Source organism: Thermobia domestica, chromosome 15 (assembly GCF_964235325.1).
Source record: "Thermobia domestica chromosome 15, izTheDome1.hap1.1, whole genome shotgun sequence".
Taxonomy (NCBI): Eukaryota; Metazoa; Arthropoda; class Insecta; order Zygentoma; family Lepismatidae; genus Thermobia; species Thermobia domestica.
In genome coordinates, this window is record NC_137468.1 from 41,249,261 (window position 1) to 41,393,439 (window position 144,179).

General features: G+C 36.0%; 1 protein-coding gene across 1 annotated transcript; it reads right to left on the reverse strand.

Moving 5' to 3' along the window:
• Window positions 1-27,568: 27,568 nt before the first annotated feature.
• On the reverse strand, window positions 27,569-98,929 carry LOC145670991 (membrane-bound alkaline phosphatase-like). Its single transcript, XM_081739621.1, has 10 exons — window positions 98,724-98,929; window positions 63,147-63,212; window positions 52,925-53,145; window positions 50,970-51,143; window positions 45,095-45,286; window positions 42,242-42,446; window positions 40,538-40,672; window positions 38,084-38,275; window positions 37,538-37,660; window positions 27,569-28,103 (listed from the first exon to the last, which is right to left on the reverse strand). The coding sequence occupies exons 1-10, from the start codon at window positions 98,860-98,862 to the stop codon at window positions 27,898-27,900; spliced, it is 1,653 nt and encodes a 550-aa protein (XP_081595747.1). The 5' UTR covers window positions 98,863-98,929; the 3' UTR covers window positions 27,569-27,897.
• Window positions 98,930-144,179: the final 45,250 nt, after the last annotated feature.

A 144,179-nucleotide genomic window follows, 5' to 3' on the forward strand; every position in this document is an offset into this window, starting at 1 on the left:
TAGTAATGAAGGGGAAATAAAATAAAATAAAATAAAATAAAATAAAAATAAAAAAATAACGAATTCAGTAATGGAATGCCTCCAGTAGCAGTGGTCGAAATGTCTGATTCTGGGTATATGACAACTACTGTTTTCGCAAAGTTCTTGGAACATCTTGCAAAGTACAAACCTCAAGGCGAAATTCTTTTGACTCTTGATGGACGCGGTCACATGCTAAGGATTTTAATGTGCTGGAAAGATCCTGCGAATTGGATATCAACCTTCTGTGCTTATCTCCTCATGGAACACATAAGCTGCAACCTCTAGATGTCTCTTTTTTCAAACCTCTAAAGCAATTTTACAATGAATAATGCCGTATGTGGTTGCGTACAAATGCAGGATTAAACTTATCTATAACAAAATGTGTTTTCGGAACTCTTCTTAGGAAAGCATTGGTAAGGGCTGCTTCACTTGCTAATGCCGTTAATGGGTTTGAAGCGTGTGGAATATTTCCCATAGATCCCCACAAAATGTTATTACTGGTTTCATGAGAAATGTGTCATAGATGGTTGTAATCCACAGTTCGTCTGCCACAACTGTCAGTAAGCTAGCAAGCCTGTCTATAGACTCACGTTAGAAACTGCTATTGTTTCATTTGTTATTGCTATTTTCATTTTATCCTAAAATTATGCAACAATGATTGCTGTTACACTTGATATGCCTTGGTTTGTATTCATTACACTTGTATAATCACTTTATGCAATACATATATTTTGTTTCTTTTGCACCTTCAACTAATGTCGTTATTATTGTTGGTGCCGGAGTTCCCCATAGTGCGTGACGGAATTCCCCAACAAGTTTGGGGAAACACGGCAGGATGTTGAGTTGTATTTATGTCTCTCTTACATCTATGGAAACTACATTAACGGTATAGAACTACTATTAAGATATAAAGGAATGTTGTACGTATCATATATCTTAACAACAACATGATCGCGTCATAAATAAATTTTGCAGGAATCAATATATGCTTAACGTGCCGGGACTGCCCCAAATTACCTTATATTTTAGGCACACACTAATTTCCCCCCACCCCGAACTGCTTCAATTTCCTCACTGACAAACAGTTTACCATTTTATATCATAAAGGTCAGACCCACCGTTATTGTAACAGAGTTGTGCTTGAGCGATTGACTAGAAATTCAAACTCCGATTAGTGATAATTTCGCACTCTTGTTTTATTACAAGTGTAAACTCTTTAGTCAGTTCAGAAGAGGCCGTGGATCGTGTTCAGAGTTGGTGACGATGGATTTTGGTGAGTCAGAGTAGGTCAAAGTGGATGAGAGTAGTTCATGGTGGGTGATGGGTCAGAGTGGGTCACTGTGGGTGGTGGGTCACGGTGGGTGGTGGGTCAGAGTGGGTCACCGTGGGTGGTGGGTCATGGTGGGTCACAGTGGGTCATGGTGGGTGGTGGGTCACGGTGGGTGGTGGGTCATGGTGGGTCACGGTGGTTGGTGGGTCATGGTGGGTCGTGGGTCATGGTGGGTCGTGGGTCAGAGTGGGTCATGGTGGGTGGTGGGTCAGTGGGTCGTGGGTCAAGTTTTCATTGACCCACGCCAACTCTGGTAAATACCTATTTTGAGAACCTTCCAAAATTCTACTTTTTGGACGGCTTAAAAAAGTTGGAGAAACGCTGGGGAAAATATGTCAAGCTAAAAGATTATGTTGAAAAAGAAAAAAATCTACCCAAAATTATTTGTTTTTAATCTTTTTCTGAGGATTTATTGAACGATTCTCGTATATAATCCAAGCGTTGACGTAGTGCGATACAAGTGGTCTTTATTATCTATCTAACAGTCAAAATACACACATACAAAATGCTAGTTTTATGGATGGAATAATTAAACACTCCCTCGATGCAAATGTTACTTCAGCGCAAATATAGCATAAATTATTCAGAATATTGAAACACTTCACAGACATTATTTCTAACCGCCTTTAACACAAAAATGTCAGCTGAAATCATCACAAAGCAATTGTTATGGAAGCACACCATAATGCCATTAACCACAATATCAGAATTATACATTTTTCGTACAATTTATAAGAACTGGCACTGGCGCAAATCCCGAAGGGGTGAGGGGGCATGTCCCCTCCAATCTTGGAACTGAGGGGACTGTCCCTGCAATAATCCGATTTGGAATGTGTTTTTTGGGGAAAAATTGTGATTTGTGTCCGATTGCCACAAAGGAAAGTGAGATGAAACTGATGTCCCTCCAGAATAAGCCTCAAAATCACTTTAAAAACAAACAAACAAAAAAGGTTATGGGAACAATCTTACCCGCCCCTCCCTCCATGTTGAAGGTAAATTTGCGCTACTGCGAACTGAAAGTCTTACAATATCACTCATATGCAGTAGAGAGTAGCCAATGGCGTGAAGATACAGTATTTAGGGAAAACAATGATACGCTCTTTCAGTGTTGCCAACTGATCATATGTGTAGAACTGAAAAATTTAGTGCAAAAACCGTAATTTCAAATCAAGACTGTAACTCAAAAAACTAACGCTTTAACTAATCTTCAAGTTTTAATGTTATTTTTGGATTCATTGGCCCAAAAATTATAATGAAGTTTAGCTAGTCTTATTTCCGTAATACTTTAGTGTGTCGAACAGTGTTATTCTGCTCAAATAAATTATGTCTGTTGTATGTATTCTTCTAATAGCCACACACACACACACTGCTTTTAAGAAATATATACAGAGTGTTACAAAAAATGTATTAAAATATTTTGAGAACATATTCCTCACATCAAAATAAGAAAAAGTTAATATGGAGACCTATGCTCAAAAGTGGATAGTTTCGGAGAGTGCCCAAAAAGTGAAAGAAATGACTTTTAAAGTTCATAGCTCCACTACTACGGGGTCTATCGTAGTCGGGTCAAGACATCACTGAAGAACTGGTATGTGAACTATCCAAATATCCATGTTTAAGAATGCTCCAGTACTTGCACACCAATTTTTAGAGAGGTAGGCGGAGAGTTATCAGGTACTCCCAAACAGCCTCCCTAAAAATGATTGTGCAAGTATCGGAGGTTCTGAAGAATAGATATTTAAATTTTTGTAACACCCCGTGTGCCTGAAAATGTAACAGCACTTATTTCATACAGAATAACTTGAAGCATGATTCATCATTGCTCGGGAGTTAACGTTGATTGACTTCAGTGGCGTCATTTGGGGCACCAGGAGGGGCAATTTTATAGCCTATATTTTAACCAATAGGATAATAATATACAAGCGTTTCCCAACCTTTTTCAACTTGCGGCACACTACGGGTGTTACTTGGAATCTCGCGGCACACTTATAGATATTACTTGGATTCTCGCGGCACACTTATAGACATTATTTGTAAATATAAAACACATTGGTATTTTTTCTGTGATTATTGATCTCCTTCTCAGAAATGTTTTCCCCCGTGGTAAATCATTATGCTTATTTTTCATTCTATTTTAAAAATAGAAAACAATTGCAGTGAAATATTGGACTCAGGTTTTTAAAAATACGCTTTTTAAAAACTATATCCAACCTTTTACTAAGAAGGAAGATCACTAAATAACGAACGAACGAACAAACCTCTTATACTTTTAAAACACAAATGTAGGTAATTTGTCGAAAGGATTGAATTATATTTTAAATTTTCAAGTTACGAAATCTGCAACAATAAACAAGCAATAATGGTCATAACAATTATAACGAATACATTTTTCAACATTAGAAATGTACAGAACAGTAACCCTGTATGAAACTTAAAATTGTAGATTCATAGTAGAGGTTCATAGTCATGTGAAATACAAATATACATTTTCCCCTACGTTTGGCAATTTGATTGCTATAAAATTATTAATTTTGCTTCGATTCCTCGCGGCACACCAGCGGCCCATTCACGGCACACCAATGTGCCGCGGCACACCGGTTGGGAAACGCTGTAATATACCAATGAAAAAGTTAAAATCTACTTACGTCTGGGGATCTTGCCTCTCATTCCCCCCCTCTTCCCCCCGAAGGCAAAATCTAAAATGACATCAGTGACGTCATGGGTTGTCGACTGGTTAGTTCCGTTGTCGTATGTTAGAAGCACCACGGTTTGCCTTGTTTCCAGTTTTTCGCAGAGTTTTTGGTCTGTATATTCTAGTTTGTGGTTCTGAGTTTGTGATGGCGGGGCAGGAGGGAGACAGCTTGTGTTAGCAAGTTTGTGAATCCCCGCAACTCATGTTCGTCGCATCGGTGCAGCCAGTTGAATCCAATGTTGCCAGATAGAGATAGATTTTGCCGCAGCATCGAATATATGGCTATTTTTAAGAGTGGCGGGAATTTTTAATCAAACACTGGACATTTTTATATTAATTTAGAGTATAAGATTTCTCCTGAATTTTGGAGGCAATTTTTCGAAGTAAAAAGTGCGTCTTATAGTCTGTAAAATACTGTATATATTCGTGGTATATTGTCTTGAGACGGTGAATCGTTTGAAAAAACCGCTTCTCGCTGTGTGTTCCCGTTTTTGTTCTATAGCAATAAACATTGAAACTGGAAACGTCTAATTTGAACCACTTCTAAAGTCTTAGAACAAAGTAGACGTAAACAAAGTGAAATGTATTGCTCCGCAGCTCACACGTGCTTCAGCAGTGAGAGACGTAAACAGCAAGATCGTCTGCTAGCTTACTGTCGTCGCATAATTTCCAAAGTGTAAGGCTATGGTTGGTTGGTAAATAATTAACGCACTGACACTAACTACTGCTATGCTGGAAATATGTATTTTCTCAAATCGTTATATAAACGAGATTGCCTCTGTTCCTGTTGTCCTCTTTTGTGTTTTATAACACGAGACGAAGATGGATTGTCACTCGTCATCACCATGAAACTCTGCATTCTACAATTTCAAATGAACGGGGTCGGCCCGCGAACACATACGCATGCGCAGTAAATACTATATGTCCAAGTACGAGTATGGGTGAAATAAAGTTACATCTGTTGTTAAATATTATATATCTTGCGTTTCTTATCACAAAATGCAGGATAAATTCAGATATCTTTATTCAAAATTATTGTTTTACTAGGGATTATATTGCGGTAGGATACTAGTGCAATGAGAACAACAACCAATCACTGGTCATCGACCGACTGCTAGTCAGGTGCGATTGTTTACATCTACTTTTTTCTAAAGCTGGAAAGAGAATAATTTGAACAGAGAATTAACGGATAAGATGGAACCTATTTTTGAGACGCTGAATCGATTGCAAAAAATTTGCTTTTCGGTATCTCTTATTGTTTTTGCTGTGATACCGGTAAGTGTCGACAGATGAACGAAAGGGACAAAACCCATTTTTAAGACTTCCGACACTAAAGCATAGCACAGTGTCTAAATGGACACATTTTTTAACCGTGAGTAATATAAATAATAAATTAAGGGCTACAATAGATATTTACGTAACGTAGAGTTAGAATAATTCAATCTTACAGATGGTACAGTTGAACAATTGATTGTATTTGTGAGAGAAGCAAAGGAAATATGTCGTTTTAATAGCGCATTCTTGTAAGTAGTTCTTTCTTAATATTTAACTCTAAAATTTAATTTGAAAAGCTTAAAGGTTTATTGCAGCAGAAACAACAGACTCCAGTTTCTCACTTCCAGTGGCAAGTCAACTTTCAGAATTATTGTTATCTGTCTTGTGTTGAGGGAACACTATTACCCTTCGAACCTGCTATATCACACATCATATAGCTACATCTCATCTTACAATCGCCGATCTCTTGGACCAGTCTCCTGCTCTCCCCCGTTCTGGATATCCTCCTCTGGACCACCTCCTCGCCATTTACGAAAGAGCTACAAATTCACCTGACTACAACCCGGAGCGCAATATATACCAAACCCATCCACATCTCTATCGATAAAGATCCGAGCACATAGGCCACGACTTTTAGCCTAAGCTTACCACTCCTTTCTCAGGCGCATTAAATTTGACATTTTTACCTTAAGTTCTCCAACATCTTATTGAAACCTGACGATCATCTCTACAGTACTTAACAATTATTAATCTACACCACTGGCCAAAGAGAAGGCGTAACCTTCTACGGCCCTCCCATCGACAGATGGGAATGAAAGTCAGTTAAAAAAAAAAGGGAACACTAGTGTTGAAATGTCTTTCAAGTGGGAATGGTTGTGAAAAGTTGGATAAAGTATTTGCGAAATAAGTTATGCTTTTATTACTTATATAGCTGAGAGAAAGAGACGCGTTGTTTCTTTGTTAAAGATAAACGGGAGTTGTATTTTATGAAGCAGGAGACCCATGCCATTATGCCTAATAAATTCAAATGGAAGTTGGGAAGGAGCATTATCATTGGAAGGACAGGGTAAATATACCTTTGTACAGTGTGTAGCAGAAGTAGTGACTCACCTTTTCAGTAATCAGTACATTTTTATAATAAACAAGAATGGCATGAAGCAAAATTATAGGTACAGACGAATGATGTAAAAATCAAGTGCTTTACAGTATCTAATTCCTATTCTCCATTTGGAGATTCACCTGGCGGCCATTAACATCGATGCATTCCTGCAACCGGAGGCACACATTTTTGCACTCATGTCGACACATCTGAAGGAGAATATCGTTGTATTCCTCGGTGATTCGGAACCTTAATTCTGCAACACTGTTATGAGTCTTGCATATGCCTTGTCCTTCAAATGTCCCCAGAGGGAAAATTCAAGAGGGGTGAAGCGCAGGATCACCGTACACACTAAGAAAAATCCGTTCTCCGGACAGCGCTATATTGTACAAATATACGGAATCCTCTTGCTTACTATAGAAATCACTACGGAGCATATGTTATCCGTATGCTACATAGGCACTGCTCTTAGATGTTACATCATACCGTTCCAGGATGTCTAACATCTAACAGTTTACCGTATATCACATACATATACTTATGTTACCTTCGTCAGCTATACATTATATACGTCAATTTGTATGTGAGATACTGACCGCCTACATTGTTTCGTACGGAAAGTACATAAAGATGGAACACTTATCCGGAAAATATTATAAAACATGTGTTTTCAGTTATACGTCTGCTGTACGTTAAGTCCAAAAACTACAGGAATTACGCATCTTTTTAAGTACGCCACCTACAATTTTTTTCTCAATGCAGCTCCTTCATTCGTCGCTTGACTTCCGTAACGTTGTGTGTCTCAGAAAATAGGCGAACGCATTGGACATGTTTCTCAAGCCGCCATCTTGTAGTGTTGCCAACTGAAAAAAAGGAAAAAAGCCATTACACCACAACTCAAACAAAATAAGAAACAAACAAACAAACAAACAAACAACATCAATAATACAACTTAACCTACCGCACCTAACAACAAGTGAGTCACTATTTTAGGACACCCAGTATAAAGAAGTTTTGACAAATGGAAATCCAAAATAAAATTATCACCTGAGAGGAAGCAACTCACAGGGAGAACGCTTCTGTAATTGAACAGCCTGTTACACATGGAATATTCGGATTTTGTTTCTTCTGACAACCGATCACAAAGATTGCAATTGTTTTGTGTGAAAGTAAGAAATTAGATGCTTTAGTGGGTATTTTTCTATAAAATGATAGGGGTAATCATGCCTGTTGCGTCGTAAGGTTTCGAAATATGGTCGCTTACTCTGAAGCAGTGGCGAAACGCTTCACACACTATATATATATATTGATAAGATATTTGTCACATTACTTCAGTTTGCGTTCTGCAAGGCAGGTTACTAACAAATTATAGGCCTATAACTTTTGAATCATTTGTCGAATTTGCTTTTTGCTTTGGTTCTGCGAACTGTTCTCTTGATGGATGCAACACAATTGCACATATAAAATGTTCATGGTAGAGACCTGCACGGGCCGGGCTTGGACGGGCCGACTCTGCTATTTCTTTGGGCCGGGCCGGGCTTGGGCGGGCCGACACTGTTATTTCTTTGGGCCGGGCCGGGCTTGGGCTGGCCGACACTGATTTCTCTTCAGGTCTGACCGGGCTGGGACCGATCAATTGCAATTCTTTAACAATTATTAACTTTCGTTAAACGATAACTGGAATAAAGCCAAACGTTGAAGAAGTGTGTCCGTGAAAATTGTTACAAAGAATGCAATAGCTATTTACAGTTTGTGTTTCTTAGCGGCTCCACTTTCACTATAGAGGATTGCAGGCATTATGCGGTAAATTAAGCTCTGACCTTGACCTTCACTGAACCCAAAATATGACAAGAAGGGGTGGAAATATTTTGCCTGTCGCTAAACAATATTGCCATCTTCACTTTATGCTAAAAATGAATTAAGTTAGATTTTTGTTACAGGGAATGGAGTTTTTGTTCTCTCGATGACAGGCAAGTTCTAGGAGGCAATGGTACCATTCGGGAGGCAAGCGTCAGGTTGTGAAACAGAGTTTAGAAAATGTTTCTGAGGGTTAGATCAAATTTAGTATTAAATTTTGAGAAAGATTGGGGCTCGAGCTAATTTTTAAAAAAAATATTGGGCCTGGGTCGGGCCAAAAACTTTTAAAATTTATCGGGCCCGGGAAGGGCTTGGGCCAAGAATTTTTAAAAAGTCATCGGGCCGGGCCGGGCTCGGGCCGAAAATTTCCAAAACTTTTCGGGCCCGGGCTGGGCCGGGCCTAGGTACGTTCGGGCTGGATTGGGCTCGGGCCGAAAAATTCGGCCCGTGCAGGTCTCTAGTTCATGGTGCAAGAGAGTCTTTTGCCTGCGTCATTTCTTCATAAAACAGAACAACAGTGATCAATTTTCATCTCTAACCTATGATTATTGTGAACAATGTAATGACTAACTGTATCTAATAAACCCGTTAGTGATTGCGAAACAATTTTTTTCTGTTACTTCCGATAGCTTTCAATTCGTATGTCAATATTCGTTACTAATTATGTTGTACTTAACGCGTATATCCTCATTTTCTCATATAAACTTCCAAGTTGAATATCTCGAACCGTTCTCAACCGTACAGGAATTTTATTAGCTTGTTATAATCAGCATGAATTGGGACTTCAAATGGCATGCTTAGTTCCTCTGCAGGCGAGTGCTTTCTCCTGAACTTCCCTTGTGAGGTACAGCCAGCAGTGCTTTTTTGATGGAACTTTCAAGAGCTGCTCGAAACAATTTGCACAGCTGTACACAGTTCATGCTGACATAGGGAGTTCAAGTGAGAATACATAAATCGTACCAATTTTGTACGCACCGCTCCCTGACAAAACTGAAAGTACACTCATGTCCAAAATTATTGTCGCATATCTATAACTGTCTTCTTGTAAGAATATAATTTGATAATTTTGCAGAGTACTTTTAATACTTATATTATGTGTATATTCAGGAAATTTATATTTGTGATAAATTTCATAGGAAAAGAATTATAAATACGAAAATCATAATGAGTAAAATAAAATGTAACTAAATGGACAAGAAAATTTTATTTTCGTTTTATTGTTCTTATTTACTGCTCTTTTGACATGAAATTTACCACATACTTGTCTTTGCCGATTATACACATACTAACATTATAAGAAATACCGGGCGAATTCGTTATCAAATTATATTACTAGAACAACATATTTATAATCATGTGACGATAATTTTGGACATGAATGTACATACAGAGACCTGTTTACCTTTGTTAGGTGTTGGTCTGAACAACACGATCCTAAGGTTCATCTAGATTCTTTCATGCTTCTTGGTGTCCGGTAATGTTACGTCTAGCAACTTTCTCTCAGGCTCGTGGCAGTCAGCACCCTACCCCAGAAATGTATACTTCGGAAAAAAATTCTAAACACCAAGTTTCACTAATTATAAATTTTTATACTTAAAGGAACAGAGTAAACATATATTGCAAAGATTATTGAAAACTCAAGCATTAATGCTATATTTATGAATTATCAGGGATCATCTTACTGGTATAGCGATTAATGTATATCAGCATCCCTATTACAGTACGAAACAAGGTCAAGGTGGCGCGATCGGTTCCCCCCCCCCTCCCCAAGAGGAAATCGTACTTGGGAATATCGAAAGCCCAATAGAATTTTTATATTAGTTATAGCAAAATTTGAAACTGTATTTGAAACCTCGCTTATATTTTCCCCCCTTGGAAACCACGACATGGGCGCCCTTGGTACGAAATATCAGAACTAAAAATAGAAGAAAAAGACAAATATCTTATATATATATTTGGTCTAGGAATTAATTCGTGCGGTTGGTACGCACACATTGAAGCTGTAGTACAAACACAAAATACATAAATACCTTAAGAAAAATATTGTCCATCGCTAGCCACCACTTTCGCCCATCTGTCAGGCAATGTACGGATTCCGTGGCGAAAGAAGTCCTCATCCTTGGAAGCGATCCAGTCAGAGACCCATGTTTCGATATCTTCTGAAGAAGTAAACCGCTGTCCAATCAAATCGTTGTTCATGCAATCAAACAAGTAGTAGTCCGAAGGAGCAACGTCTGGTGAATACGGCGGGTGGGGTAAAACTTCCCATCCGACATTTTCTAAATAGGTTTTGACCGGTTTTGCGACATGTGGGCGAGCGTTATCATGTTGAACAATAAGTATATCATGTCTGTTCTCCCATTCTGGTCGTGTTCTGGCTAGAGCTTGGTTCAAACGCATTAATTGTCGTCGATAACGTTCTCCATTCATAGTTTCACCCGGTTGCACCAGCTCATAGTACACCACACCTTTCATATCCCACCATATGCACAGCATAACCTTTGCGCAGTGAATATCTCGTTTTGGTTGTGATCGACCTGGTTCACCTGGTTTCACCCAGGCCTTTTTTCGTTTAGGGTTCTCGTAATGGATTCACTTCTCATCACCCGTAATAATTCGATGCAGAAACCCCTTTTTTTGGCTATCCAGCTCGCTCTTGGTCTGCCAAGCCGAAATCACCACTTCTAAACCGTGCAAACCACTTCTGACACGTTCGCTCAGCTAGAGCATGGTCACCATACACTTCCACCAAAATACGATGACTTTCAGTCGCACTTTTCTGCATGTTAAAGTAATGCAGCAGGACACCCCGCAAAAACACTTTATCAGGCACAAATTGCGCCATGTTCACTTAACTACAAACTGGTGTTGTTGACGCTTTAATCCACTGCCCTATACTACGAACGATACGCGATGACAGGGGTTTGCAACACATGTGTGGATACACGGAACTGTGGGACGCTCCGTTCGTTGCGCCATCTCTTGTCCACCCGCACGAATTAATTCCTAGACCAAATATATATATATATAGTGTGTGAAGCGTTTCTCCACTGCTTCAGAGTAAGCGGCCATGTTTCCAAACCTTACTTCTATTTTACTCTTTTTTGACTAATGTCGTCTCTCTTCTTTGAAGATCGTTCCCATATTATGTAACGCGACAAGGGGGAGGGAGGGTTTCGGCCTTGCATTACGAAATGTCACATGAGGAGGAGGAGTTTATGCCTTCGTTACTTAAGGCATTTTATGCTGTGTTTTTTTTAATTTTTATTCTCAGTTTTATATGCAATCTTTTAAACAAATAATTTTATTCGGTTCTTTTCTTTTTTAATATAAATACAAATATTTCTATTATTTTGTAAAATTGCTAACATATAATCTATATAAATAAATCATGCAGAAGGGATTCAAAAACACTACTAACAGCATGACTGATAACGAACGGTACGTATAATTACATTACAACAAAACTTCGTTTTGTAGCTATCGCCATATTGCATGTATGGTAAACGAAGCTTGTCTGGAGTTAGTTGTTAGCGATCGTAATCATCGCTTAAATATGCCCTCGCGTTCTCATTCGTATCGCTACTTCTGATAATATGATTCAAAACTTTTTATTTTGTCCACTCCAATCATTGTCCACCCCATTCTTCTATGGAATTTCGCATGTGAAATAGAAGAAGCCCTTTTTCATTAAATACTATTTTCCGTGACTGAATGATCCACGATTTGCAGAGCAAAATAAGACATTATAAACCGAATTCGTCGGATATTAATCTCATAATTAATGTTTTGTTCTTTAGATTTGAATTTTCCTGGTAAAACCAAGTTTATTCCCATTCTGACGCTGATTTAGGACAAGAGGAATTTGAAAAGGGGTGAACTTATGTCTAAAGTCCAAAATGAAAAGAAGATGCTCGAAAGCTTGTTCTGAAACGAAATATTCTTGCTCCTCCGCGTATGCAGCCACGGCGAATCTCTAGTCGACGAGATCTTCCCATTGTCGATACTGGCGAACTTCAAATATAGGAAGCATCCTGGATTCTGAGAGAAGAGGTTGATCTCAGTTCTTTGGATTCTGTTTCACCTTCATCTTCCGGCAATACTTCCTCCTTGCCACGGTGACATAAAAGAATGGGTGCGATCTCGTAAGAAAAACGACAACATGTGATATCAAAAAATTAAGACTGATTAATTAAACAACCTTACGGGGTTAAAATATTATTATGGTAGTACCATACTTTGATTTATTGGCGAAAAATACGCTACAAATATATTCAGAATACAAGCAGTTTGTAATAAAAAGTTCTGCCATTAGATTTAGTTTTTTTATTGTAATAATCTCCCAAATAACAAAAATTGGTGAAAATACAAATCAAAAAGCGTCACGTGACAAAGGGGACAAGGGGTTCGGCTTTGCGTTACGGTGTGTGACAAAGGGTGAAGAGGGGTAAAAATTGGTAAAAAAAAATACCGTTACGTAACGTGTGAACGGCCCCTTGTGAAGGTTCTGTAAGGTCTCATCTGAGGGCGTCAGTTCTACTAGTGTCACCACCACATTCTTCCCATGTTCTGCTTCTTTAACACTGTAAGTTGGTACAAACCCGAAATTCTCCATAAGGAAATGTAAATTTCGATTCCTTGCAAAAGGAAACAAGACAAACTGTTTTCACAGAATCCCAGCACACATAAAACGAACAATATAACCGGACATGTTATTAGGCGGATAGAAGTTCTCAAATGTTATACACTCTGCATGATTGCCAGATGCATACTACAATTTATAACTATAGAGAAACAAAACATTACAGTTTTTAAGAAGTCCACATGGGATCTTTTTTATACCCCAATTCGCATTTTCTGAAACATGTAATTTTCTTTCTCGCGTACTCATGGACGTTCTCGAACATCAATTGACGCATATTGCAAAACAAACTCTTTAAAATAAAAGTTGCAAGTTATCGTTTCAACAGAAGTAAACAGAAATATAATGTAAATAATATTGTTGGGTCAAAAATGCCCCCCCCCCCCCAGCAGACTTCAAGTGTCAAGGACGCTGGTGATAGATAATATACCTGCACACTTTTTCCAGAATATTCCGTAAGGATCCAATGGAGCTTATGTTAATCGGGCTTCAAATTGTCTATTTCTGTAAGGAAAACTGAATGTAAAACTTCTTGAACTAGGCGATAGCCAACCAAAGATCTCATGTTAAAAGTTACTTACCTATGTTAAATCTCAAATACTGTTTTTTTTTTTTTTTTTTTTTTTTTAAGAATTATATGATTCATGGTATAAAATCCATACATTGATAAAGTAATTGTACGAACACAATGATGCGCATTCATCAGCGTTTAAATGTATTCAAACCATTACTCCATGCTGAGGAACGAGAAAATATTGCACTTCTAAGCTACTGGATTGACAAAGTCAATTCCCGGCGCGAGCTCATGTGGTTCGGTTTCCATGTTAATCACTAGTTCCACGTCTCATAGCATCCTCGCTGCTGAGCGGGACTTTCAACTCAAAATGAACTGAAAATGAACTGGAGTGACGGAGAAGAAAAGAGAGAGTCGGTGAGCAAAACTGTCTTGAACTTAAAATCTTTACCTTATTCTTATCTAGTTTCTTTGTTTTCAAGAATCTAACGTACCTATATCACTGGCGTCTCTGGCATGTAAAATTCAGGGGGGAGGGGCATCAAAGAAAATGATTTAAATGGTACTACCTAGCCCAACGTGTTTATTAACTTCGATTCTATTTGTTACCTTTCTGCTTACCTTCACGGGCCCCTTAAGGTATATCAAGAACTCGATTAAAATCGTTTCACAGCCTGAATATTATATTCCAAATAAATATAATTATTATTATTTATATGATATTCTGTCATTAGTAAATAAATTAAATTAGAATAAAATATTGAATATTTTGTACTTCAAAATATTGGGGAGACGCGTCCCCCTCGTCCCTCCACCAGAGACGCCCGTGACCTATATGACTTTTGCCCTAGGACATTTAGGAGCGCAGTGTGGAAATTTTCCCCCTTTCTGAGTTTCAGAAGGACATCTTTTTTAATAAAATGTATATTAATATAATAATTAAAATCGTGAAGTTTATGTCGATAGATCATCTTGCTTCCACCCCCACCCCCCCAAGTGGCAAAATATGAAATTACACTACTTCTTTTGCCTGAAGCATTAAAGGTTCTTAGCTCAAGGAAGTGCTCCTATCTACTTTAGGGATGTTTGCACACCCCTTTTTACATTCCCCCTGCTGACGCCACTGCTCAGATACACGCACTAAGCTGTGTAAGCATTTTCTGATTTGAAACCATCACAAGAAAAAGAGAATTATTTGAACCCAGGTAGCTGACAACACTGAGAGGAAGCTGGTAACTTTCCATTCTGCACCTAACTGTGACGTCATCACATCCATCTCGTGAGTACAAACATGACCTCTTTGGTAATTTCAGCCCCGCAAATCGCCTTCGTTGTCAAGTCTAACAAACTCATTTGGAGGTTCATTTAACAAAGAAGAAAGAATTTTTTGTTTCCTTCTCTGCCAAACACTCTCTCTTTTTTTCTCTTTCTATATATCTTTAAATTCATAGAGTGGAAAAATACTACGTGTCTTTCACGTTAAAATTGATTTTGTTTTTCAAGTTTCCTACCAGGATGATAAACCAGGTGTATATGGATAAAGAAACAATGTTTATGGATGTTTATATGTTTGTGACGAATTCTTTTGACAATGAGATTTCGGAAACCACAAGTGTTAGAAAGATGCTATTTTCACTTAACGATTGCAAATATTGTGTAGATTGTTCAGTTCTAATTGGATATTTTTTTAAAAAATGGCCGTTATTTCTTTATTACATTTTTTAGGGTACACTGGAAGTATTGTAATTTTAAGGTGGATCACTAGGTGTTCCCAGTGCTATGCTAAACGCTGCTTAAATAGTGTGGCGTTGCCAGATAGTGTTTACTGATGCCAGATAATAAAGGAAGTAATCATAGAATTCTGCTTGGAAATGGTACTTACTAGAGAAATTAGTTTTCGACCCTTATCGAAATTCCGCTTCTCGAACTGCAACGCTAGAATCCAGGAAGTTTCTTATTGTGACTACTACAGTAAACGTACAAATTTGGCAACAACGCATTATGGCGTTCTGCGCAAGTTTCGTCTCAAAATCTATTTCCTTAAATGTAAATTAATATTTAAATAAAATATGAAACATAACACTAAAAACGGTCAAACAATATATCTATTTCGTAATAAGATCGTTACTTTAAAATACTTACACATACAAATAAACATTTCATAAAACGGAGCACTTCTAATAAGATCTATCAGCAAGTACCATCTTGTGTGCTCATTGTAAGACGAATCAAATATTTTCTTTTATTTGTTACATTTTTCGATATCAGGAGAGACAACCAAGTGAATCAGTATCTTGTGCTGTAGCTGAAACATTACTCTATCTTATAGTACAATATTTATAATATGTAACGTCTCATTGCGCAGTAATTAAGGCAATGAGCTAAACTATTAACTGCCTTCCGGGTGGTGATCCACCTTAAAAAGTAAAGCTTCATATTCTACGAGTTATACATTCCAACTCCACACATTTGTATACGGGGTTAGTATATCTCTACGGGGTTTGTTTCCAGGACCGTCATTTGATATTTTGCTTGGGGGGGTAAGACCCCTTGATATAAGTAAAATTTCGCGTTTTTCATGATTTACTACTATTCGATTCATAAAATCTATATACATCTCAAACTCAGGGGGGCAAATGCCTCTCCCTGCCCCCCTAAATGACGCCCCTGTTTGTTTCATGCGATAATGAAAAACTAAGTATAATCATTTCTCCAGTCTAAGATGAATATTGTTTGCAGTGTTTTACCCAATGAACACCATATATCACTTACATTATAATTAATTATGTATGTAATGTATTTGCTTATTACATACCGGTACTGCATGCTAAAGAAAGTAAACACTGATCATACATGAATGAGAAATTCCTACCGGAAGTAGGCTTACTCTTGCAAACGGTGCGAGATATTGAAAAAAGAATCGAAAAACTCTCCCCTTTATAGTACTACTTGCCGATTTTTATCAAGATGTCCTTTACTTGTGTCTGTGAAGGGACATGTACACTCATGTCCAAAATGATTGTCGCATATCTATAACTGTCTTCTTGTAAGAATATAATTTGATAATGATTTTGCAAGGTTCTTTTAATACTGATACTATGTATATAATCGGGAAATGTATATTTGTAGTAAATTTCATAGGAAAAGAATTATAAATACGAAAATTAGAATGAGTAAAACAAAATGTTGCTAAATGGACAAGAAAGTTTTTTTTCGTTTTATTGTTCTTATTTACTGCTCTTTTGACATGAAATTTTCCACATACATGTCTTCGTCGATTATACACATACTAACATTATAAGGAAGACCGGGTGAATTCGTTATCAAATTATATTCCTACAACAACATATTTATAGATATGCGACAATAATTTTGGACATGAGTGTACATATGTTGTGAGGAATGACAAGGAGATTCATGCTCATGTGTGAATGATGCGCTGTGTAGAGAGCGTAGATTCAGCTAGTATCATATTGACATCTAATTATACTTCATTATGCTTGAACAGAAGAGTTGTTAGTTAATTCTAAGTTACTATCAGTGGCGGGTCTAAAGTTCTATAGCAGGGAAGTTACATTGCCAATGGCTGTTAAACTGACTTTGCATCCGCCCCTACGCGTCGAAAATCATCTCTTGGCTTTGGGTCCTTCAGTAATTAAATTCTCATGTTAAACACAAATATTGTAGGAAAAAATTGCCATTACATAATCATGTACCCAACATATGTCTTACATTCAGAGTTATTCAGTACAAAGAATTAAAGCTATTCAAAGATGTGAAAGCGAATTGATGTTGCGTACCTTACTCAACGTATTTCTTCAATTGAAGTTTCTCAACCCGTTCTGTAAATGGAATGAAATTTCTAATTTTACGACCCATGTTACTGCCTTTTATGTAAAAGAAGACAGATAAATTAATGAACTTGGGAGACGTGGTGGCTCAGTGGTAGAGCGTTCACCTCTAGGGCGTGGGGTCCCTGGTTCGATCCCAGATCGCGTCAAGTGGGCTTTGTGGTGGACAAACACCGTATTCGTAGGTTTTCTTTGCGGATCTTTCGTTTCCTCCCACTTTATTCATTCCACCATTGCATTCAATTCTCACTATCACCGACTCCTTTAGCCTATCCGGCATAAACGTGGGACGTAAAACTGAAAGATTTCATTGTATTTTTTTTAAAAAATAAATTGAATTATAAAATAGTTCGTGGTGGAATGAGAATGTGGAGGAAAAGGGAGAACCCGGAGGAAACCCATGAACACGTAATTGTCCAATACAAATTCCAATGGGTGTTAATCAAACCAAGGACCCTACGCACCAAAGATAAGCACTTTACCACTGAGCCACCGTGCATCTGTCTTAATCGATTCCGTAAAAATCATTCGCTAACATACCATTAACATATATAATTAAGAGTCCAATTTGAAACAGATACAAAAGAACTAAATAGATACAGCATAATGATCGATACAAGTATGCTATTGAAACAAACGTTTAATTTCGAGCATTTCTAAAGCAAGTAACTAATTCATTCGATCATTCATTTTCGTTACCAAGATGTAGACTAGGGATGCTCACGAGACAAGATTTGTGGCTGTTTCGTCTCGAAAATGTGCTGTAAAAATGATGTCTCGAGTCGAAAAATGTATATTTCTCTATTGGAAGAGCCGTTTCTCGACTCGAATAGTGTCAGGAAAATCCTGTCTCGACTCATCTCGTGCGCATCCTTAATGTAGACCAGACCGACTGTTTAACGTAGACTCTAAATCACACGTATTTATATCGAGAATCGAACTCTGGTGGTGTCCTATTCCGAAGACGAGTTTGCAAACCATATTTGCACGAGAAAACTTTGCAATATGCATGAAGTTCCGCAAGTCTACCGGGGACTAAATTTACTGTCTCTCCGTGAGTGTCATCCACCTTAAACATTCCCTATATGACTTGGTAATTGACTATTATCTACTTACTGTTGTTTTATAATTTTCAATTATAAGTGTAACACATACAGTATATTTGTTTGTGGTTTCTTATGTCTGCTTTCATAGTTACATTTCACTGGTAAATAGGGTTGCCAACTCTGGAAAATAAAAAAAAACAGCACCCCCCTCAAAATTTCCTATGATATAGGTCCAAGTGTGAAGTATCTCTGTTCGGACCCATCCATGGGAAGGAAATGTACTATAGTGGGCAAAAGTGCATTAGCACCTGCATTCTGCATATCCTTACTACATTCACTAATACGCTTAATAGATACATTGTGCTATAAATGAGAAACTGAAATCGGCATTAATCATTTTATTGTATTTGCCAGTATCTGCACTTTTCAAAATTATCGAAATGAACAAAAATATACAGAATGGTCCAAAAGTAGGTATACCCATCAAATATGACATTTTAATTTATTAAAATAATGAATTTATTTGGTTCGATCTGTTCCGAGTGAAAAGAATTTAAGAATAAATGATAAAGGAACTAAGTCAATACCTGTATGGATAACGATAAGTAAATGATATAAAATGTCATGAGTCGATCAGTACACGACTGTATATCTACTTTTGGGCCACCCTGTATTCATCTTTACGAGACAATTTTGAATTTGGAAATTGAACTTATTCTTTGAACTTATTCTTCAACTACAGGAAATTGCTTTAAGAAGTCCTTTTTTCACTCTCAATAAATGTATAAAATTCCTTAGAAGTAAATTTCAAATTTTCCCTGATATAGTCCCTGGCATCTCTTTAAAATTGATTAAACTGATGAACAAAATATATTAATCGTTGATAGAAGTGAAAGGTGATGGTTGTGGATTTACAGAATGAAAATTTCTTTTTAAATTTATATTTTGAACTAGATGAAATTGCTTCGAACTAGATACAAATTTGAAAAAAAAACGGTTATAAAGGGGATGCTAAGAAGTTTGTACCGGTCACCGGCTTTAATCAAAATAACAGCAATATTTCCAACCAGGCCAGTGAAAAACCGACCAGTTGGCAACCCTGCTGGTAAATCAATTTAAAATGAAGCTCAAGAATGTTTATTCATTTCTTAAATGCTCGCCATAAAAACAAATCAATAAATAAATAAAGTTATGTAAATATACACCAGATGTTATTAAATTTCAAGATTATACACTACAGTAAGTAAATGTTCATATTTTTTTCCTTTTACAATAATTTAAATATGAGCTCGCAAAGAAACAATGGTTCGAAACTCTACTGTGGATTCTTCTTGTCTTTGCCAAAATATGAGTCATTCTCTTTGTGTGAGAAAAGTGGAAGAAATCCTTCCCACTTCGCTCAGGTTGAGCGCGTCAGCACAGCCACAGAGCTTAGGCTCCACACTAATCCCCTCCTCTCCTTCTCCCGCATTCGTCTCGGATTGTTTGACACTCTAGAGAAAGTATAATATTATATGCTCTGTTTGATGGTACATCGTTTCCCCTCTTTCTCTCACACACTGATAGGGATGCGCACGAGACAAGATTTGTGGTTGTCTCGTCTCGAAAATGTGCTGTAAAAGTGATGCCTCGACTCGAAAAATGTATATTTCTCTATTGGAAGAGAGGTGTCTCGACTCGAATTTTGTCAGGAAAATCCTGTCTCGACTCGTCTCGTGCGCATCCTTACACACTGAAGTTCTCGCAGTAACTTTAAATGACGTATTACTTTCTTTTCTTTCTAACTCCTGTTCTACTTTCACGTTCTCTTGTTCTCGACAGTTGTCATAATGGTTATTGGGTTTATTGTACCCCTCGACAGAACATACAGTGACTCAAAAAGAAGTATTCATACACGCAAAGTTTTTGACGCAGGATTATTCGACGGTGTTAAGGTAAAACGTCGTAAGCCTCATTTCCAACTTTTTTCAGGAGAGCAAAAAAACAACCTCTAATTTCCATTTACATCCTTGCAAGATACAAGTATAAAAAGTGGTTTATTTGCCTTAATAATACACACAAGCTTACAATATTATTCTCACCTATAGCCTGACCTATTGTGAGCTGAATAAGATAAAAATCCACATTTTCAATTCTTTGAGGGTTACGACCTTTTTCCTTAACACAGTCGATATTTATATGAAGGTTAAATTAAAATAATGTTGCAATCATTTGAATAATTTACTATGTTTGTTCGTTAAAAAAAAATGTCAAAAGAAGACATCTTTAGTTGGCAAACTCATACAGCACCACGAACTACAAATCTCGACGAGTTGTAACAATCTGTATTAGAAAATCAAGATTTTAATATTTTGTGTGCACACAAATTATTGCCTCGAAACACCTTGCGAGCATGGACCGAACGAGCGTTTTGGCCATTTCTGTTGAAATCTTAGACTACTCGTCCAAAAGTATCTTTCGTAGTGCTTCCTTGCTCGAAGGACGGCGTTTCTGAGCTTTTACACAGATAATCCCACAAGTGCTCGATAAGATTGACATCTGGGCTTTGTGGAGGAGTCAGAAGCCATCGTGAAGCGTTATACAGTAACCACTCCCTAGTTTTTAAAGCGGTGTGCTTGTCCTGTTTTAAAACAAAGACCCTGTCAAGATCCAACTTCTACACACTGCTTGATAAGTTATGGCGCAACACCCTAATATACATATTAGTATCCATGACTCCTTCAATAAAAACTAAGTTTCCCAATCCAGAAGACGCCATGAATCCTCAAACCATCACACTTCCTCCTCCATGTTTTACTGTAGGGATAATATGTTGCGATTGTCATTCACTGTTTGGCTTTCGCTGTACCCATTTTCGCCATCTGATCCGAATACATTAAACTTCGATTCATCGGAAAATACAACAGTATCCCAAAATTCATTAGGATTAGTATGGTATTCGTTGGCAAATTTTAGGTTATTTTGTCGGTTTACTTCTGAGATGTTTTTTTTTTTTTTTTCCTGGCTGTCCTAGAATGAAAATTGGTAGTATGTAGCACATTTCGTATGGTTTGAGAATTCATAGTGCAAGTAGATGTTGACGTGATTTCTTCAGCTAAAGACACAGCACTTCTGAAGGGAGCTTTACCTTCTAAATTGACTACTTTCCGTTGGTCGCGGCATGTAAGCACTTTTGGGTGCCCTGATCTTCATATATTTCTCGTTGATGAAACTAACAGCCAAAATTAACTGAGAGAGTATTTGCAATTTCACGATAACTCCTATCTTCTTTTGGGGCCGCGGTGGCTCAGTGGTAGAGCGTTCACCTCTGGTGCTTGGGGTCCCGGGTTCGATCCCAGCCCCCGCCAAGTGAGCTTTGTGGTGGACAAACACCGTGTGCGTGGGTTTTCTCGGGGCCCTCCCGTTTCCTCCCACTTTCTTCATTCCACCATTTCATTCATTACTCATCATCACCGTCTCCTTTAGCCTAACCGGCATAACCGTGGGACGTAAAACTCAAAGATTTCATTTCATTTTTTTTTCCTATCTTCTTTATAAAGAGAAAACACTTCATCACATTCCGTTAAGGAAAGTTTACTTTTGTTACACCCATGTTGACCACCAGTGTTTCTTCCAGAGATGATTTAGGGGGAGGCAATGTCCCCCGGAGCTCTGAAAGTGCCCCCGGAAGGAGACCAAAATAATGCGTCTATTATATAATAATAAATAGAATATTATCAGTAGTGCCTCCAAAAATACAAAGTTTGCCCCCCCGGAACAGTTATTCTGAAAGAACTACTGTTGACCACTAGCACTCACAATGAGAGCAGACTAATAGACATGCAATGAACCCTTGCTGCAGATACCGGTACAGTACGGTTGTTCGACTTGGATAGTACTTAGTGTTCAAGGCACAGAAGAGGATAACAGTCCCGCTGTATCAATACTTTTTTGAGTATAATAATTACGTGATTCACATTCTGTTCGTCTCGTTATAGTCTTGGCGGATTTTCAACTAATACAGCTGTTAGTGCTATTCCGTCTCTTTGTTTCAATAACACTTTTAATTTTCTACTTTCACATATAGCTCACCTACAACTAAATTTTTTGGTGTATGAATACTTTTTTGTCACTGTAACTTAAAGATCATTTGGGAGAAAATAGTAACTATTTCCTGTTTGAATAGAGAATTAGAGGCGAATATGGAACGTACCTTTGGGATTCTTAACCCCTTTGGGATCCTATGGTACAATTTGTACCATACGCGTTTTTCATGGTACATTGTCGGTATTGGCATTAGGGTCGAAAAATGGGGCATTGTCGGTATATATATATTTTTGGCGGGCTTATTTTTGAACGTAGAAGATTGAAATTTTGCACAAACATTCAGTCCACCGAGTAGTATTTACCAGAAGTTTTTTTTCGATTTCTGCGTAAAAACATGGGGGGTCCAGAGGGGCAAAAGTTGAAAAAGGAAAATTTTGCCCCAAAAAATCCCTTTTTTCAGAAATTTCCCGCCTTAGATACATGATGGAGACATGTGAATGGTACCGCCTGAAAGACAGTTCTATTCTGAAGAGAATGATTGGCGAATTATAGTCCTAGGGTAATTAGGGATGTCTCAGGAATTTTTTTCCCTGAGATCATAGTGTTTTATGGTCATTTGGGGCATTGTGGGAATTTTTGGTACAAATTCTCTCGCCCTTACTATTCAAGATAGAAACTTGAAATTTGGCACACACATTCAGTATATCAAGTACTATTTATCAGATTTTTTTTGATGGCTACGATCACACAGGGGGGTCCAGGGGGGGGCCAAAGTTCGAGAAAAAATTTTCCCTCCGAAATTTTCACTTTGACATTTTTCCCGCTTCTGGTATATGGTATGGGCATGCAAGTGATACCATTTGAAAGCCAGCTTTATTCTGAAGAGAACGAGGTATGGACCATGATCCTAGGATAAATAGTGACGATGCAGTAGCTGCTTGACTGAAAGTCTAAAAAATAGCCCAAAATGCCAGGATTCTAAAAGGGTTAATCCATACCAAGGGCGCCGATCCTGGGGGGCAAAGCTCATGTTGGTGCCCCTATTGTATTTATGAATGTTCAATATTTGGCATAATTTTAATGCAATTTATCTTAAAATCCTCATATACGTATATACCTTCTGCATCTGAATGCCCCCATCCAAATTTACAGAGAAATCGGCGCTCTTGATCCATACCCCCAAAAAATCTCTCTGTGATCAACGTTGAAACCGGGAATGTTAGATGTTTACCACTTCGGATTTGAATAGATGGTTAAGGATAGATATGGAACATTTTCTTGGGATGCTGAATCAATAGTTCCAAAAAAAAAAAAAATCGTTATCTCTTACTGTTATTACTCTATAGCTGCCGATAGAGGGTCGGACAAACTGATACAGTCATTCTAACTTTCGATCTAAAGCATAGTTTGGAAGACTAGAAATTTGAGCAACCTTCAGAAGCATGCAACTTCGCTTAACTAACAGGTTTCATTTTTCTTCTTAACTAGAAACATTAGATGGATATTTTTGGTATGCTGTGGTATCACAAACGGATATTTATATACGAATATTTTCTTATCTATATAATATGATGTTTTCAAACTTAAATTTTATCCACTCTTGTATGGCTATAATACGGATTTTTTCAAAATTGAAATATGACTTGAATATAGAACAAGCAGGTCTAAAAAAAGTGTTTCAAAACTAACAGACTGAATTCAAATAATTAATAGTTAATCATGTAAACACGTTAAACTTACATAAATTGCAAACTATTAAGTAAAGCCTCAAGCTTCACACATTGTAACTTTGTATGTATCCTTCATCTGCTGCCGCAAGAGAAAGCCCAATTGCCAGGAGATGATGGGGACCAATATGAATCTTCTTAAGTCCGTTGCATTTTTTAGATGTGTTTTCGCCCTGGACACCCTCCCTTACATAAACACACTTTTTCTTAAAATTATTGCTATCAATACCGAATAATGTTCTTTGTCATTGGTGAACCAATCCTGTAATCCCGTAATTACGCAGACAATCTTGGTAAATTCGAGAACGTAGAATTCCTTTTGTTGCATGAATGCCATATTGTGAACGAATGAGGTCCTGTACTTATTAAGGTGGATCACCACCCGGAAGTCAGTACATATTTTAGCTCATTGCCTTAACTACTGCGCGATGAAACGTTACATATTATAAATATTGTAGTATAAGATAGAGTAATGTTTCAGCTACAGCACAAGACACTGATTCATTTGGTTGTGTCTCCTGATATCGAAAAAGGTAACAAATGAAAGAAAATATTTGATTCGTTTTACAATGAACACACAAGATGGCACTTGCTGTAAGATCTTACAAGAAGTGCTCAGTTTTACGAAATGTTTATTTGTATGTGTAAAGTATTTTAAAGTAACGATCTTATTACGAAATAGATATATTGTTTGTCCGTTTTTCGTGTTATGTTTTACATTTTATTTAAATATTAATTTACATTTAAGGAAATAGATTTTGAGACGAAACTTGCGCAGAACACCATATTGCGTTGTTGCCAAATTTGTACGTTTACTGTAGTAGTCACAATAAGAAACTTCCTGGATTCTAGCCTTGCAGTTCGAGAAGCGGAACTGCGATAAGGGTCGAAAACTAATTCCTCTAGTAAGTATCCAAGCAGAATTCCAGGATTATTTCCTTTATTATCTGGCATCAGTAAACAGTCGACAATATCTGGCAACGCCACAATATGTAAGCAACGTTTAGCATAGCACTGGGAACACCTAGTGATCCACCTTAAGGCGCTGCTAGTGGACTAGCGACAAACACTTGAGATTCTAGGACACGATGGTGAAGCGTGTTTGCACAGATGTTTAAAATGTTATCACTGATTTTAAATCACATTGTACTCAGGGGTAAAAGTTTCTCTGAAAAGGTGGGGGGACGCATGATTGTAGGCTTCTGTATTTCAGTAATATATATATATGTCATGTTAATTATAGTGTAGGACACGATCAATGACATGCAGATTAGGCAAACAGAATGAAGACCCTGACGCGACGTTGCTGTATGACTAAGCGAGGCTCCACAGCGAGATTGGTTAACATATACATCTCGTTCTTGTGTAACAAAGACTTGGCAACAACGCAGCTCTCTCATTCGCTAACAACGCTTAAAGGGAACTTGGAGATCCGACTTTTAAAACAAACACTAACCCTTAGGGTAATAAATAAAAAGATATAAGACAAATAATATATTTTATTTATTTATTTATTTACTTGTTTTATAGTACTTTTGACAGCATTTATTTTCTATCTTAGAAAACATTTTCAATAACAAAACTCAGTAATGAATTACAACAAATGGAAAAACATTGTACGGTTGTCTTTGCGAAACATGAAGCTCGTGTATTTTTAATTGACTTCAGGTAGATTGTATGTTGCACCATAAGAAAGAAATACTTTTACTGAAAACATATGAGAAAGGTAATACCGTTTTATTTATTTTTATCATTATTTTGGTAGTGGGACCGCTATTTACAGCACTTTTACACTCAGCTTTTTCAGGATATAAATCCGCTCCCCACTTCAACCATGTATTCTTCGCGAATTATATTATTGTTCTTTCTAACCATCCTAAAAGATATGAAAGCACTGTGTCTTCTGATATAGCATCTCTCACGCCTTTTCTTGATAAACTTGAGAATTACATTTAAATTCTTCTAAAATCAAAAAATACTCTTAAGTCGAAAAGTATTCGGCTATTCATCATTCTTCGAACAGCTATTTGTTGAGTCGAGCAATTATTAATTATTCGAAGAGAAATCTTTACCCTATAATACAGAACAGTATTATGGTATCGTACCTGAGGCTTTTTCTTGATTAAGCTGGAATATCGTATTAATTTTAAATTCGTAATGTTCCAAGTATTCAAATTTTCGTTATTCAAATACTATTTTGAAAAATTATCTGTTGATTCGAAAATGAAAATGAAATGAAATCTTTGAGTTTTACGTCCCACGGTTATGTTGGCTAGGCTAAAGGAGATGGTGATGATAAGAAATGAGTGAAATGGTGGATTGAAGAAAGTGTGAGGAAACGGGAGAACCCCGAAGAAACCCACGCACACGGTGTTTCTCCACCACAAAGTTCACTTGGAGCGAGCTGGGATTATTCATTCGAACAATATAGAAGAATTGAAGTATTAGCAAAAGAATGAAGGACTGTTCGAAGAATTAATCGAATTTTAAACATTAGTTCGAATAATTTATAATCGGTCAAATAATAAGTTAAATAACACGAAACTTGTCGAATAAAGCATCGGTCGAATACTAAAACATGTTCAAATAATTAGTCGAATGCTGACTAATAGTTCGAATAACTAGCCAAATAATAAGCAATTGGTCGAATAATTAATCGAATACTGAAAAATTAGTCGAATAATTTATCGAACACTGAACAACTGGTCGAATAATTAGTCGAAAACTGAACAATAGTTTGAATTATTGTTCAAAGAATGAAAAATTGTTCGAAACATTAATCGAATAATGAACAACTGTTCGAATAATTAAGCGACCACTGACCAGTAGTTCGAATTATTAGTAATAAAATAATGAACAGTTGCTCGAATAATTAGTCAAATATTGAATAATTGGTCAAGCGATTGGTGAAGTGAAATAATGAACAATTGTTTGAACGATTGATCGAATACTGAGTAGAAAATTGAACAATAATTTGAATTGTTTGCTAAACAATGAACAATTGTAAGAATATCTGAGTAAATAATGAACAATAGTTAGAATTAGTCCAACATGTACAATTGTTGTATCATTAGTCAAGCAATGAAAAATTACTCAAATATTTAAGTGAATACTGAATAATAGCTACTTAAAAGATCAAACAGTCCCCTAGATCAATAAATTTAACACAATAAAGAATCGCTCCAAAAATTAAATTAATACTGAACAGTACGTATAGTAGTAGTGAGATGAAAACTTGGTCAAATAATTTGTCCAATCACATAAGGATGATCGGATAATTAGTCACATAGTGAACAATTGGTCGAGGATAACGAATAATTTCGAAATAATGAGAAATAAATAATTCCAACAATCATCTGAATAATAATATTGAAATAACGTTTACAGTGCTACCATCTGACATTCTTACAAGGCAATTATCAAAACATACATTAAAGTTTTTTCATACGCACATTCTTTTCAGAAAGGGGAACACGCAAATTCATTAAAAAAAAAAAAATCTCAATTTTATGTTACAGATTGAAAATACATAGTAACAAAACGTAATAAATTAAAATATTCTAAATTCCTATGTAAGACCCAGCTACTAATTTGCCGTTAATTTTAATGTCAAGACTAGATAAACACAATTCCTGATTTAAAAAGGAAATTTCAATGTCTTTTTTTACAGCAGCTGCCCATTCTTTGTCTTTCACGAGATGAAAAACAAAGTGATTCTATTTTTATCTGTCTCCAAGTAGAGAAACCAAGGAAGGAACAACACTGTTTGTTTTTCTTACTGAATTGAAGGAGATATAACCATCATTTTTTGTTTTTGTCAGTGGTTCCCAGCGTAATTGTTACAAGCCTTGAGGCCTGTTCCAACACACGATGCGTATGCCATTATGTGTGGAATGAGGTTCTGTTCGTAGGATCCCGTGAAGAGATGAGCCCAAGGTCCCCGAGCGAATACCGCTACATCGTCTCCTCCGTGAGTTTCGCTGGCTTGAGGGAACGAGCTTGGAAACATATATTTATCACTTGCTGGAAAAGAGAAAAATGAAGAAAACGGTAAACATATAAAGAAGAGGAAACTAACATAAGCTAGAAAATAAGGTGGAAAACTAACTTAATAAAATAAATAATATACGAAATTATAGTGGAAGTAGTTTTAAATTTACATGAACAAATTGTTCTATAACTTGATTTAAATTTCTGTCTTTAACGGTTGAAAAAAAAAGAAATAGGGACTAGGACAGCGTTTTGCAAATTGTTTCTTAGATTGAACATTAGCCAGAGAGAAAAAAATAAAATGAATTGTCTATCACAACTATAGTTGTAGATTCTACAATAATTCTAAAAAATCATGCAAATTCAAATAATCTTGATGTTATTTAATTATTTAAAGAAATTAGTAAGAATTTTCTTCTATTAATATTAATGTAAATTAATGGAATTTTAATTAACACCATTTAAAAAATATAAGTATACTAGTATAAACATTACTCAAAGCATTATATATATATATTAGGATGGTTCTTATTACAACAGATGCACTATATAGTTACAGTAGTATTGTTGATAATATCGTTTTCTCCATATTAGCCTTTCACTGAAACATCAGAATGAAGCATTTATTTCAAGCCTCGCTTTAATATATTCAATGTGAAGGATTGTACACGAGACCAGAGAGTCTAGATTTGAGACTCTTTTTCATATCGTCTCGAAAATTTGGACTCTTTCGTCTCATAAAAGATATATGAAATAAAAGGATTTAGGATTTAGATTTCTGGGCTGTCGGCATCGAAGACCATTTAGCCCGTCACGTTTCGAGGGATGACGTCCCTCGGTGAGCTCACAATCCGGGGAAAGGGAAGGAAGAAAGGATTGCTAAAGGAAGGAAGTGGCCTGGGACCTATAAGTTAGATACCACGCCGGTATTTGCCTGGTATGAATTAGGAAAACCTTATTCAGGATGGCTGCCCTGAAAAAGCTTGTTACACTTTTTCGACCGAGTGCCCCCACCGGGAAACGAACCTGGGACCGCTCGCACCGAAGACGAGAGCGTTAGCGACTACGCTACATATAAAATAAAATTTGTCATAATAGAAGTTATAAACGAAAATCCAAGAATAACATGAGAAGACATTTTTTGGTATTTTAAAAACGAAGGTTTGAATTGATCAACTGAAAAGCAAACATTGCAAAAATAAGCTCTTAAACTTTTTTTTTTTTTTTTACAATATTTATATTCAGATGTTATTACGTCAATAAACAAAAGAGCTTCACATTTAAATTCTTAAAGTTATGTTAATTCAACTGAAAAACTTCTTAGCATGGAAAAATTAAAACTGAATTTGTGTATACGTGAAAAAACATAACTTGTGTGAATGTAACATTCTATCAACTGTTTTTATGTATAACCCCTTAATTCAAAGATTTAGGATCCTGTTTTATATGCCAAACATGCCAAACTTATCGTGAACAAATCGTAATTTAATATTCCTGACAGCTATATCTCGCGTCTCGAAGAACCTCAAACAACTTTTTGTTTCTTTTTGCATTTAGATTTTATGTGCTTTACATCTCTTTCTGTGATTTTTGTAATTCTCCATCTCTGCTTCTCCATTTTACAATCTATCCTTCACAGTATATTTCGAATTTCTCTTATTTATCTGTTTCTCTTTCTACTTGAATTTATTTCCTTTTTTTCTTTTTGCGATAGTTTGTTTTCTATTTTCTGTATTATTTTTCAATAATTCTTTTCAGAGACTTTGAAAATTTCGTTACTGAATTCTCTATGTCTGTGTGTGTGTTTGTGTGTTATTTGTGATTTTTTTTTTTTTTTAATTTTGATCCCTCCATTCGATATAGCATCAAAAAGGATCTGAAAAAAAAGTAATGGAATTTTTCACGTCACTCTTACCGTTACCGAGATATTGGCCAAAAGAGTTCTGATTTCGAGAGATTTAAGGAGCCATATCTCGGAAACCGTAAGTCATGGAGACATCATATTGGTGTTGATGATTCAATTTTGAGCCTTCCATTCGATAGAACATCAAACCTGTTAACTTTGTGTGCACAGTATGCCACATGACAGATGACGACATTATGGAAATAATTGAAATATAAAATTTCCATACATTTTAAATTTTTAAATACTTTAAATAACATTACAAAAGTTTGAATTTACTGTAGTTAGTTGCCTACAATTTGTATTATAATTTTCTAAATATTTTATTACAATTATAATTTATGTTTATATAATTATCTATATTGTATTATCTATTGAATTTAATCAAATAAATTTAATATACAATTTCATATAGATTTCGAAAAAATTAATTCATTTTAAGTTCGTTCTGGCAACGCTCTTCGAACATTTTAACTGATTCTTTCTACTCACTCGTTATTTTGTTTTACCTGTACTCTGTATGTTTTACCTGTACTATGTATGTTTTACCTGTACTATGTATGTTTTACCTGTACTATGTATGTTTTACCTGTACTCTGTGTGTTTTACCTGTACTCTGTATGTTTTACCTGTACTCTGTGTGTTTTACCTATACTCTGTGTGTTTTACCTGTACTATGTATGTTTTACCTGTACTCTGTGTGTTTTACCTGTACTCTGTATGTTTTACCTGTACTCTGTGTGTTTTACCTGTACTCTGTGTGTTTTACCTGTACTCTGTGTGTTTTACCTGTACTATGTATGTTTTACCTGTACTCTGTGTGTTTTACCTGTACTCTGTATGTTTTACCTGTACTCTGTGTGTTTTACCTGTACTCTGTGTGTTTTACCTGTACTCTGTGTGTTTTACCTGTACTCTGTATGCATTACTCGTGTTGCTTTGCATTTCTTTTTGCATGTTATTCTCTTTGTTTTCTACCTCTCTTTCTTGCTGTCGGAGTTCCTTCGTAGCTAAGTGGTTAGCGCATGTACCATTGGCGTCGAGGACCCGAGTTCAATTCCTAGCGGGAGCTCATATGATACGGATCTCACATTAAGCTGTAGGTCCACGTCTCATGTAGCCTTGTTGCTGAAGGGAGCTGTAGACCGAAATCAGATTTAAACCAGTTGAGAATGCTCCAAGACCATTGCCAGAGCAAACTTTAAAAAGAATTAATTTTTCTTATTAACTGCTACAGACCTTTATACCAATTGATCTATATACTTTACTATTGTTGGATAAACCAGTGGTCACCGGTTATTATTTGGTACCAAAATGTTCACAATCCTATTAGGTATTGATCAATGCCAATATCATCTCTTTATGACTTACGTTTCCCAAGATGTGGCTCATTAAATCTCCTGAAATCAGAACCTTTTGGGCCAATATCTCGGGAATGCTAAGAGTAGCGCGAAAAATTCCATTACTTCTTTCAAATAGCTTTGATGCTCTATCGAATGGGGGTCTCAAAATTGAAAAATTCACAAATAACAGACACACACACACACACACACACACACATATATATATATATATATATATATATATATATATATATATATATATATATATATATATATAGCGAGAGAGAGAGAATTCAGTAACGAACTTTTTAAGTTAGTTGAAAATCAAATTTTTTTGATATTTCCGTCTGATGAAGCACTCTCACTTAGTATTAGTAAAACTTATCAATTTCGGTGCACAGGATCGCAAATTTTAATTTCAACCATGTGAGCTCATGATCAACTACTGTACATCGTTAAACGTGACTTTCCCTAAAGTAATTCAAGCTTCCTTACATAGTAAATCCTAGTAAGTGTGTGTGTGTGTGTGTTTTTACTTCTTCTTCAATGTGACAAGCAATACACTTAAGGTTTCATTGGCTGACTCAATGGTAGAGCGTTCACCTCTGGTGCATGAGGTCTTTGGTGCGATCCCAGCTAGCGCGAAGTGAGCATTGTGGTGGGCAAACACTGTTTGAGTGGGATTTCTCCCGTTTCCTCCTATTTTCTTCATTAAACCATTTTCATTCATTTTTCATTATCACCGTGTCTCTTTTAGCCTAACTGTGGGACGTAAAATTTAAAGATTTCATTTCATTTTTTTTGAATGTTTCATTGAATTTTCTTTGAATTACCAATTCCAATTTAAATATCCATTTGCAAAATCTTTCAAATTATTCCCATTAAGACATTTAGGTGTTGAAATTTCTTTTCGTCTCTTCAAAAAAAAAAAGAATGGAAAATAGCACGCAGGAAGGAGTAATTATTTTGTCTATTCTGTAGACTCAAAGACTTGAAAATGAAAAAACAGCTTTTCTTTTTGAGAAGAATGTAATTTGTTCACGGCTTTTTTTTTTCTTCTCTTTAATTTCAATTCTGTTTCATCTCTCTTTTCCCATTACAATGCAAGCAAAAAATTTAATTACAGTATTCTGAAGAAAAAAATATATTTATCATATTTATCTTTTTGTTTCTTCGTTCACAGTAAGCTAGTTTTGTCCTTACCCAGTAAAGTTGGTAGTTGGGTAAAGAAGTCATTAAAAAAAACAAAGGAAAAAATCCATTACGTTTTTTAAAAAATATGGCCTTATCTTTGAGTAACTTATTCTGTCCTATACATTCATACAATCGTTCTTTTTTTCATATTGTCTAGATCAGGCCTGTATCCAAAACACTAATATCGGGAGGACAGAATGACATGAATTCACCTTACTTTAGGTAGATGACTTTGGTGAATGATTTTGGGTGGATGACATGAATTCACCTTACTTTAGGTAGATGACTTTGGTGAATGATTTTGGGTGGATGACATGAATTCACCTTACTTTAGGTAGATGACTTTGGTGAATGATTTTGGGTGGATGACATGAATTCACCTTACTTTAGGTAGATGACTTTGGTGAATGATTTTGGGTGGACGACATGAATTCACCTTACTTTAGATAGATGACTTTGGTGAATGATTTTGGGTGGATGACATGAATTCACCTTACATTCATACAAACATACTTTTAAAAAATGAAACTTTCTGGTTGGCCAGTAGGGGCTGTTAAGCTCCCTCTTGGCCACCCTCTACAACGGCTTGGTCTAATTACTCCATTCTTAGTCTTCTAAATTCAGCTTTTCCTTCAGTTTTGTTTGCAAACATTATTTTATTCTATCTTATATTGGAAGTTAAATTATCTCTTATCCTAGTCTTTAATGTTTACTGGTTGATTTAAAAAGTATTCATATAAGCTAAGAGTTCAACCGACTCTGAAGTAATTTCACAGTCACAGACAAAAAAAAAATAATAATAAATAAAAGGTCTGTGCACCGGACTCCAGGCTGTTGAGTTGAGTTTAACGTCCCGTTCAGCAGCGAGGCTATATGGGACGTGGACCTACTGATTAACGTGGAATCCGAACCACATTAGCTCCCGCCGGGAATCGAACCCGGGCCTCCCACGCCAAAGGCGCGTACACTAACCGCTTAGCCACGGAGGGGCTCACCGGACTCCAGCGTATGGATTCAATGTACTTTGTTACACAGAATCCGAATTTCGAAACCCCAGAACAATCGATCGTGTCAAATTTTTATGGGTGAAAAACTTTAGCGATTTTTTAAATAGGGAATATACACGTAATACAACCATATATATATATATATATATATATATATATATATATATATATATATATATATATATATATATATATATATATATATATATATATATATAAGAAAGTTGTGTTCAGCCTACCCCAGGGCATGAATTCGATGTAATTTGTTACGCCGAATCCAAATTTCGAAACCCCAGGACGATTCATCGTGTCATCGTGTTTTATGGGCGAAAAACTTTGTTCTCCCTATCCAAAATCTCTTAAGTTTTTCTCCCATAAAACACGATGACACAATGAATCGTCCTGGGGTTTCGAAATTTGGATTCGGAGTAACAAAATACATCGAATTCATGCCCTGGGGTAGGCTGAACAAAACTTTTATTTTTTGTGTATGTGATTGTTTTACCAATGAATAATAAAAACAACAATGAGAAAGAAAATTGAAGAAAATTTCCCAGTATCTGTATTTAAAGATACATACCGGTATTTGCCTGGTGAAACTGAGGGCAAAAGCATTTATCTGATGCTTATTGAAACAGGAGCTGTAGAAATTGGTGGATTACTATTTTAGTATTGGATTTCCACATACCCAAAATGGTAAAACATAGAGAAAAATTGATTTCTGATATAGATTCTCAGTTCTAGTTGTAGATTCCATTTCTCCCCTTTTCGCCCTATTGAAACCGAAAATTGATAAATCAATCACGTCTAGTTAAAATATTTTATTCGTGTATTTGAAACTCTACCGTAGTTACACAACGCGAAGCAAAACAACTCCCATTTGTTTAATTTTCTTCTCGATGCCTCTATTCTTTTCTCTTGTAGTTTCCTTCTCCCCTTCCTTCGCCCTTTCTGAGCCATCTCTATTTTTAAACCATTCCAAATCCCTCTCTGTCTCCTTTGTGTACTCTGTACTTTGGCTGAATAGGACAAGACAAATGCAACTGTATCACTATCTATAAAAGTGCATGTACTGTAATCTCTCTAAGCTCCTACATGTAATCTACCCGAACATCTTCCACTGTATAATTAATCACTTAGTAGTAAGACAGCTACAAGAACGAAATTGGGATCCTGAATAACTAAGCTTGTAAGAACACTCTCTTTCTCTTTCTAGACCAATCTTGTAAATTCAGACTTGTTTAAAATTCAACAACACAAATAGTTTCGCAAACATCGCCTACAACAAGAACAGTAGTCAATATTAAGGTCTTTTCTAAGTCCATACTAAGTAAAATTTAAGTAAACCCGTCTCTTTAATGTGAAGAAATTTAAAATGAAATGTTTCAGAAAGCTCCTTCAACTCCAACTATTACAGTGTATAGGCTATAAGGTAGCTCTAACGTAAGATATTTTAATTTTTTAAATAGATATATTTATATTAGCTTTCCGAGACCTTGGTCTAGAGACCTGCACGGGCCGAATTTTTCGGCCCGAGCCCAATCCAGCCCGAACGTACCTAGGCCCGGCTCAGCCCGGGCCCGAAAAGTTTGGGAGGTTTCGGCCCAAGCCCGGCCCGGCCCGATAAGTTTTTTAAATTCTTGGCCCAAGCCCGGCCCGGGCCCGATAAATTTTAAAAGTTTTTGGCCCGACCCCGGCCCGATAAATTTTTTTAAAAAATTAGCTCGAGCCCCAATCTTTCTAAAAATTTACTACTAAATTTGACCTAACCTCAGAAACATTTTCTAAACTCTGGTTTACAACCTGACGCTTGCCTCCCGAATGGTACCATTGCCTCCTAGAACTTTGCCTGTCATCGAGAGAACTAAAACTCCATTCCCTGTAACAAAAATCTAACTTAATTGATTTTTAGCATAAAGTGAAGATGGCAATATTGTTTAGCGACAGGCAAAACATTCCCACTCCTTCTTGTTATATTTTGAGTTCAGTGAAGGTCAAGGTCAGAGCTCAATTTACCTCATAATGCCTGCAATCCTCTATAGTGAAAGTGGAGCCGCTAAGCAACACAAACTGTAAATAGCTATTGCATTCTTTGTAACATTTTTCACGGACACACTTCTTCAACGTTTGGCTTTATTCCAATTATCGTTTAACGAAAGTCAATAATTATTAAAGAATTGCAATTGATCGGCCCCAGCCCAGCCCGACCTGAAGAGAAATCGGTGTCGGCCAGCCCAAGCCCGACCCGGCCCAAAGAAATAATAGTGTCGGCCCGCCCAAGCCCGGCCCGGTCCAAAGAAATAACAGAGTCGGCCCGCCCAAGCCCGGCCTGCGGGCCGGGCCGGGCTTCGGGCCTCGGGCTAGGCCCGGCCCGTGCAGGTCTCTACCTTGGTCCTGTTCATGAAACTAAGCTTTGCTACTTGTACAAACAAATTGAAATTCACCGGCTGCTAATAGAGGTTTAGAGAGACTGTAGTGTCTTGTCAGCATGTCGCAGAATGATGTCGAAAGTTTGCGGCTGGTAGAGCAAACGTCACCGTCGAGAAGCCCAGAAGGCCACATTGACCCCCTTCAACAGCCCGGACCTCGCTCCAAGCGACTTTCACCTGTTCTCGCACTTGAAGGAGTACCTAAGAAGCCATCGCTTCAGACGAGGAGGAGAAACACTTCGTAAGAACGTGGCTGAACACGCAAGAACAGTTTTTTTTTTTCTAGGAGAGAATCTTCAAACTAATCCGACGATGCGACAAGTGCCTCAACCGATATGGAAACTACATCGAAAAATAATCTAATGCATGTACTATCTGTTGGCAGTATTGGTTGTATGAAATAATAATATTGTATATATTATTGTTGTATATATTATATACACGTTTCATTGCAGGCTTTCTGATCATTCCTCGTAGTACATTTATCCCTTCCGGTTTCAATAAAGGAATTAGGTTGGAGTTTAAACATGTAACAAGGATACTGAATTCATTCAGAAAAAATTCGTATTTTTTTCTTAAATACAATATTGCTCTACGAAAATTAATACCGGTACTGAAGATGGAAATAGTCCACTTTACCACTTCCAGTTTTAGTTTTTTTTTTTTTTTTAAAAAAAAAAAAGCACACACAGATGGAACCTATTCTTTGGGAGGCTGTATCTATACCCAGAAAAATGATTTAGCTACTTATTATAGTTCTTGATCTATGGCGATCAATGCTGAAACCGGAATAATAGATTTACCACTTCCAGTTTTCTAGAGGGTATGGTGGCAAGAAAAAGAGGGTTAGGGCGAAGAAGACTACAATTAAGGTATGATATCTAAACAGAGAAATCGTACGTGAAAACGAAGAGGTTATCGGAAGACCATGGAACATGGAACCTTCTCAGTTGCGGCAAGTGACCTGCCAATAATGGCAGAATACCTGTGAAGATGATGACTATTTCCGGCTTGAATAGTCGGTTAAGCAAGGAAACGGAAACTATTCTTTGGGTATCAAATCCGTATCAAAAGCCGCTTAATGCTATCTCTTATGGTTTTGCTCTAATACCTCATGTAGAGAGACAGGAGCATCATTTCAGATTTTGCTTGGGGGGGGGGGCAAAACCCCTTGATACAAGTAAAATTTCGCGTATTTCACTGATTTACTACTATTTTATTGATAAAATCTATAGAAATATCAAACTCAGGGGGGGGCAATTGCCCCTCCCTGCCCCCCCAAATGACGCCCCTGTAGAGAGACAGAAGAACGAGCCAGGTCCAACGAGGATTAGAAGTATAATGAGAAGGGGGGGAAAAGATAGTGGGAATGTGCTGCCATCTGTTGGCGATTGCCACACGTTTACACTTACCTTAAGGACTCAAGTTATTTCTCCGTTTCTTAGTATCTTTCAATTTCGTCATGAAAATTAAATTTGGTGTGCTTTGAGGAAACGAATGGAGCAAAAATTTGGAAAAGCTATACTGTTAATGAATTGAAAACTATAAACTATGAGAAATAAGAAATAAAGTAACACGAAACGATACTTACTTGTGTCATCATTGGTGAGATCGTATCTTTTTCCTTGCGAATCAGGTCTCTTAAATCCTGGTCCATTAGCGTAGTTCAGTGTGGTATAGGGTAATCTGTCAATATCTGATTTTCCAGCAAATCCTGTTTTAGGGGGAAAAAAGTAATACAAAAATAAGTAATTAAAGTCAATATTTGCTTTCTGTTACTTAAAGAAAAAGTATTGAGAAACCTTTGAGTCAGGAGGTAAGAAACAAAATAACGCAAAAAATAAGTATTAAAATCTCACTTGTCTGTTTAATCTGAAGTGTAGAAAATTTTGAAACAGAAAATGAACAAAATTAAAAGGAAATAACTAAAGTCAATGTCTTATCTACTACTTTATCGACAAAGTACTGAGGGAAAAAGTTGGTATCAGAAAGGGACGAAGAAAATGGCAAGAAGTAACTAGTCGATTTTTTCTTGTATTCAATACAATATATTAAAAATAAAACAGTTTAAACCAGGGTTTTATTTATCAATACGATGGCACAAGATAATATATCGTATCTCTCAATTGTTACTTACCTAGAATATCACCACCTCTTGCTGGATAACCACTGACTGATATTGTGTGAGCATGATCCGCAGTAACCACAATGAGAGTATCCTCCTCACTCGTCAGATCTACAGCCGTCTGTATAGCATTGTCGAATTGAATGGTCTCCTCAAGAGCTCGTTTAGCCATATTGTCATGATGTGCATGATCTATTCGTCCACCTACACACAAAACAAAAATACAAAGTGCGTGACTCTTGGTTATTGGTAACACGTGGAAGTTTTTTCATGGACACTTGTACAGTCATGTTTTTTTAAAAAAATAAAAACACCATTCTTTCTTTCAAAAGTACTATAGATTAGATTAAATTCAACAAATCGAATCATCTTTGGTCAATTAATTTTTTTCAGTTCTAACCATTATGTTTTGCAACGTATGGTACGAGAAAATGGCAAGAGTTTGACCATATTATTTTCCTAATAGGGTTGTATGTACCTTAGTTGAATTTTGAATGAACAAGTTTACTATTGTATCCAAAATTTAATATTTAATAGAGGGTTATTGTAGGAATATTCTATTCTCTTCATGGTTTATGAAGCATCTTTTCCCTTTTTTAAAAATAAATACACTAAGCGATCTTCTGGCTTGTCTTTGGTGCATGAGGTCCCGGGTTCAATTCTCTTCACGTTTGGTACACCCCCTGGAAGTCTGCAACTGGCATCTTTATCTGCCAGTGTGTCGAAGTTGCTTGCACTCTTTCCATCTTCTCATAATGGTATTATCTCAGACTACATTTCATCCGAAGGAAGAGAAAAGTCGGGTGGGGTCAAGCAGGCACGTAGCCAAGGGGGGCCGGGGGGTGCGGACCCCCCCTTCGAGACCAGAAATGAAAAAATATATGGAAGGATGAAACAAAATGACATGAGGAAAGAAGGATCAGCGTTAAAAATAAACTACAGAAAGCTTTTGGTCACTCTTTCTCATGAAGAGATTTGTATTACTTGCAATACATGGTGGCGAGGTGAGCGAGATATCCTGGAAGAGTCAGGGAATTTGAAATTTCTAGAAAAGTTGCGGAATTCTCAGAATTTCTGCTAGTAGTCAGGGAAATTTCATCCTTCCGAAAGCATAGTGCCGCTGGAACCATAGCGTGGACATTTTTATCATAATTTTTCGCCATCGCATCCTTGCACTAACATGTTATTTCAAAAACAATTTTCTACTGCTCCTTTAACCTGTCATTTGGGACAGACAATAGTTGATGGAATAAAAAAAAATATGAGGAAAGAAAGTTCTGTTAACATTTCATTCAACAGAGAACAGAACGCAGATATTGTAAAATATTTTATAAGACATTATTGAGTATGTACTTTTTATAATAGTGAATATGTATTTTTTATAATAGTTGAGGCCATAATGAAAGGAAAATTGTTATATTTGAATAAACAAAGAAAGTACGTAAATATTGTATAATCTTTTTCAATGTTTTTTTTTTATTATTTTACTCGAGATTTCTTCATAGTTTGTTATTAAAATACTTACCAACATATCCTCATTTTATTGTCCTAACAAACCAATATATGTTGATAGTAAAGTAGTTTAGAGTGATCGAGCTTCTTGGCATTCAAAATTTCATGTCACCCCCATCCCTGTTACGAAATCCTGGCTAAACGTACCAATATATATTCCAGTAAAATAGTTTAGAATGATCGAGCCCCTGGTGTGATAACCACAGTATTTCATGTCACGCCCCCCTCCCCCTCCCTTCACGAAATTCTGGCTATGTACCTGGCGTCAGGTCTGTACTGTAGGAAGACTGAGACAGCGTTGCCACAAAATACCCATCACCAGTTATCAGATTGTCCATAAAAATCAGGATCAAAGCTCTACATATTCCAACAGTTCGTGACAAATCAACATTTGGGCTTTCTTCTGTTTTCCGGAAAAGAAACTTTAAAACCAATTTGATGCACACTTTTTTCATCTCCAAATCATGTGACATCTGGATTCCTGACATCACATGACAATTCCTCACTCATCCACACTCTGTAAAGGTTCAAAGGCATTGTGCTTAATTGAGTCGTATACCTGACATCCCCCGCTGGGTCCTTCCTAGTGGAAACAATCCTTCACTCTTTTGTCTTGGCTAGAAAAAAATCAGTCCCTATACTTTTAGGACAGACATTGTATAATGCCTATTATTATTAAAAATGTTCACTTTGCCTAACATTCGGTCCCTGATAATAACGATAAATCATAGTTTATTTTAAATTCATAACGATTAGTTGTATTTTGACAATGATACTATAACAGTATTATTATCAACATTTTAATGTAATTTTACTGAAAAGTCAACAGAGTTTGAAATGAAGCTTTACAATAATTTACCAATAGGCAGTCTCGAACGTCGGTAGCACGTGTAGAAAGAAACATTGCAAGCTTCTTTAATATAAAAAGAAAAATTGTATAAAATCTTTGCTTACCTTCTACGAAAAGGGCGTAGCCATTAGGTTGTCTTTGAAGTCGTTGAATAGCCACTGTCACCAATTCAGATAGCGTTGGTTCAGTCTCTGGATTTGCATCCACGAAGTACCTCATGTGATCATATTCAAACAAACCTGAGAAAGCAAAATAAAATTAAATCATTTCAGATTATGTTTATGAATAATATAAAGTGAATAGTACACCATGAGTGTTCACTGATACTAGTTCAGATTTCGTCTCGTGATTTTTATGGAGTAATATACTCTCTCCTTATGTTGAAACAGAGAGCGACTAGGTCTGACTGTCTTCGATTCAGTTTACCGAATTTATTTTCTTCCAGAAATGCAGATCAGATCCAAGATATAAAAATTGTATCAGTTCTATAGCTGCAACCCCTACGATAGAGTTCTAAGACATCCCAGTTTTGTCGGATTATATTCTACACCCCCGGATTTACATCATCTTCTCCCACGAATTGTTTGGAACTCTAAGTATACGGTTTCAGATAATTTACGTAAATTGGGCCGCAATTTTAGCAGTTAGTAGGAATATCCTTACAAATGCTACAAACGAAATTTTACTTAATATAAAAATAATAATATTTATTATTCTTTTGAAGCGGCAATCTGTCTTATCATAAACCTCTCAAAATTTTAATTCAGAAGATAGGCTAGGCTATATTCCACGTTCGTCTTTGAACACTTGAGAATCCTACAGCTATTACTAATTTTAAAAAATTATAATTGCTTATAATTGAAAATACAGTAATGAATTATTATTATTATTATTATTATTATTATTATTATTATTATTATTATTATTATTATTATTATTATTATTATTATTATTATTATTATTATTATTAACACCTTTTAAAATTCAAAGAAATTATTTAGCTAAATACGAAAATAAAATTGTGTATTGAATAGGTTAATCTTTATTCACAGCAAAATATATATGGGCGTTTTAAAAAGGAACGGAAAAAATCTGTAATAAACATTTTGTGATAGCTGATGCGGATTAATTCTCAATTTTCTTAATACTTGTCACTGTAATGGATTTCCAATATTTATGTAATTACAAAATTTGCAATAAAGTTTCACATCTTCTTACAAGATTGTGCTTAGATGTTTACGCGAATAGCTTCTGAAATACTTCGTTATTTTCTATACATGCAATGTCATGATACATATCAGATGAAAATTATAATTATAGTCTTGCATGTTTTCTATAATATTAAAACATACTCACTAGTTTACTCTAATATTCGTCCATACATAAATAGAAATTACGTACTATCGTATTTTGAATTTACATTTCATTACTTGTGACAATGGACTATTTGTCCACCAAATTTCATTCAGATCTAGCTAGTAGTTACCGAGAAATGAAATACCATATATAAGCCGAACCGAATGTATCCCTGATCGAGCTCGGCCAGCTCGAGCTACGGATCGAGCTCAGGTCCGTAGTTACCGAGATATCAACCACCACTTACACACATAAATACACACACTTACACACTCTCATAGATACATACACACATACACCCGGAATGAAATTATTAGCTCCCCTATACTTACGGTGGGAGCTAATAATCCTCACCGCGGTTTGCTCCGGTAACTTCAATTTTTCAGGTCTACCATCAATCCTGGAACTGTCTTGTCAAATTTTGTATGAATTATTACACTAAAAATACTTGCCTAGTAAATATTCCGTGTTGTTCAAATCCACATTCAGCAACTGTTCCCTGTTCCATACGTAGGAATAAGAGACATTAAGGTTGGCTTTATTGTCTTGCCAATCTCGGATTAAGTCCTTTCCATCCGTACGTTTACCTCCTAGATTACGTTCTTCATCCTTAATTGTACTGGCACGGAATTCTCTACGTCCACCCCCCAGAATCACCTGCAAGAACATAAAAGAAAAACATGAAGTGATTTACCTGCAAAATGTTTCAAAGATAAGAGAATTAAATGAAAGCCACACACAGTACTTTTGCAAGAAAGTATACGTTTAAGTGCTAAAGTAAAGGAGACGTTTTCTTTTAATTTTTCATTTATTGTTATATTATTTTTAGGCAGGGGTGCCCACAAGGGGGGGCTATGACGCAAACTGCGTCATTGAAATATTTGGGGGGGTTAAAATCTATATAAATATGTTTGATGAGGGGGGGTAAAATTAATCGAAAAGAAGATTTTTCATGGAAGAACACCTACGGATAGACAATTGGGGGGTGCGTCATAGACATAAGGGGGGGTGGGCACCACTGTTTTAGGGATGTATATGACTGAACTTTGTGATTTCTCCCATTATGAAATAGGCATGTGCCCTACATTAGGGCATATGACTGAGTTATTTCTAACTGCCGTGCATTACTCTAAAACATGCAGAGGCCAACCCAAACCGGAGATCCTCACAAATTCCCGGCTCTGCCTAAATCTGATGATTCAAACTCCGTGCAGAGGTGCCACGCATGCACAACCATCACTTCCTGACCCCGATAAGACGTATTACTCTCCCATTTGGGAAGTATGTCGAAGGCTTTGACTTCCACGTATGGTCGTTCGAATCCACCCATTACTAGATAATTCCGACTATCTCAAGATTAAGTGCTGTGATACCATGAACGCGTTAGGTACTAAGTACACCTCCCGGGCTTTCTTCTTCGGTAGGAGTACAAGGTTACAACCCTTGCCTACTTCTAATTACGGTAGAAGTACACCGTACATTAACGGTAGTACTGAATAATGTAGAATGCCTTATAAATCAGATTGCTTTTGGGAGGCGTTGCTCTCCCCCGGTAGGTGTGAAAATAATTGCCAATCTCAGGTTGTTCAACTTCCGTGCTGAGGTACCACGTACACTTCCAGATCTAATGGTTCGTGTTAATGATCCGTTTGAGAGGTTGTCATCACGCGCACTTAGTCCTCATTTCTGCTGTAGAAGAACCCTCATCACCACCTCCACCTGTGACCATCACTGTACCAGATTACTCTACAAAGAAGAGCAACGCAATCACACAGATATGACTTAATTGCCTACAAATAATGACTTAATACATTTTTCGTCATTTCTGCTTTCACTGAGCAGCTAATGTCTGGGGACACAGTATTTGTGGCCCTTCCTCCTTTGTCAACTCCGGCTTGGGAGCGGATATGGCGGAGTTTGTTGTTCGAATACTATGCTTTAATGACAAGTATTCATTTGTGGTGCGAATAAACTAGGTTAGATCCCCGATATCTTTCCATGTCGAACGATTTTTCCGATCCCCTCTGCTCTTAAAATTATTCAATAGTAACAACTGCTATTTAGTTATTTTTTCACCTGTTTTAATCTCCCATAACTTCTTTTTAAATACGATTTTTTCCATATTTTATCCCAAGGCTATAATTACTTTTCTTTAAATATATATATATATTTTAAATATTTAATAACTGGCCTATTACGGAAATTATTGACTATCATTTAGAAGGATGCTGCTTGTACCTTAACTACCCTAGATTCATGATTCGTACAACTTCGTTATTGGAATGAATCAGCCTTTCAAATGATACCCTTTGCAAAAGCCAAGATGTTTATTTACTCATTCGTTAATCTTGGGTTCTCTCATCGGGCCGCCAGATTTAGATAAGTATATAATATACATTTAAAAAAACACAATATTATTTCCTAGGCTATATGTTTACCAAGTTTCGTTGAAGTATGCTTAGCAGATTTGAAGATATACAACTTTTTGCTAACTTTTTGCTAACCAAGATTAACAATTTTTGTAGCTAATATAATTTGGAGACAGAAGAAAACTGAGAAAATGAGTGAGTGTCAAGAGTGTGTTTTCATGAATAAACAATAACACGTGATCTTATGAGTTACACTGGCAGCGAAGAAAGCACTTACAATGTAATTAAGTGCGCCATTAATCACCTCAACCAATAAAGGATTAAACTTTAATTTTCTTATTTTGTTCTTCTCTTTTTCAGTTTGTCTCTTACTTTCTCATGTTTATTACATTTATTCTTTGTGATCAAATTTCGAAGATTTCTAATAGTCTTTGTGCAGTCTTTTTGTTTGTCTCGTACAGTATAATATTCTGCTCAAAATATATCATATTCCACTCAAAATGTGATATAATATTCCGCTCAAAACATGATATAATATTCAGCTCAGAATATGATATAATATTCCTCTCAAAATATGATCTAATATTCCACTCAAAATGTGATATAATATTCTGCTCAAAACATGATATAACATCCAGCTCAGACTATGATATAATATTCTGCTCAAAATATAATATTCCACTCAAAATGTGATATAATATTCTGCTCAAAACATGATATAATATTCAGCTCAGAATATGATATATTTCTCTCAAATGTGATATAATATTCCGCTCCAAATGTGATATTCCGCTCAAAATATATTTCTCTTTCGTTTTTCTCCTCCTTATGCTTATGTTAAGCAAGATAATCAATTTTTAAGTTCGAAATATGAAATAGATTAACTGCCAAGATATAAAATACATTTTATATATATGTTAAACATATTAATTTTACCTTAATATTTTTGCCAGTATCTCCAGTGACCAGTTGTTCTGCGATGTCGTCACAAAGCTCTGGATCTTGGGAACTTTGTTTAACTTCATTGTCATTTTCCCAGTCCCGGTCAGCTGTGTGGGCATATGTTCCAGCCGGAGATGCATGAGTTATCCTCGTGGTGGTCACAATACCCGTCTCCTTTCCAGCATCCTGAAAAGAAAACAGCAGAAAATTCAATATAAAGTTATTTTTATGTGAGAAATGCAATATAAAGCTATTTCCTGTAAATATAGTCAATATAAAGTTATTTTTATCTAATAAAAATCAATATAAAGTACTTTTTATGTGAGAAATTGAACATAAAATTATTTTTATATGAGAAATTCTATATAAAATTATTTTTATGTAAAAATAAAGTTACTTTATGTGAGAAATTTAATTTAAAGTTATATTTATGTGACAATTCAGTACAAAGATTCTTTTATGAGAAAAGCATTTGTTAAAGTTATTTTTATGTAAGAAATCAATATTAAGTTGTTTTATGTTCATTTTTTTTAATTACTTTTACGTGAGTTAATTTTGTGAAAAATTCAATAAGTTATTTTTTATCTGGATTTCTTTTTTGTATAAATTACTACAAATTGATGTATTGGCGAACAGAACTTAATTCTGCACCATAAAATTTTAACAGGCAAAAACAAAGAAGAAAGTAAATAAAGCCTAAAAAATTAGGTGCTATAAATTTGAATGAACATAAAAATGGTAACATTAAATAAAAACATAATTGAATAAATGGAGTAAATATATTCTTACAGTAGGAATACTTCTTCCAGTTCTCTGCCTTTGGGTATGGTACTCTGTATTGAAGCGACATTGCCTCTTAGAACTGCCACACTTATTCTTTGTATGAGGAAGGTGCTTGCTCTGTCATCGCCAGATAACTGCGTGATCCGTCTACGTACCTATTTATTTTATAAAGTTAATACCTTCTCTGCCCCATGCACCACTAGATTCAATAGCGATAGTTCAAAATTATATTTCTCCGCAAGATTACTGTATTTTCTCCTTTTTTTTCCGTTTCATTTTGGCTGGCTATATTTCCCGCCTGAATCAAAGAAAAGGGGAGATTGGAAGGAGCGAACGTATCTGAACATGTAAAGTCCCAAATTAGCGCTTTACCTCTCTTCCACGGTAACAGAGTCATTCCATGTGGTCTCTTTCCATCTGTTCTGCTACACCCAATGGGTTCTCTTATTGCAGATATGCCGGCTGAGATTAGTGCTCTCATTATAATGTCATTAACATTTGAGTGGCGAGAATGTCTACCTGCGCTCTTGGAACATGAAAGGCCATGTAAACCTTTTTTATTTACCTCGCTCTTACATGCTTGACATTTGTGGTCTTCACATATATTTACCCCTAGACGTAACGCAATGGCTACTCGGAAGCATTCGTTACTTAGGTGAAGGCCGAGCGTGGACGAAGGCAGGGTTTTGAGCCAAGCACCTGCTTCTAAGGAGGAAGCAGAGAGTAATCTGGCTTTGTCTTCTAAGTTGTCTGCCGACTGGAGTAAAAAAGAGAGGTGTGATTTAATGATAGGCATATCCCATGTGATTTGGTTTGATCTGGAGTTGATTTCGGGTAATTCTAAGCCTACTAATATTGACCAAAGCTGTAGAGCAATCCTCAATCTCAGTAATTCCGTGAGAAATTATATCGTGTTGGAGAAGCGATTCGATTAAGCATTTGGAACCATAGAATGATGCCAAGAAGGCGGAAATAGCCATATCTAAGGCTCGTCGGATGCCTAATCCTCTAAAACTGGTCGGAAGAGAAGCCTGTAGCCATGCATTATGAGGAAAAAAAAACAATTAATGATGGATTCCAATCCATTTGATGGAGTTATCGTAACGTTCAAGAAAAAATTCAATTTAAATTTACTTTTTGAAAAATTTAAATATAAAAATTATTTTATATGAAAAATATCAATTTAAATTTATTTTCATGTAAATCGATTCAATATTATTTTTATGTTAAAACATCAATATTAAATTCAATATTGTTTTCTTTGTGAATAAATTCAATGTTGTTTTTACATGGGATAAAAATAATATTAAGTGATTTTTATGTGTAAACTTCAATATTATGTTGTTTTTATGTGAAAAGATTAATGTAATTTTTTATGTTAGTTCAGTTCTCCGTAGCTCAAAATTTTATGCTACAATTCTTAGTAAACTCGACGAAAAGACATGAAGAGCAATTGAGCAATTTGACGTTGGCAAGGACAGTTTTGACAGACAAACGAGAACAAAACTGGATTTGAAGTGTGCATGACTTATTCATGTCCACTGTCAACACTTTACCACAACTATCTCCCTCAACACCCTTCATGTCCTTGGCTCTTACTATAGCATTGAGCGCAGTGGCGTATGCAAGGGGATTTCAATGTTTAAATTTTCCCTTGAGCAAGGCATGGAAAAATAAATATTTAATAAGATATAGGTTATATATACAAAAATCACGCTTGTCCTGAAAAGATATGCGATTGAACACTTGACCTCCTTAATGAAATTCTGTATACGCCACTGATATAATTTGAAAGCATTCACTGACGTCACATGTCAATCAATTCAAAATGCCTTTAGATTGGATTTTTCATTACTTCTGTTAAAGAGTAACTCGCGCTAAATTAAACTAATATTATATGTTGCTTTATATTTATTTTGAAATAGAAAATGGGAAAAGGTGCAAATTTTACTCGTATTGCGAATAGCTTAGTTGACCATTTTTCTTACATTATATTGTAGGGACAACATTTAATTTTTTACAGACGTAATTTCCCTTGAGATACGCCACTAAGCACACAGTATGAAATATAATATGATCGAAGATATAGTATGTCTCTTTTAAACACTATCCTCTAAAAAAAAAAAAAACAGATCAGTCGATAACAAACTAAGAATTTCGAAGGACCGGGGCACGCTTGCTCAATGGTAGAGCGCTTGTCTCTAGTTCGTGGGGCCCCTGGTTCAATCCCCGACCAAGTAAGTTTGTCCTGGAAAACATCGTTTCCGTAGGTTTTCTCGGAGTACTCTCTTTTCCTTCCACATTCTCATTCCAGCGATTCTTCCATCATCATTTTCTTGCGTTATTCATCCGCCTCCTTTAGCCTAAAAGGTATAATCGTGAGACGTTAAACTGAAAGATTTCCGAAGGAACAGCTAAGAACCAATCAGATTTTTCTTATACGCTGTGATGGAGGAATGTGTCTCTATTATACCTAACTGGAAATCAATACTTCGGGAGCCAAGCCGGGTAACATAGAAGAGTGGTCTAATCATTAAGTTTGCGATCATGGGATTTGTTTTTAGCAGATTCAGATTTTCCTTATGGTATAAGTTATTTGCATAGTTAGTCACTCTTCCGCTATTCATTTCATTGGCATCAGTTATTTATGATCTCCTGTGTTGTATAACAAAGTAAGTTGAACAATGTTCTATTGCAGTAATCGTCTACAGGAGTTCTTGTCTTCAAGGTAAAAGATACTAATAAAAATATTTTCATATAGTATATTATTTCTATTACACTGCTTTGTTTATTAAAATAACTAACCTACTACGTAACTTAACCTATTGGAGGCACGATCTATGAAGCAGAAAGATAGAAAGAGCATCAAGTGTCTTAAACCATAAGCGGATATGGTACACACTACATCTTACATCCTAGTGGCATCTAGTGAGCGTTGTACAAACCATTCACCGATAAGTTACTTGTCATTCGATCGATAGAGGGCAGCACAGTGTACATCTGTAATTTTCTTCACAGAATTACAGCTGATTTCCACGAACAAAGAATAGAAAACAAGGAAAATGAATCGCTGGTCTTGGGCACGTATGACAAAGTATACACAGCAGTAGCGGCTCGTAGTCTGTACAAGCACCGGTTGCAATGTTGCAATATCAAAGGTATGTAGGTACGCGCAAGTGTTCCCCTCCCCCAGCATTCTTGAGTCCTATCCAAGAAATATTCAGGAAATATAAAGAGGAAAGTCTTTTAAGCTCTATTTGTATATTATTGATTAAATTATTTCTCGAATATTAATTTAATATATAAGCTATTTCCTTTTTTTCAAACAACCACTATCAATGTACGTTTATACACTATTTATATACAAAACCTCTACACTCATGTTATTGGACACGAGATAAATCGAATATATAGTATGTGCTGTAAGCCATGAATGATGGCGTTAATCCGAAAAGAAGAAAAAAAAGCAAGAAAATTGCATGCACGCAGTTAAACAAAATTATTTAATTATATAAACTATGCATTATTTTAGAATGGAAGGTCTTTCTTCGATCTTTCGGGGTTCAAATTTTTCTATGACTTTATTGAAATCTGAAATGCTGCTCGCCAAGTTTCTCTGAACAGAAAGCATCGCTACCGCAAATATTTTCCGCTTTATTTTCTTTGGGGTCCAGAAACACCTCTCTCCTCCGACAATACGCATTTTGTTAGCATTTCTTTGTATAAATATACGGAACAAAAAGTCCATTTTCAGGAACCACGTATTTTTCTGTGTGTAAAGAAGCATGAAATCTAAGATGTTTTCCTTTGAAAATTAAAAAAAAAAAAAAAGTTTAACATTCCAGCAAATTAGGCTAAAGAAGACAGATGAGTATTGGAAGTGAATGATTTGATATTAATTTATGCTCTCCGCCGGAAATCGAACACGGAATCATGTGCACAAAGGACACAGAGCTAGGAATTAGACCCGTAGTAAGACATTTTCTTCTTGGAGACTCGATTGACCCCCCTTCCCCCCAAGAATAGGATTTTTTTTTTAATAAATCTTATCCCAAGAATTTTCACCTTTGTATTATAAATGTTAAATAAAATCTATTGACTTCGAACGACCGCCCCCCAAACTTTCAGCCTGGATCTGTCCCTGCTACCACCAGACTTATATTTGTTCTTTGCGAGTTTATGTTTTGTGAATAACTCCTTTCTTCCACGCGTCTGTATCTTCCTCACCCTATCAACTGAGTCAAGCGCTGCTAAGCGGAGGAATTCGTAACTATTACAGAAGCTGACCAGTTGCGGAAAAAATGCAACCGTAAGGGACCAATACGGGAAGATAGGAGCTTTGCAAGAATAAATCCACTTCCCCATGTTAAGAGATAGGAGCTCGCTACCATATGCTCAATGTTACTGCTTCCAGTGGCAACGTTCGCTGCCACTGGAAAGGTAAATCTCTCTCTCTTTCTTTCCGTTTTTTAATTCACTTTTTTCAGAAATGCATCAATACTGTTTTGCGCTCAAGAGCAAAGGTTTATTTTTTACTGATACACTACTTTAACACTTAAAAATATTTTTAGTATTTAAAAAAATATCCGGTTGCACAACCATGCAACATATAGTACCAGCCGCCACTGATACACAGTATGTAGCATGTCTCGTCTGCACAGCGACAGAAATTCAAGTTTTGCGGTTTTAAAAAACTGCATGTAGGGCACAGAATAAGACTAAATTGCAATAATTAAGAGGTTTTTCTTCTATTGAATGCGAGACGTCTCCTATTTATTTATTTATTTATGCTTACACCTCCTGTCGTTAACCACAGTTGAGTCGTTATTTCATCCATTTGTATAGACAAATGTCCATTCACTTTCGTACTAATATTTATTCGACTGGAAATATGGGATTTAGTGGGTTAGGAATCAAGTTTGAGTGATAACGAGAGGTTGAGGAGTTTTGAAATAATGTGGAGGTAAAATGAGATTAGGTACAGTGAGGTTCGTTAGATTAACATTAAGTTCAGCTTCAACTTAGAGAAGCCCACAATGTGATGCCTACATTACAAATGTAATAAGAATAAAAAATACGTAAATACCTGTGCCCACGAAATGATTGAGCTGACCCTATTGGTGGTGTTCCTCATGGCCTCGCAGTCCCTCACTCGAACAGCGGCTGTTACGCCAATAGTCTCGCGATTACCTTTTACACCGCATAGGTAAGCAGTCGCAGAACAGGCAGAATCAGCTACTTGTTTATCCACACAATATGTCTGAAACAAAATAAGAACTATAGCCTACCTTTGAAACATTTTACATAAACCTTATCTTCCCATGCGAACAGCGGGTATTTCAGGTACTATAACACAAAGGGAACGTAAAAACTGTTTTTCACATGAATCATTATCTACATATACAGTAAAAACTTGTCAACTTGGTCACCTGCTCATCTTGGACTGGTTCGTCTTGAACTTGCATTTTCCCATAAGACATTCGTTACTTACTATACTAGGGCCGCTACGTCTCTGTCTCTGACAGTTCTGCACGTGGACAAAACAGTGTTGCCAATTTGTCGTGGGTTTAACCGTATACACTAAGAATAAACAGAAAAAGCAAGCGAATACAATCGAAATGAATTGTTTAATAAATGCTGAATTTTCATGGATTTTTCAAACTTTGCGTGTAAGGAAACTATATAAAAGTAGCTTTTTTTTTTTTTTTTTTTTGCCTGGAGTAACCAAAACTGCAGAAGGAGAATTAAATTCTTCGGAACATTTTTAGTTTGTTATGTTCTAAACAGTGGATGTTCCCACACGCAAGACATCAGCAACTCTGTTCACCACACTGGTCACAGGAAGAAGAGGACCACCATTATCGTGCTCGTTCTCGAAATATTCACGAAGTCTGTATATAAATTCTCGGCTTTGTCCTTTATACACTCCTATTTTCTTTGGCTTCGGTTCTGAAGAACCAACCATTGTCACCAATTAATTACAACAATATTCTTAAGAGCACACCCAAACACCCAAAAAGGAAAGAAAACAACTCAAAATTGCAATAATCGAATACAATCTCAACGTACTTTCCACTCAACTATGCACAAAGAGAAAAAAGACGCAGTGCCAAAAACGTATGCTTTCCATGTCAACACGGTGACAGCTCGGTCACTCATTGGGCCTTGTGTGTGTGGGGGGGGGGGTGTCAGTGTAGTATGAACCCTCGCTTTCTTTTTCGCATAGCTGTCAGAGCCAGAGATACAGCGGCTACAGTATACTCTGTAAGTTGGTCAACTGTCTATCTTGCAAGTTGGCCGCATTGAAGCAATGTTTACCCTGTTACTAAATTTACCTACCAATCTTGACCACACAAAATACCATTTTGTTATTTTTCCCATGCGAGAGACAGATGTTCTGTATTTATGACTGCAGACAAAGAAGCGTGGATTCCTAGGATTGTTCTTGGAGGTCAATGGCCAGAATACTGCTCTGATAAAGAGATGGTAAAGGAAGATGTAAATAAGAAAAAGTGCGTACAGGAATTCAGACCAATGGTTGTACGTATTTGTTTACCCCGTCTGTTTTGTAATACTATACCATTTGGTAAAACCATATTGGCTTATTTTATCAATGGGGAGCTTTAGTAATTCCGGAAAATTCTCCAGGTTAAAGCTAACTATCTCAATTGTTAACTATTGGCACCTGACGGCTTGTCGAAAGGTAGCGGAGGTTTTGAGATATGAATTTCCTTAAGATTTTCTCAAAATTCCTTTTGTTCCGACGGAAACACTTGTAGCTCAGTAACAAGAGGTAGATGATACTGTACCTAGTACTGTATATTGTTATGATTACTCTATATATATTATTTAAAACTAGCTGTCATGCCATTGCTTACTAAAATTTTACAATCGAGTAATACATGTACTAGAAATCCTATTCTTCATCAATACATCAATCACACTTATTTTCTGTAAGTTGGTCACCTGTCTAAGTTGGTCACTTTTCAATGGAACCATGGTGGCCAATATAGACAGGTTTCACTGTATACGAATATTTACCTTAGACAAACCAGCGTATGGGAATTTCTCCATATTGAGAACCGTTTCCTCGCCTGGCTTTCCTTCCTTTTGTCCTTTGTATATTCTGGCCGCTGCCAAAGTGGGGATGGACATACCGTCGCCTAAGAACATTATCACATTCTTCGCTACTCCAACGTTCAACTTCTGGTTCAAATGAGTCTGCAGAGATTCTTGGGCATTCGAAATCCAGAAGTCAGCGCCTGAAAATATTAGTATTATTAATATTAGTAAATTGAAAAAGAAAACAAAACGTATTGGAATAAATGCATTAAAAGTTGATAGTGTACGTTTTGCAGATGATTTTTTTTTTTTTTAATTCTTACAGACTCGAAGAAACAAATTAATAAAACCCTCCAAGTACCAGAAGTAATCTTGAATAAATTTAAGCTCAAAATAACTAAGATCATGAAAATATGCTGGAAGGATTCGGGAAAATAGGTCCCATTAGAATCAGAAGATATAGGATAGAAGAAATGAGTGAATTTTGTTATCTTCGCAGCATTATGACGAATGAAATTAGATGTACAAAAGAAGTGAAGAAAATAATTATGAAGGCAAAATTGGCCTTCTAAAATAAGTCATTAGAAACAAGAAAATAGTTTATTTTTAAAAAAACTGAGTTTGGAGTATTTTGACATATGGAACTGAAACATAGACCTTAGGAAGACAAGAACGACAGAAATAGTGCTGCCAAAATGTCTTGAGCCGTAGCAAAAATGTGAACTAAGCTCACACCCGCTACACACCCACGCGTTGAGCCAATAAGGGTCCAGCTGTTGCTAAGCGAGAAAGCCTTAGCGAAAGGGAGTGGAATTCCTTCAGCCAATAGCAGCACTTGGAATGGAAGATTAGATGTCAAGTCAATGCGGTATATCTTTAGAAGTTGCTGAAGTGTGGTTTTCGAAAAGATTGAACAGATCCAACTGGAAGAAGAAGAACAATGTGGATGGATGTGCTGATAGATGTAGATGAAAGCAAAAATGTATTAAACGTGCGAGGGAAGAGAAAAGATAAGATTATCGGCCAGTTGATAAGACACAACCGCTTCATGACAATTATTATGGAAGGAAAAATATGGGTGGTGAAAAGGGAAAAAAATATATTCTGTTCGAAAATCCTTTATTAAGATGAAAGTGATCCTGAGGTATGTATTAATTAAGCTTTTCATTATGACAATAGGAAAACGACAATATAATAATATGCTTAATGAGATGTAACCCAAAATGATTTAGATCTTAACTTTTTTGAATTATAATATCGTTTAAAGAAACGATGATTTGGTACGAACGGTCCCAAGTTCCATTCCCGGTGGGAAAACTAGGTCGATTAAGGTTAGTTTAAAGGGACAAGTTTTGCCGATAGATAGCATTACAGTTTTCGTATCTCTCACATGTATTTTTTACCATTCACAAAAAAATCACGATTTCTCTTACAAATTTCAACCTACAGACTTCAAACTTTTAAAAAAGGGAGCTTCATAATCTATCGAAGGCAATAATCCGTGTCGATTTTTTAATTTAGAATTTTCACCATTGTTGAAATCAGTGTTACCCACCCCCTTTTATATCCATGACGCACTCCCCCCCAATTGTCTATTCGTAGGTGTTCTTCCATGAAAAAATCTTCTTTTCGATTAATTTTTACACCCCCTCAAACATATTTATACAGATTTTTAACCCCCCAAATATTTCAATGACGCAGTTTGCGTCATAGCCCCCCTTTTGCGGGGACCCCTGGGAAATGGCTTGATTGTTGAAATGGATACCCAAAGCTTTAACAATGGAACTGCTTCAACAATGAAGAAATTCTAAATAAAATTTAAAAAAATCGGCACGGATCGTTCACTTTAATAGGTTATGAAGTTCCTTCTCTAAAAATTTAAAGTCTCTAGGTTGAAATTTGTAAGAGAAATTGTAAATTTTCGTGAAAGGTAAAAAATACATGGGAGAGATACGAAGACTGTAGTGCCATCTATTGGCAAAACTTGTCCCTTTACACTAACCTTAAGTGAGACAGCTTTACCAAGTCCAGGCAATCTAAATGAAGATTCCTTGGATTTCCCTTATTCACACCAGGCAAATGCCGGGGTGACACGGTACCTAAAATAATGGTCCTGGGCCCCTTCCTTTCTTTCCTATTCCTTTCTTCTTCTCCGATTCCCCGGGCAGTGTGATCACCGAGGGACGTCATTCCTCAAATGTGACGGGCTAACCTGGCCCCAGATACCAAAAGCCCAAGAAATCTAATTCCTAATACTAACCCCTAAAAGACATACGAGTATATCAATCTATATGTCACATAAAGATGAACAAAATAACGCTTGTAAATTATTATTCATAGTTTTCGAGGGGAAAAAAAACACTTTTATGACGCAACAAATGATGTCGTTCGTTGCCAATAATAATTACTAGCTTTTACACTGCTGAAACAGATTGCTTATTTATATGTATACTGTATATTTATAACAGATTGTTTATTTATTTATATATTGTGTATATAAAACAAATTATTTATTTATTTATATACTGTATATGTAAAGCAGATTATTTATTTATATGCTGTATGTGTAAAACATATTTTTTTAAATTTATTTATTTATATACTCTATACAGAGTCTTCCAAAAGTTCTGCAAAAAACTAAAAACCTGTAACTTTGTAACCATTTATTGTATTTGTACAAAACTTTTAGTGGACTTGTAAGAAAGTCTGAAATCTTGTTTCCAAACATTTTTTCAACGCCAAACCTCCAGCTGAGCACCATTTACGTCAAAACATTGCTGAAGTCTTTTCGGGAATCCAAGAATGGCACTTCGACGTGCTTCATCCGTAATACTCCCAATCACATCACGTATCTTCTTCCGCAGGTCCTGAACATTTTTCGGTTTTTGCTTGTAAACTTCTGTATCATTTTCTAACGAACGATATTGTGTAGCGTTGTCATTGGCACTCGCAGCTCCAAAGATCTGCGTTTCAACGATTTCTTTGGACTTCGCAACACGCTTTCCTGAAAGGACTGAATCACAACAACACTGGTTGTTGGCCTTCCGCTACGAGGCAAGTCCAAGACACTTCCGGTAGCTAGGAACTTATCGTACCATCTCTTAATACTTGAACCTGCAGGTGGTTGTTTCTGATGTTTTTGTCGGAATTTTCTTCTCACCGAAACACTAGATTTTAACTCACAAAACCACGTCACACACACTGCGCTTTCTCTTGAGTAGACGCCATCTTTGTCACATGATTTGCGGTTATGACGTCAACGTTTACATCCGCTCATTGTTGCCAACAAAAATTTTAACATTTCCACTAAACATTACAAACAAAATACAAAATTGTAAGTAGTACTTTCAAAGTTACAGCTTTTTACTTTTTTGCAGGACTTTTGGAAGACTCTGTATGTAAGACAGATTATTTACTTATATAATGTATATATAAAACAGGTTCTTTATTTATTGATTTACTGTATATGTGAAACAGATTACTGTATACGTAAAACGGTTTATTTATTTATTTAGGCTATATCTTGTATTTGTAAAACAGATTGTTTATTTATTTACATACTACATCTGTAAACAAATTATTTATTTATTTATATATTTTATATGTAAAAAAAAGATTATTTATTTATTGTATATGTACAAAAATACCCTATTAACTAGCAGATAGTATTCATTGTTGTTTGGGACAAGGTGGCTCAGTGGTAGATCGTTCACTTCCAGGGCATGGAGTCCCTGGTTCGATATCAGCTCGCGCCAAGTGGGATTTGTGATGGACAAATTCCGTGTTCGTGGGTTTCTCGGGGTTCTCCCATTTTCTCCCAATTTATTCATTCCACCATTGCATTTATTTCTCATCATGAACGTCTCCTTTAGCTTAGCCGGCATAATCGTGGGACGTAAAACTTAAACATTTCGTTTATTTTTTCCCCATTGTTGTTTGTCTTTCCTAACGATCACATTACGTAGCCTACCGCTAACAGAATTATCTGCAAGACAAGAGTTAAAGCTGTCTCGTCTCAAAAATTGTTATCTCATTTCGGAAAGTGTGTCTGTTTCTATTGGAAGAGCTCTGCATTATCTCGTATCTCTTTATCTCTTGTCCCGTCTCGAAAATTGCCTCGTCTCGCGGGCAACTTTACTAACAGTTGTACTTATAGAATTTGCCAGACGTCCGTATTTTGTACGGACAGTTTGTTGTTTTAAGACTTCTCCGTATCACACTCTATAAAATGTGTCAAAATGTGTAATTTTTTTTACTCAGAAAATAGATTAATTAGTAACCATTTCTTCACTGCAGCAATTATTCAGTCACCAAAAAAAAAAAAAAAATGGAGGAAGTATTTGTGCTATTTCATTTTTTCGAGATGAGTGAAAGTTCAAGAAACAGAATTTTGAGGTTCTGTGACAGAACCGCAGAGGCTATTGGGGAGAGTTAACAAAAATGATGCAGAAAAGTGTGCGCGAGAAGAAAAAGTTTTTTTTTTTTTTTAGTAAAACTGGAAGTATGTTATTTCGATCTCCAATCAAGACACCTTGTCTTGAAAAGCCGATTACAAGTCACATAGCCAGAAATTTATTTCGAAAGGGACTCAAAGCTTTCGGTAGGGATCCAAATTCAATATGAGCATAAATTTTATTATCATTTATTTAAAAAGAAACACTTCTAACATTAGACTAAATTTACAGAAAAGTTGGGACTTCGGAAAAGGTCCAGACTCCCGGGTTCCACTCCTTTGTCACATCCCTGCCAATCACAGAAATAAGCTTAAAGCTCCATAGCTTCATTGAATATTTCACAGTTTAATATGTAATTAACCAAATATTATTTAAGTTTACAAAAGAAGAAAGAAAAAGGATTTTAATGGCATGTGTGTTTAAAAAACATATCTAGCTGTTTTAAACTTTAATGCTATTAATTTAATGACAGTAATGTTCCGATTTCAATGTTTATCTTATTATGTAAAGATATGCTGTATTGGGTAGTTTCCCTTTAACTAATAGTTTCAACAATTTTCAGCAAAATCCAAAGTGTTCGTATTTTTGCATCCAGAAATTTGGCAATCCTAGTGATACACATATCATAAACATTGACGCATAAGATATTAACAGTGATACATGCAAACAAATAATCAACAGCCTAATAAAACTCGTAAACAAGAGATAATAAATTACATGAAAAACATACCGGTATTTAAAGTCTTACCTCTAATAAAACTCGTAAACAAGAGATAACAAATTACATGAAAAACATATTTAAAGTCTTATCTTCTAGAAAAAAAAACAATGTTGTCACATTGGGTTTAATGCATATATTTCCTTTTAAAAAAAGACGTACTCGTTGACTTGTGAATTAACTTCACATATTTTTTTTTCTTTATTTACGAAACACAACAGATTGAAGAACCCAATTACAGTACCCATCTATTGATGGGTCCGTGATCTATAGATATGCCAATACTGTAATTCCAATTATAACCCTGTGTTCCAAGGTACTTAACGGGACTGCGTGGTACATGAACTTGTACTATGAATCAATTTACATATCAGTACATGTTATTATTGTTACACTAACTACGTAGAATTGTGAAAACAAACAGATATACTGGGACGAGTACTTATTTACTTTCAGTCTCAGATACGACCGGAAAGTCATTTCACTCTAAAAGATTAACAAGTAAAAGAAAAATTAGAAGAAAGGCGGCCAGGAAAATACCATCTTGAAGGTATATCTGGAAAATATCATTTTTCGTTAATCTGAGAAAATGAGCGGGCCCAATCAGGATGTACGGACATCAGATCTCACGATTGAATGAAGCACTATAAAGCATACTATTTATCCTCACACTCTTTTAACATTTTATTCTTCTTAACCCGTAAGTACTATGGACCGTCTCTCAGACCGCTGCGACTTTTTGTATTATTATATCTTCTACACCCCTACCACTACAAGTGGATCTTTTCGTCTACCTTCCTGTCTAGCAAATAGTCACATATTGTGAAGTTTTTGTTATAGTTGATCCCTTGTGCGTGGAGGGGTCGCGCGGTCTCACAGATGTACTATAGTAGTTACGTGAGTATTTTACGGTTTATCAGTCTTTCGTTATCTGTCAATTATTAGCAGTTTGTTTCTTACCGTGTGGCTCGTCTGGACCCACACATCAAATAATGAGCCAGAGACTAAAAAACCTGAAATAATCATATCTTATAAAATGACTAAAGGCGTAGAAGATACTGTAAATTACAAATGTACAAATTACACGCCAAGTCGTCGAAGAAGACGATGGCCATTTACAATTTTCTTTCTGCTGCGTATGTTGGATGTTGCATATGGTGTCAATGCGTATGTTTTGCATTAAGCCTAGGCTAACTCCGTAGTGATGAGAAGACTTGGTTTCATGAAAATGTTGGCAAAAGGACTTCTTAGGCATCAAATGGAACGAAGTTTGTTCATCGGACATATGCCACAAAAGCTAGGTTTTTCAATCAAGAGAATACTGCAGATTGAAAGTGAGCTTTCTACCATCCCGGATGAGTAAGGAGTTCTATAACAGGAAATCGTGGCCTTCGGTCCACTGGATCCTAAGCGGAAAGCAAGATATTCATGTCAGTGGTGTTGGGTGCACATGAGCTTACAGTGCAACAAAAAAAAGTTCCAAGTGCCTACCCGTAGAAAGTGCATGAAGTCAGAAATGATAGTACAGTGTTTTCTTTACCGGTAAAATGCATTTTCTTTACTTTCGCGATCATATAAGAACGAAAAGTTAGTTATGTTCATTACCTTTCTACTAACCAAAAATATAACAATACTTTATTGCAGGTTTGAAAAAGCCACAATTCCATGTTTTTTTCGTTTTTAATGTATTTTTTATTATCAGTGCATTTATAAAAACAATATATTTTGGATTAGTATTGTTTTGACTACGTAGAAACAAATAAATAAATTGGATATTTCAACAATTAAAATTTTAGAATAACAGTGAAAGCATTGTTGCAAATTTTGACTATGTTCTCTTTCTCATTGTTTTAAAAATATAAAGCTTATTTTATATAGTGAAATTACTATGCTTTATTTTTATATAAACAACTAAAATATGTAGGATAGCATTTTTAAAAATATTTAATAAAACTACTATTCAGAAAATGTGAAACAGCGATGCGGTCTGACAGACCGTTCCATAGTTATGTGATTATTTTCGTCCATAGTACTTAAGGGTTAATTAAAAATGACGGAAATATTTGATAGAACTACTAGTAAGCTTACATGTCAGCTACGTACCATAGGTTAATAACAGAAATTTAGATCAATGAACTAAATGTTGAATTAAAATGGAACATTTCTTTCAAAAACAATGACAATATACCTAGGTACAACTAACTTATACAACATGTATTTGAGAATCATGGTTCTAACGACGTCAATAAAAACTCGACAATTGATCAATGTAACTTCTCGCTGTCCGTGTAACTTGTTTCATCTCGCAATTCTATACTCAGCACTGTCAAAGTTTAAGGGTTTATGAATCAGTATAATGATTCCGCCTTCAGATTTGTTTCTCAAGAACAGTTCAGTGAATTGATTGTACGCGTAATTGATTCTATACCAGACATTCCACACTGTACACAGTGGCGGATCTAGAAAATAAACTATGATAGGTATACCTATATCATGAGTTTACCATAAACTTTCAAAAACATATATATAATAATTTAAATTATTTTTGTCACTTGAAAATTGGGGGCTAGGTCCTCCCGGCCCCAGGCTAGATCCGCGTCTGACTGTATAAGGGTAACTTATGGTCATTTTCAGCTGGATTAATATCAAACATGTAATATTATTTACAATTTTATTCAATAAATTACAATTGTATTTGACACCCTGAAATCCTAGTTATCAGTGCCAGCTCAAATAGCCAGCAGCGAAGTACCACCTCTCTTCTTTCTTGTATTAGTTAAGAATTTCAGCAGCTGCCTTTCTTCTTTTGATTAATAATATTAGAGTAAGAAGAAAGATAAGCACTTGAAGAAAAGACAATATTTCGACAGTTAAAGAAATAGCCATGTTTTACTTCAACCCATATAGAACATGTCACGTAGTTGATCTCTCCGTTACCATTTTAACAATTTCCTCCAAAATCCAATGGAGTTGAAGTAGCACCATACCATATGAGAAAATTTGACACAGCTAGGGTAGCATAAGCTAGAACCATTGTGTTGAATTAATACAACTTTTTTTTTTTTTTTTTTTTACTGTGTAGAGAATGCTTAACATTTCGAAATCAAGCTTATTAATTATTCTGTTAAATCAACGAATTGCGGATATGGTATAAAATATATATGTATAATAATACACGTTTAACTGTTATTATTATTATTATTTCTTAAATATTATTGATATGAATTTAGGTGGTTGAACACGTCCATGATAAAATTCTGTGTACGCCCATCGTGTGCAGTATAATGAGTAGTCTTGAAACTATGTTTATTCAACTGTCAAGATTGATTCGTTGGTTGGTCGGCAAACGTCCCGGTTCGATTCCCGGTGAAACTCGTGTTGCTCGGATTCTACCTTAAGCTGAATGCTCACGCGTCTTTGCAGAGAGGCATGTTAAGGAATTTCGTAGTTCCTAAAGGCAATGAAAATAAGCACTAAACGACGACGAAGTTCCTTTTTGAACGTAGTATGTTCCGTATTAAAGGCTGTATCTGAAATTTTATTGAAAGTCGACAGTGTCAGTTCAAATCTGTAGATTGATCGATGTCTACAGTCATATAGGACGATATTTAAATTTTAAAGTGGAATCTGAGCATCTGTAGTGCCTTCGAAGTGTCCCACAGGGGATCGAACCCGGTAACAAAAGTACAAATACTAGACAGCAGACCAACGAGGAGGGCATTTAGGTTTATCGCATTTTTCGGCATGATAACATCGCTGGATTTTAAGTTTCCTTTGACTATTTCCCACATATTAAATATCCAATAACATTGTTTTCTTCTGCTAAAATTAATGAAAAATTAAAATAAATTATTACTCGTATAAATAAATAAAAGGAACTTCCAAACAGAGTTTGAGTGAAATTTAGTTTGATGACTTGCATTTTACTGATGTAACACACCTGTATTTCAACTTCATTGCTTTTCCGTTAATCTGCTTCAGGGTTCCAGTACGAATTGACTGCTGTTCGGAACATTTTTACAGTGCTTAAACCGCTAGATATGGGGATACAAGTATCGATTTGGTAACACTGACATTAGGGTTCACGACTTACCCTGGCATCGTGTCAGAGTGAATTCATAGTCATAAATGTTTTCTCATGAGCAAGGTTCTGAAGATGTATACTTTAAAATATGCAGTGTCAATATCTTCACTATGATCGTTTTCAACAGCACACGTGTGTTGTCATTTATAAAAAGTAGGGATGTTCAAAACCGGTTTTCACAAAAACCGGATACCGGTTTCTGGAAAAACAGAAATCCGAAAAAAACGACATTTCGGTTCATCCAAAACCGGTTCTGTTTTTTACCGAAACCAGTTTCGGTTTTCTCCAAAAACTGGCTAGGTTTTTCGCCGAAGCCGGTTTCGGTTTTCTCCGAAAACCGGTTCAGTTTTTTCACCGTAACCGGTTTCAGTTTTCTCCAAAACCGGTTCGCTTTTCTCAAAAAACGGTTCGGTTTTCTCCAAAATCCGATTCGGTTTCTCACTAGAGTAGAGTTTTGTTATTCTCCTAAAACCGGATTCGTTTACAACAAAAGCATTTTTGTTTTTAAACATATTGGTTTTAACCATGTCGGTTTCGGTTTGCAATTCCTCTTTATGAGAATTTACTCATGTTTTTGAGCTTCTTTCATATGTGTTCTCGACGCAAGGAAACACTATTCTGGTCAGAAATAGAACCAGGTTTGGAAAAACTGAAGCCGGTTTTGATGAAAAACTGAACCGGTTTAAAAGAAAACCGAAACATAATTTGGTGAAAAACTGAACCGGTTTTGGAGCAAACCGATAACCGATTTCGGAGAAAACTGAACCGGTTTTGGAGAAAACCGAAACCGTTAGGCAAAAACTCGTTTTTTTTTAAAAAAATTCAAAGCCCGGTTTAGGTTTTCCTAAAAACCGGAAAAACCTGTTTTTGTACTCACCGCTAATAAAAAGTAGCTCTGAATAAATAGAACAGTAATGAAAAATAAAAGTGTAATATTATGCATACCTTGTTCTGCGTTGTTTATTTTATACTTGGATTTTCCGTACGTCCTGGGATGCATAAGGTCAGCGTCTGTAAGGAGATAAAGAGACAATATTAAGATATAGAAACACTTGATTTATCTAGCTCTCTTCTCAAAAAAATATACAGCTGGCTGCAGGTGTGTTCTCTCCAAAACCGAAGGTTCTCGTAGTTTTTACCCCCCCCCAAAAAAAAACATTTATTGAAATTTTGTATCTCGGCAGAACCTTGGCCTTTGAACCAATATTATATTCAAATATATATTTCATTTTCTTAGCTTTAATAAGCTAGTGTTACTCTCTTCCATGTATTTATTTAATTAACATAATAAAAATTCTAAATAACAATATCAAAATCTCCATGTTGATATGCAAATAATTTTATAAGAAAAACTATCAAAACAAAATATTAATTTTCATATCAAAATGTAAATTATATACAGCACAGGCACTATACACATTGCAGCGACGTGAATTGCCTAAATGCACAACAAGGTTCTAAATCCCTCAAATTGAATTGAATAACATCCTGAAATTACGAGGCACGTCAACAAAATAAATGTCCTAGGATCCTCACGGGCAGAGATAATTTGTTATTGCTATGTTGGTCACACTGCCGTGTAGCTTAGTTTCTACCCTTTCCAGCGAGCCCAATCACGCGTCAGTACAAATGTCACAGTAACGTCTCCCGTGAAAGATGAAAAAATTTGCTGCCAAGTGCAAGATTCGCAGCGTTATCCATTATCTCGTTGTGAAGGGGAAAATCGTCTGAAGTTTATAACAAGATTAAATCAGATTATGGCGAAGGAATTGTGAATCGTACGAGCATGTTTAAATAGTGTCATGAATTTAAAAACGGACGTAGTGATGTGCACGATGGGCAAAGGAGTGGAAGACCGTCAATTTTGACTGATATGTGCATTCTCCTGACCTGGCGCCTTCAGATTATGCTCTGATCACCTCCCTGAAGATGCACATGGATGAGAAAAAAAAAATTCAACTAACGAGGAAGTAAAGGTGGAGATGAAGAATTGGGCAAAAGAGGTGGAGGCAGACTTCTTTGACCAAGGCATAAAAAAGTTAATCCCTCGTCTCACTAAATACACTCATGTCCAAAATTATTGTCGCATGTCTATAAATATGTTGTGGTAGGAATGCAATTTGATAACGAATTCACCCAGTATTTCTTATAATGTTAGTATGTGTATAATCGGCAAAGACATGTATGTGACAAATTTCATATCGAAAGAGCAGTAAATAAGAACAATAAAACGAAAATAAAACTTTCTTGTCCATTTAGCAACATTTTGTTTTACTCATTTTAATTTTCGTATTTATAATAATTTTCCTATGAAATTTACCACAAATATACATTTCCCGATTATACACATAGTATCAGTATTAAAAGTACACTGGAAAATCATTATCAAATTATATTCTTACAAGAAGACAGTTATAGATATGCGACAATCATTTTGGACATGAGTGTACATCGACAAGGATGATGACTACATGGGAAAATAGTTCACATATGCACTGATATACACATGTAAAAATTTTATTTTAAATACTTTTTTTTTTTTTTTTGAAACCTATAAACATCTAGTACACTTATTGTCTGGGCGTGCCTCGCATTTTGTATTTAATAAGATTTTTAAATTGGGCTTATTCTGTAATATTATGCAAGGGTACAAATAGTCTTGAAACATAGATGTCGCTGATTTTTTTTTAATGGAAATATGAAAAAACGTGGACTTGAATTTTTTTCCAATTCAGATCCGCATACGTACTCTTCAATGTACGGATAGAAAACGGAAATCGGGGTTAAGAGTCTTCATCCCGGCGAAATTAAAATACCGCTAATTTTACAGTAATTATGTGATATCTTCAAATAGATAAAAGATAATCGAAATGTGGAACAAGAGCGCCCTAGACAATATTATTTTACATGAGAAAACGTTATCACGATTCACTTATCTGCTTTCGATTTGGAGCCATTTTGAAAATTGGCATTTATTTTCGCGTTTCTAAACAGCTGAAAACGGAAAGCCACTAGGTGACTTGTGATAACGGTACCTCACGCAAAATAATATTGTCTAGGGCGCTCTTGTTCCATATTTCAATTATCTTTTATCTATTTGAAGATATCACATAGTTACTGTAAAATTAGCGGTATTTTAATTTCGCCGGGATGAAGACTCTTAAGGTAATTGAAATCTTATACGGAGTGCAAGTGGTTCTCGAATTGAAACTAACAAATAAAATAGCAGACAAAGAAACTTACATGAAATAAATGGAAATTAATGATGAGTTTCTTCTGTTTTCTATCATTTGACTGTCTATTTTAAAGCAAAGTAGGTCAGTCAATGGGGAAAATATGTATATTTTACTCCTTTCCCGCCCCTCCTCCTCCTCCGCAAAACAAGAAGATGCTTGCAGGGTCAAAATCTTTCTCAAAATCCTTTGGGATCAAATCACTGTCCACTTCCTCAAGGATTTGTGAGAGCACTTGAGAATGTGTGTCTCGTATTATTACTGCGCCGAAAGGCTCCATTTGCAATACTTACTTACTTTACTTCATATATATATATATATATATATATATATATATATATATATATATATATATATATATATATATATATATATATATATTCCTGGATTTCTTGCCTTCTCTTCCTCAACAGAGCGAAAGAGGAAAGAACCAACGATTTTGCGAAGCCATATCAAGAGCACGTCAAGCTTTATTTCTCGATCATCAACTGACGTCCCTGCCAAATATTGAAGCGACTTTTGCGGATAAAAAAAAAATCCAATTTTCACTCCGCTTATAGAAGTCTTTGAAAAGAGCTTACGACGCACATCCCGCAAACTAAATAGAAAAGAATAAAAATAAGAGAAAGAAAGGGAGTCAAAACAAATCAATAAAGGGTGTCTGGAAACATAATCAGGTTATGTGTCATTAAACAAAATACATTTAATCATCATCATCATCATCGTAGGTATTCCGTCATTACTAACAGGTCACTTGCCGCAACTGAAAAGCTTCCATGCTCCAGAGCTAACCTCCTCGTTTCACGTACGATTTTTCTGTTTTAGTACCGTCCATCAACTGTAGTTTCGCCTCTCCCTCTTTTTCCTGCTACCGTATCTTTTAGCACATTTCTCACAATACCGTTCCTTCTCAGCTTATGTCCTAACAACTTTCTTTTCATCTTTTCAATTACATCTAAAATTGTTCTTTTCTCCTCCGCTATTCCTTACGCTTTCTCATTCGTTTTCCCTTTCGGCCAAGCTAATTCTCTCCATTATTCTCTACACTCACATTTAGAAACTTTCCAGACTTTTTTACATCGCTTTTGCGTAATATCCATGTTTCTGCCCCATAGAATCCTTCCGAAAATGTTTTAATCTGTTTTTTAACTTTGTATTCAAAGATCCATAAAACATACTTTTCATCCTCCCAAATGCCTGTTTCGTCGTTCCTTTCCTTTCTTTTTTTCTTTTTCTTTTTTTTTTTCAAGTTTGCACTTCATGTCCTTACTAGTAATGCTACTCAGGTATCGAACACTAGTCACCTGTTCTTTTTTCTCTCCTTCTACTTCTATGACTGATTCCAACTGCATGGTTGCAATCACCATGGCTTTTGTCTTTCTAACATTTATTTCCATCCCATACTCTTCGCCGCCCTTCCTGAAATTTTCTAACATCTTGGTTTTTTTTCGGATTTAACAAATACCATATCACCTGCAAACCGTATACACCTAATCATTGCATCTCCTATCGAAATATCGTCTATATATGTACGGTTTATTTTCACTATCCCATCTAGATATGCAGGGTGCACCCCCCCTCTTCTAACGTCCTTCATACGCCCTTCTAAATTTTAAACTAATGGACAAAAAAACTGAAATTTTATACCATAAAAATATTGACAAAGGGAAATTGTTTGGCATACTCAGTGATGTCATAAGGTTAACAGTGTTGCCAACCCAACATAAAGTTGTATTTTTTTTTTTTTTTCAAATGGCACTACGTCAGTTTATTAAATATTTCAAACCTACATGTTAAACAAAAGCTTGCAATGTTATATTTACTGCACGATTGCAAACTAAGGATACTATAGTATCACAAACATTCAAATTGTGGAGGTCTCTACAGTAGTATTAATCCTAGCAGACAGACGTGTAATTGCACATGCAAAGTTTAGCGTCTGGTAATATGATCATGATTTCGACTGATTTCGAACGAACACGAACGAAGTTACAATGGATAGAAAATTTGACTTTTTTTTTAAGTATTTGTTTCGAAAAATTGTCTAGATAAGTACCTTATCTAATTGCATAGATAATTTTCAATAGATACGAAGATTACAATTAAGTTTACAGTAATTTTATATCTCAAACCGTTCTGGAGATACGGTAAAAAAATTGTAGTTTACAACACTGCTTAAAATTATGTAATTTAGAGAAGTAATTGTAATTACATCTGCCAAAAGGTATTTATTGTTGTTCTATTATAGAAGCAAAGTAAATCAAATATATATTTTAAGAAGTTTCCACAAATACGCCAATTTAAATAATATATCAAATTTTACCATTTTTTCGTATCTTCCGAATAGTTTGAGATATCTCATTACTGTAAACGGCATTATGATCTTTATGCCTACTGAAAACCAAGTATGCAATTCGGTTATACTTATCTAAGAACTTGCTTCGAAATAAAATTGTTTGAAAAAAGTGAAATTTTCAATTCATTGTAACTTTGTTTCTACTTGCTCGGAATACATTATGTAATAACCGTAGAATTTAATATTAAGATACTTCGCATGTGCATTACTTGTGGATTACCCCGTTCGTCTCACTGTTCTAGAACCCTCCAAAATTTGATTGATTTTCGATGTTTGTGATACTGTAGCGTCATTAGTTTGCAACGCTGCGTGACAAGTATAGTATTGCCTCTTTTTGTTTTAGATGTAGATTTGAAACATGTAACAATCGATGCAGTAACATTTGAAATAAAAAAAAAAAACTTTATGTTGAGTTTGCAACGCTGTTAACATTGTGGTATCACCGAGTATGCCAAACAAATATCCTTCTGCCGGTATTTACATAGCACAGAATTTCAGCGTTTTTTGTTTATTAATTTAAAAGTTACAAGGGTTTACCAAGATAAATGATCCACCCTGTATATTAAATAGTGTCGGCGAGAGACAACAGCCCTGTCGAAGTCCCATTCCAATTTCACTCTCCTTTGTTATTTTTTTTTTCCACTCTAACACACACTTGTTGGTTCATACACTATTGAATTATAAATGCAATTCCAAAAAGATATATCGAATTGATTCTACGCTTGCAGAATGCACAGCAATAGAAATATTACTGCAGCTACGCATCACATTGTGTGTGTGCTCTATCCACTTCTGGAAATTACAAATGGAGGCAGGGCAGAGAGTCACAGTTCAGTACTCGCTGAGTTTTGGCGGACTTGGGTCTGTTTGAACCAAGGATATTATAAAATAGAGGATCTGCCCATACATATCTTCATCCTATGCACTCAATGAAGCCAAAAAAACAACTGAGCATCGTGTGAATCAGCATGTCTGATTGGCTACTCTCGTTTCCGCCATGTTTGTTGGCTCGAAATATTGCGATCTTAGTGGCGCGGAGTGGGCAGAGTAGGTGTGGCGAAGATGTGACGTATGGCTTCACGATTTTGTTCTATGGGCAGATCCTCTATTTTATAACATCCTTGGTTTGAACGGTCGCCCTATGTCTTGTCGCTGAATGCAGCAGCAATTTCAGCAGTTTATCTTTGATAACGGTAAAATTTTGGTATATCGAGACTGTGCATTATCTTTTCGTGATATGATCTCGGGTTAAACTGAATACAGCCACAGTGATGCGAATGTGGAACTCAGATGGGTATTAATACACAGTGACGTGCAGGATCCCAACGGCAGAATCATATCACAGATCGAAAAGGTAGGATTAAGGATCGGATAACGAGATCCCGAATAAGTAGAAAAATTCAGGCAACCAATGTTTCTCCAAACAATTCGACGCCGTCTCGCAGAGCAGAGCATATTTGCGACTACACCGCATAAACGTGTGGCTGCTGCAATGCAACAGTGAAGCTAATGTTGAATATAGAAAGTCAAATGGGACGAGATTTTCTTTTCGCACAAATATCGCTGCTGTTTGCACTATCATAATGGCTGCATCCCTGTCTTCCGATACCATGGCAGCAGACTGGGCGATGCTTGAATTCCGCATCGCCACATTGGCTCGGAATCGCGTTGACGGTATGGGATGTCATTGAATCGCATGTCCACTCCCATTGATATGTCTTTGACCAATCAACGGTACATCGATTAGGTGGGTGATTGGATTGGATGTTAGTGTTCCTTTCAGATCGAGGCTGTATGAGATTTCAATCTACAGCCTAATGTGGAATCCGAAACACATGAAAGACCCTCCCAGTTAGGCGGGTGTGTCTTTGGTGCACGCGGTCTCGAAGTCGAATCCCACAACAAACTTAATTTCACAATCATTCATATTCTATAACTATCCGCCTCCTTTAGGCTAAGAGCATAATCGTGGTACGTTAAGGGTCTTCACTACAGCGAAATTAAACCACCGCTAATTTTAGAGTTTTTCTGCAATATCTTCAAAACAAATAAAAATATTCAAAAAGCAGAAACGTAGTGAACTAGACAATAAGATTTTGCATGTGATGTCGTTACCACAACTCACCTACCTGTTTTCGATTTGGAACTGAAGATAGATTTAGCATTTTTTGCGGGTTCTGTAAATAGCGGTATACCAAAAGCAGATAGGTGAATTGTGGTAAAGGTATTACATGCAAAATCGTATTGTTTAGTTCACTACGTTTCTGCTTTTCGAATATTTTTATTTGTTTTGAAGATATTACAGAAAGACACTAAAATTATTTCGCTGTATTGAAGACCCTTAAATAAAAATTTTCAATTTAATTTCCGAAGAGCATAGAATGAGCCCGTGTTTCCCGCACCAAAGGCGCGTACGCTAACCCTATAGCTACGAGGAAGCTAACAGGGTCAATCGGTAATGGAGAAACACTTTATCCTCTAGTCTAGTGGCTATCGTGTGCATCTGTAGGCCATGGAGGCTGGGTTCGATTCCCGGTGGGAGAGCATTGAACTCGAACATATTATGCTAGTTCGGATTCCACCATAAATTGTAGATCCATGTCTCATGTAGCCTTGCTGCTGAAAAGGGACGGTAAATTTCAACCAACAAACAAGCAAACCGAAAGTGGAATTGGTCAAATAAATAATAAGTACAATAATGTAAATAGAAATGTGTGTGGGCACATGCAATTCACGTGTTGTTAATCAAATAATAAAGAGGTTACTACGGTATATCATATTTTCGATAATCCAAATATAATAATACACTGAGAAGAAAAAACTTATATTCGATAATTTTATCGTTTCTAAATCAACAGTTATCACTATTTACCTGTGGTAACGTAACTTCTGATAATGAAACAATATTTCCAATGTATAAATTGGGTTTGTTAAATCTCCGGCCTAACACAGATCTAAAATCTCTTCCGAATGTCTATTATGAGTAATTAATAGGCTCCTTTTTAAGCACAGGGCACGGTGGCTCAGTAGTAGAACGTCTACATCTGGTGCGTGGGGTCCCTGGTGCAGCCAAGTAAGTTTGTGGTGGATAACATAGTCTCCGTGGGGTTTTCTTGGGGTCCCGTTTCCTCTCACTTCCTCATTCCACCAATTCTTCCGTCATCATCATCATCCACTTATCTTAATTATCGTCTCCCTTAGCCTACTTGGGACGTTAAACTGAAAGACTTCCTTAAGCATTCAGTTTCTCAAATTGCGAGGGGGGGGGTTAACTTTCTGTAGTCCTCTTCTTTCTCGCCGGTTGTATTTTCATCATGTAGTGAATGTCACAAATAAGTTAAAAGATTAACCAGGATTTTACGATTCGTACGGTATAGGCCTACTTTATACTAGAGGTGCAACATGACAAAACTTTTTTTTTTTTTTTTTTTTTTTAGCTGACCCTATTAGTAAGAAAAACGGTACAAGAAGTGTAACTGTAATCCACGTATAATTTATAGAAACAGAAACAGAACTATAAGTATTATCATTGACTATGGAGTGAAATTCAAATACGTCGTATGGGGATTTTAGTGAGCTATTTCCATTCCTTTCTCATCTAAGTCTGATGCTCAGTAGGAGCTCATGTAGCTCGGATTTCACTTAAATGTTAGGTTCACGTCTCAAATAGCCTTGTAGCAAAAGAAAAACGCTAAACCGAATCTAACTAATCAACCAACTCATTTTCTTTCCTTGTGGTCCCGCGTAGTGTAGTTGCTAACGCTGTCGCCTATGGTGCGAGTGGTCCGGGTTCAAATTCCCGGTGGAGGCGCTCGGTCGAAAGAGTGTAAAAAGCTTTTTCAGGCCAGAAATCCTGAATGAGGTTTTCCTGGGTTTTCCTCATCCACACCAGACAAATGCCGGGGTGGTATCTAACTTACAGGTCCCAGCCCGCTTCCTTGCTTCCCCAATTCTTTCTTCCTTCCCTTTTCCCGGATTGTGTGCTAGGCCAAGGGGCGTCATCCCTCAAAACATGACGGATTAACATGACCATAGATGCAGAAAGCTCATAAATCTAAATCCTTTTTTTCCTTCTAAGTTAAATATTTTTAAAAACGTTGAAACAAACACGTTTTAATTATTTTAAATTAAAACTCCAAATAACTAAGTAACTCTATGTCCTATGGAACCCAGAGGTTCCATGCCGTGTCCACAAAAGCTCTCGATTGACTTCTATTGGATCTTAGCCAACTGGATCCAGTTTCTACTTTGTATTCCTATTTCTGCAAGATCCATCTTAATATTGTCCTCTCATCTGTTCCTAGGTCTTCCTAATTGTAATTTTCCGATTGGATTTCCAGTTAAAATTTTAAAAAAAACTTTCCTACTTTCTTCATTCTGGCTACATACACTATCCACCTATGCGTTTAGTTTTGAGTTTCAAAATGACAACATTAATTGAATGTCATTCCTTTTTAGAGTCATCTTTCCAACATGGAAATGACCGGCAGTGGACGTGAGAACAACTTTCAATCTTTCGTACTGCACAGATATTAGATTGCAATTTATACTTATAAATTTAATATAAATTGATCGCTAAGAAATGATTTTTTTTTTCTCCTACCGTAAAGAGATGAAATATGCCTTTCTGTCAGAATCATTACTCAATGGAGAAGTATCATTCTCTACCTAATTCACTTTACCCTGTCCACGATTCTTCCATTTACTGGTGACATATTGCCAAGGGTGTGACCTACTCTCAAATGTCGTTCTTTCCCCGCTACTCCCCTTTTATGCCCTACATAGAATAGCTTCGAATTACGGTCAATACTTCGTATGTTACCAGGCGAATGAAACAGAAAAACACACAGAAGCTTTAAACAGAATGCCTTATAAATGATATAGCCTATATTTATTATTATTATTATTATTATTATTATTATTATTAAATTTCCAAACTATGTTATATGCAAATGTCGGAAGTCTTGGATGTAGAATGACTGTCTTCTGTCTGTCTGTCTGTCCGTCCGTCTGCCAATTGATATCTAAGCAAAAACGGTAAGAGAGAGAAATGTAAATTCTTGGAATCGATTATGCGTCCCAAGAATATCTTCCAGCGCCTCCGTTAACCTTCTGTGCAAGGGCGCCGATTTCTCTGTAAATTTGGGGGGCTCATTCAGATGCAGAAGGTATAAATGTGACGATTTTGAGACAAATTGCATTCAAATTATGCCAAATATTGTATATTCATAAATACAATAGGGGGGCCTACATGAGCTTTGGGGAGGGGCGGCCGCCCAGGATCGGCGCCCTTGCTTCTGTGAAACTGAAAGTAGTAAAAAAATGAAATGTAATCAAATCTTTCAATTTAACATCCTACGATTTTGCCCTTTAGGTTACGGGAGACAATGATTAAGGCAAGTGAATGATGATTATGTAAGAATTTGTGGAATGAGAAAGTGGGAGAAAATACACCGAGGAAACCCACGAACACGTTACTTGGCCGGGGATCGAACTAGGAACCCCACGCACTACCATTGAGCCCCCCCCCCAAGAAAGTAGTAGAAATCAAATGCTTGTTGTAACGAAAATACAAGAAAATACAACTTTCGTCTCGTAGACAAGTGTAGTCACGGGTCTGTTCGGGTAACTAGGTCTGGGGTCTATTTCTCAAACTACTAGTCTTATAGTACTAGTATCAAACTTCTCAAAAATATTTTAAAATTATACAAATATACCATAAAATCATGACAAATTAGAGGTATCAGCGTTAATATTTACAAGTGACTTCCACTATTACTCTAGTATTTTTACTTCACGATATTTTACAATGGTTTTAGAAACTACTGTACATTACAAGACTAGCAGTTTTGAGAAGTAGGTCCTTGGTGGTATTCACAAACACGTGTTAAAGGATGGGTCCGATGATGCGGAAAGAAAGATTACAAAGACCAGTGATGCCAACCCATTGGAAAAATCTCATTTTGTGGGACTTTTGACACTAATTATTCGGAATGGGATAAAGGGAATTTTCGTCCAAATTGGAAACATGGGATTTTTTGCTATATGTAGGCCTATAATCCAAACCAAAAAAAAAATCTTTACGTGAAGAAAGTAGGCACAATGAGTCATGAATAACGAGTCAAGTGTTGTGAACTTTTAATTTGATTTTTTTTTTTTTTTTAATCGGCAAAGTCCATGCTAGTGAGGAGTGACAACCTGTTCAGTATCAGTAATAGAACAAAATAGATTTCTCTTGTAAATTTTATATTTTCGTATTTTTTTCTTCCATACATGCAAAGAGTAATAGAAATTACATTTTTTTTTTTTTTGCACAGAGTAGTGACAATCATATGTGTCATATAGGACACATTGGAACTCTACCAACAAAAAGTGACAAACAATGTTGTGATAGTGGTCTGCCCCCCTGTCCTTCCTACTACGTGCGCCTATATGTATTACACACTTAATACATCTATGTAATACAACAACAATATCCAGTACCCAATACGCGGTCATATGTTCATAAAACCCAAGTGAAGAGATTTGAAACATGATATATCTCTAGATTATGAATAATCATCTTTTGTAACGTTTGGTTTCATAGTGTCGCATACGACACTTGATAAAACAAAAGGTCCCTATCTTCCTCCACACAATAGAAGAGCAAAATAATCAACCTAGTATGTATTCCCAAGGTTTAACAAGATAAATCAGCATGCGTTCCAAAAAATAACTCGATAGAGAAAGAGAAGTAGAACACATACGTAGTCTTGTCTCTTTTTTTCTATTGCTGAGATATTTTCTTCCCTCCAAAAACACTACCTAGGACCAACAGAAAGGGTTCTTGAATTGTCACGCCTCTATCAAATGAAGCGCCCTCTCTGGCGACAAGGAAGAGAAGCAAAATACTCCTGTCGTATGTGCCATGTTGTCGCTCTATCAGGAGGACAAATAATGCTAATTTTGTGTGTAGTATACAACACTGGGCGTCCGAAGAGATTAATCATATGCAGGGGCGGATCCAGGACCGACTTCTGGGGCGGACGGTGGGTTGTCATACTGCTACTTAGAGCTACGTTTAATAGCTTCAAACTCTGGGATGGGTTTTATTTATATATATAAAATAATAAAGTTTCCCCTTCTGGGGGGGGTGGCGATCGCCCCAATCGCCCTCTCTGGATCCGCCACTGATCATATGTGATACTTAAAAGTCATGTATAAACAAATGAAATTTGTGCTCTCGTATTTGAACGAAGGAGAAAACAAAACAATGAAAGAAAGTAAATTATCAAACGAGAAACAATCAATTTTCAAACATTCCAGATGAAGTGTATGCTGAACAATTTTTTTTCTGTATCATTCGGCTCAGTATAAAGTGATGATACCAAAGTGTGAACTAAAATTTCTGATAACATAAAATAGCTATACTCGTTTTCGATTAAGGAAAGAAGTTATTTACAAAGTATTTTATAAATATGGATGATCGAAATTTATTGATAATTCGCCCAGAAAACGAAAAAAGTAACACAACTTAAGTTTCATTTTCATATTTCATTATTATTATTATTATTATTATTATTATTATTATTATTATTATTAGTAGTAGTAGTAGTAGTAGTAGTAGTAGTAGTAGTAGTAGTAGTAGTAGTAGTAGTAGTAGTAGTAGTAGTAGTAGTAGTAGTAGTAGTAGTAGTAGTAAGAAATTAAGATGCAAAATAGGATTTTTTTTCCTCTTGAGATGGAATTTTATAGCGTGTCAGGTTATCACTGATTAAGATTTGAATTAAAAAATTTACTGTGCACTACGGACCTAAAAATAGAGGAAGGGGTGTCTTTAAATTATGTTGTGGTATTTTGTGTTGTGACAAGTAATTTTGTCATCAATGAAACATTCCTAGAAAACAATGCGATCTTTATTCAATTAATTAAGGTATTCTCATTGAAAAGAGAGAAAAAGAAAAGTGTATATAGAAAAATTAATTGCGTTTGAATGTGTTGTTGCGTACGCTAATTTAAAAGGAAAAAGAGAAAAGGTGAAGAAAGATAATGCATACTAAAAATAAAACTGGTTATTACTGTGAAGATAAAGAAAGCTTTCGCACACTTGCCAACAACTCGTTCGGACTACCTGTATACTAAGGTGTGCATTTTTAGCGAATGTTTTGTGTTTTCTTGTAACTTAAATTGCTTGCAACAAGGAACACTTGCAGGTCAAGGTGACGATGTATTATTACCACTATTACACAGATAAAAAAACGTATGAGACATACGTAAATCCTGTAGTTTTTTACTTACCACTATATATATAAGATCCTACAGAAAACGTAATAACTGAAAACGTATATTTCATAATACTTTCTGTATAAGTGTTCCATTTATACGTACTTTTCATATGATAGAAAGAACTGCGTAGGATTTTACATACAGATGGACGCATATAGAATATAGCTGACGTATGTAACATACGTATACAGTATGTATCTATCTATTAAAATGCTACAATAGCAATTAAAAGCGCCTGAGCTCCAACCTATAACTTTAGTTTTCAAATCTTTCATTTACGGTTATGTGTGATTTGACGTTTAACAGAGACAAACATTTTAAGTATTTGTACTTTAAATAGTCTTAAATTAGTTAACTATATCTTTTTCATAAAGTTTATAATATAAAATTATTGTTCACAAAGCCTTTGTATTTTAATAAGCCTTCTCTCAAATCAATGCATGTGAGTTGTGCTTCCATCTTCCGAGTTCTTTTAAACTATGTTTATATATTTGTGGTCAATCCGTTCGACAATGAGATCTCGGAAACTACAGGCTCTAGAAAGATGACGTTTTCACTGATCGATTGGAAATTTTGCGTAGATTGTCCAGTTCTAATTGAATATTTTTTAAAAAAACATGGCCATTATTTCTTTATTACATTTTTTTAGGGTGCGCTGGAAGCGTTGAAATTAAGCGTCGTTAAATGTCAGACATCCTGCAGCTCCATGACGTAACCTCTAAGCGGGAAAAAGCCAGTACGTACGTAGCATGTGGATAATGTATGCTCCGTACAGATTTCTGTAGTAAACATATGTATTTCGTATATTTGTACAGTGAAAAACAATATTAAGTATAGGTCGGAGGTATAAGAAATGATAGCTCCAAATTATACTTAATTTTGTTTTTGACTGTACAATATACTGCTGTCCTGATAACGGGATTTTTCACAGTGTGTTACTATTATTATGCTTCCAACCACGATGCCAAAAATAAAATGAGTTATACAGTTGTTGTCACTTCTAATTTAACTTCAACAGTCCTCATGAGGCTAAGGAATGAAGCCCAACACTTTGATTTCGTGGTATGATTTAGAGCTACAATTCTTAAACTGTGGTTCGCGGACTCGTGAAGGTTCGTGGTCCGTAAATCAAACTAAATTTTATTTAACGTCATTATGAAAAAAAAAAACTAATTTACTAATCATGTCGTACAAGTCCACTCAAGCTTTCATTACAGTGAAATGGTAGCTTGAGGTATACAGTGAAATGGTAGCTTGAGGTACAGTGAAATGGTATATATATAGGGTCTACTGTAAACAATAAATAATAATCTGATGGTATGCAGACAGAAACAGTTGTTTCTGCTTAGCTTCTCTGCTCAGTGCTTATATTTCAAGTTCTGTTAGTGTAATGCGCATACAACTGTGTATATAGTAGGCAAAATCTATTCTTATCTTCTTTTAAAGAAATGGTGAGTGGACCGGCAAAATACACCATATTAAAGAGTCATCAGAATCACAAAGTTTGAGAACCGTTGATTTACGGAATTATTCATTTTAACCAGTCCTTGAACTTATTAAGAGCGGTGACAAAGAGAAAAAGTAATTAATAATATATTTAAAATATTTAATTGATCTGATTTATTTTAAAAAAATAGTTACCGTGTAACCTTTGAAAGTGAGAAATGCACAATAACTTCTGTTCACATTGTCGCTGGTTTGATATCTGCTGGAGGCTACAAAATAATCGTTAAGGAGCAGAGCCGTAGCTAAGGGGGGGCTAGCGGGGCGCCCGCCCCGGGCGCTGACAGCAAGGGGGCGCCGCACGAGCAAGGAAAAAGAAAAAGTGGTGTTGAACATGAGTAAAAGACGAGTCGCACCCAGAAAGTATTGGCGCCCTATTAGATAAATATTGCTGTAGGTTATCAATGAAATACATAGATTTCTTAAAAATTTTCTTGCTCGCTTCGCTCGCAATGCAAGAGTTCAAATAAGTCACAACAAGTTTTTACTTATTACTTGAAGATTTATTATAGGGCCTACATGATTTCTTAATGATATGTGGTATACAAGGTGCCGAGTAATGACTTATAGTGTACGCATGAGCATTTTCAAAATCAGAAACGAGCAAAGTCGTGTTCGGCGTTTTGACAATGATGAATTTGCTGACTTCAAAACGTTTTTCTACCCAATCGGATTAATCACGACGCACAGTGGGGCCAAAGCACTGAATTCTTGGCAAAAATAAGAATTCGCAATATGAAGCGGAAAATTGAAATCAATTAGTTCGGCGTATGCAGTGGCTACAATAATGTTATTTCGACATTATTTAATCAAAAACATAGTTTTACATCATAAAAGGAAATATCCCTTATATTCACGCCTAAATTATATAACAGATTATATGATTGGCATAAAGAAACGCGTGGGCAATATGTTTGATTTGGCAATTTACGATTGGCTTATATTCTTATGTATGAAAGGAAAGAGTGTACTTATTCATTTTACAACTGAAGAGTAATAAAATTGAAGAAAAGTTCTTGCTTCTCAAAATTATTTCAAAGTTGTGGAGGATTCGTTATGACAATGAAGATGCAAGGACCTTCAATACATAAAAATTATCTCATCACAAGTTCTCGATATGAATATATTATCAGATACATTAAACATATTATGATTTACAAGCATCAGTAACCTGTTCAGGTTGTTTCATATATTGCATCGTGCATTACGTGAGCTCATTTCAGAGCTTGATTGGAACACTCTGAGCTGGAGCGAGCGGAGGCTCATTACAGTTGATTCCAATGTCACTTCTATGCATGCATCACAAAAACACAATACTGAATTGATCAACACCATTTTAATATGGTTCATAGATTGTTTAGCATTGACGTTTCAAAATGTCGCCACCATTAATCAAATATGTTTGACTAGAGTTTAGTTCTGTTGGTGAATGACAGAGAAGTATGACTAGATGTTGGAAACAAGATGGGTCTGGGGGCAAAATTCCCAGAATCGACCTATATTCAAATTTGTCACTGCGTGCATGTCTAATAACCTAACACTTGTTCTCACATTCATCCCAGCTCAATTCAAAAGCAGCATTGCATCCAGAATGCGGTTTTCCTCAAACATTTTCATGTGCTATATTTTCCAAACGTGCAAATATGTGCAGGTTTTCTCTTTGCATACAGTAAGAACAATGTTTCTGTTACGACATATTAAAAAATCACAGACATATTATGCCATATTTTCTAGTAAAATGCCATTCTATCGTTTGACCATACTTTATATGCTTTCAGTACCACAGCATTTTCCAAATATGATATTAAGTAGGGGATTATCATAAGAATATGATAATGATATTAGCTAATGTGATTATTGACTACACATCACATGAATATTCTAAATATACAAAACGATACATACATGTCGGTCGTGTCACCATGTTTACCAGTCACTGAATATCTACACGCAATGTAGAAATAGTCGCATTCAAAATCAATTTCCTATCTTCTCTCCGGCTTCAGCGGATAACCAAATTTACACGTCCCATGAGTTCATTGTAAGTTGCTATCACTTATTTTCCTGCACACTATCTTACGTGTACACTATTAAGGCTTCATTATAACAAATTATATCAAGTCAATCTTTTACTTCATTCTTCGAGTTTTTGCTAAGAATTGCCTGGTTCGGCCCCACTGTGCGACGGTGAGAATCAGGGTGGATTGATTTAAATCAGTCTGATTTAAATCACGATTTTAATCAAGATTTAAATCACTTGATTTTTTAAATAAAAATCGTTGATTTAAATCAAATTCCGAAATGAATTAATTTAAAGTGAAAGTAAGTAAAATCCCGTTTCTGTTCTGTTATTTTGATTATGGAAGATAATAATCATAATACAATGAGACTCAAATGTATGTAAGCACAGTATAAAAACGAGTATCATATAGAGAACGATCAGGGAAAATCCCATTTGAACGGGTAACGGGTGAACCCTGCTTTCTTCACCTTGTAACACAGGGTTTTAAAAATTCTATTTCAACGGGGAAATCATCATGGACATTTAAGGTGAAAACTCTTTTGTCTCCATGTCTATTTGTTTGTTCCCAGATAATAGGGGCGTATTTCGAGGGGTCCGATCCCCTCTGCGAAACAAAACAAAAAAAATATTAGATTTTAAAATTTTGGGCGAAATTTATGTACTAAATACATAGAAGTTCCTCGGGATCGTAATTCGACAAATTTTGGATGCGTTAAAATACCGAATAATACTTTTGATAAAGTGGACACTTGACTCCATTGCAGAACACGCCGCGATCTGCGATGTGATCGCAGAAAATTTGCCGCGCCTGTGCAGGAAAAATTGTCAGAGGAAATAAAATAGCCAACAGAAAAGTATAAAAACGTGCGTGCTATGTATAATTGTCTTAAATGCACGGACAACTCGCATTTGCATTGTTTTTCACGTCGTATAAAGCATATTTTTAACAATCACAAGTGTTTCTTCTGCTGGAACTGATCATCTTGATTTTTTTTTTTTTTTTAATTTTAATTTTGGAATTCCTGCAGAAGATTTTTGACTTACAAAAGCTCATCGCATAAAGACAAAGAAAGTTCTGCCATCGTCTAATATATAGGATCAGAAAACGATATTCACGAAGAAATTAAATATCGACTAAAAGCAGGGAATTCATGTTATTCAGTTCAAAATCTCTTATCGTCGCGGGGCCGCGGTGGCTCAGTGGTAGAGCGTTCACCTCTGGTACTTGGGGTCCAGGGTTCAAACCCTGCTCCCGCCACGTGAACTTTGTGGTGGACAAACAACGTGTGCGTGGGTTTTCTCGGGGTTCTCCCGTTTCCTCCCACTTTCTTCATTCCACCATTTCATTCATTTCTCATAATCACCGTCTCCTTTAGCCTAACCGGCATAACCGTGGGACGTAAAACTTAAAGATTTCATTTCTCTTATCGTCGCGAATTCTGTCGAGGAATTTGAAGCTTTAAGATATATAAAACGATAATTATGCCTGTTGTGCTGTATAGTTGTGAAACATGGTCACTTACGCTGAGGGAAGAATGCAGACTGAAAGTATTTGAGAATAAAATCCTGAAGCGAATATTCGTAACCAAAAGAAACGGAAATGAGGAATGGCGAAAACTTCATGATGAGAAACTGCATAATTTATATCGTTCACCAAACATTGTTAGGGTCATCAAATCTTGGAGGCTCAGGTGGGCAGGACATGTAGCGAGAATGGATGAAAGTGGGAACGCTTTCTAAGTTTTAACTGGAAGTCCAATCGGAAAACGACCATTAGGAAGACCAATGCGCAGATGGGAGGACAATATTAAAATGGATCTCGCAAAGATTGGAATACAAAATAGAAACTGGATTCAGTTGACTAAGGATAGAAGTCACGAAGCTTTTGTGAACATGGCATTCAACCTGCGGGTTCCATAGGTCATAGAGTTAGTTAATTTCAGGCGAAATTTATATGTACTTTATATGTATTTCGTGCCGCTAGCTAGTTCCAATTGTTTAAAAATATGCCCCTGCCAAATATCAGTAACTTTTGTGAAAAGAAAAGTGTCATGTTCATATACATTGCTGTACTTTTTCCTTAATGCTTAAGAAATATTGTTTGGGATTGAAATAGGTTAAAATTAAAACCCAATTCAAAATTAAAACCCAATACTTTCACTTAAATGGCATAATGAACATGTAATACTAATTCCTAATGTTTTTTCTTCAGTTTGCGACTTGCATTATACGAAGAAAAAGTTTTGATTTAAATGAAAAAAATCGATTTAAATCAAAAAAATCAACAAAAATGATTTTTTTTTTAAAAAAATCATGATTTTTTTCCACCCTGGTGAGAATGAAGGTATGAAAGTGAGAAGAGTGAAGAGACACATTCAAGCTGCTGTTTGTGCGATAATATTAAAAATGAAGGTAAACGAGGGGAACAATAACTTTCGAACTTCAAGCAGTTGTAGAATAGGGACTTAAGGGATCAGAACTTAGCCCAAAGAAGTTCAACTTTTTAAGATACTAATCACTACCAATGATATATTTTTAAATTCCATTAACATATGAAATACTTCCAGTTTGAAGGAATTTATTGGGGTCATTTTTTCATCAACTTTTTGTATTGTCAGCATATTATTTTGTGCATACGTGTCTAGTTGTGTGATGTTTTTATCTATCTACATACATACAAAACATAAGTAGGCACACTCTTAATATAAGTACGTGTTAGTGTATTTTAATATATTAATCAATAATAAGTATCTTAAATTCGGAACTTCCATTCATTAAGAAATTAAGTAATTACTATAATTTCAGACATATGTAGTAGCCAAAGTATATTTTGGATTTTAAGTACAAACATTGAACATATTCTTCACCTCCATCGATCAATATTTAGAAATTCACAATGAAGGCTCCTTCTGAATTTCCATTACATTTCACAAAATATTTTTTACCGTAAAAAGATCGAAATTAAAATGCTATTGATGTGGTCACATACAGAATAAAATTAAAATGTTTACAATTATTATTGGAAATTAATACTGTCACCCATTTCGAACAATTTAGAAGCACAAAGTTTTTAATGTATTGAAATATAATTTCTTATCGATAGTATTAAACGTTGTACATAGTAGTAATTTTCCTGAATTGTTCTCCTAGTGAATTTGTATACAACCAAACGTAGTTTTGTCAATCTTAACAAAAAGCCCAAAATAAGACTCTTGAAAACAGCTCTTATTTGAAAAAGAATACATAATGATCATTTTTAGTTGTTGCAATGGTCTTTCCAAGAAGATTTATAAAAATTCAGCGTAGCATAACAACAAAAGCTGCTTTTCTTATATATATATATATATATATATATATATATATATATATATATATATATATATATATATATATATATAATGATTGATAAGATTAGTAAGATGAGTGTAGGGGCGCCGAATTCTACTTCGCCCCGGGCGCCGAAATCTCTAGCTACGGCTCTGTTAAGGAGAAAAGTAAAAGAAGCGCCCTTATCATTATTATTATTATTATTATTATTATTATTATTATTATTATTATTATATATTTTATTATTATTAAAAAGTGTTTGAGGCCGTTTCGTTTCTTACTGTTAGTGGGACTCGATTGTGAATAATACCAATCTCCTTTAGCCTAACCGGCATAACCGTTGGAAGTAAAACTTAAAGATTTCATTTCACTTTTTTTTTTTTTTTTTAATTCGGACAAACGAAAAATGAAAGAACAAACCGAAAGAACAAACTGAATATTCCCTCGTTTCATAATAGATGAAAACGGAGAGAGACTATCAGAAGATACACAAGCGGAAACTGTAACAAATTAGATCTTCTTCACTTTGACGTCTCACGTTAGGAAGAAATGACTACATATTTAAAACATAAAGAAAAGAAAATGTCTTACTGACAAGGCACATTAAGTGTGGTAGGTAGTTAGGCCTTTTTTTTTTTTAAATAAGACTATAATTTCGTGAGCTAGGCTACAGTTTAGATTACAGAGGGAAATAAGAAAATCATGGACGAATTTAACATACAGCAAAAAGTTGTAGCAAAATGTCTAGTAAATGTTACTCTTGTGCACTTGGTTCCGTGTACGATTCCCAATTGAGGCACTGAATTATGATGAGGCAATTGAGGAACTAGACAAAGTAAAAAGTATCGCATTTAAGTATCGTATCAAACTAATACCTCAGATGAAGGCGATTTGCTAACCACGTTATCACGATCGCCAAAGGACTTCGTAAGCTTTAATGCCGGAGAGGTTTGACCTCTTCTTGTGCGAATTACGTATTTTTAACTAAATGCATAATCCAACATAAATGCTAAGGCCAGGAGAAAGTAAAAAAAAGAATGAAAAACTCTGTAAGCCTACTAAGGGTTAATCTTGGCAAGTAGTGCTGTTGTCACCTAAGAATGGAACTTTTCATTCAAGGGGCAATAAATATTATGTACTGATATTTAGATATTAATTTCCCTGACTTTCCCTCAATTTTCATGACTGAGGAAGTAAAATTTCCCTGACTTTCCCTCAATTTTCATGACTGAGGAAGTAAAATTTCCCTGACTTTCCCTCAATTTTCATGACTGAGGAAGTAAAATTTCCCTGACTTCCCTTCAATTTTCATGACAGAGGAAGTAAAATTTCCCTGACTTGTGACACCTTGAGAGCTATCACTTTTGGTTAGGATTAGAAAAATATTATGTAAAAGAAAAACCGACCTCCACAGCTCCTATAGTCGTTTAACATTCTCATTTTTATTTATACACTTGTAAAATTACTCTTTAAGTAAATACTTATTCTAAGTCAAATTTTCTGTATTTGGAATACATTAAAACACTAATAATAAATAATAATCACACACTAACGATCCGGCCCTACACAATTCGCCTCCTAGTGCAATTGCATCATTTGCCGTCCCCCTTTTCTCCAGACAGAACAAATGTTAAAAACCACGATCTTAAGTAGGTCTACGCTACCCCATCATGGACAAGAAAGGGAGGGGGAAAGTGCACTCGCACTCAGAAAGGCCTAAACACTATAAATGCAATCTTGTTGTGTCTTATTTATTATTATTATTATTATTATTATTATTATTATTATTATTATTATTATTATTATTATTATTATTATTATTATTATTATTATTATTTAAATAATATATTATATGTTAGTGAAAGATAAAGCAAACACACCTTCAGAGGTAAGATGGTAGGCCTAATTCTTTTTATAGAATTCAGTATAAAGCTTCAAATTTCAATATGTCAGTTTGCAATTCCAACAACTAGCTCTTTTATCTTTATTTCTTCATTTTCCTTCTATATTTGTTAAAAAATTTTAAAAACGTGTTTCCGACTTCAATGATAAGGAATTTATTTGTGACAAAGACAAGACTAGTTTTCATATCAAAACTGTGATATTGGAACAGGTGTTACCTACTGTTCGAGAATTGAGTTCTTGCATTTGACAACAATCAAGCAATTCATGATGGGATTTATTTGACCATTTGCTTTTGCACTGTCCATGTGACAAACTAATGCAACTTAAACATGATATATGAATGTATTAGTAAAATAGTAGATCAGCTTAGTAAATTTAACTACGATAATGGTAAAGTATGTTTCCAACAAGAAATATTTATTTTAAATAATATAGTTATGACATATTTTGCCGCCCCTAGAAATTTTGCGCCCCGTGCAAATGCGCGTGTATAAAGATATGTGCCGCAAATGAAACACAAATCAGCCTTTCCAAATGTTTATTTCATGGTCGACCCGATCTAGCTTACTGTGAGGTCTGCACTCGACTCATAACCCCTCAATTGAAGACTCGCTGCAGAAAACAATGTAACAGTGCGATTTTACAATACGCATCAGTGTAGGAATAAAATTAGTGAGAATCTACATTCTTAAATAAAACATATGCCTACAAATGTGTACTTAAAATTAGTATAATTTATTCAGACATATGGTAATCTCTGTATGCTATTTTGTATAATCCGGAAACTTATTCAATTAGGAAAAATAGTTCCGTCCCTTCCAATTCTGCTTTAAACAAGTTCTACTGTATATATACCTGGGAAGTAAGTTCAAAACAAGGTCCCAATTAAATGGGTTATAAAATTGTTTCATTTAGTTCCTCCTTCAAAATCAGTTAGTCCTTCACATTTTCGTAGTAGTAAAGCATGTCTAATTATTATCTCCACACTCACAAGTGCTTTCAAGTGGGGAAAACAGGCATCTTAATTGCGGTACTAATGCCTTTCCTACACTGGTTCATTGGCGATCTTTTGGTTCATTCTAGTTCAAGAAGTGTTCAACAGGTGGCAGCAGTGGCTACTCAATAAACTAAGCAAGCAAACAGAACAAGGGCGGCCAACTACTACAACTGTAGTTCCTTTTCCTATTTTTTTTTTTTTTTTTACCATAAAGACGGAAAATTAAAAAGTTAAGAAATGGCTTATTTACAAAGATATTATCTTGTAAGCATAAATTAATATCCCTACAAAACGTATTCTAATAATCTACAGCGTCAGGACGCCAGTCTTACCAGAGTGGAAGATGAAGCGTAATTTTTAAAAATCCTTTTTCTCCATCTCTTAAAATTAAAATTAAATTGGTTTAACGTCCTACGAATATGTCCTTTAGGTTAAAGGAGATGTATGATAATCAAAGTGAATTATTGTGACCTAATTGGTGGAATGATAATGTCGGAGAAACGGGAAATCTATCGACATGAGTCCACCACAACGTATATGACCTGGGATCGAAACAGGGATTTCCTCGCAACCGAGGTAAGTGCATTGACACCTTTTAGTTGTTTTTGAAGATCTCTTTCTTGTATTTTGTTTACTACCAGATTCGACAAGGATACAAAAACAAAAACTTCGAGAAGGACGCGGTTTCTCAGTGGTAGAGCCCTTACCTCTGGTGCGTGGGGTCGCTAGTTCGATCCCAGCCCAAGCCAGTTTGTGGTGAATAACATCGTGCCCGTAGGTGTTTGTTGGGGTACTACCGTTTCCTCCCACTTTCTCATCCCACTAATTCTTCCATTACCATTCACTTGCGTTAAACATCGTCTCCCTTAGACCAGGGCGAAAAATTTCCGGTCGCCAGGTGGCCATTGGCAACTAGAAATTTAGAGCTGGCGACTATTGTTCAGTAGGAATGATATTGCCTAAACTCACAGGACTGCGCAGTTTATGTTTCGCACAAAAATAATTGTCACTGAGTGAGAGAAAACACCGAGTGTGAAGTCTTCACAACGGAAATGGAAATAAAAGTCTTCACAACGATGTAATTCGTCCCTCCTTTCCCACCCTCAACTGAAATTATCACATTTTGTGCAATTTTACCTATGAGTACTGCTTCATGTGAGAGAGGCTTCAGTAGTCTCAACAGAGTTATGACTCCCTACAGGAATTCACTGAAGACTGACAATATCCATCAGTGGCCTTCACTTAAGGACTTTGATCCGAAAACTGCAATCGACAACTGGTGCTTCAGTGCAGAAAGACAAACGTGAAGTCTTAAGGTAAGATATTTTAAACATATATATATATATATATATATATATTGTCCAATTCAAATTGGTTATCCTGAATCTAATTATGTGATTTAAAATTTTATGTCCTGATGTAATCTCTTTCTTTGTCAAAGCAAAGGCCGTGGGAGGAGAATTAGCTCTCTTAATTTGTACGTGAGTGATATTGGCGACCATTATTTTTGGATTGGCGAGTGCGTCTGACTGAAATTTTCTGCCCTGCCTTAGACTAAACGTCAAACTAAAAGATTTCATTTTACTTTTCATTTCAAAGAACTTCAAGGACTGTTAGAGAAGTCCATATTCTTTACAGGAACAAAGGGAACCGCTGTGGGTTTCACTTCACGATCGTCAGCCTAGAGGAGGCTGCAGTGGTTCAGTGGTAGATAATAGAGTGCTTGGTTTGATCCCAGCTCGCGTCAAGTGGGCTTTGTGGTAGACAAACACCGTGTACGTGGGTTCCCTCCGAGTTCTCCCGTATCTCCCTACTTTCTTCATTTCACTATTCTGTTAATCAAGTTTATCAAACGGTTCATCAAAAGCAGCAACGTTCTCTTTTTATTAATATCACGCTAGTGGGTCTTCTGAGATTTAATGGTAGCATGTATATACGTACGTTACTCCACACGACAATTCTTAAACGAGAGTGAATTTTAGAATTTTGACTATGTACTTTATAGGCCGATTTCGTTAATCTTTGTAAATGCAGTTAACATCTTTACGGGTAATGGTGACTTTAATGGTAGATATCAATATCCAATAAATTCATATAAGTTTCGGGTATGCAATTCTCAAAGCATCGAGAAGTTATGGTGGGTTGCATAAACATCTAGGCATATTATATATATATATATATATATATATATATATATATATATATATATACTTAATCCTTATAACAAATGTAAGAACATTCATGTATAAATATACGTTTCGCATGGTATTATTATTAGTTGTAGTAGTAAATTCGAAAGTGAGCTAAAGTGGTGTGGAACGAACTGTGAGGGTCATTTTTTGCAAGATGGTCTGTGCATCAGCCACTTGCATCAGAGTTTAGCCCCAATCATGGCACGGATTCATAACTGGTAAAACTAGTAGAGCCTGTTCTTCATAACCTTGGTACTACATAAGGACGTAGAACAACCTTTCGGGGCTATACACATATGAGACATGAATTTGTAACCCAAAGTATGTATATTGGACGAATGGAAGACTGGTTGAATCAAGTCCGCAGCCAATGGTCCTAGGAGAGAAGCTCTTCTCTTCTCTTGTAAATTATACCAAAAAATGATACTGTTAAGAAAAACGCTGTACGCTAAACCTAAAGTTTAACGTTGACCACTGGGCTATAAGTGTGAACTTTTACGTTTTATATTTCTTTGCTCTTCTTTCTTGGACTTAGAGCCGTGGTAGCGTAGTCGGTAAGACGTCAACCTGCTCGGATTCGATGCCCGATGAAGGTAAAAAAAAATATATCTTCGACTGTGAGGTTCACCCATCTTCTTTAACAAGAAGTACTGTCACGTGTACACCAAATGAAGGAGTTTGGATTGTATGCCTTGTAGACGCACACCCAGAAATTTTTGTTGGGAGGAGTCCAATGTTTTTTTTTGTGTGTGGGTACAATACTACAAGGCACTACTGTGGTAGTCAGCGCCACCACATCGTCCCATGCTTCTGAAACGTCTCTGGATGGTTCCCAGTTTTCTCGCCAGGTGGCAGCGCAGGATCCGGCCAAGGGGGCTGTATACATGAGAGAGAGATGAGAGCCTTCTTCTTCTTCACGTGGGACCCGAGAGGAGAACATCAACAGTGGCAGCAACGGAAGGGTCGGAACCCGTACCGAGGGGGCACCGGAGATCTGGCTCTGGGAAGATGAAGTGCATGGAGTGAAACACGAGTGCGACGAGAATTATAGACTCAGTTTTTTTTTTTTTTTTTTTTTTTTTAAGTGCAATGGACAGTTGGATGTCATGAGTATACCTGCCCAGTCTGTATCCGATACTCATAGATATTTTTATAAAATATATAGGAAATATTTAAACCTTGATTCTTATTTTAAAATAATATTGGATACCACCTCACCACTCCACGCGCCATCTGCGCAACTAAGGTATATGCACCCTCACATTTGCTCTAGCGTAAATGCGACGGTGACACTACATCTATATAGTATTGAACTGATGTTCTTCTACGTCCGAGAGAAAATAAATAATTGGTAAGTGCTGCCACCTATATGCTCAGAAAAATTATAGAACTAGATTTTTTTTTGTAAAGAAGAAAATGAAATATTTCAGTTTAACGTCCCACACTTATGTCCTTTAGGCTAAGGAAGACGGATGATTAAGGGAAGTGAATGATGATGGAACAGTTGGTGGAATGATAATGTGGGAAGAAACGAGAGTGCTCTGAGAAAACCCACGGGCACGATGTTGCCCACCACAAACTTATTTGTCCAGCGATCGAATCAGGAACCCTACAACCAGAGGTAAATACTCTACCACTGAGCCACGGTGATCCCTAGGTAAGAGTAGAAATGGATACTTAATTGATTACACAAAACAGCTTCTTGCTAGCTATTACCGTTGTACTCTATAGCAATCAACTTTAAAACCGGAAGTGGATGATTTATGTCACTTCCGGTTTGAATAGAAAAATATAGGGACTATTCTTAGAACGATAAATCGATTCCAAAAACCGGTTGTTGCTATCTCTTATCCTTTTTGCTCTATGTACATCAATATTGAAACCGGAAGTTGTAGTGGATTTATATTACTTCCGGTTTTATTAGTAGAGAGTTGAGGATGAATATGAAATGTTGTGACGCTTAATCGATTCGAGAAAACCGCTTCCTATAGTGATCAACTTAGAAACTGGAAATAGTCGATTTCTAACGGATGTCCCAAAATTCCCTGTTTCCCCCCACCCTGTTGGCACCTCGTTAACGAATTTTTATGCCGTTAAAAGTTATAACATTGGTTGCCAATAAATTGTCGGTAGTCATTATTGTAAAAAAATACAGTTAGGTAGCTTATTATTTCTATTCTAGTTTGTCTCCGTGAGAAACATATTCATAGCATTCACCAACACACTCCTAACACTGATACACATGCCCCCTAAATTGACGCAAATACTACTTGTAATACTATCCCACTGTTTGACAAACAATCTTGGTAATATTGAATACGTCATAGACTCCATGACACCAAGGGCGCCAATTGTGGGGGGAGGGGGGCCCTTCAAAGCCATGTGGGCCCCCTTATTGCATTTATGAATATACAATACTTGGCATAATTTGAATGCAATTTGTCTTAAAATCCTCATATATATACCTTCTGCACCTGAATGGGCCTCCAAATTTACATAGAAATCGGCGCCCTTGCATGACACCACTATAGACCATAGACACTAAAGACTGCAAAGGACCTTCCGAATCCTCTAGGAATATGATTAGTTCAATAGATGAAAAAAGTTCATTGAGAATCCAATATTGGAACTCATACGTCTGTCTAGTGTGTGTGGTTCAACCTATTTCATAATAAACTATTTTAAAAACAAAAATACTAATCTACTTCAACAAAGTCGCTAAAAGTGGAAAATAGTAATAAAGAGCTTAAAAGCAGATAATAATCCGTTAGTATTGTCTATATGTTAAAAAAAAAAAAAGTTTGTTTCAACCCAAATTAATGCTCATATTAAATTAGTTTCAATAGTGGTTTTATGAGTCATTAAAATTTGGCTTTGCACAGGCTTCATTTTCAACGAACTTAAAAAGTTCGTTACTGAATTCTCTGTCTACGTGTCTGTCTGTCCGTCTGTCTGTTATTTGGGATTGTTTTCAAATTTAAACCTTGCATTTGATAGAGCATGAAAAACTATCAGAGAAAGTGATTAAATTCTTCGCGTCACTCTTACCGTTCCCGAGATATTGGCCAAAAATGGCCGATTTCCAGAGATTTAAGGAGCCATATCTCGGGAACCGTAAGTCATAGAGAGATCATATTGGTGTTGATCAATACCTAAAAGACTGGTAAATATTTTGGTACCAAATAGTAACCGGTTTCCACTGTCTAACTGGCCACTGCTTTGGCCAGTGGGCCAGTGGCCACCAATTATTATCGGTATCAAAATGTTTACCATACTCTTACGTATTGATTAACACTAATACCATCTCTCTATAACTTACCGTTTCCTGATATTGGCCAAATAATTGCCAATTTCTAGATATTTAACAAGACATAGCTCGGGAACCATAAGTTGTAGAGAGATGGTATTGATGTTGATCAATACCTAAGAGGATGGTAAATATTTTGGTACCAAATAGTAACCTATGGCCACTGTCCAATTGGCCACTGATTGAGCCAGTGGCCAGTTGGATAGTGGTCGGTACAAAAATGTTTAACATTCTACTAGGGATTGATTAACACCAAAATCGTTTCTCTATGACTTACCGTTTCCGTGATATTGGCCAAAAGATAGTTCCGATTTCGGGAGATTTAAGGAGCCAAATCTCGGGAACCGTAAGTCACACAGAGATGATATTGGTGTTGCTCAATACATAAGAGAATGATGAACATCTTGGTATCAAACAGTAATCGGTGGCCACTAATTAACTGTCTATTGACCAACTGGCCACCGTTCCCCAGATACTGGCCAAAAAAGTTCGAATTTCTAGATATTTAGTCATAGAGATATATTTTGCTAATTTTTGCGAAAAAGAGAAGAAGGTGCGGTTAAAAAGATTTACTTTTACATCTAGGAACAATGACAGTTATCCTTCCCGCTCCATCTCTCCATTCTTTTTAAGTTCGTTCTGGCAATGCCCTTGGAGCATTCAACTGTTTTTCTATTAGATAATACTAACAACTTATTTTCTGCCTTTAAGTTCTTTATTATTATTTTCCACTTTTAGCGCTTTTATTGAAGTCAGTTAATATTGTTTTTTAAGTTGTTAATATTGTCAGTTAATATTGGATCCGAACCACATGAGCTTCCACCCGGAATCGAAGCCGTGTCTCCCATGCTTCTCGTACCTCAAAACGGTGGATTCATCCCCAATTCAAGCAAATTGCTAGGCAGAATTTTCCGTCAATCCAATTACGACGAAATCTATTTGGGAGGCATTTAAATAACTAACAGGTCCAAAGTATGTTTCGTTTTTAGTGCACGTGGTCCCGGGTTCAACTTCCAGTGGAAAGCATTGAATTCATTATGGTGATTAGAATTTCATCATTACTGCACTTTTAAAATTGTTGTTATTTGTTGAAGTTTGGTGTCCTTTTCCAGCAGCATAGCTATATGAGACGTGGATTTACAGGCTAAGATGGAATCTGATCTATCGTAAAGTATGTACTGCTTTTCTAACGGGAATGGAACCAAGGACTATGTGTACTTAATAAGCATCTGATAACCGCAAGACCTGTGGGGAGAAGGATGAGTGAGTATTTTTCCAAAGTTAAGACAAATTTAAATCGCCATCTTGTATCTGAAATCGGAATATTCTCTCAGTTTCGTGGAAATTGTTGCACAAAACTCTTACACTTCTATAAAACTTTCTCCAATCTCGTAACTATAAACCTGTTCAGTATGTATCATACAAAAAATCCTGTTTTTAATATTCACTGTATTAATAGGAATCATAATATTGTAATAATGGAAACCAATAATACCGTGATAATGAAAGCAAGTCTATTGGTAAGATTGTAGTTCGGAACCCCTTTTTGCAAACCTTCAACTTAACTTTCAAAATAGGGGGCGCGGTGGCTCAGTGGTAGAGCGTTCACCTCTGGTGCTTGGGGTCCCGGGTTCGATCCCAGCCCCCGCCAAGTGAACTTTGTGGTGGACAAACACCGCGCTCGTGGATTTTCTCGGGGTTCTCCCGCTTTCTTCATTCCACCATTTCACTCATCTCTCATCATCACCGTCTCCTTTAGCCTAACCGGCATAACCGTGGGACGTAAAACTTAAAGATTTCATTTCATTTTTTAACTTTCAAAACTAAGTTTTATTTTTTTTTTTTAATCTATGGTGTTTCGTGTTAGGGACATGCTTTTCCCCGTGTTAGATCCGAATCCGAGGTATATCGAACCACGTTATATCGGGTTTCTACTGTATTTATTCCAATGATACTTGTGATACTGTCCCACGATTATGCCCTTTTAGGTTAAGAAGACGATAATGACGGCAAGTGAATGATGATAGAAGAAATAGTGGAATGCAAAAGTGGGAGTAAACGGAAGTACCCCGAGAAAGCCCACGAGTACGATGTTGTCCACTACAAACTTACTTAGCACTAGAATCGAACCAGCGACCCCACACACCTGAGGTAAGCACTCAACCACTGAGCCACCGTGCCCCCTTGACTAAAGTTCATTCAAGGAACGTTCAGTACTTCATGTAAACAAATACACGTGGTGATTGTTTCATTTTATTGGTTAAAGAGCCTTGCCGCATCCATGCGGCAGAAGAAAATAGTCCATTGTCAAGTAAGCTGTTTTTCAATGTTTTTGTTGCTTATAAGGCTCATTAGCAGAAATACAATTTACTTACAGTGAAATAACAGAAAAAAAAAACACTCTATCTAAGAACTAAATTGAATTAATGCAATAAAAGAGAATACGCATGCGTAGAAACTGGGTTTGGCCCACCTTATGCGCGAATCACAGTTTACAATATGGCTGCGTGCGGGGAATATGCAAAACTCCGACAGGATACAAGCACGTGCTTCTCGAAGGAAGCGGTGACCGATAGCCAATCATCCAATGGCTGGCGGAGTAATATCATTCTACAATGTTTACATCAGGATCAGAAGGTTCGTTGAATGAACTTTAGGATCAAGACATATAGGGCCTTATGCAGAGTCGTTCTGACGCGTGATTAATGTCATACTAAAGAGTTCGACTAATATATGTTCCCTGTAGTAGTCAGGCGTTTAGTACGACGTTAATCATACGTCAAAATGACTCTGCATAAGGCCGATAGCATGTTTATATTAATGTTTTGTATATTGAATTTGAAAAATAGTACTAGAGAATTATTATTATTGTTATTATTGTTTCGTAAGTAGATCTACTGGATCTAGGCGTGAAAAGAGTCTTTTAGCAACTGGTTCCGGGAGCCTATGAAATTTTAACAACCGGTTCGAACTAACCGGCTGAATAACACAATTAGTTATATGCCACAGTCTTCTACTAACTGCTGTTCGCTTCAAAAATTCATTAAGTGAACTGATTTATATAAGCTGACTTGATACTGCCAATATTGCAAACCCCTTTGTTTATCAATTTCTCTTTCTTTAACTCTCGAACGGGTACTTCAAATATGTTCCAACTACATTATATTTATGATAAGCGTCACGGGCGAATCTCGCGATGCTGAAATGGTTAGTTTTTTTCTAATTCTTTACACAGAACCCTGTGCGGGCTATTTTGAATGATAATTTCAATAAATTAAAGTATTCTGAATGCAACAGAACACTTACAGCTACTTGCTTCACTGATTGACAAAAATATATTGCTGTTGTTGAGATGTCATGCTCGCTGGCCAACAGGAAACAAGTCTCGTTTGGTGTCAATCTCAACATATGATTCACGCACCGTTTCTCTCTTTTACACAATTCTGGGAATTCCACAGAGATATTTCAATAAATAACAATTTGCCAGGCCATTCACACTACTTACGAACTCAAAATTCTTCCTTGCAGGAAGTAATTTTAGTGGAGTTTTTAAATGAGACAAGAGAAAGTAATAAGTCATTAAATTATGCATTTTACTATGTTCAGTGACGATAGAAATATGCACTAAGCTCCCAAAAATGCATTATATGTGTATAAAACTACGTTATTTCAGCTGGGCTTAGGATTGGGGATTAGATTTCTGGGCTTTCAGCATCTATGGCCATGTTAGCCCATCGTGTGTGAGCAGGGGCGGCGATTAGGGGGCAAGAGGGGCGTTGCCTCCCCCCTCCCACCTTTTTGAAGCGACTCCTTAATGTATGTAGTTTCACTTTTAAACGTAAAGCTTAAGTATGTATTACTTGTTTATAGAAAAACTGGTGGCATATAATATTTGCCGTTGCGTGAGTACGTATTGATTATTTGTCTTCCCGTGATGTTAAGAAAGCTACAGGAATTGCGTTTTAATTGCAATTCAAAGCAATTAATATTACAATTACGTACGTATTTCTTTAAATGTCATAGCATATGCTTGTAGTAGATATTTACTGTCTTTCATTTTCTAAGAGTAATAATATACATTTAATGGCATGTGTGGAATTAAAAATATAAATTGTTCATTAATCCCCAGTTTCAATATAACTTGTACAAAACAAACCTCATTATTCATTACTATGATTAATATTATCCTTTCTACTTATTAGTTTTCCAAATTTGTTATTAAATAATCTGATCACACAATTTTCCAAACAGAATTTTAAGATGTTCATGAGCAAGGAATGAAATCTCTTCTTACACTTTCATTGTTTAACAGTACAAAGGGCTAGTACTTACTTGCGTTTCTCTTGTCAATTTACTTAATAAAAAATATGAAATTCGATATATGGTATTTTAACTGAAAAAGATAGTATCCTATTAGTTATACAATCTTTCGTCAAACAAAGCGTTAGAAACAAACTGGAAAACTAACGTTGATATACAAATATTTAGATCATGTCTTGCTCCCGCACTTTTAATGTCCAATCGCCGCCACTGCGTGTAAGGGATGACGTGTCCCTTGGCGATCACACATTCCAAGGAAAATTAAGGAAGAAAGGATTGGAGAAGGAAGGAAGCGATTTGGGCTCTATATTTCAGGAACCATCCCGGCATTTGCCTGGTGTGAATTAGGAGAACCTCACTCAGGGTTGCTGGCCTAAAAAAAAAACTTACACTTTTTCGACCGAGTGTCCCCACCGGGAAACGAACCCGGGAGTATTTCAGTTGCAATCTAGAACGAGATTGTATATCTAATCCAAAAATTACTTCCATTCTCTTGCAGTTATTTTGGACAACGGTGCTTAAAAGTGCACGATTTGTTGATAAGAAGAAGAAGAAGAAATGTAGAATATGTTGTTGATTTTATATTGATAAATCAGATAATGTGAGTTGTTAAAAAGAAGATAGCTTTTTTGATTGGTTGCTACGACAACAGAATAATAATTATCATAAAGGTTTTGAGAAAAAAAAAGTTAATGGTGTTCTGCATTTAATGTCTAATTCTCAATGCATGCAATCAGTAGTTTATACAATACAAGTATAGGTAAATAAACTTAAGGTGATTAGCGAATTATATTGCAATTCGGACTGTGGGCATATATAACGAAATATAAAATATAAACGTCATTTATCGTTATAAATCTAGCTGCAACGGATATCTATTAAGACAGCATATCGATATCAAATTAAAACAAAAAAAAATGCAAATGTGCAAATATCTGAAGTTTAGTCATATCCCCGTCTAGGTTTCCCGGATAACACTATAAAAGATACTACGTGTAGCAGTTTCGGAAATTAGTGAACGGCGAGGGGAAAAAAAAAAACTTTCAAGCCTGTCTCTCCTACCTTAGCTTGCCATATTTCACAAGAATCTGTCTTATTTACAGTAGTGATTCTCAAGGATACGATGTTGTCGACCACAAACTTACTAGGCCGGGGATCGAACCACAGACTGCACGCGCCAGAGGTAAGCGCTCTACCACTGAGTCACCAGGGCCCCTTATATTCATAGAGAATATAAGTAATAGTAGTGTAAGACTATAAGTTTCTATTTCTATAAAATAGTGACTCTATGAAGTACTGAGCATTGCTATCGCTGGAGGTGTTGACTGGTACAATCTGTCTCAATATAGATTTTAACTAATTATTAAATGCTTTATGATTTTTAAATTCTAAAATTTTGCATATAAATTCACAAAACTAGTCAAGAAAGATTTCGAGACGAGATCAGAAAGAATTATTTGAGAATCGAAGCGAGACTTCTACAAAATTTCACGAGACAAGATAAAAAAAAGTTACTCCTCGTCTCGTCTCGTCTCATGGGAAACATTACACATTAAGCTGTAGGTTTGCGTCTGATATAGTCTCGGTGCTGAAAGGGACACTAAACTCCAAATTATTTCTTTCATAATAATTTACTTTAATTATCCGTCTCCTTTACCTTAATGAGCATAATCGCAAGACGTAACACTAAAAAAAGCTAGTAGTACCTAACATGTGATATGTAATGTGTGTGTAAGGTCCTGGTTTCGACTCCAGTCGCGGAGTAGTTACTTCTTATACAAGCCGAAATAATGGCTTGAATCCCAGCTTCAAACGCTAAGTTCCGTCTCAGTGCTTACAAGGGACGAATCAATCAACCGAAAGAAGTCAGTGATAATTTCAACTAAGGTATCTGATACAGGGTATCGAAAACTCCATTCAATCAACCAAAATCACCACAAATGGTTTCAAGGTATCTGATACAGGATATCGAAAATTCCAACCAAGTTCAAATGATTTTAATCCACGTATCTGATACATTCAAGCAACCAAAATCACTTCAAATCGTTTCAATTAAGGTATCTGATACATGATATCAAAAAAACACACACACACAAAGAAAACTAAAGGCAGCGTTTTATCCCGTCTTTTCGGTTTCGAAGAGGGGAGGGAGAATCTAAAACTTTACGGGAGAAACTATATTCATCACCCACATGACGCACCTATCTTTTAAATGTTTTGGGGAAAATTCTAGAACCTTATGGGTAAAACTCCCAGTCTCCCTAGCTTATCTGGACGAAACTCTGTAAAAGTGATTTCAATTGAAATCTTTGAGCTCGTTTGCGGCTAAGCGGTTAGCGTACGCGCCTATGGCGTGGGAGACCCAGATTCGATTCTCGGCGGGTGCTCATGTGGTTCGGATTATACGTTAATCAGTAGGCCCTGTCTCATATAGTTAGGCTGTTGAAAGGGATGGTAAACTCAAAATCAACATCAATTGAAATCTTTGAATTTTACGTCCCACGGTTATGCCGTGTGGGTAAAAGGAGACAATTATGAGATATGAATGAAATGGTAGAACGAAGAAATGAAGAGGAATCGGAAGAACCCCGAGAAAACTCACGCACACGGTGTTTGTCTACCACAAAGCTCACTTGGCGCGAGCTGGGACCGAACCAGCGACCCTCACGCACCAAAGGTGAACGTTCTACCACTGAGTCACAGTGGCCTCGTGATTTCAATTAAGATATCTGTGATACTGAGTATCGAAAACTCCAATCATCTAACCAGAACACCGCAAATGATTTCAATTAAGGTGTTTGGCACAGGGTATCGAAAACTTGGCCTCGCGGTTTCAAGGTGAATGCAATCTTGACTACTACTTCAGCTAGTTGCAATATCTGCAAACTGGTTTGTATGAATTATTAGAAGTACTGCAAAGAAAAAAAAAAGAAAAAAACAAGTTCCCTCTGTGTGTATATAGAATATAATCAACTTTTCTCACGGTTTCTCCTAATACTTTCTATCGTAAACAAACACGCATGGAAAAGGAAATTTACGAGCACAATAACTTTAAAACGTTGAAAATGAAAACTATGAAAAAAGTAACACTTACCCAGTTTTTCATACCAAATAGGTTTCGCACGGACTGTATGCAGATGCTTAGCTGTGACCTTGACCTCGACATGATTGAGGAGGAGTGCTCCAGTTAAGAGCAGCAAGACAAAAGACGTAAAGGACGGAAGAAGCGTCATTGTTGTCGGAGAAGAGATGTTTAGCTGCAGGTGACTCAAGAGGTACTGACGTTCCCACTCACTTCCGTGACCAATAAATACTCCTTGGACAGACCAGAAGAAGAAGAAGAAGACGACACACGAAAGAAATACCACAACTATCGTTGAAGAACCTGATAAACCACAATGCCACACATTGAACTATCGCCCATAACTATCAGTACAAAGATAAAAGAATTTTATATTTCACCTTTTCCCCCTAAATTATGTATTTTAAAACACAGATTCGTTGTTGATTGATAATAATAATAAAAGGTATAGGATATCAATTTTGCTCTAAATAATATCAAACTTTTGCAAAATAGCACGTATTGTGCCTGTGAACATTACTATCTTTATTTTTCTCTTTTTTGTTTAATTTTCTCATATCGTCAGTCGATATCATTTATATTTTTTAATGTTATCTTGTTTGCAGATGATATGGCTCTTATGAGGGGGGAATGTGAACAGAAAATTAACGTTATGTTACTGAATTAGAACCGTAAAAAATACGGGATGAGATTAGATATTAATAATACAAAAGCAACTGGAACAAGGTGCTCTATTTTAACTCTAGTAGAAGTAGGAAGGTGGAACCTAGGTGCCTATATGATGATTAGTGCACTATTATTAGTGAAGATGTGAAGTACGAACATAGAATCAAAGCAAGGTTAGGAACAGTTAAAGAAACATTTAGGAAGAGGTGAATCATATTTTGTGGATAATTGAATAAATAGTCAGGTCTCAAATTCATCAAATCGTAAATACTATGAAATAAAACGAAATCTTTAACATTTGTGGCACCAAGTAGCGTCTCTGTGCGAGTGGTTCTGGGTTCAATTAGCGGTGGGAACACTCAATCGGAAAAGGTGTGTAAAGGCCTTTTCTGGCTAGTCATTCTCAATGAGGCTTTTCCTTAGTTTTCCTCATTCACGCTAGGCAAATGTTGGGGCGGTACCTAACACAAAGGTTCTAGGCCGCTTCCTTCCTTTCTCATTTCCTTGAATAGTGTGCTCACCGAGGTACAGCATCCTTCATACGTGACGGACTAAAATGACAATAGATACTGAAAGCTCAAATATTATTCCTAATTCCTAATTTAATTTAACGTTTCACAGTTAAGTCCATTAAATTTAGATCCTCGTGGCAAAGAGGTTAGCGTACGGGCCTTTGGAGTAGGAAACTCGGGTTCGATTTCCAGCAAGAGTCCATGTGGTTCGGACCCCACGTTAAGCTGTAAGTCCTTGCCTCATGTAGCCTCGCTGTTGAAACGGATGCTAAACTCAAAGTCATCATCCTTACCCATTATCTTTAAACCAATGGAGGGGAGGATAATTAATGATATTAAATAATTAGTGGAGAGCTGCGGTGGTGTAGTCGTTAAGGTGACTAACTGGCAACTAGGTGGTCTGGATTCGATCACCTGTGGGGCGGATTTTTTTTTTATCTCGTTCTACCATCCTTAAACCTGGGAAACAAAGGACCTACAGCCTGATCCTGACTAGCTCAGCTCCATGAGTGCCGAACTTAAAATTGTCAAGTCTTTACTTCCATATACAGCCCTTGGATCTTCATTCTCTATCTCGGAAAGAATGGTGGCGACTTTTACTTTATTTGAATGGTTGGTGTAATAAGAATGTGGTAGAAACGAAAGAACACACAGTTACACCGTATGGAAGGGATTTAATGTTATTCGCATGACCCGGGATCGATCCAGAGACTCTCCGCTCAAGACATGAGCGTCCTACGTTAAGCTATGGTTCTCCCCTAACATCGATCATTTGGAGTGTTGTGGTCATCGCGGGAGAAACATAATGTAAATACTGCTGAAAACAACAGCACACTTTCGAAATATGGGTGTGGGGAATAATGTGAACAATTAAGGATATTTTTGCTAATGGTAGTGAAGAAAAGAAAGAATATTGGATACAGTTGAAAAGAACAGAACAACTTGTTTGAAAATAAAGGGAAAAAAGGGGGAAACGGAATGTAATGGATAGGTCATATTATATGGAGATCGCAAATATTAGCTAAGAACTATAGCGCATGGATATTTCTCAATTTACAAGTGACCCGTTAATTCAGAACAGCCATTATAGCATTATTTTATGACTTTTAACATTAGAGGACAGTGTAAACATTACCTTTTCACTTTAGAGGGAGATACTGGGCGGTCAGCACTATTATCTGTCCTGAAAATCTCAAGTTGTACCGATTAATTTGGAATTTCCAATTTCCTTAATGAGTGATGATAATATTTTTTTAAAAACACCATTATCCTTACAGAAATTATTTTCTAGATTTGGTGTTGAGCTCGAGATATATGGTGCCAAAAGCAACCAAATATCTGACCATCAGTAAAAGAAAGGACATGTGCTTTTCGATTTTTTTCCTTGTTAAATCTTGTAAATGATTGAGAATATCCAACAGACTGCACAAAGCAAATGATACATTTCCCTCCTTACTGGTCTAATCCTAGTGGATAGCATGTGTGTCTTGCGCGTACTTGATTCCGGGTTCATTTCCCGGTGGAAGAGTGTTAAAACCTATTGCGGTGGTTTTGATTTCACCTTAATATGTAGGTAATGTGTCATAGAGCCTCGCGTACAGGGAGTGGATCCTGGGAGTTCTGACCCCTTCACCCCAAAATTCCGAATTTTCTGTAAATTTAGCCAAATTTTAGGAATGATTTTACAAATTTTAATATAATTTATCCTCAAATATTCAATTTGGATCCCCCGCAAAAAAAATCCTACTTGCTACATCATTTTACAACCCTCATATAGTAAAAATGAAATTCTTGACTTTAACGTCCCACAATTATGCACTTTAGGCTAAGGGAAACCATATTTAAAGCAAGTGAATAATGATAGAAGAATTGGTAGCATGAGAAAATGGGAGGAAACGGGAGTACCCCGAGAAAGCCCGCGGACACAATGGTGTCTACCACAAATTTATATGGTGGGGATCGAACCCAGGACCCCACGCACCAGAAGTAAGAGGTCTACCACTGAACCACCGTGTCCCCCCCCCAACATGTTGAATTTAAAATAAATAAATAAGATAAAATCTTCACAATATAAGAAATGCAATGCTTCAATTAAATAAGAAGAGCAAATAACGCGATGAATACTTTCGAAAAGACCTGCCGCCTTATGCAGAGTCATTTTGACGTATGATTAGTGTCATACTAAAGTAGGGTTGCCATAATTTGTTGATCCAAAATACGGACAAGCCTTAAAATAACGACCCATCGAAGATACGGGGCCCAAACAAAGAATAAATATTTTGAAATGTCTTACCTAAAAAAACACCTTTTCAGGCTATCACACAATTATTTACTGTAATGCTTAAAACACTATTGGAAACTAGCATGTTTCATATTTTTTTCATTAACACAAACATAATAAATCATGCAATTAAATTACGTATATTAAATCTAACGAAAAGAAACCTGGAATGGAAAAATGACACTTTTTAAAAAATTAACCTACTTTATTAATAGTAGCTAACTAAAACATGTTATATGATGAAAAAAATGAAATTTTTGAGTTTTACGTCCCACGGTTATGCCGGTTAGGCTAAAGGAGACGGTGATGATGAATAATGAATGAAATGGTGGAATGAAGAAAGTGGGAGGAAACGGGAGAACCCCGAGAAAACCCACGCACACGGTGTTTGTCCACCACAAAGTTCACTTGGCGGGAGCAGGGTTTGAATCCGAGACCCCTAGCACCAGAGGTGAACGCTCTACCACTGAGCCACCGCGGCCCCCTATGTTATATGATGAAAACACCAAGATTTTAGCGATTCCCGACTCGGAAATTTTCGGCCAGCTCCAGAAACTGTCAAATACGGACATTTTCCTATTTCATGCTTTGTACGATATGGACACGGACACGGACCCAAAAATACAAACAGTCTGTACAACATACGGACATATGGCAACTCTATACTAAAGGCTTAGCACTAATCACGTGTCAGAACAGCTCTGCATAAGGTGTCTGAAGTATAATTTATGTATAAACATGGAGCACCATGGTGTTAAGGAGAAAGATTTGCTCATATTTTATAGATACATACAGTATGGAAACAGCAATAAGTGTGAATCATGAGAAACTGATTGAGTTATGGAAATCCGGATTTTTTTTTAATGCGCTACTGTATGACGTAACATGATAATAAAGAAAAAGCATGAAAGCAACGAAAGATGATATAAAAAAGTTAATATTACGCAACGTGACAGACCTTAGCCTGGGAAAGATGAGTAGGGAATTTGCTTTATAAATAGAGATTACTAAATCAAATTTGCTTACTACAAAAACCTTATTTAAGTAAGTGAACTGACAGCAAAGAACATAAACCCTGAAACGCTGCACTGAGGTTTTTTTGTTACATCCAGTTAGTCGATTCATCCCCGGACTAGCAAGTTAATTACCTCCCAGCAAATGAACCAAACGCATTTCAAATACGTACTTTTTTGTAGTTGGGAAACTCTTATCTCAGAACGCATAACTCTTTTTTTATGGATCAACACGGATTGGTGGTTTAGTTTTAACAGTTGACCTTGATTAAAAGCTGGGTTTAGGCTTTGTATAGTTCTAAATAGTGTTGCTTATGAGACAAGAGAGTAACATTTTCTTCTGTCATCTCGTTTCGATTTTGGGAGCTCATGTGGTTCGGATTCCACGTTAATCAGTAGGTGTACGTCTCATATAGCCTCGCTGCTGAAAGGGATTCTAAACTGAAATTCAACTCAACTCAACTCGTTTCGATTTTAGAAGAATTTGTTCTCGTTTCGTCTCGATTCTCGAAAATAGTTTCTCGCTTCGTCTTGTAAATTATTGTACGAACCAGTGGCGGATCCAGGGAGGGCGATCGGGGCAATCGCTCCCCCTCCCAGAAGAGGAAACTTTTTTATTATATATATATATATATATATATATATATATATAACCCATTCCAGAGTTTGAAGCTCTTAAAAGTGGGTTCTTCCCAGTTGCGGACGTCTCAGTTGCGGACGCTGCTCTTATCTGTTAAAATCTTTCCCAGTTGCGGACGCACAGGTGTTGCTTGGAATTTCCATGACTCGATTACGAAGCAACCAGACTTGTTAGTCCCAATTGCGGACGCGTGCGGGAAAAGAGGTAAGATATATTGATAACAAGCAGCAACGTTGCCACATTATTCAATTCATTACATTTACTACCCTGCCCTCAGGAACGAGAAGGACTTTTTGTTGCAAGAATACAATTTACTGAAAAGAGATTCATTCAGGGGTGTAGCTAGTAAGTTCTTATAGGGGCATGACTTGTTCAGGGGACTTAGCCTTTTTACAATGTCGAAATAAAATTCAATTGAACTGAAATATTCAATTTATTTCAAAAATTCAATTTATTTCAGTTCAACTGAAATATAGTTTGACATAGTCTGTAGTACAGATTGGCTTTGCTAAGAGAATAATAATTATAATAATCTCTCCCATGGTTGAAATATGCTATCATAAAATCACGTTTCAGTGGTTTTAATGAATCTTCGGGGTGAGCTCTATCTGATTAAGCAGAATTATGAAAATGGGAGCGTTTTGGGTAGAATCATACACGGTGTAGTATAAAGTAGTCGTTTCTGCATAGCCGCCTCGTTCATCTATTTGGGTTATGTTTTGTTCAAAAGGAAACATATTTTAGAGGTTCTCCTATTCGCGTTAGTGGATTTTTTTTAACGTCACATTTCCGGAGGCACTATTTTTTCTTCCATTTTTTGTTACTTTACATGTAGAATGAGCCTACAGTTGAAGTTATTACGTTGTGTGTTGTTCAGTTTTTCATGGAAATGAACCCTTCCACTAAATTTCATTTTATTACTCTCCTTTTATTATTCATTATAAGATTTTGATTCTACATTAATATGCATAATTATGTCTCATATATACATGTATTTCATATGTAATTAATGGATAAACTAGGTTAGCAGTATCTCTAATATTACATAGCTTTATAATTATAGATGCTCGTATACTGACAGATTTGAATTCTTTATATCGAGGCAGGGTAGTAAATGTAATGAAATGAAAAATGTGGCAACGTTGCTGCTTGTTATCAATAGATCTTATCTCTTCTCCTGCACGCGTCCGTAATTGGGACTAACAAGTCTGGTTGCATCGTAATCGAGGAATGGAAATTCCAAGCAACACCTGTGCGTCCGCAACTGGGAATGATTTTAACAGATAAGAGCAGCGTCCGCAACTGGGACGTCCGCAACTGGCACGGATTCCTTAAAAGTAGCTCTAGGTAGCAGTATGACAGCCTTCCCAGAAGTCGGTCCTGGATCCGCCCCTGGTACGAACCCCTGATATTGAAACGAAGTATTTCAATTTAATGTCCCACATCAATTAAGACAAGTGAGTAATGATAAGAAGAATTGGTGGAATGAGAAAGTAGGAAGAAACGGGAGTACCCCCCCCCGAAAAAAACCGACGAACACGATGTTTGTCCGCCACAAACTTACTTGGACGAGCTGGAACCAGGGACACCACGCACCAAAGGTAAGTGCTGTACACCCAGAAAAGAAAGTATTTAACAGTTGACAAATTTTCTTTTGCCAATAGCTCGGGAACAAATTAATTAATTTAGATTTTTTTTTGTTATCCTTAGAATAGTTATATTTTGATAACTTGCCAATATCGGTACTCTAATAGGTTAATTTATTGTTAAGTTTTTTTTTATGAAAAGAAATTTTGTCAACTGAAAAATTCTTTCTTTCGTGACTGTACCACTGAGTCACTGTGACCCCGAACCCCTGATATTCTTTTTTCTTAATTTCAAGTAGAAGCAGGCCCGTATCCACGGGAGGGCTAGGGTGGGCCGGGCCCCCCCTAAATTTTCACTGGCGAACCCTAAAAGTTTTCCGGTAGGCTTGCAAATGAACTATAATATGGTTGGGTCGGTCCCCCCTAACTTCTACCGGGCCCCTCCTACATTTTTTGGCTGGCTACGGGCCTGACTAGAAGTTGTCAGGATCCTTCCACATCATGAGAAGTCCATAAAGGGTGTAACATAACAATATTTTTAAACCATTTATTATTGGAGTATATTTTATAATGACTTGCGTATCTTGAAACGTTGATAAATGCTTTTCATTGTGTTCGTACAATCATGTTATATATTTTTAGTTTTACAAAATATATTTTATAACACTAAAACAGTGTTTGAGATCTAACACTTACGGGTGAACTATAGCTCTAGACACATGTCTCATATTGTCTCGCTGCTGAAATGGACACTATACTCAAATCTAACTAATGGGGCCGCGGTGGCTCAATAGTAGAGCGTTCACCTGTAGTGTGCGGGATCTCTGGTCAGTGGCGGATATAGAAGGTAAAAACTGGGGGGCAGCCAGTACCCAGACTATGATAGATATATATAAATTTTCAAAATATATAAATAATAGCTTAAATTAGCTTTTTACTGAAAAAACTGGGGAGACTAGGCCCCCCGGCCCTGGCCTAGATCCGCCAGTGTCTGGTTTGATAAGAGCTCGCACCAAATGAACTTTGTGGTGGACTCTGACGTGACACTCGTACTCTTTACGGACACACACACACACAGTACTGCTTGTAATATTATGGTGGAAAATGGTATGAGTTTTGATGACACCAAACAATTTTGAAAAATATATATTGAGTATTATATATACTCATATTATTACTGTAAAACCCGATGAACATAGGAGTGCCGATTTTAGCTGAGGGCACCTATGTTGTGTTTGTCTCAGATCCGGTCGAACGCGGCGGTAGACTACAGGGTAATGGAGGTCTCTGTACACCGATCCAACGCTTTTTTCAAATGTTTTATTGTTTTGAATGTTTTGAACTTTAAAATTTAAGTTCGAGAAAAGAATAAAGAAAAGGTCTGTTATTAAATTATAAGATTAGATCTTTCAATTTAGCTTAAACAAAAATATTTATTAACAGTTATAAATTATTATTTCACAAAGATATAACAAGTAGGCCTAGTATAGTATTGTAAAATAACCCCTCATGGGTTACCGGTTCTACTGCCTTATCCACAGCTCGTACGCATACCGAGTGGGAAAGATAGAACTTCGGAAACCAATTTACAAGGTGAAGACCACTTTTAGTCTTATCTTCCGTAGCGAAACTGTTGTTGTAGACGAGGTGACGATTGATTGAAATAGAGATGTCTGACTGACTGATGACACCGTAGCTTCCACCCCTTATTTATTTACAAAGTTTATCTTTTACTTAAGTTTATTTTTGGTTTTAAATATTACTTTAATGCTTAGTTACAAAAGATTAGGTATTATCAAGCGGAATCATGATTTTGTCTCGCCAGGTTTGGTTTTGTTCAGTTCCGTTCTGGTTTTACTTATTAAAATTTAATGGTTTTTTTTCTTTCTTAAGTGTAGTCTTCAGGGTATAAACTCATAAACTGCTATTAGAAAATGTTTTTTAACTTGTTATCACTTTGACTTCTTTTCCTTCTTTCTTCCTGGCGGGTTTGTGACACAAATTTGTAGTATATATCTTACAAGTAGAATGATATGTTTGCTCTCTAAGGGTAAAGACATACCAAAGATACCTCGCGATCGAGGTCGAGGTTTAAGTCGCGGTCGCTACCTCGATGTCTAGGTCTAGATGGATGAAGAGTGCACAAAGCAAAGAGGTCGCATCTTTGCTGTAAGTTCTCAGTTTGATTAGAAACATTACTGTGATGCGTGTAAAATTATTTCGTCAGTCCACAAAACTCACTGCGAAACGACGTTTTGAAATTGAAAGGACCAAACAGTTTATAAATTGGGATAGATGGGAGACGAGATATGAGAAATGCCAAAGTCTCGTCTCCTGTTTCGCAAAAAGATTTGAGTCTCATCTCTTGTCCATCTCTATCAATAAAGCAAAGACTTACATTTTTCAATTTCCTCTGAAGAAATGCCCTCATTCAGCACCCGGGCGAGAAATCATTTCCCAGTAAAATTAAAAAAAAAAAAAAAAAAAAAAAACAGGTATGTCTTCAGGTTTCGAGGTGGAGGAGGTATTAACTTCGCCAAATGAAGTTTCGTCACTGCAATTCCATTATTCGACGTTGCCTTCTTATGGGTACGTTCCTGTCTTTACAGGTATTTCTTTACCTTATATCAGTAACAAATTTAGAAGAAATTCTTATTCATTAATCCTCTGCAAACGAAATTCTGAACAAATGAAGATATTATTTCGTGCAGCGCTTCAGAGAGAACCAATGAGAACAAGAGCCACAGTGATGCTTCCACTGAACATCGATATTAAAACAAACTCGGTTGTTTATCATTGCGACCACTGATTCACCATCACGGTCGACTTCTAGGTCGCGATCGCGATGTAGTGTACATCTCCGGCATGCGTTTATCCATTTGAATCCATATGTTTGTGCCATTATCGAGGTAGCGACCGCAATTTGAACCTCGACCTCGATCACGACGTATCTTCGGTATGTCTTTACCCTAATAAGATGTGTCGTAAGTAGTATTGGTGCAAATTTAAGGAACCATGAAACAGGGAAAAGATCGTACTCTTTTTTTTTTTTTTTTCATTACTGACTGAATTCACTTCAAAGGAAGTTTACTGTATATTCGATTGCAATTTCCCGTTAGACTGAATTAAGGCCAATGCATGGTCTGGTTCGACTATAGAACAGCAAATTTAAAGTTTCTAAATAGGTTAATGCATAATTCAAATATTTTCATTGGAATAGAGTATGGTTTAGCGTCTCTTTCAGCAACGAGGCTATATGAGACCTACAGTTTAACGTGGAATTCGAACCATATGAAGTCGGCCGGGAATCGAACCAATGATGTTTGTTAAGTAAATACTCTAGAATTTATTTCCTGATAAAAAGAAAACTTCAGGCTCCGTCCTGAATTCACATACTCTATAGAGTCAAGATACTATGTACAGTACAATCAGTCTCAAAAATGAGTACAAATATTCTATATGTCCTTTAGTAAATAACTTCAGAACGAGTCGAGTTGAGTTGACCAATTTAAATTCTGTTTCTTTGGCACAGAGATAACCTGGTTCTCTGTACAATACTGAGGTCAATTCGTTCAGGCGTTGTTCACAAATGACCATGGAGGGTATGTATATTCAGTTTTGCGGCTAACAACACACCTTCGAAACTTTTGAAGTTTTGCCTTAACTTGAGCATTGTTCGTAATGAAGAGGAAAATAAGAATTGTATGTACACATTAATTAAAAGTTATCCCGTTAACAGTGTTGTTTACATTTTAGTTATAAAATCAAACGCCAGCACTCATTCAATTGCTGAGTAACTTATTATCACAGAAATGAAAAAATGTGTTTTCTATCACCTATTTTATTCTATATTCTGCGTACCATAAGGTGAGCAGAAGTTCTGTTTTAGCTGGGACAGTCCCTTCTTCAATCGTTGTCCCGTTTCTTCTAATTCTCAAACAGGACGCCTCAATGTTCCATTTTTGAGCAAATATCAATAAAATATCTCTTAATTGTTATTCAAAATATAAATGATCAGAGCAAATTCTACTCTCTTTCGTTAAAATAACTGTGTATAGAACTATTTTGGTTCCAACACTTATTGGGGAATTTTAAGCCGTGGCTGGAACTGACAATTGTTGAGTTTTACTTAAGAAGTGTTTCGGTATCATCTTCACCTGTGTGCTTTGTAACTTGAAAACAGTGCTAGCGCCAAAATAAAATTTTACAAATCTAGGTATTTTACATCCCCCTCCTTCTCCCCTTGCGATTTATATGCGTCCAAATTTTGAAAGTTAAAATTCTGGGCACATAAACGTACAGTCGCCGGAAAAGGTGAGCGTCTAAGTACACAATTTACTTTCTCAAGAGTTTTCAAGCATGTAAGCTCATTTTAATAAAAACTGTTGTAACTTGGAGAAACTGGCATCTTCTTTAAGTTACAAATATGTAACTTTCGTATCAAGGCGTCTAATATTCTAACCATAAGTGATTGGTTTATGAGTTCCGTTCCGATATCAATAAGCTGATGATGGAAATAGATGAAACCTGAATTAAAATGCTAAATCTATACTTGATAAAAAAAAATGCTTCGGAGAAGATTTAAAAAAAGAAATTTTCGCTATCTCTTACGACTTTTGTTCTGTGGAATATTACAACCAGAAGTGACATGTTTCAACAACTTCCGGTTTCAATAGAAAGATTAAAAATAGATTGAACCTATACCTACGGACACTAGATTCATATCAAAGAAACTCTTTCTTGCAACGTACTAAGGGGCCACAATGGCTCAGTGGTAGAGTGTTCACTTCTGGTGCCTAGAGTCCTTGGTTCGATCCCAGCTTGCGCCAAGTGAACTGTATGGTGGACAAACACCGTGTGCATGGATTTTCTCGGGGTTCTGCCGTTTCCTCTCACTTTCTTCGTTCTATTATTTCATCATCACAGTCTTCTTTAACCCAGCCAGCATAATCGTGGGACGTAAAGCTTAAAAAGATGATTTACTATCTACAACAGTGATTGCTCTATGGGGCATAAACTTTAAAACCGGAAATGCTAATACATTATAACGTTTCCAGTTTCCATAGAGGCATTAGAGCTGAGAGTTAACTAATTTTGTGGATACTGAATACTGTTTCTCGCCATTTGTTACCGTTATGCTCTGTGAGAATTAATATTGAAATCAGAAGCTGTAGTAAATGTCCACCCGTTTCCTTTTTCAAGACGATAAGGACGTAGATGGCGTCTTTTCCTGAATACCTGAAAGTCTATTTCTACCACTTCAGGTTATAATAGAAGGGTTACAGCCAAGACTGAACCTATTGTTGAGACCCTAAACTCATACCAGGAATCCTTTCTCGTTATTTATGAGCATTTATGCTCTATAAGAACCAATGTTGAAACTGGAAGTTGCAGTGGAATTCAACTACTTCCGGTTTTAGTACAGTAACAAGGGCAGAGTAGGATTCTATTCTTGAGCCATTGAACTTAACAACAAATAAGGATTTCTTGTTATCCTTAATCGTTTCTTCTTCTACAGTGATTACCATTGAAACCAAAAATGGTAGATTTCCACCTCTCCCGGTTGAATTAGAGGGAAAAGAACGGAGATGGAACGAAGAGCGTCACTTGGGGCTTCAAGGAATGAGGAGCAATTGACATTTGTATGCATTTTAATCCATAAGATAATAATGTACCAATGAGAAAAGCTTGAAAATCTACTTACATCTACAGGGTGGAAACAAAGTCCCCTTGTGCCTTGATAAATGCTAATGTAAGTTATCCCGCTACCTCTTCGGACACTTAATGTTTTCTATCTCAATAAAACTTCTCGAAAGCATTGTCGTTCATGCCATTCAGTTCTTTCGGGTAGTTTGGGAGGTTTATGTTACTTATTTTCAGGGTTAAGAGTCTTCATCCCGGCGAAATTAAAATACCGCTAATTTTACAGTAATTATATATCTTCAAATAGATAAAAGATAATTGAAATATGGAACAAGAGCGCCCTAGACAACATTATTTTGCGTGAGGTACTGTTATCACAAGTCACCTAGTGGCTTTCCGTTTTCAGCTGTTTAGAAACGCGAAAATAAAAACCGATTTTCAAAATGGCTCGAAATCGAAAGCAGATAAGTGAATCGTGATAACGGTTTCTTATGTAAAATAATATTGTCTAGGGCGCTCTTGTTCCACATTTCGATTATCTTTTATCTATTTGAAGATATCACATAATTATTGTAAAATTAACGGTATTTTAATTTCGCCGGAATGAAGACTCTTAACGGGACTTTGTGGCCCTCTGTAAGGTTTCCCCTCTCCCCCAAGCAAAATCTGAAATAATGTTGCTGGATGGAATCAATTCCTGATACTGAATCTATACTGGGAAAACGTTTCACACTATCTCTGACCGTTTCGGCTCTAATACGTATGGACAGACAGATTGGCGGACATAGCCATTCAATAAAACTTTCCAGCATGTTTCGTAGCATATTAATTAATTAATTAATTTATTTATTTATTTCTTATTTAAAATGGCGGAGTTAAGGCATAACCTTTTCTTCCACTCAACCATTTACACTTTTCTTTTAGCATAGTTTGGAAGTCTAAAAATATATTTTTTTTAAAAGCTGCCTTTATCCGAAGTTTAAATGGAAGGTAATTATGTAGTTATTGTTGTTTCTGCTACTTTCGCTGACGACTCTCCAATAAATTTATAATTAATTAATACCCAGCCCAGCTGATAATAGCCTCTCGTTTTTATTATTTCATCCACAACAGAACCATTGTTGACTGTAGCATTAACACAAACACAATTTCATCCCACAAGTCTCGCCGCCCTTCTTCTTATTAATGGAACTTAGATCATGAGTTATTACTGCATTACTCTCATCGCAATTACCACGTGCGAACATCAAGCAACTTTGCCCACGCAGAGTGTAGACAGAAAGGTTAAGTGTTTTAGTAGCGTGTCATGACAATTGTTAATCTCATGTTTTATAAGATAACGCCAAAGGTAAACGGTGCTTTACAATGGTAGCTCTTGTTCTTAATTAAACACAGACAAGGTTTCTGTGTATTCGATCCACTTTTACAGTGAATATACGCTATTATCTCATGCATGATGCACTATCTTTTAGTTCTAAGTAGCCCCGCATTCTCTAAGACAGGGTTTCTCAACTTGGGGGTCGTGACCCATAGGGGGGCCGCGAGAGGTTTTCATAGGGGTCGCGAAAGTAAACGGAAGGGATAAATATAATTAGAATCTAATACCATAAAATATTTTAAAATTATTTTGAATTTTGGTTCGATAGGCATATTTTTATTTTTAAACATACCATACTGTTAAGAACAACAAAAAATAGGTCTACTAAACATTTTCAACACTTGCAAAGTTGTTTAAAAATCAATTTAAATGAAAGAGGTACGATATGAAACTAATGACAACTGTATATTGAAATACAAGAAAAATACAAATGCAACAAAACCTGCATATTGAAATACAGTTAAAATTTAAATCTAATCAGATACGCATATGTGTGTGAGCAAATGGTCCTTTTTCCAGCAAGCTGGCCACAGTGAAGCTAAATTTTGTTGTGGGGTTTTATTTGTTTCCTAAATTTTAAATAAAAACAACTTCTTTTAACAGTTTTTGGTGTTACTGAACACATGCACAACGATGTACCAAATTTACAACAATACTCAATAACTTTTTTTAACAACTGCACAAGTTTTTAAAAAACTAGAATTAGAAATCTCTTTATTTTTTATCATATGATCGAAAATTAAGGGACTTAAGAAGTTTTAAAATTTTCAAACGGCCTCTATTATGATGGAACGGATTCGATATTTGTAATATGAATTAACTGACCAAATTTGGTTTTAATCCATTCGCTTTTAGGGAAGTTACTGTATCCACTATGTATATAAGAAATGTATTCTACTGTTATACAAATAGATGGATATCGTGGGATCCCTTTGCAATATGTATATTAAAAATCCCACACAAGCTTATTACAAACCAGAAATTATAAGGGGATCACTGGCAAGAGGAAAATGCGGGTCATGAAAGAAATTAGGTTAATTACTGCTCTAAGAAATACAATCCTTCCATGAATAGAAAACTTCAAATCCTGCGGTTCCAACAAGTATTCAATTCTAATTTACTTACAAAATAATACAAATCTTTTGAATGCAGTAGCAGTAGCGTAATTTCAGTTTTTTCCGGGGGAACGGGAACAAGATTGTTCACTATATATAAGAGCTTCATGTTTTCTATTAGCATTCTAGTATACAATTTAATTAAAAAGCGGGTGTTTCTCAGGCTGGTGAGGGACAATTACTCCCCTTGCCCTCCCCAAATACCGCCCCTGTGGAGTAGGATTCCCGATTCTGCAACAATGAACGTTTCCACTTTTTTATGCGCTATAAAATACTTCAGAGCTAGTTGATTACAGAAAACATTTCCTTTCGCTAGTGTGATGGTTCTAACTAGTCCAAATTTGCGATTGAATTTCGGTCTGTTACTCGTGCGCTTGAAACAATGACCGCCATGTTTATACGTCATCTATCAGTTCAATAAAAACTGTCTGCCCCGCTCAGTACGGAAACAGCTTAGAAAAAGATATGATTATGTTTTTTCCAGTGTTTACGACGTTGCTAATAAAACGAAGAGTAAGAAAAGTAACAGAATTTAAGGCTTTTCTAAAAGAAAAACTATTTTTCTATTTATTTTTTTCTATCTTTTTCCAAATATTTGAATAAACTTGAATATCCAAGGAGAAAGTTGTAGTGCACTAATTTGCAATATTATGGAAGCAAGTATTTAACATGTATTATTACTCAGTAATAAAGCCAATCCATTAAATTAACTAAACCTCTTAAATATGTAACTTGTGTTACCTTAGCAGCATCGCACAATTAGTACCTATGAACATACGTACTCATTCAAGTTTTGCGGTACTTTTAAAAATGTTAATGTAAGCTACACGTAAAAGCACACGAAAGCTGTTGTGATAATAATTTGAGGCATACGATTAATAATAGTGAATGATTATAAAATCGGACATGCCAGAACCGCGAGAAAACTCACAGACACGATGTTGTTCACTATAAACTTCCATGGCCTGGGATTGATCCAGAGACCTCTAACACCAGAGGTACGCACTCCACCACTTACCTAACGTGTTTCCTAATTACTGAATGCCTATGAATGTTTATGATACGTCATGACGAGTCTTCAAACACTTGATTCTCTGTTTTTCTCTTTTTTTTTTTTTTTTGTGAACCTCAGAAAACGTACAAAACGCAATACTTTCATGGTTTAATCTTTGCAAATATACCACCATATTCTAAATATTACTCGGGGGCCGCTGTGGCTCAGTGGTAGAGCGCTCACCTCTGGTGCATGGGGTCCCGGGTTCAAACCCTGCTCCTGCCAAGTGAACTTTGTGGTGGACAAACACCGTGTGCGTGGGTTTTCTCGGGGTTCTCTTGTTTCCTCCCACTTTCTTCATTGCACCATTTCATTCATTTCTCATGATCACCGTCTCCTTTAGCCTAACCGGCATAACCGTGGGACGTAAAACTCAAAAATTTCAGTTCATTTTAATTTTTTCTAAATATTACTCTCAATCAGAGCTGACTAGAGAAAAATTATTAATATGTTCGTATGCTCAGAACACTATTTCGTATAAGATCGTTAAAGTTTCAAAGTAATAACACATGCAATACACAATGAATTTCTTCTAATATTTCTTTGGTTGTGGCTCGAAAAATCCTGGGCGCAACGTAGCGATGGTGACTGGAAATATGTGTCTAGCGCCTACATAATTTAAATACAAGATATGCACTGAGGAAAAAATGTAGGTGGCGTACTCAAAAAGATAGGTTACATGCGTAATTCCTGTAGTTTCTGGACTTAACGTACAGCAGACGTATAACTGAAAACGTATGTTTTATAATACTTCCTCTATAAGTGTTCCATCTATACGTACTTTTTGTATGAAACAATGTAGGCGGTCAGGATCTCACATACAAGTGGACGTATATAACATATAGCTGACGAAGGTAATATAAGTATATGTATGTGGTATACGGAAAACTGTTAGATGTCAGACAGATGTCAGACATCCTGCAACGGTATGATGTAACATCTAAGGGCAGTGCCTATGCAGCATACGAATACCGTATGCTCCGTACTGATTTCTATAGTAAGCAAGAGGACACCGCATATTTGTACAATATGCCGGAGAACGGATTTTTCTCTGTGTGTAAGCCAATGTATCAAACTGTATTTGCATTATTATGGTCCCTAGTTTCGAGAATTGGAGCCTAGATCAAAAGAAAAAAATTCGAGCACTATTCTTGTTCATGATGCTCTTGCGGAAGCCTAAACATTTGTATTACTAATCTGCCTCTGTTTGCTATAGCTTTCTTCAGTTCCAAACCACCACAGTGACCAAGAATACATTTGCTTTGTGGAAATATAATAAAATAATAAAGATGTTATTATACATCAAACGAATTCTTCGAGTCTTCAGAGCACAAATGTCTTATGTCCAATTTTCTAAAATTTTCAAGAAGCGATAAATGTGCCCTAACAAAGCAAAGAATGTGAGTTTTGCGACAACTTTTCACTGTGTATTACCAAGAAGCTATTTACAATGGACATTTGATATTTGTGCACCTGACATAGAGGTATCAAACTATCGAAATTGGCTGGCAAAAACAATACTGAGAAAAATTGGACATATGACATTTGTGTTCTCAAGCCTAGTCTTATACCATTAAGATACGATTAGTTGTAGCAATGTTGTCTGGTGATCAATTGCTAATATGTACAAGAACTGGTTGAAATGATGTAAAGTACGTAGTAGGATATAAATTTCTTTTTAAAAAAGCATTAAGAGCTTTTTGCTGCAGAAAGTGCTATATTTGTAGTCGTAGTATATTAGCATAGAAATTCACCTCATTTATAATATGTATGCCTATAGATTTTCAAAGTGTATAATTTAGGAGCGGCAGAAATGTACAGGTACCAATAAAACATGAACTTTCAAAGCACTGGGAGTCAAGTTTTGAAACCTGAGAAAAACTATAGGCCTATTTGTAATTTTAATATGCTGACTGAATATTCTCAGTCTGTGTGTGATTTATTTTTACTTTGAATTGATATAGTAGTTACGCTGCTAATGTTTCTGATCGAATACAATAATAAAATAATCCTGCTTATACGCATACGCATATCTAACATATTTGTAATGATACAACATTACAGATAATTTTAGTGTGTTTATTTTAGTATAGTGATTTTATTTTAGTGTATCTTATTAATACATTATTTTTTTAAATACAGGAAGTATTTTTACTTATTTTCTCACTTTCCTTTAGCACTCCCTGAACTTAAGTTTTTTCAGAGAGGAAATCTGATATATGACGTCACGCCAAATAGCCTATTTCTGACGTGACGTAAGCAATGCATTTTTGCTTCTTTTGAAGTTTTATATTTCCGTAACTAAGAAAGATGTTTTCTGAAATTTTTGGTATGTGCTATATTGAAGATCAGTTCAACACAATGGACTCATTAAATTAAAGCTTTTGGTCAGAAAGGAAATGCATATTCCAAATGTTAATAAACAGAAATCTACCATTATGAAGTTCGTTATACACTCAATTTGAACAGCCCCCAAACCTCTAAAGTAGATTATCTCAACTTTGAGTGACCTCTTGCATCCTGAGCATTATACTAACCTGCTAACTCAATCGCACTGCAGGTTGTCTATCAAATAAGGATGCTATCCATAATAACTCCCATAGGAAAACATAGGGAACCGAATTTGGTTGTTCATTTCTTAGGATATATTGCAGGGATCTACACCCTGGTCGAATTTGACGGTGATCCATAAGGTAGTTCTTGAGGTTTTGGGTCTTCCGGATAGATAGGGTAAATATACAGTATAAAGGAGATTTTGATACACCGAACTTCTTAAAAACTAATATCTTAATGTGAATTCTGAATTTTACTTCATATCTGAACTATTAGTGGAATTTCTGTGTATGGTACTCAATAGATTTAAAAATAAAATAAAATAATTATGCGTTCTGCATTTTAACGATGGAATTTCTATTTAAAAAATGGAAGCTCATAAAGCATGTAGTCTAAGAAGTCATTGGAGTGGCTAGCATTGCTCGTAAGTTGAATAGGTCTCTATATTTCTCATTAGTTACGTCATTATGCATAATAACACTAAACTGTCAGTGACATACGACTAAGATAGGCCTAAGTCACAGCAGTGCGTAGATTGCGTTTATCATTCCCTATTTGACTCTGAAGATGTTAAACGTGTTAGTGTCTCCTTTTGCAAACTATATAATAGACTTTTGAACACCTTCGTGTCTGAATAAAAAAACATGAACATGCGTTGTGCAGAAGACGCGGATTCAATCCCAAATTAATTGTGAAATCCACGTCTAATACGTATAAGGCTGGATTTACCAATAGGTTTAGTAGCCCCGGGTGTACGTACGAGCGCAACGTTCTTAGATAAAGTTGAGTAAGATTTTAATGCTGTATTTGCCGAACGCTGTTTCGCTAGTGTGCGGCACGCTTCTGCACATGTGTGTCTCATAACATCCTATCACCATACTAAAGTTCATTAAAATTTATACAAAAAAGTTTAAACAAAGGTATACGTAAAATAAGTATTTCTTTTAAAAAATATTTTTATTGTGTAAAATTATGATGCTACGCCGGGGTGAGGGGAGACAAATATCTTTCGGCCTGAGAGAAGGGGCAAAAGTGAGGAGGAACCCAGGGGAACGCCGTTACCCGACTTCCAAAAAAATATCTATGGCGTCCGCCACTTCCTAAAAATTATAATGGGCAAAGATAGGCAGGGGAGACGGCGTGATTTCATGCTACCCCCTACCTTTTCGCATACACTTTCACCCCTGCCTAAGGGCGACAAAACATAATATCCGGCCTTCTGTGCATAGCCTCTGTTCTAGAAAGGACAGTAAGCAACACCCAATTAACTAATAGATTGTTCTCGATTCTGTACAAAATGCAACTAATTTTTGTGTGCGAGTAGAGCAATTTAAATTGTCTTAGAAATCAAGGGTACTCTCAAACGGCTTTTAGGGTCAAGGTTGTGTCCATGAGATTATATGACAGGGACATTCTTCAAATTAAAAGTGGTACAATCAAAGTGGAGAGTGGTAAATTTGGAGGGAAAGAAAAAGGCACGTTTCAGGAAAGAATTGTAAATTTAGGGAGAGAATGGCACATTTCATGGAAGGGATGGTAAATTTAGAGAGAGAATGGTACATTTCATGGAAAGGATTATAAATTTATGGAGAGAATGGTACATTTCATGGAAGGGATGGTAAATTGAGGGAGAGAATGGTACATTTCATTAAAAATGGTAAATTTAGGGAGAGAATGGTACATTTCATGGAAAGAATGCTAAATTTAGAGAGAGAATTGTAAATTCCATGGAAAGAATGCTGAAATTAGGAGGAGAATGGTACATTTCATGGGAAAATGGTAAATTTAGGGAGAGAATGATACATTTCATGGAAAGAGTGGTAAATTTAAGGGCAGAATGGTATATTTCATGGAAAGAGTGGTAAATTTAGGGGAAAATGGTATATTTCATGGAAAGAGTGGTAAATTTGGGGAAAAGAATTATATATTTCATGGAAAGAATGATAAATTTGGGGGGAAAGAATGGTATATTTCATGAAAAGAATGGTAAATTTGGGGGGAAAGCATGGTACATTTCATGGAAAGAATGTTAAATTTGGGGAAAGCATGGTATATTTCATGAAAAGAATAGTAAATTTGGGGTAAAGAATGGTACATTTCATGGAAAGAATGGTAAATTCGGGGGGAAAGAACGGTAAATTTCATGGAAAGAGTGGTAAATTTAGGGTTTCGAGAAGAAGGCATTAGGGGATGGGCATCCTTGTTTCCAGTCCTAATAAGATACAAATATCTCAGTCTGTCAGTCTACTTGTCACGTTAACAGCGACCACAATCTACACTATCACTTACCTGTCTGGCGCTAATAGATTTATCTCTACCTTCGCAATCGCTTCTTACTCAAAAATTTAAATTAACACCATGTTGTGTAATGATGTTCTTGAATTGTTGATCAAACACAGTATGGAGTTTGGTAGGGCGAAGGAAAAAAATAATAATAATTTATTAAATGTAAAAAAATAAAGAAAATGTAGAAAATTAATTACGATTTTAACCCATAGTGAGTTAAAGGCTTGAAGACTAGTGAGCTTCTGTACGCAGACACGTACGCATGAATTTATATTGGGGGGATTCAAAGCTTTTTGGGAGGTCCAAATTCAATATGATGATATATTATATTAAAATTTGCAAAATCCTCTCTAACATTAGATTAATGTTACAAGGAGGCGGGATTTCAAGTGATTTCCGGACCCTCAGGACCCATCCTTTCCTATATCACTTGCTCTACGCGTCCTTTCTGTGTGTGTTGCAAGTTCGACCTCCGATTGGTACACATGTGATTAACATATAACGCTAAATTCTAGTACGTTCCGTCTCATATAACCTTATCGGAGGAGAAGCAATGACGTAAGTAAATAATAACATATAGTACAATTACTTATTTCCGTTAGCTTTTGTTGTACCTCACATGCAATAAGTAAACAGAGATTGTTATTCTTTGTTTGGTGTTAATGTTGTTTGCCTGCTCATGAATCTTTATATATAAAGTTTATCAAGGATGAAACAGAAACGAACCCTTTACGTTGTAAATGATGAGTCAAGGAGTTCATGAAGAACTTACATCAATATTAAACGTAATATACCTGATGTTACCTAATGTGTTGACGTTTTGTTTATTATTGAATTAAAAATAATTGTGAGTTCTTATATATAAAGCTTTTAAGTTCTTGTTAAAAACATTTTAACCTTAAGGCAGAAGTTTGAAACTCTGATCTTAAGAAAAAGAATTCATATATTTATCTATGCATTACAAGTTGTGGAGAGGTTTGAAGCAGTGTTTCTTTCAGAAAAAAACAAATGTTCCGGGAGGGGCGCACTTAGTACTCGGAGGGGCACATATTATTTTCACACGTTACTATTCTATTTATTATTATATTATAGACGTATTATTTTCATCTCATCGCCCTTTCAGAGTTCCGAGGGGTACTACCCCCCCCCCAAAAAAAAAACATGTCTGGAAGAAACACTGTTTTGAAGTTTGTTAGTGACTTGCTGAATTAAAAACCTGACAAGTTGAGTGTAATTGATTTGTTTCAATGACAAGATATCCTACCTAGGTAATCAGATCATACTTACCAATAAATAATCCATTTGACCTTGAGTTCGATTTCGAGCGTGGGCTTTTCCAGTGCCGTGCCATGGGGAGGGCGAGCTGGGTGTCAAAGTAAGGGGGCGCAAAATTCGGGAGGAAAACAGAAAAAATATATATATAAAATGAAAGGAAAAATAATAAAAAAGTGCTCAAAATCAAGGAAAAGCAGGGTTTATTTTTGAAAATTTTCTTACGCTTCGCGCCAACCATGGTGGCGCTTCGACGCTGGTCTGCCAATCTCTCTTATATGTACGGGGACGCCGTCATATTCTTTCGCCCCAGGCGCTGATTTTCCACGGCACGGCACTGGGGTTATTACCTTAACGAACTATCTACGGACGTAAAGCTAATTTAACAAGTTCATGGTACAGTTTTCAAGACGAAAGGATATGCGTCCTCTACATATTATTTTGTCAATAACTTTCGTATGGAATAGAATTTTCAGTAGTGTACTTTACGTCGTAGGAAACTGGGTTACCATTGGTCAGTTCGTTCTACAGTTATTCACTATTATTCACTAGAGAGCATGTATCATATTAATTAACATAGCAACCCAGACAGATCCAATGGTCCGGAAGTAACAGACATATCAGCTATACAATATTTCACAGCATTAATAATGTTCACTTATCGAGCTCGAATATTTACGTGTTGCATTCCCGGTGTGACATTTCTTAATCAAGGCATTATGTCTTGCCTTGAGTATTTCAATTATAATTTAATATTAATTCGTCTTCGCATACTGAAAAATAATGTAATGGTTCATGAACACATACTATGCAAAAAGATTTAATAAACAACGTTTGCGCTCATGGTATCTCTTATATTCTATACAAGTTTTACGACTCGCTTGATTAAATTTGGACGATTCCTTATAAGAAAAGTATGTGACTTGTCTTTTTTGCAATATTCATGCGACTCTTATAGACCTTATAGTTACCTTTCAGTGTAGTGTTGTGATACACAGATGCAACATCAAGAGACAAAGAATACTATAGATTTAAAGACAAGTGAGGGCAGGATCGTGTTTATTAGAATAATATTTAAAAATGAAATGAACGTTAATAGAATATTAATTTAAAGTCCATGGTTATGCCCTTTATGCTAAACAATATGGATGATTAATGAAAGTAAATATTGATGAAAGTAAATTATTAAAACCTCCCATCTCGAATCGAACCCAGGACTATTGTACGGAAGAGACACGCACTGCCAATAGACAAGCAGTAAGGATTAGAACTAGATTAACAACCTCGTACAAATTATCCTTGTGTTTTGGCGATGTTCTCTCGTCCTCGGGTCTGTTCGGATCATACTGCGTCACAGACAGGTCTAACTGCTTGAAGGTCACGAAATTCGTAACCAGTTTCATCACTGCTTCCCAATACCAAGTATAATACAATGTTGGTTCCAAGCCAACAGGTAAGAACTGATATCTTTTTCTGAAAACGGGATTCATTTAACGGCAGTAGTTCATCTTGTTCGGATTTCACGTTAAGCTGTATAGGTCCATTTCTCGTATAACATCGCTGAAAGAACGGCACGCTAAACTCAAATCAACTACAATAACAACTAAAAATGGATATTCTAGAACGAGCGTTACACACCATTTTATTCATAGTGAGGTTCTGTTCGTATCTAACACGACCAAGGAAGTTCATCCGTGGCTAAGCGGTTAGCGTACGCGCCTTTGGCGTGGGAGATCCGTGTTCGATTCCCGGCAGGAGCTCATGTGGTTCGAATTTCACGTTAATCAGTAGGTCCACGTCTCATATAGCCTCGCTGCTGAACGGGACGTTAAACTCAAAATCAACTCAACTCAACTCAAACACAACCAACCCCTATGTATAAGAACAAAAATTCTGTAAACCCTTAAAAATGTTCAAGTACTTTTAAAAAGTTTGATGTTGGGGCTTCTATCAAAAATGGATTCCAACAAGTACAGTAGACTTTCTTCGGTTATTAAATTTGATCACTTGCTATATTTGCTAATAAACGTTGAAATTGTATTTTCTTTCTGAAACATATGCAAAAGAAAATTATGTTTTGGCTTCAAATCCGACATTTAGTAATAATATATTGATTCATAGACAAATCGGGAAACAGGAGGTGGTTCAGTGAGCTACTCCCTGAATTTATCGCTACTTTAGTCAGTTTGTAACGACAATATTATAGCCACTGAATGTCAACTGGTGTTAAGTTCCTGAAGGCTTAAAGTTCTTAAAATAACATATTTCAGATTATGTAGTGAATAGAATTCAAGATGTATATTTCAAAGTGTACCGGTATGTCAAGAATTTTGTGTTTCAACATATAAGGAAAACTATTTTTGATAACTTCCAATCCTTTGCATTTCATTCCAGTTTATTTTAGTGTAAACCATTGCTGAATTTATTACAGAAATGTTCATAATGTTTATCAGATTATCTTCGACATTTTCAAATATTAATATATTCATTTTTTTTCATTTATTTATGTAACGAAATAAAAGGGTATAGTAACATTTTGAACTATTTTCTCTGTTTTGTTTAGATAGAACTAAAGATGATTTATTTTATTTCTAAAGAAAAAAAATAATTTTAGTTATATTTAGTTCCAGGAATAAAGATGATGGAAGTCAGTGTGCTGACCATACATAAAATAACTGGAATCTATCTCATTGACCATTGCTGCTTATGGACTATAATTGAAGAGAACTTAATTTAATTTCCAGCCGTAAACCTACTCATAATTTATATTAATAGAAAACTCTAGAGTAGTCTTTTAAGTTTGTAATATCCCACTTCATCCTCTTCACTTGACAAAGAAAGGAGAAAATTGCAGAATGTCGAATCACACCTAAATTTTTGGATCAAAAGATCCAATATATTTCAATCAAAAGCTTCCTTGTAGGCCTTATATCTGGAGAACTATATATAGTGTAACTAAACCCAAACTATCACTTAACTCAGTATGATATGATTATTCCGTAGAAAATACGAAAACTCAATTTAGGGGCCGTTCAAATATGTTGTGGCCCCTGATCCAAAAACTAATTATTGGGCAAGATCACAATCTTTTGATCCATTCTTTTGGATCATTCCCAAAATTCTTCTTCTTTTTGCAGTTGTCATAAATAAATAAATAAATAATTAATTAATTTAACAATTACCAGATACAGCTCTGGGGACATTTTATACCGGATATAAGAATGGAAAGGATTTGGGAAGATATCGGCCAGGACCTGTTTTAGTAGGTACCATCCCGGCATATGCCTGGAAGGATTGAGGGAAACCCTGGAAAACCGCAATAGGATGTTCGGCAGCGGGAATCGAACCCGCGACATCTCGAATGCGAAGCCAACGCTCTACCACTTGAGCTACTTCGCTCGGTAACAAACAAAAGCAAGGCGAAGGGAAAGATCGAACACCAGTTGTATGTGTGGGAAGGGGGAAGTTCCGTATGAACTCAATGAGCAACGGAACAACATATATAAACGCTCGTGTAGTCTATAAATATGCAACTAGTAGACGTAAGTTTCAAGTTACGAAAAGTGTAGTTTATTTTCTTCTTTCTGTAATATATTTTGTTTTATATTTCTATAATACCTTGTGCGAACTGTAAAAATAAAGATATTACTAGGCTTGGACCTTAAAAAAAAAAAAAAAAACCTTTAAAACATTTAATTAAATTGCAAGGTGGTAGAAAGGGAAGAGTGTAAATTTCATACTCATAGTAAAGGGCAAAAGATATTATCTTGCGAAAAATATGTATTTTCTTTTGTGACAGATATATGCATCGTCTCTCCTTTTCTACAGAATGATTGAAGTTTAAGGAAGCAACTAAGAGAATAACTCATATGCTCGAGGCGATTTAAAGCTTACTGTATTGATGAGTCAAGCTCAACTTCTCCTTGTTAAACATTTTTCCGTATTTTCCCATTCTTTTATGTGCGTAAATCCAACTGAAATTTGAGGAAAATTCGATTAGCCTGCGGGAGGAATAATTGCTAAATACCACAGCTTTCTAACTTAAAAATGTACGCACATGAAACAAAAGAAGTGTTTCTTTCTTGGAAGAAACTTCCTTCTTCTGCTGGACGTTATCAGTAAAATATCTCCTTGTATTATTCGATTTGTTTAACTATTGGTCACTCCTGGCCCCTTTGTAGTACTCATACGTACAATTGTGTCGTAATCTCATTGAGGAAACTAGCAATGCACCACCAGGAATTACTAGACTGAAACAGTGATGTCGTCATTTCCTTTCCGTTACCATGGTAATCGCCATGTTTTTTTTTTTTCTATACAAACGCGTGAAGCGAACGCTGTATTTTAAAGTATAGTATAAATAAGGACAACGGCTGTAAATTAATTATAAATTTGTAATTATAAAATGTGTTAACGAATGATATAGTTGGTGAGAAAGGGTACAGATTTAGAATATAGAAATTACGAATAAAATCAAGAAAATTCATAAAGAAAGAGTAATATCTAAGAAACTTATTTCTAAAAGCGCTACATCTTTAAGTGATAAGATAGAAATCAAATAATTAATGTAAACGTCATTATTATATAATCCACCTTAAGAAGCAATTATATACAATATAAACAGTCTAACGTGCAGATTGACAAACTGTCGACACAACGACAACTGTAAAAATATACAGTTAAAAAAAATCTTTTACAACGATGTCAATTCTATTGGGACATTTACTTTCCTTATGTTCACTCCTCATAATGGAAGTCCACAATATGAATGTCTTTAATATTACAAAAGAGGGGGAAGGGGGGGAAGCAAGCCTTTGGAAATTTTCAATCCGGACCGTCAGTGGATATAGTAAGATCTTTTCTTATGTTACCTAACAACTTTTTTTAAAAGCATTTCGAAACAGTACAATAAGAAAATATCCATTTATGAATGGTTCAGCGTATATTCTAAACAACTGTTAAACATTAATATAAGTATCATAACATTGCATATATGAACAGGATTAATGAATCAAAAATTTTCCAGTATTATTTAAGGTTAATATCTGATTATGAAAAAAGATCAGTATATTTTTCTTTTTCTATCTTTTCTTTTTTTAGTTTCATTGATTAGAAATTTTAAAAAGAAACTAAATGTTTCATTCATTCGCATGTTTGCAATTCCGAAATATTTCACCACTGTTTTCGCTTTACATTTAGGTTCTTTAGGTATTTAGGCTACTTATTGTTTAGAAAATAAAATGGCGATCACCATGGCAACGAGAAGGATGTGACGTCACATTATTTCAGTCTATTAGTGTGGAGCCGGGCCTGGAAGCAAACTATAACATTAAGGATATCTTGAAAATTTCAAAGGTGAAAAATCTTCCTCAGAAAATTTCATATTCTCTATAATGTTATGCTAATCATCTGTTCGTAGGTTTCGATTTTTCTAGAATTTTTTCTCGTCTCGATTAGTAAATTTATGTGTAAAGTTTGTGCACTGATTTTGTTCTTAATTTCATCTGTAAGTTGCCAGAATCCTTCCACTTGGTTGTAATACTGCCACTTAGAGCTACTTTTAAGAGCTCCAAACTCTGGGATGGGTTTTATTTATATATAAAAAAAATTGTTTAAAAAACTTTCCTCTTCTGGGGGAGGGGCGATCACCCCGATCTCCCCCTCTGGATCCGCCATTGGTTAGAAGTAGGCTGCAATACGATACGTCTGTAGGGTTTACATCCTGCAAGTTAAATGCACATAAATTAGAATTGATTCAAAAGTTTTTTTGTTTTTTTTAACAATTTCTTTACTTAAAGAAATATCATATGTCTGCACTAAGATTAAGGATTTCATACTCTTACTTTATTGTCTGAATTTCAATATATTAGCCTTGAAACTACGAGTGTAATACACCAGCAAATTCTGTTATCCAAAATTGTAAACTATATGTAAGATAATTATTTCAGAATTTTTGGAAAATAACTCATTTAATGCTGTAGAAATTAGAAACAGAAATAGAAATTTATTTAAATATGATACTTCAAGAAGTGAAAAACATTCAATAACTCTCCCTTAGTACGTTTTTGCAAATTATATAATGATCTATCAGCAAAAGATCCGGTTTTGGATTTAGGAGTTCCCTTGACAACATTTATAAAACTTATAAAATCAATAATTAAAAATTCAAATTGTTAGTGGTATAAATAGTGTTAAAATATCGTTGTCAAATTTGAATTTTATTTAGCATTGTATTAAACACTCCTTATTGTTAATACAATGCTATTAATAAGAATATGAGTCTCCGATATGAATATTAGGTCATTAGGTTATTAGATTATTGGATATGTAGGGATTTATTTAGATTGTTTCTTTTCATTGCTCGGTTTTATCTTTATATTTTTTGTTTTCTTTTCTTTTTTTTCTTTTCACTATGCGCGTAAATAACATGTGTATGTTATTTAACATGCATATTATTTTATTATATTCTTTATTGATATATTCTATATCTAAATTATGGAAGTATTATTTGTACACTGTGAAAAGTACTCTCTTAAATTTGAGAAACTGTTTCTTATCTGTGCACCGAGAATATCTTTTCTTAGAAACAAGAGTTTGAAATTCTCATTAATGAGAAATGAAGAAAAGTAGACGAGGTTGTATAAAGCGAAACGAGAAAAATATACTGTTACTTTCCTTATAAATAGGAATTTCCAAATCTAATTTCTAAGAAAATATTGTCTCGGTGCACAGATAAGAAAGTGTTTCTCAAATTTAAGAAATTATTTTTAACAGTGTAAGCCTTCTTATTTACTCTTTATGTTGAATAAATAAATAAATAACAACATTTAAAGCATACACATTATTGGAGTATAATATGTAATGGCATGCGTATATTTCAACGTTGAAAAATGCTCTTCATTTTGTTGATACAGCCACTTTATCACTTTATCGCTTTATCACTATCACTTTATCATTTTTATCGCTTTATCACTATCACTTTATCACTTTATCGCTTTATCACTATCACTTTATCACTTTATCGCTTTATCACTATCACTTTATCACTTTATCGCTTTATCACTATCACTTTATCACTTTATAGCTTTTATACTATGAATCACGCAACACTACAACAGGGTTTGAAAGCTAAGGCTTGAATGAACTAGTGTTGGGCACCAAATTCGCGAAATTTCTGGTCTCGCTTTGCATTTGAAAAGGTGCGTCTCGTCTTGTAGGCAATCTCGTACATTAGTGGCTAGCTAGGTGTACGAGATCGTTTAGTGCCCGAGATTCCAGTTCGAGTTCGAATCTCGATGAAAGCATCGAGCGCGTTACAGTGCTTCAAATCCCACTTTAAACCAGTGGTTCTCAACTGATGTTTCGCGACACCCTGGTGTGTCACGCAGTCCCTTAAGGTGTGTCGCGAAATTTTAGAATTTAAAAATTATGAAGAATTTAATAATAATTAGTTAAAATTGAGACAGACTGTACCAGTCAACACCTCCAGCGGTTTCACTATTATAATAGGTATTATTATTATTATTATTATTATTATTATTATTATTATTATTATTATTATTATTATTATTATTATTATTATTATTATTATCAATAATAATAATAATCATGATATCAAACAAGTGTATCCTGGATGTTCAGTAAAGTGTGTCGCCAGTCAAAAAATGTTGAGAAACACTAATTTAAACTATTGGTCTCGTCCTAATCTTCCTACTGACAATGGGCGTAAATAGAAATTAGTAAATCAAGCTATATATCCATAAAGACTCAACAACCGAATGTTCGTCACCATAGAGATCAAAGCTCTTCATTCAATCCTATGAAATTTTAAGCTACTTCGGTGTTCGGTTACAACTGATAAGTCAAGTAATTTCGTCACTTTCGGTGATAACGTAAGTGCAAAGTTCCGAGTAGTAAAGCTGTTCGGAAAAGAAAGGATAGAACGGTATATACCTAGGAACTCACTTGACAATGCTGAAACAGGTGCAGCACCGATTACGTGTTGTTTACCACGGTATTCTTCTCTCTGGCTTATCTTATATCACAATCGTGAAGATTTATACAAAATCGATTCATAAGCTGAGGGTTGACAGATGATCATATTCTAAAAACCAAATCTATTATATTTATAAACAGAAGACATACAAATACAAACTGTCCCAAGCACGTTATTGAGTTACTGCGCTATCAGCTGTTAACGCCACAGTTAAATTTATTCAAGGTGAGTTCGACCACTCGAGATAAAAATCTGTTTGCTTAGAGACTCTCCAAATGCATTTTCAAAATTGATATGACGTACAATTTGTTTGTTTCGACTCTGTAGCCAACATTAAATCTAGACATATCATCAGCACCACTCATAAGGGGGAAGGGGGTAGCAATTCCGACAAATGGGGACCCGAACTTTACGGAGGGGGCGCGATATTTTCTTTTTAATATTTCATAACCTTTGTAGAGATCAAATTAAACAAAATTAGATTTAAAAATATGGATTTAGCGATCTTTTAAACATCTTTGGTGAGAAGAAGGAAACACCTTTGGTATTGCTCTATTGGTAATCAGTGGCGTATTTAGGGGGGGGCTTCCGGGCTTAAGCCCCCACAAAATTTTACTTACTATAGTAAAGTATATGAAACATCTTGCAGAACTTTCACATTTCAGGCAAATCCGACCCCCCCCCCCGAAGTTAGCAAAGCCCCCGAAACAAAAACGTAAATACGCCACTGTTGGTAATACAAAAATTTAGTGACTTTTGTGTTGTTCTTGGCTATTTTGAAAGCCACACAGAGAGTTCCCTAGTGGCTAAGCGGTTAACGTACGCGCCTTTGGCGTCGGAGATCCGGGTATTATTCCCAGTGGGAGCTCATGTGGTTCGGATTCCACTTTAAACTGTAGGTCCACGTCTCATATAGCCTCGATGCTGAACGGGACACTAAAACTGAAAATCAAATGCAATCAATCCCACAGAAATTATTAAAATACACGGGTCGGTAATCCCTCCATAGACCCTAGCCTTTCTGAAACAAGATGGAATGTGCACGAATTGGAGTGGATTTCAGTTAAGCACGCCATTCAGCAGCAAACTATGAGACCTGGATCCACACCTTAACATGGAATCCGATCCACACGAGATTCCGTCAGTAATCGAACCCGGATCTCTCACATCAAAGGCGCGTATGCTATCCACATAGGCACAAGGGAGCTCTGTGTACGATTTGAGACAATGAAACCTATAGCAAAAGTAAACAGACAGATTACATATCTTTAAGTTTGAACCATTAATTCTCTCGGGCATTTGAAGGTAAACTTTAGATTACATAAATGTAAGAAGTTGAATCCAGAAATCGAAAGATAACTCATGAAACACTCGCAGAAGAAACCAAAGAACTTTTTTTATGTAATCGTACACAAGATCGAATCTCAGGTGGATTCTCGGTGTGCAGAAATGAGAAATATCTTTTCAAGCAATTTTCAGAGTAAATACTTTGGAAGACAGTGAAGCAATCAATAAATTAATGACAATTTACTCTGATGACATTAGTTATAATTTTGTCAAAAAGAAACAAGTGTATAAATCAGTGTATGTGCAGCTACTTTACTCACACAATGAATTGTATAAATTGAAGTTATATTTGTGTTTTCGGAACTTTACAAGGTATTCTGCATTTTCCTTACCCTGCTAGTGACTTATTTCAGGTGTGAGTAAATTATCGTTAAATCACAAACCATTGAGATCAAAGAGCTCAACTTTAAATGTCATTTTCCTCGTGGCCTCATGCATATTTAGAACCACATACATGCATGGACTTGATAGAATACAGTCCATATTTCATCATGAGAGAAGGTGGTAACCTGAGAAAATGTCTCAAAAGATTGAACTTTGTACATGAATTTCAGTAGTCAATAAAAGCATTTTATTGGTGATTTATATATTTCTTCATGAACGACGTGCAGTTTGTACAGAATGCAGATGACAAGGTTCTAATAGGAGCCGCTAGGGATGCGCACGAGACGAGATTTGTGGCTGTCTCGTATCGTAAATGTACTGTAAAAGTGATGTCTCGACTCGAGAAATGTATATTTCTCTATTGGAAGAGCCGTGTCTCGACTCGTGTCGTGCGTATCCCGATCCGCCTAGGAGAGGAGTATGAACCAAATGTGATGTGGTGTTATAGTGATTACTTTATTTCATGCTTCTAGGCGCATAATTTCTACTTCCTGTGTTATCGCTATAGGAAGGTTGCTCCGGAATATTACAAACGAGTTAGAAATAGCACAATAGTTGGTAATTAGCAACTTTTCCTATTCTTACGACCGTCTGAAGGGGCAAAGGTGGCTCAGTGGTAAAGCATTTTTAGCTCGCACTAAGTGGGTTTTGTGGTGGACAAACACCGTGTGCGTGAGTTTTCTCGAGGTTCTTCTGTTTCTTCCCACTTTCTTCATTACACTATTTTTCATTCATTCTCATCATTACCATATCATTTAGCTTACATGGCATAAACGCGGGACGTAAAATTGAAATATTTTATTTCATTTTTCTAAAGTATATAAAACCCAGTTCTTTAATCGCGTAGCATAACGAAAAACAGAATATTACATAACAGAAGATGATATTAAGAACTCTGTTAAAAGAGAAAATGCAATTATATCAATTTACTAAGTTTTTGTGATATTGATGGTGTTTTGTGCTCATTTGTTTGAAGCTTAATTTTCTTTCAGCAGCGAGTCTAATGAGACCTCTCTCTTCCAAAGCCGAGAGTATTTACCACTTGTTCCAGAGGATCAAAAAACAAAAATGTCTGGCAATCCTTCCTTTTATTCCAGGTATGTGTGAATTTTCAAGATAATGAGATATGATAAGGTCGGAATGGAAATACCGTTTTAAAAAATTGTGGCAAACAACACGAATATCGAGATGTGGCAAACAACGCCGTGGCAAACAACACGCCACCCAGCACCAGAACATTTAGAAGAAAGTACTTGAAGAAAATTGCTTTTTTAAAAAATAATTTGCAGTAGTATAACTTTCGCTGTACAGTTTGTATAAAAGCTCTGTATAATTCAACACCGAGGCTAAGGGAGACAGTGATAATGAGAGGGATGATAAGGAAGAAAACGAAGAACTCCAAGAAAACCCACGCACACGGGTTTCTGCACCACAAAGCCCACTTGGCAGGAAGTCGGATCAAACTAGGAATCCCATGCACAAGAGGTCAGTAACTCTAGGTAATTCTTACTCTGAGCCTTTGTGGTAGTTCTTGTATAGCATTAGACCAGGCGCCTATTGACCAGACGCAGGACAGCCAAACCGAGGCTGAGAGAAGCAGAAGAGGATGTGGGAAAAGAGGCCTAGGTTCATTGACTGTCTGAGTCACAACGTTGAAAAGGCCTTTGTCCGGTACGCGCTGGAGCCTATATGCAGTACGGGGCTTTGTTACGTTGCTTACAATACTGAACCTTGGCTCAGCTGCCATGTAATCTAGTCAATATACGGCCAGCCTTATCTATATTGTAAGGTTCTATACCCTCACACACAGCAACTGTATGTTTTTACTACGAACACGTGTTATTGTGTTCAAACATAACAGCATGAGTTTCTTCGTGGCTAAGTGGTTAGCATACGCGTCTTTGGCGTGGGAGATCCGGGTTCGATTCCCGGCGGGAGCTCATATTGTTCGGATTCCATGTTTATCAGTAGGTTCACGTCTCATATAGCCTCGCTACTGAACGGGACGTTAAACTAAAAAAAACAGCATGCGACGGAAGGAGATTACCAGTAAGACACAAAGAGGATTCCGAAGAAATACAAAGATGGCCGACCTCCTCAACAAGAAGTTGTCTATAAAAGAGGACCTCAAGAGGACAAAACTATAAGTTGCCAGCTGATCAATCACCTACCAACACCTTTCTCTCGAGGCCACTATGGGCTACGGAGAGCTTTAAAACCCATCTCCCAAGGCTGCTATTTAGCAAAGGAGACCGTCTCTAAGCACCTACTCCTGGTGCTGCACTGAGAGAAGGAGTCATTCATACTACCTAAAGTCAAATCGAACCTTTTCCGAGGCCACTTCTGTAAACCAAGAAATTATTGTAACTCTGGAAACATTTTTTTTTAATTTTAAGATTTACAAAGAAACTTTGTAAACTGTTTATAAGACTTTAATTTTAAGAATTAGGAATTAGATTTCTAGGCTTTCAGCATCTAAGGCCATGTTAGCCCCTCACGTATGAGGAATGACGTCGCTTGGTGATCACACTATCCAAGGAAAGGGAAGGAAGAAAGGGTTGGGGAGGGAAGAAAGCAGCCTGGGACCTGTATGTTAGGTTCCATCCCGGTGTTTGCCTGGTGTGCATGAGAAAAACCCAGGAAACCTCACTGTACAACGATATTGTATATAATATTTGTGAGTTACTTCCATTTTTTCTTTTAGCTATTTTGGGCAAAGATGCTACTTAAAAGTGCACAATCTGTTGTTAAGAAGAAGAAAATATATAGAGTATATGTTGATGTTATATATAGTCTGTAATCCAAGGATGTTATAAATAGAGGCTCTGCCCATATGTATCTTCATCATATTAAATCGGTGAAGCCAAAAAGCAACCGAGCATCGGCACGTCTGATTGGCTACTCTCGTTTCTGCCGTTGTCTGATTGGCTACTTTCGTTTCCGCCATGATTGTTGGCTCAAAACATTGCGATCCTATTGGGCGGAGTGGGCAGAGTAGGGGTGGCGAAACTGTGACGTGTGGCTTCAAGATTTTGTTGTAAGGACAAACCCTCTATTTTATAAGATTCTTGATAACAACAGATAGTTGTTTGTTTCGGGTTGCGATGACAACTGGTACTTGTTAATGGTAACTAAGAGAATAAAAACTAGCTGTGGTATGAATGTGATGTGTCTAATTTCAAGATTATGCAATCACTAGTTCTTGCAAATATACATATAAATTAAGGGTGCCTGATAGTGGTGACTTATTTTAGTATTCGAACTTGGCTAACGTAACGGAAAATACGTAAGAAAGAAAATATAACGTTACAACTGAGGATGGCTGACCTGAAAAAGCTTTAACACTTTTTCGAGTTCACCCACCAGGAAAAGAACCCAGAGACACTCTCACCAAAGGCGAGAACAGAACTACGCCACGCGGGGCCACTACTTTAATTTTGTAAGAAAAGGTGAAGGGTACTTAAACTCTACCGAACAGAACATTGCAAACAGCTCAGTTTATCAGTTGGAAAGATAACGAAATTTTGCCTCTCCAAATCTTCTATCAGTTCTAACAAAATTTTCTAACAATGATGTCAAATATGGCCGCACTATCATCTTCAACATTTTTGAAGGGAACGGTGAAATTTTACAACTTTGGAAGAAAAATTTATCATCCCACTAACATGTCTGGATATAGAGAGTGAAACCGTACAACTGTAAAATATAAATAAAAAAAGGGTTGCTTCCACAGTGTTTAGCACTTCCGAGTGTCATATGCACATTGAAAACATTTTGAGACAAAAAAGTTATTGGTTAACACATGTCAAGCCTGTCTTAGATCTACTCTGAGTGGACAAAAATATGGATGGAACTAACAAAACACTCCCGCATTTATTACTGAACTTCAAAATACACCAATGAGTGACTAGATTTTTGACTTCTGTTTTATCAGTTGTTTTATATAAGGTATTTCAATGTCAGCACTTTAACATCTGGCTTGAAATTACACATTATCTTGTTACGTTATTTGTTCATTGCATATAGATAGGGAACCAACGGTTTAATGATTATTGGCCACTTGTATGAAGATCCTTGTGCTTATCAAAGGTACTTGAGACTGTTATTGATACATGACGTTTGAAAAAAATTGCTGATAAATGTATATAAGTAGTAGCAATGATGAAACAAAGAATCGAGCGATATTTGTACATTATGTTTCAATTATCATAAAAATCTTGTTCGGTAATCACGACCTACTTAACATATTTACTTCGGTACCTTGTAAAATATGGTGATCGCATAAATAGACGGGAACTTAGCCTAGTTTTTTATATTTATGTTAGATTACGTAACGTTTATGTTAGGTTTCTTTAGGTTATCTAAGGTTAAATTTGGTTGTCAAAAAATAATATTGCTAATTGGCAAATCATTCAATTCCTAAACAAATTTTGGTAGATTAAATTAGTTTTAACTTTAGCAGGCCTAGGATGTTAGATTTCTGTCTATTCAATCAGGTTATGTTAATATTTGTACATCAGAAAGTAATATAATTAAGAAATCACTTAATTTCTAAGCAAATGCTACTTAGGTTAAGTTAATGTTAAGTTGGTTAAAGTTAATTGAGATGCTTCGTTTCAATAAGTTCGATTAAGTTAATGTAATTTCTGGACAAATGATGGTTAGATTGAATTAGTTTTAAGTTAAGTGGCTTAGGGTAAGTCAGATTAGTATTCATAGGTCTAAAAGTAATGTAATGTACCATTACAGTTGAAAGTACTGGCAACTTTTTTTTACGCACCCTGTACCTAGTATTTTTTTTACTTCGATTTCGGTTTAATTACACAATTTATTTATTCTCCTTACTTCAAATTAAATGTAATGAATCGAAAGGTTTCGTTAGCAATCATATTTTAACTGAATAATATATTTATTTATATTTTGATTAATTGTAAATCCCATTTTCACATATACAAGTTGCATAGTTACAAGGTTTACCATTCTTGGATATAACATAGTTCCGTCATTGGATATAAATTTTCTTAATTTCAGACCAATGTAGATTTTGGCCAGGTACCTAAACTTTCCCTCACCCCCTCTCACTAGTCCATAGTCACTTTAAGATCCGGTTATATCTGGATTTGCCAAATTTCTATTCGCTTTGTAATTTCCGCGGCTGGAAGACTCAGCCCTGATTGGTGGAATTTTCCAATCCCTGTCGTTTTCGGCGCAATATTACTATTCCTAGCCAGGACGCTTATGAGAGGCGCAGCTTGTGAAGTTGGTTGATACATTTTGATGGGAAGGAGCTGACATGTTAAGGTAACATTCACTTAATTGCATCGATAAACACTGAAAACTGCATAGGAGCATATAAACCCATACTTTTGTTGAAAGAACTGAAAAAACAAAGGAGAAATAGGAACCAGCTTTCAGACGCCATATTGCTCGTCATCCAAGCTAAAATAGACAGAGTGAAATAGTGATTTTACTTTCTTTTTCTTTCAAATTCAGTTAGGGATTAAGGAAATACGACCTGTTTTGTGCATATTTTTATTTTATTTGGTAAATGTGATTTTTTTTAGTAAGTGCCTGTACGTAGTAGGTTTTGTAATACTAACCATCAAAATGACAGCTTAAGTTAACAAAAAGGGGCTCCTATTTCTCTCTCCAAAATGAACCAGTTCTAGCGGGGGATGGGTTAGTTATTATTTGTTTTAGGGCCTTTTCCCCTCTCAGGGGAAAGTCCCTCAATAAACCTCGTTAAGGTGCCCCCAGGGCATCAATCTTTAGTAATCATTTTGTAAACAATTGGTCAGGTCAATTGGACCTAGGGTTAACTCTTCTCATTTTGCCCCCTAAAGTTTAATAGAGCCAACTCTATATACCGACAAGGTAGTAGTGTGTTAAGTATAAGATATCAGGTACTTGCCTTTAATATGCATGTAATTAAATGGTGCTTGTTTAGTTAGTAGTTTTTATGTGTAGTATTTATAGTGGTGTGTGTAGTTAGTAGTTCTGTGTGAGTGCGTGATTTCTACTGCTAGGACAGTGTAGTTCACATGCATTAGTTTAATACCATTTGTCTAACTCAAAGCACACTAAACGAGAGTAAATATTAGATTTCTGATTAATAAGTACAAGTATATCCGTGTAACGTGGGTTCCTGTCACCACGGCATGGCGCGTCCTCAGGTTGCGGATCGAGGAGAAGGCCTCTAGATATAGAGGTTAGCTGCGAATATACTGAATAAGCAGTCGCGGACAGCCGACTAGGAGTGGTCCTCCAGCTTGGGGGTTTGGGTAAGGCTAACAACCTTATCCTGTAAAAAAAAAAAGAAAGAAAAAAAAACTTGTTCGGAAATATTCACAAAAGTCTTGGACAGGGACTGATAGCATGGCACGACCTCAGCAAAGGAAAATGGACATGAGATTTGGAACATTGAATATTAGAAGTCTTTATAGGGCAGGCGCGTTAAAATCCGTAACGAGTGAGTTAGAGAAATACAGGATAGACCTAGTAGGAGTTCAGGAAGTTAGGTGGGAAGGAAATGGATCTGAGAATTCCGGAAATTTTACGTTCTTTTACGGGGAAGGAAATAAAAATCACCAGTTAGGAACAGGGTTTTTCGTTCACAAACGAATATTACCAGCAATTAAACGGGTTGAATTTGTTACTGACAGACTTTCTTTTATTACTCTTAACGGACGGTGGTGTGATATTATTGTTTTAAATGTACATGCTCCAACTGAAGATAAGGGTGAAGATATAAAAGATAGTTTTTACGAAGAAGTGGAACGGATATTTGACCAACTCCCGCGATACCATATGAAGATTCTATTAGGGGATTTCAATGCGAAGGTAGGACGAGAGGATATTTTCAAACCGATTATAGGGAACGAAAGTTTGCATAAGGAAAGTAATGACAACGGTGTTAGACTCGTGAACTTTGCAACATCCAAAAACCTAATCGTGAAGAGTACAAAATTCCCACATCGCGACGTTCATAAATACACTTGGACATCACCAGACGGAAAAACACATAATCAAATTGATCACGTTTTAGTAGATAGAAGAAGACAATCTAGCATAATTGACGTCCGGTCGTTTAGAGGGGCTGATTGTGACACTGATCACTACCTGGTAGTAGCGATAATACGGGAGAGATTATCGTTGAATAAAGGTAATATTCAATGTCCAAAAACGGAGAGATTTAATTTAAAGAAATTAGAAGAGAGCCAGGTAAGAGAGGAATACCAGATTGAAGTTTCGAATAGATTCGCGGTTTTAGAAGACTCGGAGTGCACTAGTGTTGAGGATACTTGGATTGAAATTAGAGATAGCATTAAAAGTTCAGCAATAGAAAAATTGGGACACGCGGAAATACGTAGGAACAAACCATGGTTCGACCAAGAATGCATTAAACTAGCAGAGAAGAGAAAACAGGCAAAATTACGATGGCTACAAAATCCGAATGAAACAACTACACAAATTTTCGCAGATATCAGGCGGGAAACTTCCAAAACTTTTAGAACAAAGAAACGGGATTTTTTGAAAGCTAAAATTAAGGAACTTGAAGATAATAGTAAAATTAAAAATATTCGGGACATGTATAAGGGGATCAGCGAATTTAAGAAAGGCTATCAACCTCGTGCTTGTATATTAAAGAAATCTGACGGAACAGTTCTCACCGATACGGATAGCCTCTTAAATAGATGGAAAGATTTCTTTGACGATTTGCTGAACACGCAGCCTAAAACTAATGTGCGTGGAGAAAAGGAGATACACACCGCAGAACCGTATATTCCAGAACCCAATCCAATAGAAGTGGAAGCCGCTATAAAGAAATTGAAGAAACACAAATCTCCGGGTGTAGATGAAATTCCGGCTGAGTTAATTTTAGCTGGAGGCGAAAAATTGTGGAACAAGATACACAAACTCATTCTCCTTATCTGGAACAAGGAAGAATTGCCACAAGAGTGGAAAGAATCAATCATTGTTCCAATTCACAAGAAAGGCGACAAAACTGACTGTAATAATTATCGAGGCATTTCTCTTCTGTCAACATCCTATAAAATCCTTTCAAATATTCTGTTAGCAAGATTGACCCCATACGCAGATGAAATTATTGGAGATTATCAGTGCGGATTTAGACGAAATCGATCAACTATCGACCAAATATTTACCATTCGCCAAATACTCGAAAACAAGTGGGAATACAATACCCCGGTACATCAACTATTTATTGATTTTAGAAAGGCTTACGACTCGGTTAGGAGAGAAACATTATACAACGTTCTTACAGAACTTGGAATACCGAGAAAGCTAATTAGATTAATTAAGATATGTTTAAGTGAATCCCAAAGTAAATTCCGGGTAGGAAAATTTTTGTCCACGAGCTTCCACGTCGAAAATGGCCTGAAACAAGGAGATGCGTTGTCGCTATTATTATTTAACTTTGTGCTGGAATACGCCATAAGGAAAATCAAAGATAGCAACCAGGGTCTAGAGTTGAACGGCATTCACCAGGTTATGGCATATGCTGATGATGTAAATTTAATAGGGGATGATAGGAGAACAGTAGAAATAAATGCAGAAATATTATTAAACGCTTGCAGGGACATGGGTTTAGAAGTAAATGCAGAGAAAACTAAATACATGGAAGTGCGTCGGGACTGTAATACGGCAAATTGTGGAGGCGTTAAAATATTAAATAATGCTTTTGATAAAGTGGATACTTTCAAATATTTAGGATCAATATTAACAGACGAAAATCATATTAACGAAGAAATTAAATGTCGACTAAAAGCAGGGAATTCGTGTTACTATTCGGTTCAAAATCTCTTGTCGTCGCGAATTCTGTCGAGGAATTTGAAGCTTAAAATATATAAAACGATAATCATGCCTGTTGTTCTGTATGGTTGTGAAACATGGTCGCTTACTCTGAGGGAAGAACATAGACTGGAAATATTTGAGAACAGGATCCTGAGAAGAATATTCGGACCCAAGAGGAACGAGAATGGGGAATGGCGGAAGCTTCATAATGAGGAACTACATAGTTTATACGGTTTACCCAACATTGTTAGGGTCGTCAAGTCTAGGAGGCTTAGGTGGGCAGGTCATGTAGCTAGAATGGAAGAAAGTAGAAACGCTTTCAAAGTCTTGACTGGTAGACCCATAGGAAAACGACCATTAGGAAGACCTAGGCGCAGATGGGAGGACAATATTAAGATGGATCTCGCAGAGATAGGAATACAAAGTAGAAACTGGATGCAATTAGCTAAGGATAGAAGTCAGTAGAGAGCTTTTGTGAACGCGGCACTGAACCTCCGGGTTCCACAAGCCATAGAGTTAGTTAGTTAGAGTTAGTTAAGTACAAGTATATATTTCAGTACACGGTAAATTATGTCTCCACTACAGCGCCATCGTGTCCGTTTTCGCTAATCAATTGTTTGTTGACATTACGTCATCGCCCAAGTTAGTGATCTAGATTGTTTGATTTTGGCCCCTTATTTCTAAATTACATCCCATGGACATGGTTTTCGGTTCAAATGAGTGTACGTTTTGATGAAATAGCATGAGATATCGTAGTTCTAAAAATTACAGCTTGCTAGGTCAATTAGCAATCGAAATATCCATTGAAATCAAGAATGCCTATTTTCTTAATAGAAGTAAAGCCCATATGCTGTTACTGTTTGTTTCAAAATGCCCATATGATACAATTTTATATGAAATGTTTACAATCTGCTAGTGGTGTATCGAGTACATCCCCAATTTCGTACTGAGATATGCAGTATTATAAGGTAAAATTTTAAATTTGCAGAGAGAGTGTACTGAAAAATTTCGTTACTATTGTAAAGATAACTCTGTGGTAGAAAACGAGCGTATGACGTTATGCCATCTTATTCATACTAAGAAACGTAAAAATGGACCTTTAATTTCAAAATTAACCTCTAATACTCAGCAAGTACTAACTAATCCGAATGAAGTTAGGGCTCACATTCATAATACATACCAAGAGTTGTATAATGTATCACAGAACAAGACTCCTGTTTTGCAATTTACGCCTCTGCCAGGTTATATGATTATGACATGTTAATCCAACAATATACCAAAAATGAGATCCATTTGGTAATATTCAGTTTCAGCGTTATAAAACTCCTAGCATTGATGGATTAGTAGCAGAATTTTATCAAAAGGTGTTTCCTATTATAGCAGATGAGTTTACTACTATTGTCAATGAAATATCGCATCATGGTGTAATTAGTGAATCCTTTGCCACAGGTGTCATTATATTAGTACCAAAGTTACCAAATCCTACTAGTCTTAAGCATTATAGAGCGTTAACTATATTAAATGTTGACTATAAAATAGTAGCAAAATTCTTTTTCAATAGGTTAAAAACAGTGCTCTCAAGTATCCTGCACCCGATGCAAGCAGAATTTCTACAAGGTTATAAACTTCTTGATGTATTGATGGATCTTCGCGAGGCAGTGCCATATTTTGATTACAACAAATGTAAAGGTGGCCTTCTATCTATAGATTTAAGGACAGCATTTGATTTGGTTAACCATGGATATTTATGTCAAGTAATGGAAAATTTTGGATTTCAGTGAAAATTTTGTATATGTTTGCGAGATCTAAAATTCAGGAGAATGGTTATTTAACACCGTTTGTAACAATCAAGAGATCTATTAGACAAGGGTGCCCACTTTCTATGTCTCTTTTTAATATTTACATTTTACCGTTGATTTGTGACACATGCTATGCAAAAAGGTATTTCATTTGCTGGTCTCCATCTTACAGTGCGTTCTTATGCTGATGATCTTGCTGTTTTAGTACGAGATGAAGCTCAACTTAATCAAGTTATTCATGTCATACAAAATATTGGGCAATCTAGTGGAGCATGCATAAATTTTCAGAAAACAAAATTGCTTGCATTTGGTACTTGGGATTTTCAGATGATTACTTTTCCTATTCTCCATGTTGATAGGATAAAAAGATTTTAGGTGTCTATTTTTATTGCATAGTACCACAAATTATTTTAGAAAATTGGGCTCTAACACTCCAGAAGGTGAAAGGTTTATGTCAATCGTGGAAATTTTGTGGCTACTGTCTTGAACAAAGAATTTGGATTGTTAATACTTGAATTACATCTCAACTTTAGTATTTAAGTCATATTTTACCATTGCCAAGTCGCATTGCCCGCACTATACAAGTTGCAGTTTACTGGTTTGTTTGGAGAGGTAATGTTTTTAAAATACCCATGTATGTTCCTACTCAATCTAAAAATGCTGGAGGTCTCAACATGTTGGACATATATTGCAAAAGCACTGTTTTATTTTTGATTAATTGGATGTACAAGCTACAATTAAATATACCCAGTTTTGCTAAAATCTGTGGTCTCTATTGGGTACAAGCCTCGGCGATCAGTCTCCTCTTAATATGTCGATCCTTTCAAACACTGTAAAATATTTGTATGAGGTACTCTTGAATTATAGTTACATCATGACTATAGACATAGATCTTCCCAAACGTCACAATATCTTGTACAGCTCGTATGAGTGTAAACAAAATGTTACTATTAAACGAAAAGACAACTTTTCTAACTATGATTTGGAAAAATATCAATTCACGGTCCTAACTTTCAATCAGCGCTCTGTATGATACCGAATTGTACATGACGTCATATCAACTAATATGAAGTTACAGAAAATTAAGCTGATGTCTATCGGGACATGCTCGCATTGTAATAGAGACGATACTTTACAACATCGGCTTTCAAGTTGTGATTTGGTGCACAGCATATGGTTGATCTTCGCAGTATCATGTGTATTCTAGTTCGTTGTGGGATCCAAGATATTTCGCCGCTAATGATTTTATTTCCTGCTTTTTCATATCCTCATTACAAACAAAATAGTGTAATCTGGTTGTGTGATATAACTGTGGAATATTTGATTTAAAGTCAAACGCGAACCCTTGCAGACTACTATTTTCACCTGTTGAAAGAACGATGGAAGATAACTGAAAATATCAAACGGAAACAGTTCTCGAATTATTTAGTTGTTGTCTATGAAAAATTAATAATGATGTATTCATAATTTTTACATTACTAATAAGTATTTTCTTTGTTTGTTTTTAATGTTTCTGCTGTTTGTTATCTGATTCCTTGTTATTTATTCATAATACTGTATATGTTATCCTTTTTGAGAAAAAAAGTGGTAGAGCGTTCACCTCCGGTGCTTGGGGTCCCTCGTTGGACCCCAGCTCGCGCCGTGTGGACTTTGTGGTGGACAAACACTGTGCTCGTGGGTTTTCTCGAGGTTCTCCCGTTTTCTCCCACTTTCTTCATCCCAACATTTCATTCATTTCTCATCATCACCGTCTCCTTTAGCCTGACCAGCATAACCGTGGGACGTAAAACTAAAGATTTCATTTTCATATATATCAATTAAAATTATTCTACATTACTATGTGAAACCATATATTATATCAATTAAAATTATTCTACGTTATTATGTGAAACCATATGTCAATTAAAATTATTCCATATTACTATGTGAAACAATATATAAATGAAATCATTCAAAAGCGTAAAAGTGCATCAATTTTTGATTGTATTTATTTTATTTACGCTACTGTTTAAGACCCCACCTCATATAGTATAGCCTCGTTCGAATGAGACGTTAAGGCTCTTAATTCTCCATGTTTTATCTGAATTTTAGTGAGTAAAGTAAAGAGAATGAAGAATATCAAAAATTTAGAGAAAATGAGCCAGATAGTACCTGTAAAACGCTATTATAATTGTTTTCAAAACCCTCTGGATAGTGCAAAAATTTAGCTGCACAATAATTATTACATCACAAACTGTGCACCCAAATTTCTGGTCCATAAAAGCAGTTTGAAATGGCTATTAGTTTGTTTAATAGCATTTTGCAGATACTACCTCGTTCAATTTCTATTTAATAGCATTTTGTAGATACAACCAGGTTCGCTTTATTTAATAGCATTTTGTAGATCATATTTGATTCATTATCTTATTTAATAAAATATAGAAAATACTACCTGGTTCACTTTCTTATTTAATAGCATTTTGTAGATATTACCTGGTTCACTTTCTTACTTAATAGCATTTTATAGATACTACCTGGTTCACTTTCTTATTTATTTGCATTTTGTAGATACTATCTAGTTGACTTTCTTATTCAATAGTATTTTGTTAATATTATCTGGTTGACTTTTTTATTCATTAGTATTTTGTTAATATTATCTGGTTGACTTCCTTATTTAATAGCATTTTGTAGATACTACCTGCTTCACTTTCTTATTTAATAGCATGAGTGAAGAAACTGAGGAGAAATGGATGCATTTCGACAAAATCTACGCACGCACGGCTTTGTCCACCACAAAAGTAACTTGAGTGTGAGCTGAGATCGAACCAGGGATGAATGCTGTAACACTTAAAAAAAAAAAAACTCCCTGACTTTTATTTTTACTTTCTACCACCGTTCAGGACTACCAGATTCGACACGGACACAGACACATCGAGAACTGTTAAAATTCCAAAATCTCTCCCAGCGGGAATCAAACCTGGGACCATGTGCACTAAAGGAGCACGCGCTAGCCACTAGACAAGCCTGTAGGGCCTTTTTAAAACTGAAATCAAAATTAAATCTTTCCTTTAACGCCCAATGATCATGTCCTTTAGTCTAAGGGAGGCGATGATTAAGGCAATAATTTATTAAATGATAATGTGGGAGAAA

Bases quoted from the DNA above. Each gene is read 5' to 3' on its own strand.
- LOC145670991 (XM_081739621.1), bottom strand. From the start codon at position 98,862: ATGACGCTTCTTCCGTCCTTTACGTCTTTTGTCTTGCTGCTCTTAACT. The intron at 63,213-98,723 runs GTAAGTGTTACT...ATCTCCTTACAG, and splicing joins TATTTGGTATGAAAAACTGG to ACGCTGACCTTATGCATCCC. The intron at 28,104-37,537 runs GTAAGTATCGTT...TCTCTTTTCCAG, and splicing joins TCTCACCAATGATGACACAA to CAAGTGATAAATATATGTTT.